Here is a 134411-nt window from a genome sequence, read left to right as displayed (position 1 = left end):
AGAGATCACAGAACATCAGAGGTTGGAAGGAGCCTTCAGAGATCAAGTCCTCCAGCTTAAGCCACCTTCCCTACTGGAGTCTGCTGAGTACAGTTCAGTCCTACAGCATAACTAGCAGTCCTCCTAGCCAAGGGCTGGATTCACCCCTATGGACCATGCTCCTTACTTAAAGGTAGGCTGCATCTGCCATGTAATTTCCTCCTACTAAGACATGGTCAACTAGCCCTCTTCTGAAGACATCAGTGTGCAAGTAACAGTACCACCTCACTTGCCAGAAGTGTTTGCAGCTCATAGACTCACCTGGTCAGTGTGATTTAATTAACAAAGGAGGGAAGCATTCACAAAAGCATTTACTGCCTAGGGCTTCCTAATCTATCAAAAGCCTCCTCCTTTGAAGCATTTAAATCACTGCTGTTATTTTGGTTATCTGACAGTTTGATGAAGAACAAATTGTATATTCTAGCAGCATATAAAGCCTTTAACTGCCTTGCTTGGGCAGAGTTCGTATCAGCAGAAGCCATTTCTCCACTGCTCTGTATTCTCCCCTATAGCACTGAACTGCTGCTGTTCTAATCTGATCAAAATTGTATTCTGGTTATTCTGTGACAAGATTTGCTGCCGTGATTTGGATTCACATGCCCTGCTTCATCTAGGACTGCAGACTGGTCCCTGATGAAAACCCCTTGATGCCACTCAGAAATGTAAAGCACCTTTTGAAATCTCTGTCAGAGCTTCAGACAAGAGTTTTTTGTATTGCCAAGGACACTGGAAGTCAGAGTGTGCTTACAGATCTAACTGTAAGTCTTTAAACTCTAGCAGGAGTCAGTCACTCTTAACTTTCCACCCAACTCTTCTCCATGCCACAGCCTCAGAAATGTTATTAGGTCATCCCCAAGGACACAAACATTTCAGTTTCTTTAGGTGAGGACAGTCCTTATTTATCTTGCTCTATTTACAGTAAGATTGTTTCTTGTCTGATACTGCATTTTCCAATCCACTTTAAGTGCCTCTGGTTTTCCTGTAGTTTCCTTATGTTCACAAGTAGTAAATGCTTTTGGTATTTCAGGACGACCTGCAAACAAGCCCTTTCTAACTATCTGCCTCATTTCTGGATATCATGCTTTTCTTTTAAGTCCCACTAGGGTCAGGTTCAGGGTTACTCCCCCAGGAGTGTTAACCATATACACTACCCCATTTAATCTTCTGGGAAAAGACATAAATTGGGTCGTGCCATATATTGTGCTCTGAATGGAACTAACATTGGTGCAGTCTCATCTTGACAGGGTGAATTTATAGCTTTTTTGTTTTAGGAAGCTCTCAATTTCAACTAAGTCTACTATTCAAAGGCAGTTTGGCAAAGGAGTTATGTAACAGGGTGTATACACACTGTAACTGTCACATCAGCAGAGGCTATCACTGCTGTTCTGGGTTCTCTCCTACAGCTATGGCAATAAACTGCTTCTGTTCTGATCAAAATTGCATTCTGCTTATTCGGCAATGATGGTGAAATACATCTTCAGTCTTTCCTAATGGTACTTTATATTAACCTATGATTTTTATTTAACACGAACATTGCAATTTTCTTTACTGCCTTTCATTAGCAAATTTTCTCCTAGGTGGTAATGAAAGAGACCTGTTTCTCCTGAGTCTGTTATTTCCTAATGCAGTATTTCCACTTGTGTCTTAGATGCTGATACCTATAGCTAGAGCTTCATGTCAAGCAGCACAGGTACAAAGCAGGCACATATGGCCCCTCTCCCAGTTAGCCTCTCTTGCCCTCATCACATAAATCCCTACAGTGAACTTCCTAATCCTTTCTCTTGTTTTGCACATGGAGGGATAAGAGCCCTAATCCAGGATGGAATTGCTGGATTTACTACACATCAGAGAGTTTAGTTTACTACAATGTTTGTAGGAGAAGAGAGTCACCAGCACTCTGCAAGACTTTCAATCAGAAACCAGGGGGACATCCCCCTCCCACACAGCTCAGAGGCTGAGACACAGCCTCTTGGCCAGTACCTGCAAGCAATGGGATGCAGGCTGGGGGATTCAGTACATCAGCACAGTGGCAGTTTTCTATCTATACCACCCCATCAGCCAATTCTGCCTTCTCTGCCACAGAACCACTCTGGGATGTTGCCACCCTTTCTCCTGGTTTAAAGCAGTAAAGATGTCTACTAGGATGCAGTGATGCACAGCTGCAGCCCACTGCAGTGGCTTAAATACTACAGTTGGGGAATCTCAGATGCAGGCAGTGTAAACTCTAATTGCTAATAGGTAATATCAAGGCAAAATGCAAATTAAAACAATTTTAATAATCAGCAAGAAAAAAACACAGCTTTAAAAATGTTTTGTTTTCAATAAAATAAATTAAAAGCCAGAACTTACATTTTCAAAATGCAAGTCACATTAACATCATCATGTTCTCACACAGCAGATTCCACCTGCTGTGCAACTCCTCATCTTCTGGACACATTCTTAGTAATGTTTTTGCTAGTGTAGTGGTTTCATCTGGGCAAAACTTACTGCCAGTAAGGCTTTTCACCAGTTCATTACACAGTGATGGTGGTAGCCACTGCTCCGGCAGGCCAAGGTTACAAACTTCAATCCTTCCATGTTTTATGTCCATATCCACTTTAACATCAAGAACAGAATCTTTATAGACCATGTTAAAACAAGTGCTAACACTGAACTTCGGTGTCTTTCCATACACCCACTCCCAGTTTTGTAGTTCTTTAACTCTATTACTAATTCCAGGAAGCAGAAACTCATCAGCTGGATTTATTAAGGTGACATGATGATCTATTTGGTGTCGTGTCGCATATTCTTCAGCAATGGCATCCAGGAGCATCTCACAAGTTAAACTAGGATCCTCCTCAAAAAGATTTTTTACTGAGGCAGGCACACTGGGAGTGGCATTGCTTTTTAGTCCTTTGTAAGGACTTTTTAGTACAGAAGATAAAACAAGCTTATCTGCATTACAGAGTAAGGTACAGTGGTGATAAGCAGTTGTCCTTCCCAACTTTGCAGCAGTACCTGAGATTTTGTATTGCCTGTCTAACAAGATGTCGTATCTCTCAGTGACATGTATGTCTAACTGGGGGCGCAAGGCTTTCAGTGCCTTTACAACTAGCTTCAAGTTTTCCATTCGTTCATACTTTTTCCGGTTTGTAAAGAAAGTCAAATTGATATTGCCTAAGTCATGGTAAACTGTCCCTCCTCCACTTCTTCTCCTGGCTAGTTTTATAGCTTTCTGCCTCAACAGCCTGAGGTTGCATTCCTGCCAGGGATTCTGATGTCTCCCTATTACCACAGCAGGGGAATTTCTCCACAGGAAAAGGACATGTTGGTTCTCTAAATTCATGTGGTCATGGATCCAATCTTCCACAGCTAGATTTTCATAAACATTATTAGAAATAGACTGGATAATGAGGCCTCCGCTAGTTAGGCTTCTGAAGCCAGCTTTTGGAATCCTGAGGATGCAGGACAGCTGAAGACAGTTCTTTAATGATGACTGCAGTACCATGATTTTAATAACCAGCCAGCAGATGGAAGGGACACTTGATCTGGTGAAGCTGAATATGGCAAATGCACAACCTGTCGTTGTAAGAGAAATGAATCACTAGTGGTAGTCATCATGCAGTCATGCCCTTCCCAAAGTAGCAAGGCTCCTGAACTGATCCAAGTTACACAGCAGATTTCTCCTCTTCGAAGTTAGTGATACTGTTGAAACCTTCAAATGACCATAACAAGAAGATGGGGGTGTAGAGCAGCTTCTCAAGAGTCTTTGATGCCTAGAAAACCAAAGAAAGAAATTGAATTAAGCTCTGTGTTTTCCTCTCACTCAATATGACCTTGCAAATGGAATTTTACTGTGTGTATGCGGTTAAATCTCCTTCTACGGGTCCAGTTTTTGGGAAGTTTTGGGGATTTTTCGCCACTGATCCGTTAAGTTCACGAGCCTGCTCGGTCTGTGAGAAGCCAGCCAGGCGCAGGGCGCTCTGCCGCGGGGCCCGCAATGCCGCGCTGAACAGCACGGCGAAGCCCCACGCACTTACACGCGCGGCCCTCTCAGGCGCCATTTCGTTCTGGGCGCAGGTGCTGCCTCAGCCACGGCGGCTCCCCTCGGCGGACATCTCTCTCCGCACGGCAGCCTGAGCGGCAGCAGGCCCGAGCCCCGCTGCCCGCGGACGGGACTGCACGGAAGCGGTGCGGCCCCGCCCGCCTCCCCCGCGCCCAGGGCCAGGCGCGCGTCGGTACTCACGGCGCGGAGCGGAGGGACGAGGCGGCGCCCGAGCGTGTGCAGGCCGCCTGGCCGCATCAGCTGCCGCTCGGCGCGTCCGGAGCCCCTTCCGCTTCCCGAGGTTAGAGGTGCTGCAGGGCGCTCCGTGACCCTTCCGCCCGGGCGAAGTCCGGCAGGGAAGGAAGCGGGAGAGCCTGCGGCCCGTGGCTGGGGGCGGGCTATGGGCGGGCTGACGCCCCTGGGGTGAAGGCTGAGGGCAGTTTCTCATGCCGCAGCCAGGACCGCTGGGGTACAGCTGGGGGCGGCTGAGAGAAGCGAGAACGATCAGCCGCTGTGCTGAGTAAGCTGCTCTGCAGCTACTGCAGGTAAAATGCCTCAGCCTGGTAAAAAGAACCCAACCAAATGGCCTATGGTAAGAGATTGTACAATGCTAATTAGCATTAAAGAGGTCGGTGTTGACTTTTACTGCTTCTGCCAAGGCACTGGATCATGCCAACAAGAGACAGATGGACAACAGATAAACCGGAAAATTCTTCCATGCAAAACTGCTGTGTGGTTCCTCACCCCAGGATGTTCTGGATGCTAGGAACTTTAATGAGTTTGGAAAGAGACTGAACAAGTTAAACAAAGGTACAGTAGCTTGTGAAATACATTGAAGCTATGCACAGTGTCCATGAAGATGAACTGAATCATAGCATGGTTTGGGTTAGAAGGAACCTCTAAAGGGCAACTAGTCCCAACTGCCTCTGCAGGAGTATCCTTAACTAGACCAGGCTGCCCAGAGCCCTGTGAGCCTCACTTTGACTAACCACCCTAACCACCTCCCTGGGCAGCCTGCTCTGAATGTTGTTAGTCTTAATTCAGTAGGAAGCAAGAATTGGTCAAAGACTAAACAATTACAGACGTATTGCATGCAGCAAGTTGTCTTCTTTGCATTGGTTTAAGCTTTTCTTAAAGCTTGCTGAACCTTAGTAACTTTTTCAAGGGCTCTTGTCTGCATTTCGGCTTATATGCATTTCAGCTTATCCTGTGGGACAATATTCAGTGCTTAATAGTTGAAGTTTTTATTCACAGTAGTATACATATAGCTGTTAAAGAAGTGCAGTCTGAACCTCAAATTTCCTGAAGCAGAGTCTCAGGCACCAAATCTCGTAAAAGAATTGAATAGAGTGGTATGCTAGCAGGGTCAGCTGAAGATGAATGCCTTGGGAGACAGGCTTTCTCAGTTACTTCCCTGAGCTTTTTAAAGCCTCTCAGTATATGACGTAAGTTGTTCCTGCACTTGTTCATGTGGTAAGTGTATCTCTTTTGTCCAGTAAATTGTTTAACAGTTACTTGTCTTCTTCAGTGATTGGAGGCTTTAGTGCAGATATCTTTACCTACTTAACACAGTTTCACAATCTGTTCATTTGCACCTGGAGCCCATCTGTCTCCTGACTCCATGTAGAACGGTGACTTCCTTATTTTCCTTGAATTATAGTTCCTTTACCTTTGTAATGGTTATTCTAATTCATATTGGTAAGCATGCAGTCTTCACTAATGTCATTTGTAACTCCTCACTTTGTTAGCTCAGTTGCACTGTATCGGAGTCGTTCTTCCTGTGACTGAGTTCAGCTTAAGTTCAACAATCTCTAGGTTCCATCTTGTGGCCTAGCGCTTTAGCAATCTAGTTATTCATGCTAAACAAGTTAGCTAATAATACTAACCAAAGCATATGATTCAAATAGTCAGGTTTAAGATCACTTCAGTTCCCAACATGGGCATTTGCCATGTTCACATCAGTTCCCAGCACAGGCAGGTGCTGTAGATATCTTGGTGGTGTGTGTGTATTTATAAACAATACATTGTATACTTGTACTTTCCATTCTGCCCTTCATATTGGAGTCCCAAGGCATGGAGGAGTTGTAGAGGAAAAGGTAGAGCGGCTTGTTAGAGGTCACACAGGCTAGTCCTCTTGAACAGGCAAGCAATTTTTATTTCTAGTTCTAGGAATAGGCAGCTTATGTGGAAAAGCCAGGTTGACACCCATATTCAGATGAAACAGTGAAAATACTTGAGGAAGCAGGTTGGCTGAAATGTGTGGCTGTAATAGGCAAACGGTAAGAAACCATAACCACACCTATGCTTGTGATATAGACTCTAAAAGGAGCCTGACATAATGTGTGCTCAAGCTTGAAATTATTTTAAACACATGAAATATGCATAACTTGTTGCTGGATTAGACTCACGCTAACTTTTCACTGAGGTGAACTATTCTAATGCACAAGGTAAAAACCGTGAACTTTGACTGTCAGTAAAAGCATGCCAATTGTTATCTCCAATTTCATATTGGAAAATTAACTTTTAAAGAACTTGATAAAATGCAGAAGTGAACCTGGCCCACTTCAATGTTGGTCAGAGAAAGTGAAATGTGTGGATTCCGATATTACTAACAGACAAAATGTGGTCCATTTGTATTAATTTCAGCGCTTGTCTCTTAGAAATTTACATGTGTCGTTTTGCCACGGGGTGTCACTAGAAGTACACTGTGAGCTGTTGCAGTCTGTGTTTTTCTAGTTGGAAATTGTGGGCCTAACCAAGGCAACGCTTGTTTCCTTAATGACCAGAATGTGCTAAAAAATGTAGTGTGCAGAATACTAGGTGGATGGGTAAAGTGTGATGGAGCACTGGAACAAGCTGCCCAGAGTGGTTGTGGAGTCTTCTCTGGAGGAGACTTTCAAAACCTGCATGGACACATTCCAGGGCAACCTGATCTTGGTGAACCTGCATTAGCAGAGGGAGTTGGACTAGATCTCCCGAGGTCCCTTCTGAGCCCTACCATTGTGTGATTCCATAAAAGTGTTACGGGTTTTTTCTGATATGCCTATAAAATACATGTGCAACAATAAATATCTTTCCTGAAAAGAGCCTATTATTGAAAAGAAACACATTAAGATAATTAGAAGTACTCTGCCAATAAGCAAAAGTATTAATGTATAAATACTACCATTTATTTATCTTTTTTTTTGACTGCATTTCATTGGAAACGGTGATATTTGGAGAGTGAAATTAATGTAAGAGAGGTAGTGCAAACCTATATTAATGCCACCCTCTAAGTTAACCTAAATAACAAACTTTCTGGATTGGAGTTTTAAGATTTCTTATGTCACAGCTACTACTGTATAAATTACATATCTCCAAAATACAGCACTTTAGTATTTTTGCTTTTGAAAATAGTCCTGTGTATGATTTTCATTCTCTTTGATTAACAAAGCTTTTCTGATTAACAAAGCAAAGCAAATGCTCTGCACATTACCCAGCATCAATATATATAGAGACAACTCACCATATGTCACTTAGAGAAAATCATAGACATGCCAGAATAAAACCAACTGAAAATATATAATTTCACTCCTAAAATGAATTTTCATGAAGAATAATATTGGGAAAGTTGTAAAAATCTGAAATGCTCTTTTCACATCTCTTCTGGAAATAAAAAATCTAAGACAGTCTTCTTTGATGGTTTTCACCATCCCAAAGTCAGAAAGCAAGACTTAAAAGAAATGCAGGATGGGGAGAGGAAAAGAGAAAGACTTGGTTCTCTTGCTGTTTTTCCTGGAAGTTAAAATCTTCCAATTTCTTACCTGTTTTTGGTATTACTCAGTCCTAATCTCCAAAAAGGTGAGTGATTTCTGTTGGCAAAAAAACTTTTACCCAGCAGTGTCTCCAGGATACAAAATCCGTGCTACTGCCCAACTGGGAAGAGAGTACATTTTCTCTGATTTCTCAACTTGACTTTTGAGCTTACCTAAAGCATCCTCACTCAAAGACAGTTTCTATATGTGCCCAACTCTGCCAGGTAATAGGAGTCATAGGGTTCTGTCGTGGTAGGCCTGATGGGCCAGAAATAGGCTTATACATGTACTGGCTTGCCCAGGCATGTTTTTCTCCTGAGGTAAACAAGGTACACACACTTACCTTGTGCTTGCCTTGTGCAAGGCCTATGCTTTTCCCAAATTTGGGTAAATCAACCCTATGGTTTCACCTAATATGGTCAAGCTTGGATACCTGCCATTCTGATTGGCTATTCTGTGTCCAAAGGCCCATTAGTCTTGACCATGTTGATAAAAGAAATACACAGGTAAATGCAGTGTGCTGTGTCGTTCTATTCATGCCTGCTGTTGCCTGCTGCCATTGCTTACTGCCTTATTGTTTGCCTGGAAACTCCACTGTCGCAAGTTTACCAGGGACAGGCTCTAAGTGCCTGCATGCCTCCACATGATCAGCCTGCATAGCCAGCATGACATCATGCTGAGGCTGCACATTGCAAGACATTCTGCCTACACTTGAAAGCCTCCTGCCAACATGCGAGGTCCTGGAGATACACAGATTTTCCAGAGGACCAGGTCACAGACTGCCTGCCTCCTTTCTCCAGTACTCTGAAGCCTGAGAAGAATCAGAAGTCTCAGTGGTTGACAAGAAAGATGGAATTCCCTGAAAGCATTTGGGTACTGTCTGAACCTGTAGTTAGCCCCACAACTTGGGTAATACTATTTTGTGAGTAAATGCTTAAAGCCTTTGTAATTCACCATTGCCTTCTGCCATACTCCTTGAGTATGATTTTGTGTTGATTGGACAGGGCTGGGTGATAGGTTGGATTGGATGATCTTGGAGATCTCTTCCAACCTGGTTGATTCTGTGATCTAGTGGGCAAGCAGTATACTGACCGCAAGGAATATTTGGCTGCAAGAACATTCTCTTCCAGTTCAATTAATGTTTATATTTTGCTGGTTATTACTAGATCTAGTTATTATCTGTAAAATGTTTCCATGACCATGCAAGAACCAATTATTATCATTATTATAATTAGTGGTTGGGAGTGGCGAGAGTTCTGAATATCAAAATTAATAATATGAATTTTGGAAAAAATATAATCTCATATCAGTTAATTTCCCCTTCATAACAGGTTCACACAGTCTTCCTGCCTTTTTCATGTTGCTTCCTAAAAAGGTACCAGCCTTCTTGTTTGTGTCTGTGCTATTCCAAGAGGAGACACACAGCTAGAGGTGCTGTAAATACTAACCTCAACTGGGCTACAAGAAAGCATATGTAATCTAATATGATTTTGTTAGAGGAATAATGAAAAACATAATTTGCCTTTAATAGCTTGATATTTGTATACCAGTTAATATGTTAGTCTTAGCATTAAAAAAACAAATACATAGAATCATAGAATCAACCAGGTTGGAAGAGACCTCCAAGATCATCCAGTCCAACCTATCCCCCAGCCCTAACCAATCAACTAGACCATGGCACTAAGTGCCTCATCCAGTCTTTTCTTGAACACCTCCAGGGATGGTGCCTCCACCACCTCCCTGGGCAGCCCATTCCAATGCCAATCACTCTCTCTGTGAAGAACTTCCTCCTAACATCCAGCCTATACTTCCCCTGGCACAACTTGAGACTGTGTCCCCTTGTTCTGTTGCTGGTTGCCTGGGAGAAGAGACCAACCCCCACCTGGATACAACCTCCCTTCAGGTAGTTGTAGACAGCAATGAGGTCATCCCTGAGCTGCCTCCTCTCCAGGCTAAACACCCCCAGCTCCCTCAAGCCTCTCCTCATATGGTTTGTGTTCCAGGCCCCTCACCAGCTTTGTTGCCCTTCTCTGGACATGTTCCAGCACCTCAACATCTCTCTTGAATTGAGGGGCCCAGAACTGGACACAGTACTCAAGGTGTGGCCTGACCAGTGCTGAGTACAGAGGAAGAATAACCTCCCTTGTCCTACTGGCCACACTGGTCCTGATACAGGCCAGGATGCCATTGGCTCTGTTGGCCACCTGGGCACACTGCTGGCTCATCTTCAGCCTACTATCTACCAGTACCCCCAGGTCCCTTTTTTTCCTGGCTGCTCTCCAGCCACTCAGTCCCCAGCCTGTAGCGCTGCTTGGGGTTGTTGTGGCCAAAGTGCAGAACCCTGCACTTGGCCTTGTTCAATCTCATCCCATTGGCCTCTGCCCACCCATCCAGATTGGGTTGTATCACATGTGCAAAACTAATACTTGACACCCTCAAGAAACAAGTGTAATGTTGAAGGTAATATGTATTCTGGACAATACAGCTGGTACATATACATATCTGTTGTAGTTTTATAGAGCACGACAGACTTAGGTTATTTTACTCTTTAAAAAAAAAAAGGCAGTGAAATAATAACACTCTTGCTGAACTGGAGACTAATACAGAAAAGTTGTATTTAAAGATGTGCAGGAAAAGATACGGCAAGCGTGAATCCTTAACACCCAATACAGATACAGGATACATGAAAGCTTCCTTCCAACCAAGCTAACCCACCAAAACCTAGTGCTCTTTTTCTCCCCCCCTGCATTGTCTCCCATTTAGGCCTAAGCAGGCTAGATCATGCAGCTTGAAATTTGCTGCGGCTGTGGCATTGAAGGCCACAGGCAGGTTTTGCCCCCACACAGTTACCCAGATAAGAGTCTCTCCGGAGATCTGAAAGGAAGAGAGAGAGCTGACTTTGCTGCTCTCTTATAAAGTGTTGGCAGGATTATGGGATTGAATAACAAATGTATGATATCTGGGGATGGCCAGACCTGTCCCGTGGGATGGACTTTGTCTCTGTGGTCTTCTTAAGGGAACCTGGGACCCCTCAAACCACCACAATATCTTACAAATACTTATGTAAATTAAATGGATTTTGAATGGGAGATAAGGTTTAACTAAAGGAAAGCTATTTTCACAAGATTAAGTCTTTCTTATCTAACCTTCGTTTTGTTCTTGTCAAGCCAGCGAGATTGTATGGCAATTGCTGGGAGTTTTCATCTGTAAAAATGTCTTCTTGGATATTAGTTTCTGTAAGAGATTAACATAATTAAAATAGAGGTGTTCAGCTGAGCTCCCTGAGCAACCCGTCTGTCCCAGCTGATGAGCCGTGGCAGTTTTAGAACACTGGCCTTCTCTCCTGGGGCTGAACTGACAAGGCATGGCTGCTTGCCTTTGTCTGTGAAATCCTCCTGACATGTAAGCAATGCTCATGCTGCCTTTCCCTGTGGCTTTCAGACTAATCAAGGGTAAAGGCTGTGCTGCATGTGTGCAGATAGGCCTAGGGAGGTTTGAATTAAAGGTAGTTAAGGGATGCTTGATGACCGAGGAATTCCTCCCAAACCGATATTTTCTCGTACATCAGAGTATGTCACTCAGTAATATTCACCAACCTCCCTTTGTTCATCCCCAAATAACTATAAGGAATGAAACTATTATTTGAGGAAGTCATTATCTGTCAAGATCTGGAGAGAACATTGTGAGAAATATATGTTTGATCCGATCGATTTGTGGCAAGAGGCCACAGACAGGGAGGAAGGGGGCGTTTGAATGGAGCTGCACTCCTCCTTGCACAGCCATCACAAGAGTATACACTTGGCTTAAGATAACAGCAATAAATAATTAGAAACTAGAAAGGTGGTGGAGGAGGGAGGTAGGTGGAAGAGACAGCCTTTGCGCATGAGCAAACCGAGGAAGAGTCGTACAAAGGACACTACTAGTTCGGAGTTCATGGAAAGGACACTTGAGGAAGACCTCTTACTTCATCACTGAAGACCACCAGAGGGACCACCGGATAAAAAGAGACATGCGTGGAAGAAACACCTCCAATTCTTAGAACTGATAAGGAAAACCCAACCTTTTCTTAGAATTAGTACTGAATATGTAATAGAATAGGGTATAAAAAGAGAAAACTGAAAACAAAAGGTGTGCGTTAGGGCAGAGCAGAGCCTCCCCGCGCACCCAGGCCTGTACATTGCTTGATTCCTGCAACTCTATTAAAGCCTTATTTTGCATGAACGCAAGTTTATGCCTATTATTTATGACAACATTATGTCACTTGAGGAGAGGCTTGGCTTAGCTCCCCCTCCAACAAAAAAGGCATTCAAAAATACGTAGCAGCAATTGGTGACTCAATGGTCAGTTGTACTTAACTCCCCAAAGAAACATGATCTCTTCTTAACTCTAGTAACGTTTATTGAGAAACTATGCTACAAGTCATAAACCTGATACCTGAGAGTTTAACTTTCATAGGTAAGAGTTACTCAAAAATCCCCCAAGAGGGAGCTGGGGTTGTTTAGCCTAGAGAAGAGGAGGCTCAGGGGGGACCTCATTGCTGTCTAGAACTACCTGAAGGGAGGTTGTAGCCAGGTGGGGGTTGGCCTCTTCTCCCAGGCAACCAGCAATAGAACAAGGGGACACAGTCTCAAGTTGTGCCGGGGAAAGTATAGGCTGGGTGTTAGGAGGAAGTTCTTTCCAGAGAGAGTGATTGGCATTGGAATGGGCTGCCCAGGGAGGTGGTGGAGGCACTGTCCCTGGGGGTGTTCAAGAAAAGCCTGGATGAGGCACTTAGTGCCATGGTCTAGTTGACTGGCTAGGGCTGGGTGCTAGGTTGGACTGGATGATCTTGGAGGTCTCTTCCAACCTGGTTGATTCTATGATTCTATGAAATTTCCATGGAGGCAGTGCTCATAGGTATTTATCAGAATTAACAGAAAGAAAGGTTTCACTGATAATTTCATACAAAGTTTTACAGTGCACAACATTAAGCATTATTTCTTAGGAGTACTGCTAACCTCTCACTTGGTTTTGGCTCTAGAGTTTCAGCCATACACATCTGTAAGGACAAGAGGTATGATCTTTGACAGCAAGGACTGCATGCTCGCTACTCAGGGCAGGCTGTTGTGTGCCAGAATTTGTACTGTGCCCGAATTTTCTATGTCCGTGGCAGCTGCTTGACTTCTGTCCTGCAGGATTCCCACCCCAAGGAAATGGGGCAGCTTCATGGGGAGGAACAGCCCTATTAGAATGTAATGGTTATGGACAGTTTTTCCTTCAGGGGAGAGATCTAGAGTAGAGGTTTCTTCACAACCGTCTAGACTAGACGAGTCTTTCCGGCAGCTGTCTGGAAGACAAACCGCCTGACTCCTCAGCGCTCCCGCGGTGGAGAGCTTCTACCCGAACGCGTAGGAGAAACCCGCTTGTGCGGAGGCCCGCAGCGAGGAGATCAGCCCTCGGCGCTTCCCGGGCAGGCGAAAGTTTGCCACAATCTACTTCCCGCCTCCTCCAACTGCGTTTGGAGGCGGAGGGGCGCCTAGGAGAGTGCGGCCGCGCTGGGCTGCCCGCCGCACGTTGCCAGGCGGCCAGAGGACGCGGAGACCAGGCTGCCGTTGGGGCGTGGCGCCGCCCCGCGGACAGGAGCGGCGGGCAGGTGAGTGCCTGTGGTCGGTGGCGCGGGCGGGGCAGTGGCAGCTGCACGGCCGCGCCTGGCCCCGCGCTCCGCCATGAGCGCTCGGCGCTGCTCGGGGTGCCACAGGGGGAGAGCGAAGAGTCGCCCCAAGGTAGACACCGGCGGGACTCGCATCGGCGCTCCCCAGGATGGGGTGCGCTGAGCGGTCAGGGGCGAGGGATGCAGAGGGCTGTAGCGTAGCGGGTGCGAGCATTTCGAGTACTGTCACCGCGTACCCTGTGGAGAAAAAGGAGGAAAGAGGCATCTTAAATCACTGAAATACCTGGAACTCAAGAACAGTTTTGCGGGGTTAACCAGCTCATAAACTCTGCTAACTCTGAGTGCTTTGGCCGTGCTGCAAGGCCTGCTGCGAGTGTCTCAGTGCTGCAGGAAACTTAAAGTACTCCTGTTGCAGCCTTTCATCCCAGCTGCAAGGAGATGCATTCTGGCAGTTCAAAGGATGGTGCAGAAACGTGTCAGCAGCGGTCGTTAAATCTTACCACTTTATGGCAAGGATAAATAATAGTCATTGTAAGATTTCCTGGGAGACCTTACAGCAGACTTCTCGGGGCCTTAAAGAGGACCTACAGGAAAGATGGGGAAGGGCTCTTTCCAGTATGCGAAATGATGGGACAAGGGATAATGGCTTTAAACTGAAAGAGGGTAGAATTTAAATCAGGTATAAGGATGAAATTTGTGAATGTGAGAGTGGTGAGACCCGGGGGTAGGTTGGATGAGGTGCTGAAGCAGCCTGATCTACTGGAAGGTATCTCTGCCTGGGTTGGAATTAGAAGAGTGTGACCAGCAGATTGAGAAAGGTGATTCTGACACTCTGCTCTGGTAAGAACGCACCTGGAATACTGTGTCCAAGTCTGGAGATCTCAATATAGTAAGGACATGGCCCTGATGAAACAGGTCCAGAGGGGGTCATGAAAATAATCAATGGTCTGGAGCACCTCTGCAACAAAGAAGGCTGAGGGAGCTAGGGTTGTTCAGCCTGGAGAAGAGAAGGCTGCAAACTGGGCATTAGGAAACGTTTTTTCACAGAAAGAGTGATCAGGCATTAGAATGGGCTGCCCAGGGAGGTGGTTGAATCACTGACCCTGGATGTGTTTAAAAGTCGTTTGGATGTGGTGCCTGGAGATACGGTTTAGGGTGAACTTTGTAGAGTAAGAATATCAGTGGGACTTAGTGATTCTGAGGGTCTTTTCCAACCTGAATGTTTCTGTGGTTCTGTGTTACAGTAAGTTGATAGTGCCAACACCGTTAGCAACTTCTGTTTTTTACAAAAAGGACATAATTTTTCTTCCCTAAAAAGACAATATTGTTTCAGGGTATTAGTTGTATATTGATTAATTGATAATTTCTGCTGGCCTTTGCTAAGTATGCGTGAAGGATACAGGGATGATTGAAGTACATTCCTAAGATTTAACAAAACCATAATGAGTAAATCTGGAAACTTGAGACTTGGCCTAGAGAGAAATTTCCTCTCACAGTCATATGGGACAATAATTGTAGTGGTAGCCCAGCTTGAGTTAGCATAAGTGTTAAGCATCAGATTCTCCAGTGTTAAGTTCCCTTCAAAAGTAATCTGTTCAGAGTGGCAGTGGTAGAGTGCATATTCATTTGTGAATAACGTATACTAGTTTTTCTTTTGTTAAATGTGAATTACTTCTTATTAAATACCCCTGGTAAATCCTTCAATTCTGTCACATCCTTAAGATGAAGTAAAATACTTTTTTGCTTTCTCATCCTCATAGATTGAATATCTGAAGAAGATAAACCATGAGCTAAGGCAGCATGTCATACAACTGTTAGATAAGAGTCAAGTGGATAGATTCACCTGTAAAAACGATAATTTGTGTACACTTGCTGTAATTGGCAAATTATCTGAGCAACTGGAAGAGGAATTGTTGTTGAATACTACTGACAAGGAGCTTGAAGAAGCAAAGGTATCTACTTAGAAGAATTAATACTGCGCAGCGATATTTTAATGGTTTTTGCTATTATTGTGGGGAGCTGTTCTGTGTGTTATTTTGACCTTTTGGGTTGCGTTTCTAGCTTTCATCTCTGCTTTGAAGTATGTTTGATGGGATGAAGGAGAAATATGTTCTGGTCACTGGTGTTTTTCCAAGTGTAGAATGGTGTGAGTGTTGAAATTACGCTTGCACTTGGAAAGAAAGACTGCTTTTGATTTCTCAGGGTAATAGACAAGCTCATTGTATGCATGTGCAATTTAACAGTAGTGGAGAAAGCATATTTTTTGTTTACAGTTAGTGTAACTATATTCTTATGTCTTTAGCCCTTAGGTATATTCATACTGTCCCTCTTTCCAAACATTTCTCAATAAGAGAAATGGGAAAAGGTACCTCAGGCTACCTGTTTAATTCACTCACTTGAGACTAATTAATTTGTTATTTGTTTTCATAATCCTGGACTGCATCGGGAGGCAAAACCTTTAACTGATTTACTTATAGATTAAGTTTCTTATTACTAAGTAATTTTTTTTTAAAGCTTATTCAGACTAGGAAGAATGTACAAAATGCTTCTTTGGACTGGAACAGTTGAGCTAAAATGACAGATTTTGCAATAACAATTATAAAAAAATGAATACATCTCTTGCTCTCAATTTTTTTTTAATGGCAGATTCAAATTCAAAACCAGCAGAGCAAGATAAAGAAGCTAGAACACACGGTGAAAACACTAAAATCTGTGAGTTAAACATACATCATTAATATATATGTGGCTATGAAATCAAATAATTTCTGTGTGAGATTAATATTTATGCAAGTGAAAGGCTCGTGCTTTGTTTTCACTGATAGCAGGCAAGTTGTAGAATAGATAAACATGCTTGTTTTCATTTGTACTTTTTAGTCTCTGGATGGATAAGAATTTGTTTCAGTTCTACAGCTAGCCTGTACTAACAAAAATTTCTAACAAAATTACATATAACTGTTTTGGACTATAAATAACTTGCAAAACAGAAAGAAGTAACTTCTTTATAATTTCTATCTTAATATTCTGTCTTCCTTCATCCATAACAATACTGTTGGAATATTTTGAAATGCATCCAAGGTAGAAATATTTTCCAGTGTTAAATTCACATTTGAATGTATTAAGTTGGCTCATTCACTTGGTTCCACTATAAATTGTTAGGGAATATTTGTATGTATTCAAGAGAATATCTTACTGTAATTTAAACTTTGTCTCAAAATTCATGGTAATAGGAGAAGTTGTTTTCTTTTCTGTACAGAGTATCTGAGCTTATGCCACAGTCCTGCAAAGAACCCCTTCCAGGAAAAAAAAACAAAACACTCTGATCATGTAAAGCTTACTGCTCAATTACCCTGGAAAGATTTTGGTCCTCGGACAGAAAGTTTAGGATTCAAGAAACACCTTTACTTACATGATTAATTTGTAACTTCTGAGGGATTAAAATACCTACTTCTATGTATGTCTTAGGAAAAATAATCAATTTGCAGAGTTTAGTATTCCATAGGTACTTAATCTTTCATGAATCTAGGTACTTCCAACAGACAGATTGTCATGGAGAGCGATTTGTTGTGCAGTTTTGAACTTTGGAATTGCAGTTCATCTTCAGAATCTGTTTTAGACTCACACATCACTTCTGGGATTTCAGCTGTACTTATTCACAAATTATACTCATTTCAAAAATTCTGCTTTTGTGGATCTTAAGCAAACATAGTGGGCTAATTTCTTTCATATTTAAAAATTCATTAGCTATTCCAATAAAAATCTACTTAATTGTCCTCCTTAGTTTTAAACAGATGTATTCTAATTTAATTAACATTTAGGTTTTATGTCCTTTTCTAGCCTGTTAGATTGAATTTAGAGGGGCATTCAGGTATAGTCTGCGACATAACAAAAATGAGAAAACACAGACATTCAGAAGTTACATTATTAAATGAATATTTGATTAGATGTCTGCTTCATTTTCATTTTGAAGAGTATGTTTACCTATTTCACATTGAAGTATCATTCCTTAAAAAAGTTCTGTTTTGGTGAATGAGTTCTCTCATTTTTGCACATGCAGGTTCTTTTACAAACAGAAGCTGAAATAAAGCAAGTGAAGTCACCTTCAAAGCTTGATGCCTTTATTAAGACATTGGAAGAGGACAGAGACTACTATAAAAGGAAGACTGAGAATTTGCTGAAGATATTTAAAAACACATTTTCAAGTTGTAAGCAAACCTCTACTTGTGGCAGCATGTCCAAAAAAATTTCATCTGTTCAGGTGAGCTTGGAAAATGCTTTGGAAGGGGCTGAATGCATATTTTAAAATACTGGTTTACTTTATGCTACATTACCAAACCCATAATTACCAGGAAGAAACATTAGCTGATTGTAAACAGAGGGGTGTGTAAGATGGGAATGGGCCAATAATGTGAACTTAATTACTGTTTTACACTGCCTGCATGTGTGTAACTTCTAACAGTTGCTGACAACTGCTTATATTAAGTAATTATTAACAGTACTATTTGTGGTAGACATTTCCTACTCAAAGTAGGTGTCTATTTTAGAAAATGTTATGTGTATTGTATTTGGGCTCTAATACTAAGAAATGTACATGTACAGTCCTGACTGCCTTGAGCTTGCTAGGTTGAAGGCTTATTTACTTTCATAAAATATCCAAACCAGGTATGATAAGAAAGCATATCAAGTTCTGTTTCTCTGCTTTAACTTTATATCTCTTAATATTCTTTAAGGGAGTGAGTTCTGATCCAGAAATTTTGAAAATATTGAGAGAATGTGAAGAACTTAAGTCAACACTGAAAAAATATGAGCGCTATGTGGCAGAAGTTCAGGGTAACTTCACAGTTTTAAGAGCTGAGAGAGAAAAAATTGTCAGTCTTTATGAACAGGTAATTTCTATTTATATAATTAATTAAAATATCTTAAGGCAATACACAAGAAAAAAAATTATTGGTCTTTTTATTTGGGGTTTTTTGTGTGAGAAAGGAAAAAAAAAGCAGAGCATTTGTCCCAAAAATAGAAAATAGTTATAGAAATTCTGTGATTTGAACCTGTCAATTAACTAAGTTTGTAAGGGCTGTGATGAATTAAGAATGCTTTTCCAGGTCAAAGAACATATGCACAAATCATTACTTCATCTTTGATATTGCACAGTTTCTGGGACGTTCTGCTTTACCAGCTGTATGCTACAGTAATATATCACATCATCTATTCCATATTTCTGTTCTGCTGTTTATAAAAACAGGCACAGGAAGAGATTTCCCGACTTCGTCAGGAAGTTATCAGATGCCCCAGAACTCCTAAAAGTACTGTTGCAGTTCAAGCTGAATTAAGACGTGTGGAGACAGAAAGAGATACAGCACTGTCAGATTTCCAGAGGATGACTACCGAACGTGACAGCCTCAGGGAGCAGTTGAAGGTTTGATTCAGCACCCCCAGCTCCTTAGTTATTTTAACATGAGAACTACTTGGTGATGTAATTAAACTTGCTAAAGATTTCTATTCTAATACTGAGAGTTAATTGCATTACATGTCTGTAGTAAGTTCAGACTTGTTCTATATGTAATTTTCTTGTTATTTGATACAGATTTCTCAAGAGACTGCGTTTAATGAAAAGGCTCATTTGGAACAGAGAATTGAAGAGCTAGAAACTGCTATTGAAAATGTAAGGGAAAATGATTACTTACGGAATTGTAGTACAAGTGGTTAATCCTGCAGGACAAAACCTGACTCCTTTCTGTCATGAAACAGCAGGCTGAGAGCAGTGGATGTTCTTTATCAAGACTGTACCAAGGCTTCTGACCCTTGTTCATGGTGTTCTTGTATCCCTTCTGCCCCCTCATCTTACTATGGTCTGGACTGATGGGCAGCTAGATGGGGAAAAGCTTAATTGGACGGACAGTCTATCAGTTAGTGGTTAATTTGGCCTGTTAATATGGAACACCACAGAGGTTTGTTCTGAGGCCTGTCCTATTTAACATCTTTATCAGTGACCTGAAGGAGGCCACAGAATATGTGCCCATAAACTTTGGATGTAACAACAAATTGGGAATTACTGTTGATATACTCAAGAGCAAGGCTGCCATCCACAGGGAACAGGATAGGTAGAATTAATGCGTAACATGAACCTTATGAAGCCTGCTAAGGATGAATGCCAAGTTCTGAATCTGGGAAGAAGACCCACTGGCACCAGTACAGGTTGGGAGCCAATGGGTTTTCAAGCAATACTGCTGAAAATTCAGATTCTGGAGTCCCTGGTGTACAGCAAGCTGTGTGTGAGCCAGCAGTGCACCACAGTGACAAAGGCCAAGAGTGTACTAGACTGTGTAAACAAGACACAGCCAGTCTCAAAGGTAAGTGATTGTTCCCCTTTACTGAACAGTCATTAGACCACATCTGGAATATACTATGTCCAGTTTTGCCACCATGATACAAGAAATATGTTGCCAAACTGAAGTGGATTTAGTAGAGGGCTCCCAAGATACTTAAGGGTTGAACACTTCCGCTCTGAGAGCAGACTGCTGGAAAAATCTTCCAAAAGGGCAAAATGAGATGGGTGGCTGAGTAGGTTGAGAGCTGGCTGAACAACAGAGTGCAGAGGGTTATGATCAGTGATGCAGGGTCTAGTTGCAGACCTGTAGCTAGTGGTCAGTACTGCGTCCAGTCTTGTTCAATATCTTCATCAGCCTCCTGAATGAAGGGGTGAAGTGTACCCTCAGCTAGTTTACTGATGATGCAAAACTGGGAGGAATGTCTGGCACACCAGAAGGCTGCACTGCCATTCAGCAAGACCTGAATGGACTGGAAAGTTGGGCAGAAAGTAACCTCATGAAGTTGAAAAAAGGCACCTGAGGAGGAATAATTGCATGTACCAATACAGGTTACAGGTTGGCCCACTGGAAAGCAGCTCTGCAGAGAAGGATGTGGGAACATTGGTGAACAGTAGGTTCACCATGAACCAGCAGTGTGCTCTTATGGCCAAGAAGGCAAACACTATTCTGAGGTGCATTAAGAAGAGTAAGACCAGCAGGTGGAGGGAGGTTTTCTTTTCCCCCTTCTCTGCCATGGTGAGGCTGCACCTGGAGTATTGCATCCAGTTCTGGCCTCTGCAGCTCAAGAGGGACAGGGAACTACTGGAGAGAATCCAACAGAGGGTCACGAAGATAATCAGCAGACTGAAACATCTCTTTTAGAGGGAGAGGCTGAGAGACCTGGGTCTCTGGCCTGGAGAAAACAGAGCGAATCTTGTCAATGCCTATAAATAACCAAAAGGATGAAGTCATGACCATGGGGCTGGACTCTTTTCAGTGGTGGCCAGTGATAGGACAAGGGGCAATGGGAACAAACTCGAACACAGGAAGTTTCACTTGAACTTAAGGAGAAACTGACTTGCTTTGAGAGTGATGGAGAACTGGACCAGGCTGTCCAGGGAGCTTGTGGAGTCGTCTCCTCTGGAGACTTTCAAAACCTGCCTGCACATGTTCCTGTGCAACCTGATTTCTAGGTGAACCTGCAAATATTCACTATGCATCTTATGTCAAATATGTGATTAAGACTAACTTGCTGCTCACAGTACTCAGAGCTATTTAAGCCTACAGTGTATTCTTCATCACAGATGCACTCAGTTTAATATTGTAATCCTTTGAACTAGACTTATGAGCCAGGTAAAATTTAAAAAGCTGAAGGGGGAAGAGAAAATGAGCCACAATTTATTAGCACAAGATCTAGAAAAAAATACACTACAGAAATTAATGTCTATTTAAAAAATAAGTCTGGGAGAGCTGGACTAGATGATCTCCAGGGGTCCTTTCCAACCCCTACCATTCTGTGATTCTCTAACTGGGCTTGTTCTGCCTGAGGTAGATGTGGCTTAAGGAGTGGATAGGTCCTACCTGCCAGTACTCATTCAGAAGTCAGAAACAGGCTTTTCATAGCAGTGCCAGTGGAAGGATGAGCAGTAGTGGGCATCAGTTGAAATGAGAAGGATTCAGGCTGAGTATGATGAACTACTTCTCTCATGTTAGGACAGTTGAGCAGTCCCTAGCCTTGGAGATTTTCAAGATGAGACTGAACAAAGACCTGAGCAACGTAGCTCAGAGCTGCCTTGCTTTGAGCAGGAGTTATGACTAGAGACCTCCTGGAATCCATTCCAGTTATGTTGTATATTATTAAGACCTGATGATCTAAAACTACATGTAATTGTACTGTTCTGGCAAGTCCTAGTAGAGTTTTAAGTTACTTGTGTGTACAGTTGTTTGCTAACACAGAAAATTAAAACAGTCTGGGTAGAACTTAGTTTTTAAATAGATTGACAATTTCTGTAGTGTATCTTTCTTCTAGGTCTTGTGGTTATAAATTGTGGCTTATTTTCTCTTCCCCCTTCAGCTTTTTTAATTCTACCAGGCTCATAAATCTAGTTCCAAAGATTGTAATATTAAACTGAGTGCATCTGTGATAAAGAATACACTGTAGGTTTAAATAGCTCTGAGTACTGTGAGCAGTAAGTTAGCCTTAATTACATACTTGACACAAGATGTCTAATGAATATTTGGAACAGTTCTGGTTTAGGTACATCATCTTATTTCTTCATTTGTTATCCTTTAGGGGCAATACATCAATATGAAATTAAGGGAATTAGTGTGAAAAGCTTACTGCATACCAGAGGCTTGTTAATCTTGTCTCCTGAACAGGGGTTTCTCCCTTCATACACTCATAATAATGGTTTCTGTTATGTTATTTTGCATTGAAGCTATTAATGTTGATCAATGCCAAACATTTTTGCTCTTGGGCATAATTCCAACCTAAAATTTACATTAAAAAATGAAAATATTCTTAGAGATCTGAAAGACAGGAAATAGATGGTCCTTTAGATGAAGTAAAAATCACATTTCAGCTTTTTGCCAACTGTAGGCTTGGAGTCAAGCCCTGAGTAATGAGATACTTGGGCATTTTTTCTTCAGTAAAAGAATTGTGCTAAATAAAGAGTAGAATTTGAACTAATTCTTAATTGAGAAGTTCTGTGTAGAAATCAACTCTGGCTTTGGCTTTTAATGTTTAATTTTCTTTATAGTTAGATAGTGAACGGCTAGAACAGATGTCCAAAGTGGCGCTAATGAAAGACACCATCAATTCTCTGGAAACTGAGATTAAAAGATGGACAAGAAGAGCACTGGATTCTGAAGCTGAGCTGAGCCAAAAGGAAACTGAGTATATTTCACTTAGGTAAGTAGAGGTATATAATTGCATGAATTCCATGAGTAACATCAGTCTGTGTTCATTGTTTTTCATAACTCTTATATAACTCAAAGGGAAATGAACTTAAAATAGGTAAGGTATGAGCCATCGTTTTTGGAATGAAATTGTTTTCCTCACTGCTTATTTATGTGTCAACATTCTTGGCTTTTTGATATGTTGATATGCTGAAAACCATCTTCAGTGGAAAAGGGAAATTCACTCTAACTTCAAGTTAGGAGCTTTCTATTAGAAGCTTCAGAGATTGTTTTTTGGTAAATTGCATATGAACTTTTTTTAAACTTTTTATAGAGCAAGCAAACACAAAAATTGATGAGTGACAGGTGTAGTTAGTTTCAAACACCATTTTCGTAGTCTTGGAGCTTTTTCATTAGAGAAAATAAAACTGAAGCCTTGCATAGGGTTTTTGGCTTGCTGTGCAACTGGAGTTCCTAACCATAATCAGAAGCATGTAGTGAGACTAGATTCAGTCAGAGCCTTCAGAGAAGAAAGTATAGGTCAGATGAGAAAAAGGGTAATTTACTGATTGGAGGGAAAGATCAGTCACATGTGACGTTTGCCTGGTGAGACGTGAAGGACTAAATCAGACTGAACTAGGCTACAGAGTGAACAGTCTGTATGAGAATATACTGCATCTTTTTCCTCTTGTATAATTCAGGTAGTTAATTAAATACAACTCAGGCAACCACTCTCCCAAAACTATTTGTCCTTGCAAGTAACTGGTGCAGTCCACACAAGTGTGGGTTTTTGTTGTTGTTGGATTTTGATTGGTGGGGATACTGGTTGTTAGCATACAATGTTGTGCCGGCCCGCAGTACCTTTTTTTAAGAGTACTGTAATTTCCAAAGCAACATGAAATTCTTTACAAATCCAGTCCTGAGTTACTGCTGCTTTATAATAAGTTGTCAGATTTATAGATACTGTAAAAATTGAGTTGTTGAAGATCAGCTGCCACCTCTAAAATATCTTTTTCTCTACCTGTCACAGGCCAGACTGAGTTCTCTTCAGTTTCATCAACAGTTTGAGAATCAATAATACCACTGCATGACTTGAATTTATGACTTAGGTACAGTTTGAAATAGGTCAGACATGCCAATGTATGCCTCAAGTGGTGAATTTTATTGTAATAATTTTGGAGAAGTTCTTACTTTCACCTGTTGTAAAGAATTCCGCTTACTGTTTTGTGATTCTTTACAGTAATATTAAGATTTTAATATTCAGAGATTAAGGCTAACATTACTAAAATAGCCCAAATAGTCTACAGTGTGCAGAAGAACCTTGCTTTTTCCTAACTTTTGTGATTTCAGTGGCATTTCAAAAAAAGGTAAAAAATAAATATGTAAACATCTGAATTCTCCTTTTTTAATGATTCTACTTTTCCAGTTTATTGAATGAAAAGACAGAGCAGAATCTTTCAGAGGCTCAGCAAAGCCTTATTAAGAAAAAATACGAAATGCAAGTCATCCAAGAGAAAATTATGATTTTGGATGAAAAAATAGGTGAGTGACAGATGTAATTTTTTTGTAATAAAATTTGATAGGCCTGTTGCTATATTATCACTGGGTTGGGGGGTTTTGTGGTTCTTTTTTTCTTATAGAATCATAGAATGGTTTAGGTTGGAAGTGACCTCAAAAATCATCCAGTTCCAACACCCTCACCATAGGCAAAGACACCTCCCACTATGTCATGGTTTGAGTGTTCCCCACCCCCCCCACTTTAGAAATTACCCAGACTAGGCCCAGCTGGCTCTGGAAATATGAGTGAAGCTATTTATTTACAGCTAGCACAATATACAAGCAGATATTTACAGTATATACAGTTATAGACAGAAATATACAAGGTAAAAGGTAATACAGAAACACAACTCCCCTCCCAGAAACCTGAATCCCCAGGAGGGGCTCTCAACCACCCCTGCACCTTCCCCCTGCCCCTCTCAACCTTACCCCAGTCCCAAGGAAGAATAGAGGTTCAGCCAAGAGGTTAAGAAGCAAAGGTTAGTGGAAGGTGTGTTAGAGAGATGTAGCTCAGTCAGAGCCCAAGGCAGAGTGAGACAAAATGGCGAGAGTGTTATCTAATGTTTTCCTTTCTTCTTCAGCAAGACTCTGAGGGAAGTAGACATCACCACTGTTTTCCTTTCACAGCCTATGATCTAGTTCTTCTCACCAAAACATTCTAGCTTGCTTCAAACTAGCACACACTAGAAGAGGTCGCTCAAGGCCTCATCCAACCTGGCCTTGAACACGTCCAGGGAGGGAGCATCTACATCCTCCCTGGGCAACCTGTTCCACTGTCTCACCACCCTCACTGTAAAGAACTCTTTCCTAACATCCAGAGGTAACAGCTTGCACATCCTGATGGGAGCTGAGAGAGAGGGGAAAGGGAAGAGTTTGACTCTGCAACCAGTTTTTTAGGGATGCAGGACTTGGGGGAACGAAATACATTTTCTGGTCTACTTTAGCCTTTGGAGGTCTGTAACTTCATGGTTCTTAAAGGCACCCAGACTCAAAACCATAACAGTAGTATATATCCTGTATTGTATGTTGCACCTTTGTTGCAGAGGGGAAAATTAATTGGTATGAGGTGATATTCTGTTAAAATATGTCATTTATTGATTTTAATATTCTGAACTCTCACCACCACCCCACTGAATTTTAATATTAATATTTGTTCTTACACACTTATGGAAGACATTCTGGGAATAACATCAAAAAGTAACTTGTTAATAACTAGCAAGCATTCAAACTATAAACAGAGAGAGGAATTTCCCCATGGCCAGATGCTGCTTGGGGTCAAGATGCTTCTTGCCCATTAGATGGGCCCAAGCTGCTTCTGCTCTATGGCAGAAGGCAGTAGAGAATTACAGAGGCATTAAAGCATTTACTCACAAATTCTTATTAATTATCAGTCACCTCCTGGGGCTACATCACAGCCTATACAAGTGTCCAATCTTCAGGGCACTCTGCTCATGGACATTGAGGCTATGGAATCCTCCCGGCTTCAGGGGGAAAGCAGATGATCTCTGACTTGTTCTCCTGGCTTCTTCTGGCAGGACCTCAGGTGCAGAAGGAGCACAATGTTGTGCAGTCTCAGCACTATGTTACGCTGGCCACACAGGCCAATCATATGCAGACAATCCAGGGTCTGCCCCTGGTAACTCGTAGCAGTGGAGTCTACCAGGCAATAATAAGGCAGCAGGCATGCAGTAGGGTGCACAGCTGCATGGGAGACTGAGCTCCATAGATAAAGGCAGGCAATACAGGTTCTAGTCCTGGTAACTCACTGCAGTGGCATGCAGGTGTGCCTGGCTGGCTGGGAGTGCTTGGGAGACTCTGTCTCTGTAGAGAAAAACAGCACAGGCAAATAGCAGCAAAGCAAGCAGGCAGGCATTAGAGTGAGCACTGTGGGTGAGCACATAGGCAGGCAGGTAGGCAGGCAGAAGCACTTTGTTTACCTGTGTACCCCTATTTATCAAATGTGAGCCGAGATTAATGACCCCTTGGCCACCAGAATGACCAATCAGCTTGGCAGTTAGCCAAAGCATACCATAATAGGCAAGGTCCACATGCCTGCTTTTCCCTAATTTGGGAAAAGCACAGGCCTTGCACTAGGCAGGCACAAGCCAAGTGTGTGTATCTTACACAACCATGTTACACAACCTGGGCCCTGGGCGGGCAGCCTTTATGGTGCCAGGTCTGTTGTGTTTCCTTTTATGTTTACCTCTGGTATGGGCAGAAAATCATGTCCAGGCAAGGCAAAGCATGTATATAAGCCTATTTTGGGCCTATGTGCCCTCCACCACAACCTTTTTCTACCTTTTTGTATTATGAGAGTAAAGGAGATGGACACAGAAATTATTCCTGTAGTGCCAAGGAGTATCTTCTCACTTCCAAAATTAGAACTTCATTGTGTTAGAAGTCTTCTATTATTTTCTATAGATGCAATTGACATAATAATTTCTCAAATGCAATGCTGAATTTGTGAAGGGAAAATAAAGGTAGCCTATAGCTAGTTATATCTATAGCTGACTGATGCTATGAAAATGTCTTGTTCTCTGTTAATTACAAGTTTCAAACTCCAGTGATTTGGATTTAAATATTTCATTTGAGACAAATGTTTAACTCAAATGAATAAGCATTTCATTGAAAGTGAACTTAACTTAAAAAAAAAACCACTTTGGCCAAAGTGCTTAAGACACTTCTGATGTGACCAGAGAAAGAGATGTTTTGTCCATATTAAAATGCAGATTGTTTTAAAAGTCCTATACTCCTGGTACAGTAAAGCAGGGACTGAAATTTTTGGCAGGTAGATCAGTCTGTGTGTTGCTGCATTATTTTGATTGTTCCCAGGAACTATGTCTGAATTAAGTGTCTTTTAAGCTTTCTTTTCTTTTTTTTAATTAAGAAATCAGGTCATGACAGCTGAACAGAGACTTTTCAGAGTTTGGCACCTAAGGTCTCAATTAATCCAACTGAAGCATGTTTCAGTCTAGATTCATTTGTATTTTTCAAAATTCCTCCATAACTATACCTATGACCTATTTTCAGAGTACCTGATTTGAGACTTGAGTTATTGGTTGCCAGAAATGTTGAGCACTCACAGCTGTGTAGCCATCCGCGGTTGGTTTTTTTTGGAATGTGTAATACTTTCTGTCCTGAAAATGTAGATCACACTTTGGGCATCCAAAATAATCAGCATTTTTAGTTGATCTTTCTGCCTCCATTCCTTCTCTGTAAAACAGTGAGAACACTTAGAATTACACAATAATTGAGGCTGAGAGGTACCTCTGGAGGTCATCTTGTCCAACTCCCCTTCTCAAGCAGGTCCATCTAGACCCAGTCACCCAGGACCATATCTAGATGCCTTCTGAATATTTCTATGGAACCGAACTCCATAATGTCCCTGAGCAACTTGTTTCAGTGCTCTGTCACGCTCAGAGTGGAAAAAAAAGTGCCTCCTGGTGTTCAGAGAGACCCTGCTGTGTTTCAGTTTGTGCTATAGACTCCTGTCCTGCCACTGGGCACCTCTGAAAAGGGGTTGGATCTCTCTTCTTTGCACCCTTCCTTCAGGTATTTATAGAATCATAGACATGTATAAGATCTTCCCCTGAGCCTTCTCCAAGCTCAGTGGTCCCAGCTTTCTCAGCTTTTCCTCATAGCAGAGATGCTTCAGTTCCTCAATCATTTTCAAGGCCTTTCACTGGCCTCTCTGAAGTGTATCCATATCCCTTTTGTACTGGGCAGCGCAGAATTTGAGCCAGCCTTCCAGGTGTGTCTCACCAGTGCTGAGTAGAGAACCTGGCAATACTTTCTATAGTGGAGCCTCGGACACTATTAGCCTTAGTTTTGTCAAGGGCACATTGGTGGCTCATTTTTAGTGTGCCACAAGGACATCCACCATGACACCCAGTTTTCTTGCTGAGCTGCTTTCCAGCTTGTGTACTACTGCCTGGGGTTGTTCCTCCCCACATGCAGGACTTTGCACTTGATTTTGTTAAACCTCATGAGATTCCTGTCGGCCTCTTTCTCCAGCTTGTCAAAGTCTCTCTGGAGGGCAGCATGACCCTTTGGTATATCAACCACTCTTCTAGTTTTGCATCATCAGGGAAATTCCCAACAGTTCTCTCTGCCCCGTCATTCAGATATCAGTGAAGACATAATGCAGTACTGGGCACAGTATTAACTCCTGGGGCACACCACTGTTTACCAGCCTCCAACTAGACTTTGTGCCACTGATCACCACTCTCTGAGCCTGACTGTTCAGACAGTTTTCAAGCCACCTTGTTGTTCATCCAGTCCATATGTCAACACCTTGTCTGGGATTATCTAATGGGAATGTCAGAGGCCATATTGAACTTAAAGTAGACTTCTGCTGCTCTGCTTTCATCTACCAGGCCAGTCATTTCATCAAGCATGACTATCCAGCAGTGAAGCCATGCTGACTACTGATAACTTTCTTGTCTTTGGTGTGCTTGGAAACGGTTTCCAGGATTGGTGGCTCCATCAGAGTGAGGTTTGAACAAGATCTTAGCAGGTTCCAGAGCCATGTATCTGAAAATACGAGGCGAAAATTGGAGCATCTTTCATCTTGTGTTTTGAAATAGGGAAAAGGTCTGTGGGAAAAATATGTGGATATATGTTATGACATTGCCAAAAGACTAAGCTACACATCATAGTACTTTGGATGTTTTATCTCCTGGAAGTGATTAATAAGTATCATTCAGTAAGCCAAATTTAAGTAGTAATTTGCAGCCTGCATAACTTTTATGAGGAGTAAGGTTCCCTGTAAGATGGGTTGCTGTGTTTCGCCTCTGGAAATGAGATGCATGTAGATCATACAAGGATTGATTCTCTGACCATCTAAAGGTAAATGTAGTGTGCAACACTTTAATAGCTGAATAAATGCATTATTCATTTTATGTAAAGTTCATTTAAATATAGAAAGGATTTCAGAAAAAATTAGCAATATCAGGATATCAATCTATTTCATCAGCCATTATACACTGTAGGCTATATATTGTTTCTGTCTATTTTAATTCATGTTAAAGCCTTTATTGTTATAATGCCTGAGAAAGTTATTTTTAATAATGTAGTTATTTGCTGTTTAAAGATAGATAGTTTTGAGACAAGTAAATTAAGGCTTTGATCTAAGGAATAATATAGTTGTGGAAGGTTCAGTGTTTTCTTGAAGGGGAGCTTTTGTGATGTTCTTTTATGCTTTAGAAGCGTATCAAAACAATTTTTACTTCAAATGAGTTAAATTAATAAAAATGAGACCTTTTTGCTTGTTTCTAGGTAATTTTTCAAGACAAGGCCTTGCACAACAAGAGGAGATCTGTGCTTTGAAAGAAACAGTTGTACAACTTACTAAAGAGAAGGCAACTTTGCAAAACTCTGTGGAAGAAGGAAGAGAGAAGATTGCCACTTTAGAAGAAAGCCTGTCAATTAAAGTATGTTCTAACAAGTTAGTAGTCCTTGTGAAAATAGAGAAAGGATCTGTTTGGTTATCACACCTACCTTGTTGGTATCTGCAGCAGTGCTCAGTGCTAACCTAGTTCTGTTCCACTTTCAAGGTACCAGTAAAACTTATGTTGATTTCAACAGCAGTAGGTTTGAGCAGCATTGGGCATCTCATATTTGTTGTTTTGTGTAGTTTATTCTTATCAAGAGAGGAGACTTTTAAGTACTTTCCTGAATTCATGAAGACTAAATTAGCCAACAGTTTATCATAAAATTTAGCCAAATTCTTCCTTGGGGTCCAGTGATGTTAGAGATACAGGCTGCCCAATAATATTGCCTTTGTTGTCATTGAAGAAGCACCTTAAGGTACTAGCTTACCTAAGAAAATTGCAGTAGTTTATTACTTAGTGTGATTTCAAACTGTATAATGAAGCTGCTCTGTTCTGCTGAACCATTATTTCTCACTTCTCCTTAAGTTACCTGGATATTAACTTAGGGTAAACTATAGAAGGTATTTTTCAACTGTTGTGATTCTTAACTCAATAATTTGCAACGATTTTTAATAAAATCTTAAAAGATACTGCAGGATAGGCTATAATCATCTCACCATAAGCACTGACTTTGCATTTTGAAAATGATAAAATGTGAAGTGCTGTCTCTTTTAGAGAAGAGATGACTGTCTCTCAGCTCTCTTATGTCTCCAGTGGAAGACAGGTGTTTAAGAAAAGGCTGGATGAGGCACTTAGTGCCATGGCTTAGTTAATTATGCCATGGCGTAGTTAATTAGAAGGGTTAGGTGATAGGTTGGACTGGATGATCCTAGAGGACTTTTCCAACCTGGTTAATTCTGTGGTTCTGTGAAGACATTTTCTTACCCTGTTTAGACTTCTTATAATACCTGTATTCAAAGACAAGGCAATAAAGTGATACACTTTGTGCTACCTTCTTTATAAAAATACAGTTCCAGAATTCTTGCTTTATCAGTTACAGACTACCACACTCTAGTAGTGTATTCACTGTAGAAAAGCTATGATAACTTACCTAATAGACAGAAGAGATAATTCAGTTTTAGGAGCATAAGCCAAATGCAACCATTAGAACCACAAATATAAACCAGGTATTGTTTATTCCACAGAAGTTAATAATGTTTGTTCCTTTATTTGCCAAATTAGATTATGAGAATTTTCAGCTCTAAACAGTACATGATGAAAATTGGAAAAAGCACAATCCATTTTGCATTAGTTACATTAATCAGTTAACTGAATAAAATGAAAATGCAATTTTTTTTTTCATTTATACTGAGGAGTAGTGAGAGGTTTATTTTATTTTTTTTATTTCTTTTCAAGGAGAAAATAATTTCAGATTTGAAGATTATGATTTCTGAATTGGAACGTTCCACAAAGTAAGGATAAAACGTCAAGGTCATTATTAAATTCTGATCAATGTAAAATGTAACAAAAACTTAATCAGAGGATGTACTAATGTATAGTTGTTTTCTTAAAGTGATGCAGCTTTGTTTCATGTCTTGCAAATTTAACCACTAGAAAAGCTGTTGTTTCTGCTAGGATAGGCACTATTGTCATACCTGAAGTATTTATTATTTGCTGCATAGAAAATCTACAGAAGCACTCTGTGTCTGTGAGAAAGATATCACCAGTTTGCATCAGCAGCTACAAGAAATCAACAAAGAACTTGCGCAGACTAACAAGAACAGAGAATCGTTAGCTCAGGAGACTGACAGGTTACAAGAGCATCTTTCTAAAGTTAAGGAAGAAAATAAGGTATATTTGTACAAAGAACCCTTGAATAAAAAGGAAAATTGTGCATAGAATTGTTAAGCCTTCATATGAAGTAAATCTGCAAACTAATTTTTGCGATAATTTTTCGAACTCTGATGTTTTTACTGTGCAGTTCACTAGCATAACAAGGACCAGCTGTTCTTAGGTGATTGTTTGGATATTTATGTTATGGAATAGCCAAGTAGTGTTTGCTTTTTTTATTTCTTGATCTTCATGTAACAACACTGTAGCAGTTATAACTATTGCTTATATGGCAAAGTGCTATAAAGGAGGCCGTGAGTATTTCTTAATGCTGTGCTGTGACTGGCCCAGAGCACTTAGACAAGCTTATGAATTTGACTTGATAATAATTAAATACAGTAAAGGTTTTGATAAGGTAAAAAACTTTATTAATAGTATTGTATTTATTTATAAGTGCCTTTTGGATAAAAGATGCTGGGAATATTTGGTTATAATACAACATTACATTATCTACTGTGTTATTTACCTGTGTACAGTTACTAATGAAAGTAGTTAAAATTAAAGTGTCACATAAAAAGTTCATAGAATAATCATGTTTTCCATGCAACCAGAAGCTAAACTTAATATCTAGTGGTTCATCACCATGTAATTTTCTGTCTTCTTCCTCAAGGTGGTACTCGATCTTTCTTCCCTGCACTTAATCTACTACTTAGCATACCTTTGTCTTTGGAAATACTTTCTGCTTACCTTTCTCTTCCTGTAGAAGTGCTGCCTAGTTTTGAAGGAGCAAATTAACTTCACCTGATCTTAGGTATATACAAGTTTTAAGTCACTCTTTTAAGTGAAGAAAAGTCCTCCAGAAGGAGGAGTTTTCAAAGTGATCCATTTTACCTGACTCTCTCTTCATTATAAAGTGTACAGAACTAGTTTAGAACAGGTTCCTTATTCTGCAGAATTCTGCAGGTTGGGTGAGACAACTCTCATTCTAAGTAATTCTTGTCTCAAGCAGACTAATTGCTTCTCTTTAGTGCCTTCTTTGAGTGTCTTTGAAAAGTTGAGATTCATAGTAACTCTGAATTGCAGTTGATACTGATGTGGTCAGCTGATAAAAAAAACACCTCCTGTTGCTGCTTTGGAAAGCTTGACTGTTTTCAGTGAAATGCCTGGATGCTTGTAGAAGCAGTTAGAAACAAGAAGTCCTAACCTCACAATATCATCTACCTTTTAATAGGCTTACTTCTGTAATATGTATTGATTCCTCTAGGTTTGTTCTTCCATTAATTAGGTGATGCTCTAAGTAGTAGCATTCTTATTTCTTGGGCTTACCAGAAAAGATTTCCAGACCACCTTACTCAACAAGTTACATCTCTCTCACAATAGGAATAAGAGATTTTTCATAGCCTTCTCCACACAGACAGACACACACCTACTTTCCCCTGGTTCTCACACCTGAAAGTTCTAATAATCTTGTAAGGAAGAATTGTTTCAGAATAGAGCAGTTAAAGACAGCCTTCCTGCAGTTTTTTCCCCTTGTTCTGTTCTGTTTCTTGAGTAACGGTTGGCAGATATTTGGTGTGTGTTTTGCTAAAAGTTGTTGATGTATTCCTGCTGATTAGGAAATAACTGCTTAATTAGTTAATTCATTTTAAAGCTGTCTTATGCTTTTTCAAGTCTGAGATTTCAAGAGACTGTAACATATGAAAAAGATGGGAGCTGACTCTGAGCTCTGCTGATTAAATGAGGCAGGCTGTTTTGCTATGACCATCTAGAGGCTAAATACACCATCTGTGTTTTTCTTCTTGCTGCAGTCTTTTATTGACATTTTTGTTCCTTTAAAGATTTAGCATTACTTGTAAATCAAAGGAATAAAATTCTTGTTACAAATGCAAAATGTTGTTTACAGAAATAGACATGATTTAGATCTTATATAGTCTTTAAATCATGAGTTGTTAGAGTCACAGGTGTTAGATATGCACTAATCTATTTTTTGTAAAGCTAGAAACATGATACTTTAACCTTATAAGTTATTTTTTTCTTCATAGGTACTATATGAAAAAATAGCAAAGTATCAAAATGAGCTGGAAGATATGAAGTTGAAAGCCCAGGATTCAAATACAGATATTGTCAAACTGAAGGGTATACTGAAGTCTAAAGTAAGTGTATGGATTAAACATCTTAGCGAAACCTTTTTTTAATTGAAAATGAAATTTTAATGATACCTCCATGGAAGAATTTGGGGGATATCCAAAACTTATGTTCATTCTACTAAGATTTTTATCAGTCTGAAAACATTTTAACAGCTGTTTTTGCAGTACATAAGTAATGAAGAACATTTTGTTGTGATTTATATATTTTTATATATATATATATACACACACGTGTGTGTGTTTATTGAACTTCAAAGTTCAGACTGAATAATAGAGAGACTTGGAACTCTTGTCTTTGCTACCATATGACATCAATAGTAACACAAATATTTCTGCAATGTATTGTTATACCTTTTGTTAATGATGTTAACCTACCCATCTTTAACAGATATCTTTTGAGCATTAAGATGCTACCATCTTGAAAAAAACAATGATTCCTAAGAAGTCTCTCAGTTTTTTGGCTAAATAGCAAAGTTTTCAGTGGAAAGAGAACACATGATACTATGCCATACCTGTAGATCTATAGATATTCCTGTCTTGTGAAGCTTCCATAAATTCCTAAACAAACAAGCTTTATGTGTTAGGAGAGAGAGAATGGTGAGCTACTGGAGAAGTACCAGACAGCCTGTGAACGAGGAGAGAGTTGGGAAGCTAAATACTATCAAGCAGAAGCAGATTGTAGCTCTGTTAGGCTGGTGCTGATCAATGCAGAGTCTGAGAACCGCAGGCTAAAAGAGAAAATGGAGCTCCTTGAAACAGAGATGGAACAAGTAAGTTGAAGTTGTTCTTTCCATAGTTCACCCTTGAAATGGTCTGGTAGTATTTTAAGGGTCAAATTGTTTAAAATTATGCTCAATGCCTCTTCTAAATTTTGTCTTCGGATTCATAGCATTTGTGTCTAAGGCACATTTCTAAAACACATAAGCTTCTATTCAGAAATCTTCAACAGAGCTCTTTCCTTATTTTTCCTTACAAATGAATTTCTGATGACCCTTATTTTTACAAAAACTATACAATTAATCTTTGATAGGCAAATTTTAAAGAACTCAAGTTGGATAAACTTTGAAAAATTGTTCATCCAATATATTCAGATATTTTCAGTATTATTCTCTCACCATCCTGTACATTCTCTGCTCCAGAAGTTCTTTACAGACTTCCAGCATTCTCTTTCAACCTCTATGCCTCTTCCACGCACCATGAGTAAAGCTGCTGTTTGACGATTGTGTATTTATTCCAGACAAAAGTGTGTTGTCTTTTGTATGTTTGTGGAATCCTCTTTGATTCTTTAGATGGGGAAAGGCTCCAGTATGTGACGTTTGTCTGAAGCTTTCATGAGATCTGATATGACTAAGCCTTCCTGGATCCTTCTATGAGATTGTCAGTAAAAATGCTTGCTGGGACTGTTGAGAGCAGCAAAAGTTTCAGGAGAGAAAAATTCAGAAATGCAGCTGGGGAGTTGGAGCAAAGTCTGGAGCTGAGAAATTTTCACTAATTTTTTCATACCTGTGAACCAGTAGCCCTTTATCTGCTACGTATAATCTTCAGATAGAGCTCTTATTTTACACAGCTTTCCACTGCAGGAATCTGCATTGCCAGATTGTAGCATATATATATTCAGAAGTGGAAATTAAGCCTGGTACTGAATAATACAATTATTTCAGTGTTTCTAATACTGTTTATTTTTGTATAACTTATGCTTTTTGCAGTTTTCAGTATTCTTTTGTTCTGAAATACAGAAGTAGAATATCAAAACTGTTCATTGGCAAAAAAAATGGATTTTTGTAGTTGGTAGAAAATTGCATCTTCCAGATTGAAAAAAAAACCTTTTTGTTTAGTTTGGTAAGCACAAAAAAAAAAGGCATTTTGCTTTGTGAAGTGAAAAAATACTATTTTTCTTTTTTTTCCTTCTCTCCCATCTTTTGGCCTATGATCTGCGTTCTCTCAGTTATCTTCCTTCTTTGAACACATAAGCAGTTATCCTCTGAAAATTCTGAGGAATATGCTGGAAGAGGAGGGTTGTTTGTTAGGATGTCTCAGTTCAAAGATTTACCATGAGGTTTGAGTGAGCAGTACTGTGCTTAATGTAAACTAGATTTGAGTGAATTACAGACAAAAGTGTTCACAGCATCCCAGAGGGACTCAGATAAACATACTAAAATGCACACATGAAAAGATAAAAGAAAAATAGTATCTAGCTAAGATTAAAACAACCAGTTCTCTGTGTCTCTGTAGCTGCCTCTAGACAGATTTTCCTCACTCACCATCTATGGAATATTTTAATGTTAATTTTATTTTTGCATAGCTATGTCTCGGGTACATCCATTGTTCCCTTTGCAGTGGAACATACTAGGACATTCTTTTTTAAGTTCCCCCAAGATACATAGATACTTAATCTCTTGGTTTGGATTTTATTCATTTTCACTTTCCTCCCAGATTTATTCTTGATACTCTGTTGAGTAAAATAAATGCAAGTTCCCTCTGCTGGTGATGCAGATACTGATTTGTTATACCAGGTATAATTTCCTGTGTGCAAGCATTTAATCAGTACTTTCTTGCCTCACCAAAATGTAAAGCTTCCTTCCACTTCTTTAGTGATTCTGTTACATTAATATAGAATCATAGAATCGACCAGGTTGGAAGAGACCTCCAAGATCATCCAGTCTAACCTATCACCCAGCCCTGTCAAATCAACTAGACCATGGCACTAAGTGCCTCATCCAGTCTTTTCTTGAACACCTCCAGAGATGGTGACTCCACCACCTCCCTGGGCAGCCCATTCCAATGCCAATCACTCTCTCTGGCAAGAACTTCCTCCTAACATCCAGCCTGTACTTTCCCCGCCACACTTGAGACTGTGTCCCCTTGTTCTATTGCTGGTTGCCTGGCAGAAGAGGCCACCCCCCACCTGGCTAAAATGTCCCTTCAGGTAGTTGTAGACAGCAATAAGGTCACCCCTGAGCCTCCTCTTCTCCAGGCTAAACAACCCCAGCTCCCTCAGCCTCTCCTCATAGGGTTTGTGTTCCAGGCCCCTCACCAGCTTTGTTGCCCTTCTCTGGACACGTTCCAGCACCTCAACATCTCTCTTGAATTGAGGGGCCCAGAACTGGACACAACACTCAAGGTGTGGCCTGACCAGTGCTGAGTACAGGGGAAGAATAACCTCCCTTGTCCTACTGGCCACACTGTTCCTGATGCAGGCCAGGATGCCATTGGCTCTCTTGGCCACCTGGGCACACTGCTGGCTCATCTTCAGCCTACTATCTATCAGTACCCCCAGGTCCCTTTCCTCCTGGCTGCTCTCCAGCCACTCAGTCCCCAGCCTGTAGTGCTGCTTGGGGTTGTTGTGGCCAAAGTGCAGAACCCTGCACTTGGCCTTGTTAAACCTCATCCCATTGGCCTCTGCCCACCCATCCAGCCTGTTCAGGTCCCTCTGCAGGGCTCTCCTACCTTCCAACAGATCAACACCTGCTCCCAGCTTGGTGTCATCGGCAAACTTACTGATGCTGGACTCAATCCCCTCGTCCAGGTCATCAATAAAGATATTGAACAGGACTGGGCCCAGCACTGATCCCTGGGGAACACCACTAGTGACTGGCTGCCAGCTGCATGTGGCACCATTCACCACCACTCTCTGGGCTCTGCCATCCAGCCAGTTCTTGATCCAGCACAGAGTGAATCTGTCCAAGCCATGAGCTGCCAGCTTGGCTAGGAGCTTCTTGTGGCAGACAGTGTCAAAGGCTTTGCTGAAATCCAAGTAGACTACATCCACAGCCTGCCCCACATTCACCAGGCAGGTAACCTGATCATAAAAGGAGATCAGGTTGGTGAGGCAGGACCTGCCCTTCCTAAACCCATGCTGGCTGGGCCTGATCCCTTGGCCATCCAGTAGGTCCTGTGTGATGGCACTCAAGATGACCTGTTCCATGACCTTGCCTGGCACTGAGGTCAGGCTCACAGGTCTGTAGTTTTCTGGCTCCTCCTTACAACCCTTCTTGTGAATGGGTATCACATTGGCCAGCTTCCAGTCTTCAGGGACCTCTCCAGTGAGCCAGGACTGCTGATAAATGATGGAGAGTAGCTTGGCCAGCTCAGCTGCCAGCTCTCTCAGCACCCTAGGGTGGATCCCATCTGGTCCCATGGACTTGTGAGGATCCAAATGACGCAGCATGTCCCTTACTGCTTCCTCATGGATTAGAGGGGGACTATACTGGTCCCTGACTCCATCCACCACTTCAGGAGTCCACCTGTCCTGGAGACAACCTGTCCCACTAGTGAAGATTGAGGCAAAGAAGGTGTTAAGTACCTCTGCCTTTTCCTCATCCTTTGTCACTATGTTCCCCTCTCTATCTAACAAGGACTGGAGCTTGTCCTTGGCCCTTCTCTTGCCATTCATGTATTTATAGAAACATTTTTTATTTTCCTTGACAGCCGTGGCCAGCCTGAGCTCCAAATGGGCTTTTGCCTCTCTAATTTTTCCTCTACAAGACCTAGCAACCTCCTTGAACTTCTCCTGGGACACCTCCCCTCTTTTCCAAAGGTGATACACTCTCTTTTTAATCTTTAATTCCTTCAGCAGCTCCCTGCCCATCCAGCCTGGCTGCCTCCCTCGTCGGCTTATCTTCCAGCTCAGTGGCACTGACTGCTCCTGTGCCTTCAGGAGTTCTTTCTTGAAGTAGGTCCAACCTTCCTGGACCCCTTTGTTTTCAAGGGCTCTTTCCCAAGGAACTTTCTGAATTAGTTCCTTAAATAGGCTGAAGTCTGCCCTTCGGAAGTCCAGTGTGGAGGTTCTGTTGATGCCCCTCCTGGTTTCTCCGTGTATTGAAAACTCAATAATTTCATGGTCACTGGACCCCAGGCAGCCTCCAACCACCACATCCCCTACCAGCCCCTCTCTATTTGTGAGCAGCAGATCAAGCAGGGCTGTCCCCCTGGTAGGCTCACGTAATAGCTGGGATAGGAAGTTGTCTTCCACACAATCCAGAAACCTTCTAGACTGCTTCTTCTCTGCAGTGTTTAAGTCCCAGCAGATGTCTGGTAGGTTAAAGTTGCCCACCAGAACAAGGGCAGGTGATCTTGAGGCAGCCTCCAGTTGCTTAAAGAGTAATAAATCAACCTCTTCTTCCTGGTTGGGTGGTCTGTAACAGACTCCAACCAGGATATCAGTCTTGTTGGCCTTTGCCTTAAGTCTCACCCATAATGACTCAACTTGACCATCCTTGATTTCTACCTCCATGACATCCAGAGCATCCCTAATATACAGAGCCACTCCCCCGCCCTTTTCTCCTTTGCCTGTCTCTCCTGAAGAGTCTGTAGCCATTGATTACAGCACACCAATCATGTGAGCCATCCCACCACGTTTCAGTGATGGCAACAATATCATAGTTTTCCTCCAGCACCAGAGCTTCCAGCTCCTCTTGTTTGTTACCCATACTGTGTGCATTAGTGTACATGCACTTCAGCTGGGCTGCTGCTTTTACCCCTAGCTCTAGCCTACCATCCTCAATTCCCTTTGATTTATCTCTGGTGCTGTCATATTTAACCCCCTCCCCCTTCCATTCTAGTTTAAAGCCCTCTCAACAAGCCCAGCCAGTTACAGTCTGTACACTTCTATAGCAGTTTGTCATTTCTATCAAGTGCATTAATATTCATATATATATGTACATATACACACACACATTCTAAATCTGACACAGGATTTTAACTGAGGGCAAATGAGAACAAATTTTGGTAATTGATTCCAGACTTACTTCCTTCTCTAAGCTTAACAGACAGAGACCTCTAAAACTTGAAAATCTTTGTTTAGCTGCGGAGCAAGTGCAAGTCATCTGATTCTGAAATAGAGCTGCTGAGAAAACAACTGGGAACTGAAAGAGCATCTATGAAAAACCTGGAGTTTTTGCTTATGTCCAGCCATGAGAAACAGTTTCAGTCACAGAGAGCAACACATGAAAAGGATTCTGAAATTCAGTTTCTCAAGGAACAGCTTTCTTTAGGAGAAAATAAACTGTGAGTAACTGACTAAGAGAATACTGCAAGTTTTTTCATTCTTCTCAAGTGTGTGTATATATATAGAGAGATGGTTTTCTATCTACCTGCATTTTCAACTGGCTGATGTACCTTGCTTACTTTAGCAGCAAAAGATAATAAAAACACTAAAACCCTGCTTCCGATTCCTCAGCTATAACCTATTAGATTTTTTTTCTGGGTAGTGTTGTATTTTACTAAAAATAACAATTATAATCTCAATTTCATGGTATATCTGTATTTTGGCTAATTGTGTTTGGCAACATACTTGGAGGATTATAGCTGCTATCTAATTGAAGTGTATGGACTTTACAGTGCTGTGCAGAGTCAAGAATTTACTCATCTCAGAAACAGAGCAGCTCAGCTAGAGTCAGAACTGGGTATCACCAAAAGACAGCTGGAGACTGAGCATTTTGAAAGGCAAGTATATGTGTTTATTGAGTGTCCTGCATTTAATTGGAGTGAAATGCAATATAGTACCAAGACTTAGACTAATTAGTAGGATAAGCAGAAAGTTTGGTTTTGCTCAGCTGTAATATACTCTCTGTGTTCACAGGCTATTCAGGTCAATTCAGTCCATGCAGCTGTTACACATGCTGCCCAAATTAGTTATCTTGGTTCCCTTTATTGTTAATGTAAGGAGATAGTGGGATAAAGTGCCCTCTGGAATTGTCTGGTTTAGGATGGGATAGATCACTTTCCTGAATATACTTGTTGGTCTTTACTCATTTATAGTGACACCCAGTATAGGCAACTAGTTGACTGCAAAAGTGATTTATAGGCTACTAAGTTCTGTGTTACCAATGGCTACCTTTTGGCTACACCTGCAATACTTAAACTAAACCAGGTTAAAGTGTCAACTTGAAGAGTGCACACTACTGTGTACTTGTCCATACAGTCTGGTAGCACACACTCTGGAATTACTTTAGCCCACTTGTGCCAAACCACATTTTCCCAGGTATTACCTGAGGCACAGAAGGTGCCAGGGATGGTTCCCAAATGTCAGCATGGCCAAAGGAAGTTCTTTGGTTTTTATAATGGGAAGAGTTTAACAATATGTACAAGCTGTTTCACGTGATTTGGCCATGCAGAGAATGTCGCCTGAAATGCTTATTGTGTTTATCTAGGCAGTCTTGGTGTCATAAATATTGTTTTTATCTGTGTAACAATAGTACTCTATTTCTAGGATATATTGAGGATAAAATAGTACATTGTCAAGCATTGTTTTGGGTATGTAAAAAAGGTAAGAGAAGCAGAGTGATGTGATGATAGTACAGGTTTGAGGATCAAATGTTGTCTTTAATTGTAATACTTTGTTTATTGATACTCTGTTCTCTTGTAAGTAAAGACAAGGGTTTTGGAGGGGGCATTTCAATACCTGATGTTAGATCTTTTAATGATAGATTTCTTTAAAAGCTTCAGTTTCAAATTGGACTCTCCTTTACCCTGAAGTTATGGCAGAATCTTCTGGGTTAGATGTGCAAGTCACTTTAAAAGATAGCATAATTTGTGCTCCTTCAGCTGCATAGAATGAGACAGCCTGTATGCTAGTATAGTAGTAACATTCACAGAATTAGAGTGCTGGGGGTTGGAAAAGACCCCTGGAGATCATGTAGTCTGACCCCTTTGCTAAAGCAGATTTACTTAAACCAGATTGCACAGGATCATACCTGGGAAGGTTTTGAGTATCTCCAGAGAAGGAGACTCTGCAGCTTGTCTAGGCAGATTGTTACAGTGCTCTGTCACCCACAAAGTAAAGAAATTGCTCCGTAAGTTCAAGTGAAACTTCCTGTGTTCTAGTTTGTACCCATTGCCCCCTGTCACTGGGCAACACTGAAAAAAGTCTGGCTTCATCCTCTTAACATTTTTCCTTTAAATGCCCTTTAGATATTTGTAAGCTCTGACAAGATCCCCTCTCAGCTTCTTCTTGAGGCTAAACAGTCCAGGTCTTTCAACCTTTCTTCATGAAAGACATGCTCCAGTTGCCAAAACTTTTTCATAGCCCTTTGCTAGACTCTTTCCAGTAGCTTTTTATCTATCAGTGGGCTCCCAGATTCAAGAGAGACAAAGTACTCCATATGTAGCCTCACGAGGATGAAGTAGAGGGGAAGGGAAACCTCCCTCAGCCATCTGGTCACACTCTTCTTACTGCACCCCAGGATACCATTGGCCTTCTTGGCCACAAAGGCACATTGCTGGCTGTAAAAGAAACTTCTACCTCCTTCAGGCCGTTTCTCTATTCCTCCTGTATGAGTGCATCCATCTTGTGGAGTGTGGGTGCTCCCTGGTAGGGACTACAAATGTTTCTTCTTGAAGCATTCCTTGGCAGAAAGCAGAATTAGCCTCCATACTATATCATTAAGTAGAAGAAGAGGTTATTTGTTACTTGTGATTGTTTGTAGTTGCAATAATACCAATACTTTGTTTACAGCTGGTTAGAAAAACAAATACGAGAGTGACCCAGTGCTGAGGCAAAAATCTCCAATTTTCATTCTTGATGAGAATTTCTCTTCTGCTTCAAGAGAATTACAAATATAATTGTTTGAATTGTTTTGGAAAGAACAAAACTATTTTCCATTACTCAGTCTGCGAGGCAGGCAGTTGCAAAAGCAATATGCAGAAGTCCTAGACATCAAAGACTAAAATGTTCTAATGTAAAAGCCTGAGGTTGACATTAGAGTTCGCTGTCTTTGAAAGGCTGGAGCTTTTTGTTTTGTACAATCCAAACAATGACCCTTCAATTTCCCACAAAGGTTACAAGATCCTAATTTCTTTTCTGCTTTTCCTCAGAAAGTCATACTGTACAAGAGCAGATATTGATCTCTGTTGCATGCAGGGAAGGGAGCAAAGGTCCAAGCTGGCTTCTCACAGCCAATTTATAAATGTACTGACAAGTGGAAACCAGAAAATTAGCCAGAGAGGGAAAATACTATCATTAAAGTCAGTACCTTGCTGGTACATAATGGAAGCAGCATATGTCAGTACTGACAGGCCTTTCTTATTGCCAGTTTTAACAAGTTGGTAGATTATATCCTTGTTCTAACACTGACTTAGCTAGTTGTATTGATTTACTGCCTTGGGACAGAATGAAATAGTGCTTGAAATTAGGAGGTGGAAGTGCCAATACTGCCAGGCTTTGAATGAGCACTAACACAATGATACCAGGGACTTCATCCATCTGTCTGAGTTTTTTCTTTACCATCCAGAAAATGTACCTCCCCTTCCATCCTGACTGCAGAGCAGTTTGGTCTTGTGTGGAAACAACAGGTTTGATTTATTGTCCTGTTCTGGCTGTAGTGACTGTCACATAGTCCTTGAGAACTCTAAGCACATGGCTGACATATTTTTATCCCTTTCTGTTTCTTGGCCCTCCTTTTTGCTGCCATTGCACCTCCCTTTCTCTACCTTTATTTCCTCCCAAATAAAAAACTCGCCCATAGTTACTTTTACCTATTGGTTACAGTTTTGCCACGTTCACACTCAAACTTGGTAATTCTGCAGGGCAGTGTTTAATCATAAGCGGTGCAAGCAGCTGCACTTCCCACCACTGGCAGCACCACCGTGGCCATAAAGGACATTACAGCATGTGCATGTTAAAGCCCTTAAAAGTAATAATGTTATTAAGACTAGCAGTTTATGAACCTGTTGGAGCAGGTTCAAAAGAGGGCCACAAAAATGAGCAGAAGGGTAGAACAACTCTCACGTGAAAAAACTCTGAGAGACTTCAGTCTCTTCAGCCTGGAGAAGACTCCAGGGAGATGATATTGCAGCTTTACAGTACTTAAAGGAAGCCTATAAGATGAGGAATGCATTATTTATTAATAGGGCTTTTTGTGATAGAACAAGAGGTAATGGTTTTAAAGTAAAAGTAGATTTAGATATAAGGAAGATATTTTTTACAATGAGACTGATGAGGCACTGGAACAGGTTGCCCAGAGAGGTGGCAGAAATCCCATCCTTGGAAAATTAAAGGCTGGGTTGCACGGGGATCTGAGCAGCCTGCCTGAGTTTAAGATGTCTTTTAGAGGTCACTTCCAACCTAAACTATTCTTTGGTGATCTTCAGTGATCCATTCCATACATAGGTCTGTAGTAACAGCTAAGCCACAACTGGGCCACTTTCACTTCAATGCCACACAGGCAGTCCCTGTTATACCTTCATTTGCAAAGTTTTGGGCAACTTGGAGTCTTTTATTCCAGCCTGACTCGGTGTTATTCTCACAAAACACCCATTCATTTATAATGAACCACTCTCCTGGTTTTACTGGGGTTATACACTGAAACACAGGATTTGTATTTCCTGGTAGTTTCCCTGTCCAACTTAGACTAGATTGTCCTCCTGTGATCAACTGGCAGCCTGAAACCAGGATCCTAGTGTATTATCCAGTCCCTGTACACTCAGATGCTAAAGATACAGATTGATCCAGTACCCAGGCCCCACACTTTGCAGTCAAAATGACTAGACTACCATTTTACAACTTTCCCACTGGAGACTCCAGCATCTCTTACATATCCATCAGTTTCAGGGCCCTTCAGGTGGAGACCCAAGTCCACTGGCCTTGCCAACGCAAACAGCACAAGAATACCACAAGCCACACTGGTTCTTACATTGACATCATTGCTGATTTCAGTGATTGTCCTTAAGCTGCAGGGTTGTGAATAATCTTAAAATTAAAACCTGGAGATTTTTATAAATTGTAGAGGTTAACTTGGAGTGACCATGGCTGGCTTCTGTCTTTTAGGGAAAATAGAAACCAAGTCTTGAGTAAAGGAATAATACAGGGAAAGTCACTAATTTATGTTTCAGAGAACTTTTAAAATAAAATATAAAACCTGACAATCTTAAACAGAAAAAATATTCTAACAACCATGAGATCATTCTGATTATTTTTGAACAATGTTTAATCTGACTGTAAACTGATGTTTACTTAGGGAACGTCCTGTAGAGGAGCTTCAACACCAGACTCGTACGGTTTCGTATCATTTAAGAACATCATCACCTGAACGTTCCCATCTTCAGCCTCCTGACTGGTCTCTGGAATGGTCCCTGGATGAGTAAATTCTTCAACAACATTTAAGTTCTAAACACTAAGGGGAAAGACAATCAATCAATAAATAAATGGACTAACTCTGATATTTTTGAAATATTGACTGGATCCCATAGAATTACTTTGCTCTAAAAGAAGTTAGAAGAAGATTCAAGACCACAGTTTTCTGATGACACTCTGTTTATTTTGTTTTATTGAGCTGCATCAAAACTATATGGTTAATACTAACAGTCATAACTGCACAAAACAATAATAGAAATAATGCTGCAGAAAATAGTTTCATCTTTCCTACATAAAAGCCCCAAACTATCCAGTCTTTATTCTTGTAGTAGTAGTCAGGATAGTTTTTATTCTATGTATTTGCATTTTTTATTGGAAACTTAAATGCATTCTGAAAGTCTGGAAATACTTGAAACCCTGAGAAGGAGCAAGGCCAACTTTCTTTACTTTTAACTATCAGTGAAATGGAGGCTCCACAATATGCAGCTACTCCCCTGTTATTTTCAGTCTCTGTTTAGTTTCATATTTGGTAGATGAATGCTTATTGCATCATTTTTTTTCCAGATTGATTGCTGCATGCATTAAAAACATTTTGCCATTTGGGGAAGAGGGGGGGAAGTCTCAGTTCATGACCTGCAGAAAATCATTTCAGCTTTTGAGATGGCTGTGTACTTCCAGAATGAATTTTGTTAACTGAGATTATTACCTTTGTTTATCAAAGAACATAAGTCCTGAGATTACCAGACAAGTTTCTTCGGGCCAGTGAGCTGGTTCTGGTGCCCTTAGTAGGAAACACAGCTGTGCTAGGCAGTCATCTTGTAGCTATTGCCAGCTCTTGATAGGAAGTACAGGGAGTTCTTCGTTCCTCTGATAGAACTGTTTCTACTCCTCCTTAGTTTGAGTACATAAATTTGTTGAAATAGCCATGTATCATTTGGAATGGTTTAATGTGCTTTTAATTATCATAACACTTTCTTCTATTTTTTTGATACAGTATGAAGGACAGAGGGATCAGTCCATTTAGTCACTACACTAATGGTTACGGTTCTTTTTCTATCACTCCCTTTTCAGAGTGGTAGAATTCCTTTCTGATTAGTAAATGTCCAGCTAAGTACCAAATCAAGACTAATCTTCTATAAACCAGATTATGAATTCAAGTCCTTTCTTGTTTGCTTTCTGGGTTTTGTGGTGTTTGGTTTTGTTGTTGTTGTTGTTTGGGGTGTTTTGTTTTCTCCTGGCTGGCCTTATGTGAAATGATCTGCTTTTGTGTATTCTTAGGGAAAAACACGTTTAAGTAAGGACTAAAAATGAAGAATGTCAGCTAATTATACATTCTCTGTTTGCTTAAAATCTTCAGCTGGCTTAAGATAAGCCATTTTCAATTAAATCAATGTACCTTCTGAGTGCAAATGAAACTATTTGTTTTTTTCTTAATTATTTTCCCTTTTTGAGTGTTCAAAATATTAATATAAATCATGTTGTTTCTTTCCTCATTCACCTCTTTTGTTTTGTTTGTTTGGGTTTGGGTTGGTTTTTTTTTTTTGCTAACTGAGGAGAATTAGGGTTGCTTCAGACTTATTTATACTAAATGGTGTGGGATTGTTTTCATTAAACCCTGTGCAATAAAACATGAAAGTCTGCCAGTCTGTGCTATGTTTTAAAAGCTTAGCTGGAAAGAATGTATAAGATTTATGTATTGTAGTGTTACAGTGATAAGTAAAATAGCCTGTTTGATAATGCTTTCCTGAGTGAAATCAGAATCTGGGTCTATATGCTTTGTCTAGGTGGTATACACTGGATTTACCTGTGTCTAGGTGAGGGCTCTCATGTCCAGAATCTAAAGTTCTTGATGAATTTAGAGTCATTATCTAGAAAACAAACAAACAAGCAAATAAACAATAGTAGAAATGTTTGACATGCTGATGAAAAAATAATTTTCCTCCCAGAGAATTCTAGAATTTTTTTTAAAAGCTGTTCAGACTAAAATGAAATGGAATAAAACCCAATACAATATCTCTGAGACTAAAGGCAGGAATATAAATGCAAATATTTGAGTGTAATCATCACTGGAATCACAGAATGAAGACTTTGAAAATAAATGTGATCTAGGTATAAATCCCTCTTGGATTTAAAGCAGACTTACTAGAAATAGTTTTCCAGGAGAACTTTGTTTTTCAGTTGCCTGAAGACAAGTTACAAGGAATTAAAAAATATATTGTAGAAGCAGCTGCTCATTGGTGGAGAGGCTTTTTCTACAGCTAATGTCTGACTCTGCAGTACATTAAGTATAATGGGATAGCAGTGCTGGAATCACCGTTAATACTCCTCCTTCTCTCCAGTGTTTTGGTGTTATTTTAGTAGACAAACTGTGATGAGAGTGTGATACCAGAAGTAAAATGGATGCTAATTTAATCATCCATCTCTGTCTGTCCTTACTGCACCAAACACTTTTGTTTCAGTAAACTGAAAAGGATGTGCCTTGTAGTTTGTCTTGAAGACCTAGGGGGGAAGACTGTTTTTATAATCTTTTCTTAATAATTAGGAGTCCAAAGCATGCCTTTCACTTAAAAGAGCATCATAGCAGTTTTATACAATACAATCTAAAGAATTTAAATTATCTGGATTGACTGTTGAAGAGATTGGGAAGCCTACCCAGAGTGCTTTCAGAATCAGAACCTTAAAATTTTGCAGATAGAAAAATCAGGAAGTTTTTTCTCTGCTGAATGCTAAAAGTCATTAAACGTATTTCACAAATGCTTGCACAAGTTTTTCATCAATTTTAAATGATGAAAAATTCGGTGTTGTTGGCTTCCTCTCCTGGTTCTTGTATTATTGTGTGAGATGGTCCATCTCAGTAAACAGGAAAAGAGCCAGCAAGTTCCATTGACCTTACTGTGCTTTTAGTTTAAAAGGGTGCATAATTTTAAAAGGTTATCAATATAACTGAAAAAGAGGTAAGAAAACAAACACTCAAACTTTATTTGGAGAAAAAAGGTCTATATTCAGGTATTATGATTTGCATGTATTTTTTCAGATGTGAATATTATGCTTGACAATGCTGTGAGATAGATTTTGGTTGTTTTTCTTCCTCTTTCAAACTAGACCAACTTATTAATTTGGCTAACTAAGACAGTAATGGCAGCAGATATCAGTGGTCCAACATCTCTCTATGAAGATGTGTAGAACAGAATAGAGTAGAATCAAACAGGTTGGAAGAGACCTCCAAGATCATCCAGTCCAACCTAGCACCCAGCCCTATCCAGTCAACTAGACCATGGCACTAAGTGCCTCATCCAGTCTTTTCTTGAACACCTCCAGGGACAGTGCCTCCACCACCTCCCTGGGCAGCCCATTCCAATGGCAAATCACTCTCTGTGAAGAACTTCCTCCTAACATCCAGCCTATACTTCCCCTGGCACAATTTGAGATTTTTTATAATGTTTTCATAAATACTGAAAGTGTCTTCATATTCTACAAATTTTATTAAAACTGAATGAATTTTCTACTTAGAGCTCTTTAATATGAGTGAGTACTCCTTGGTGATAGTTTCTGGCACTTAAACTTGCTCCAAATTTCTGCACTTCATGTCATAACATTTGTCTGTGTTCTATATTCTCACACTTTAAATGCGAAAGAAAATGTTAACATTCTCCACTTTAAATCACCTGGGAAATCTGTACTTCTGTATTTGGAAACAGAGAAGTGATTTTTGTTTTATTCACTTATCAATTTTTTAATAGATTCATTCTTCTTGTTATCTTCATAAAGAATTTTTTTAAAAGCTCTCCAGTTTATTTTTGAAAGAAAAGGTTAATATGAAATGTAGATATAATTCTACATAGCTTTAAAGAAACAGGTAGCTTCAAAAAGCCTGTAAAAGCATTTTTATGAATAATGTAAAAAAAATAAATTAAAAATACATGTAATAAATTCTCAGGTTATCTTCCATAAAAGCAACAATATTTTTCAGTACAGATGACATGGATTTAATTTGTATATCCTGATTCTTCATTCTTTTTTTGGCAGACAGCCACAGAATTCATTTCAGCAGTCACCAATGTTAATGGGACATCTTGCAAGTAATAAAGACTGGAGGATCAGACATAACAATATTAATCACTACCACATTATGTAGTTATTAAAAGGCATATTGTGCACTTGTCCCATGTGAGAGATGATCATCTCATTATCTCAGATGAGAAAGTGGTTTGTTGTTTTGCAGTCACTGCCATATTGATTTTTACATGATCACAAATTCAAGAAATTTTAGTCTACAAAACTATCATTTAGAAGACGAAGAGAGATTAAATAAATATGACATAGATAAAACCGAGTTCTTCTGGAAAGTGGGTATACTGTGCAAAAGGCCATACTCAAAAATTCAATTCTTCTATTGCAATAATAGGCCACAACGTGGGTTACGAAGGTGATCAGAGAGCTGGAGCACTTCTCTGAGGACAGGCTGAGAAACAGGTTATTTAGCCTGTAGAAGGCTCCGGGGAAACTTTATTGTGGCCTTCCAGTACTTAAAGTGAGCCTACAGGAGAGATGGGGAGGAATTCTATCATGAGTGTAGCAACAGAAGGAGGGATAATGGCTTTTAAGTGGTAGAGGGTAGATTTAGATTAGGTAAAAGGAGGAAATTATTGTGAGAGTGGTGAGGCACTGGACGGTGGTAGAAGCCCCATCCCTGGAAATATGCCTTTCACTACCTGTGTTCATGTTCTTCTGCAGCAGTATTTTTCTGATTTTAACCACTGGTTATGGAATACTTTCCAGCTGAGTTTGCTTACCCATGGTAGTGGAAATTGCTAGTCTCTTTTTCTTCATACTAGAAGAAACAGGAGTGACTATGCATATAGAAGAGTGTCTCCATTACCAGTATATTCCCACCAAGAAGGGTCATTGTATGTTGCTAGGTATGAGTGTTTCACTGCTTTTTGTAAAATCTGTGCAAGCAACCTTTCAGAAGCATTTAGAACCATGCATCTGTCTGATTTATCCTGCTATTTCCAGTCAAAGAAAACCAGATGTACATTTTTTTCCTTTCCATCAATAAAAAGCTTGAACTTTAGCAGCATGTAATCAGAGATAAGATTCTGCTGTCAAGTGTTAAAGAAGGTGGTTTTAGTCTTTGACCAGGAAAAACACTCATGGCATGGGGTAGTAATAGAGCTGAGCTTTTTATTTTCTCCCTCCCTTCTGAGAGCAACCAATCCTGTCAATAGCAGTGCAGGATGTGGCATATTGGAAAACCACATGGCTATCAGCATCAGCTGTACTTCAGCAGCTCTATTACTTGCTTGCTTTTACATACTTATTTAATCTGATTTTGATACTCACAGATCTTATACAATAGAATGTGCATAGATTTATAATATATGGAATATTTAACTTGCTAATTGGCATTATCTCCTTCTTCCACATCTTAGTGATTTCAGTATGAATAGCCTTGCAACAAGGAATACAGGCTGTTTTACTGATACAGTCTGGAGTGTCTCTAAGTGTGATTTTTCAATAAAGGAAGCAAGATTTTTTTTATTTTTATGCACTCATAATGATCTTTTGTCTGATCCACTGAAGCTTCACATTAATTTCCAGCAGGGGGAGTATGTGAAATGGAGATGAATTAATCATACATAGCTTTGTGGTATTAGCATTCATGGTTATCTGACCATGTGGAAAGGTATTTCAGTTAATTTATAGTTTGGCCACTTTCCACACTGAAAAAAAAATTAGCTTGATATGACAGATATAATTTTCATGGGACTTGTCTTGTATTGACTATGTCAAAACACCCTTATTTCATGGTGAGGCTTGGATTTTTTAATACACTTCTAAAAAACCTGAAGTTTGCTTACAATTAAAACATTATGTGTAAGACGTATGTATAAGGCCTGAAATGATGTTTCCATCCATTAGAATGGATATTTTTTTTACCTGACTCTCTAATACACTTCAATTTTTTTTCTAGGCTATCCCATATTTGACCTTTATTAAAATCCATGAAGCACTTGGATAATTTATTTCAGCAGAAGTAAAAGTCCAGGATTAGTTTTAAGCACCCTAGCTTGTGCTTCTCATCTACATTGTATTTTCAGTGTTTTTCTTTCCTGAAGTGGGAGAAAAATAAACATTTATTTTTAAAAAAATCTTGAATTGTGCTAGTTTGAAGCTAGCTAGAATGTTTTGGTGAGAAGAACTAGATCATAGGCTGTGAAAGGAAAACAATGGTGATGTCTACTCCCCTCCTGTAGACTGAGCTGCATCTCCCTAACCTCACTTTCCTTTTGGACTAACCCAACTTTGCTTCATAACCTCTTGGCTGAACCACTATTCTTCCTTAGAACTGGGGTAAGGTTGAGAGGGGCAGGGGGAAGGTGCAGGGGTGGTTGAGAGCCCCTCCTGGAGACTCAGGTTTCTGGGAGGGGAGTTGTGTTTCTGTATTACCTTTTACCTTGTATATTTCTGTCTATAACTGTATATACTGTAAATATCTGCTTGTATATTGTGCTAGCTGTAAATAAATAGCTTCATTTATATTCCCAGAGCCCAGATGAGACCAGTCTGGGCAATTTCTAAAGTGTGGGGGGCGGGGTACACCCAAACCATCACATGAATGCAGGCTATACCCAAGCCAATGATACAGAACAGACAAAGCATAAAACTGCTTTGTTGTCAGGAGCTGCAGTGCAACCTAGCAGGTGAACACTGCCTCTCTGATTTGCTTTATACAAGGGTATGTATTTCCTGCACACATAATATCTTATAGGTGTTGTGAGAATAGCATACACATTGTAAAAACAGTGCTACCTAACAGAAATAAAACTTGTAATTGCATAACTTTTTTTTTCCACCCATAGCGACTGCTTTATAAATAATGTTGAAATTATTTCTAAAACTAGTTTCTGCATTATAATTTCTGCTCTCCGCCAGCAAGCTCCACAGCATTTTTCATTCTAATACTGTAAGTAGAAAATTAAATAGTATAATGAAAGAAATAGCATCTTTGTAAATATGAAATAGGTCAGTGAAAATAAGCACAGTAAAGAAACTATAATTACTAGTTTGTTAGCCTTTGTTTCTTTAAGGTAACGCAGAGCACATCTAGAAAGAGAGACCATTTTTGTAGGCATCAGGTAAGACGATGAATCCTGGAAAGAAAGGTAATAAACTGTGAACTCAGCAGTTTTCTTGAAGATGAGAAAGAACTCTTCTAAACCACTAAGACTTTCACTAATTAATACACACTTCTATGAGCATGCATGAACCTCAGAGTCGGCTAGCAGACAGACTGATAAAGTGCATGAGAGGGGGAGGAAGTCAGGGGCATTCTTCCTGAAGATGCTTCCCCAAAAGTTGTCAGAGGCTGGGACTGTGCATGCAGGAGACATCTGCATACATTAGCTCCAAAAGGTTGATGAATATGTTAAAGATTTCTCAGAAAAGTTATGAATATGTGTTGATGTGTTCCTTAAATACTGTAACTAGGCTCTCTTTGGCACATACAGACATTGCAGGGAGACCTGCCTGCTCGTCCAGAGATGAAATAAATGCTCTTTTTACTTCCTCTACCTTCAACCTGGGAGTTTGAATCATCTATTTTTGGTAATATTAGAGTGTGAGGCAACATAGTGTGGCATTTCTTTTTTTCCCCATAACACCTGTATTTTCTAGGCAGAACTGCTGCCCTTGGATTCACTCATTTTACACCAGAGACTAACTCCTCAGAGCCAAAATCATGCTCATGCCAAAACAGAATTCCAAAATGTGAAACTTACTGGAAGAGATATATGCCTTTGTGAGATACTGCCCTGCAGATGCTATTTTTGTTAAGTCCTCCAGCCTCCCTTTCTCGCCTCTTGCATGGAAACTAAGCTTTAAATACTCTATTTGAATATTCAAATATACTACATTCACAGCTGCAAGCAACTTCAGCTGGAGCCTTTCACTCCGATACCACTACAAGGTTTTTGACTGCCTTTTGAATCGGTCTGATCTGCTTTCAGCAGATGTACTTACACATACCACGATTACTCTGCCAACTCCAGCAGTCTCTAACTCGCTTGAGAAAAAGGCCGAGGGGTGACCGCTTGCTTACTTTAAAATACTGAAAAGTAGGCGAGGGGGAAAGAAAAGCGAAGACAGGAAGCTAGAGTGGTGAATTAGCTCTTCTACAGCGCTGGTCCGCTCACTCCGCCTCACTTCTCCGTAGCTCAGGGACCTGGCCTGCCCCGTCTTTTACCTCAGGGCCGCACCCCGCCCTCCAGCTGCCCGGGCAGCGCTAGCGGCTCGCCTCTCCTTTGGCCCCGCGGCTGCGGGCGGGTCCTGCGGCACAGGTGGCTGCCGGGCCGAGCCGGGCGGGGAGGAGGGAGGCAGGTCTGCGGGTAGGTGGTTACAGGTCAGCGCTTGGATGGGCTGGTGCGGCCTGACTCACTCCCCGTCGCCTCCTGGGCGCTGCCAGCCGCAAGCACCGTTCCGCTGCCGCCCGCGGGCTGCCAGTGCCCCTGGCTGCACCGCCATCAGCGGTGGAGGGCTGCCACTTCGCTTCTCCTGCGGGCCCAAGGTGAGTGAAGGCTGTGCAGAGCCCCGCACAGTGCTGCGCCGCTGGCAGCGCGTCAGGAGTCCCCGAGGAGCGGTAGGAGGCCTCGGCCGCTCTGCCGCTCCCCGTGTTGCCGGCTGTCCAGCGAGGCGGGAGGTGAGGAAACTTTGCCGGAGAGCGGCAGCAGGTGCCCAAAAATGGACGTTGCTTTGGCGTCACGGCTGGGCGCCCGCGGGATCTGTCTGCAGTCCGCCTACCTGCGGGGCACTGGTTGCCCCCTCGCCTTAGACCGACCGCCGAAGTCCGCCCCCGCACAACGGCTCCCTCTTGCCAGGCCGTGGGCGTCGGGCTGAGGCGGAGCCGTTGTCGTGGTCGCCGCCGCCGGCGGGGGAGGGTGGCCGCTGCCACAGTGCCGTTTGTGTTCCCTGAAGCCAGCTTTTTTGAGAGTAGCGTAAAGGGAGACTCTGAATCAAAACAAGCGTTTAGTTTTGGGGGCAAACGCACGTAGTGAGAAAACGCGGGAACCGGTTTCTGTGTGCACGCTTCGCCATCGCCTTGTCGAGGTTTATCAAAGGTGTGAAGAGGGCTTTGGTAAACAGGAGGACACACTCCCGTCGGCGCAAGACCCCTCAGGGTGGCGGAGTTAAGCTTGCAGGCATGTTTTCTTGCTCTGGAAGGCTCTCAGGTGTTTTATTAACTGGTCCAATGGCCTGAAATCGCACTTAAATGTTGTGACTCATCTTTAATACAGTTTTGGATGTGAGACCTGAAATACCAAGAGTCGATTTTTCTCATTACTGCGTTAGCTTCTGTTGAGAAACTTTACCATCAATAGTATATTTAGTGTGTTCAGCTTTAATTGCCACTGGTAGATCTTAAGTCACTGTATGGGAATCTATTCAAGAACTTTTAGGAGCGCAATGAAATTTGAGTTCTGAAAACATCATCCTGCCCGTTTTACTATGTGATTAACTGAAATAAATAAATATATTTCACAAAATCATAGCATGATTTGGGTTGGAAGGAACCTTAAAGATCATTTAGTTCCACCACCTCTTGCCATAGACTGGGACACCTTCTACTAAGGCAGGCTGCTCAAAGCCCCATCCAGCCTGGCCTTGAACATTTCCAGGGAGGGAGCATCCACAACTGTTTGGGGCAAGCTGCTCGGATGCCTCAACACCCTCACTAGGAAGAACGTCTTTACACCTAACTTTAGTCAACTCTCTTTCATTTAAAACTATTACACCTCATCCTATCACTACACTTTCCTGTAGGTCCCTTTTAAGTACTAGAAGACCACTTTTACGGTCTCTGGCACTAAAGTAAACAGTTATTTGCATATTTCCATGCTAGTTAAAAGCCCACAATTTTTTATAGCTAGTTTAATTGTATTTGATTTACATAAAGTCACGCATGGCTCAGGCTTTGTATGTGTATCAATACCAAAGCAATATAATCCAGGAGTGTGCAGTGGCCTATACGTTACGTCCTTTGTCTGAAAGTGAATTGTTATTCCAGGTTGACACGCACAAGATCTTCTGGAAGATTTTCCTGTTCTGTTTTTTTCCACTATAAATCTAATGTACTGTCATTAGCTTCCATAAGTCTTTCTTCAGTTAAACATTATGTTCTCTACTTAGTGCTGTATATTCTGCTGTATTTGTCTTCATTGTACATATCATTAACTTCCAAAAATAGTAACCATGCATCAAAATCTGCTTGATACTGATGCAAGGCTGTATATAATTTTTGAATCTGAGTAATTTATCATTCCTCATATGACTCTGCCAATAAACACTGTGGCACCAATCATATTCCATGCAACATGATATGTATTGTTTTTATGTAAATTTTAAGTGGAAGTGAGCTCTCATCAGCACTTTGTACAGGGCAAAGATTAGATTACAGAAGGAAAAAATGTAACGTTATTACTGGCCCTTGCCTTGTAGCTCTTTAATCATTGAAAGAAGGTGGTTTCATTGTAGGAGTTGGCTTATCATTAAAGGAAGGGGAGCAGGTGCATTCAGCTTTATCCAGTGATAAAGTAGAAACTTCTGTGATTGCAGTGATGGGTAATTAATCTATGTACAGATGTCAGAGTTTATAAGTGGTAGAAGATCTTGTTACTTTGCTTTCATAATTTTCTTGTGAACTTCTACTGTGTTTTTAATTAAAAATAGCTTTATTTAACAGAAAGTGTGCTTGTGGGTATATACAGCCTAATTCTTCAGAAAAAGAACAACTAATCTGCATAGTATTGACGGCAGTAGTGTTGCTTCTAAGGTAGTGCATAGGAATATGAGTTTCTTCTGCCTGCCACAGAGCATTATGGAAGAGTACCAGAGAGAAGGGAATAAAGAGCTCTGTAAGAGCAGGAACTAGCACTGAGCTGTTACTGAGGAACTGAAAAGATAAAGTATGGAACTGTCTCAGGCAAATATTTACTGTGACATCAAAGCTACATTTTGGATTTAGCAGGACTGAAGTGAAATCCTGAGTGTGTAACGATACAGAGACAAGTTCCCTGTGTGTCTGTGTGAAGATTTTATAAGTGACCATTGCCTTGTAGAGCATATTGCTGTTCCATTATTGGTTACAGTTGAGTGTTGCTGGCACAAGTGTCTGAGGGGGATCACTATAACCAAACTGTGTTGTGGACAGGGACCCCACAGAGCACACACTGTGCAGAAAGTGAAGATTTTTTTAATGTCTGTTTTTATCAGTGTCACAGGTCTCTTGTCCCGTGCCCTGCACACCTGTAGTTTGTCAGTTCTCTTACCCTTTTGCTTCTTTAACAGTGAGCACTGGCTCTGGCTCATTAAGTGTAGTATGTGTCCATTACTGCACAATGCATTTATCTCAGTGTTTTCGGGTGCCTAGAAGTGCCTTTATGAAACTGTAGGTGCAGATGAACTGAATGTGTCTGGGTCTGTCAGTCCAAAATACTAAAGGATATCCATTCGAACAGAGAAATCTTTGTTGGAAGGCAATTGTAACACACTCAGTAGAAAAAGCTACTTAATTTCTCAGCTTTGCATACTCTGAAAGAGAATTAAAAATCACAGGAAAGATGGATATTCAATCATAAACCACTAAAATGTAATGTGTCCAAGGCATTAGATATCCAGTCTTCTCTTACCGAGAGATTTATGGTTCTGTATCATTAAAGAGAAATGAGAAGCTATGCAGAAAGGTCAGGAAAGGAGACGATTTAGTTACTCGTCTTGTTACTGTGAAATATCCGTTCATGGGCAAAATTGTTCCTTAAGGGAGATGACTTTATCTGTACCAATGCATTTACATGAATTGCTGCTCATCCTAAAGTCAGCAGAACTCTCTCCAGTTTGTTTCTTCAAGCTGGGGTTTGATAAGATTGATTATTTTCAATTTATATTTTTGAATCAGCCAATATTGGCACAAGTTGTACCTCTGTACCTTCTCAGTGTAGTGCTGCAGCCTCTTTGACTCCATCATCCCATGTGAAGTAGGCTAAGCTGTTATCATTAAATGTGTGTCATCATCACACATAGTCATTAACAGAAAGGTCTTTTGAACATTTTGCAGGTAGATGTGGATAAAACAAAGTGCAATGTAAGAGGCTGGTTTTTGGCTGCTCCAAAATACATTTAAAATGGAAGGCTGTAAAATTGTAAATATGAAAGTGAACACCGTAATCAATATAGTAATTCTGGAATACTTTGATTCTGGGAGTTTCAAAGTGTGGTAGAATTCTGAGTGTAAAATGCCTACATCTGTTTGATGAGTTACAGCAGGGTGAAACTAAAAATCTTGGCAGCTCAAAATGAAGGAATTGAGCCTGTCAACACCTGGGAAAATACAGACAGAAGTCTGGGAATGTCGCATGAATATATTTGTAGACCTTTCTGCAAAAACAGCAGCAATGGTTCTAATGAAGCTTAGGTTTAAATAACCATTATTTTGATTTCAAGGGTAACATTTTATTGTGTTTATACCTCTTGCAAGTCCCATTATTCTTTGATGCTGTATTGTGTTTATACCTCTTGCAAGTCCCATTACTCTTTGATGCTGTACTCCATATAGCTGGAGCCAACAAAATCCCTCTTGGCAGTAGTATCTTACAGTTGTAGGAATTAAACTAACATAAAACTGTCTTAGTGCCCTTTAAACAGCAGATGGAGTATCTACTTTTGTGGAGCAAGTTTGAAATGTACCTTGGGAGCAGGTTTCACAGTGTGTGTTTGTGGTGTGTTAAGTTCTGGCATATTTTGAAGTAATTCAGGAGGAAAATTAAATTAATGACTCAGAAATATGTGTCAAAACACGTATGAGAGAGAGTGGGATTTTTTTAGAAGTTTGTCACCATTGAGACTCTGTGGCCTTGAAAGATTCTAAGTGAAGTGTAATTACAAGAGTATTTACTTAGGGCAAACAGGGTTTTAGCCTGTTTGTGGATGCTCAAAGAGAATGATAGAAGACAGGACACTGATTTCTTTGATACTCATGTCAGTACATTTTGTTGCTCAGAATTCTCAGGCCCAAGGTTCTCTATGCTCCCAGCTGCTTCAGAGCAAACTCCATCAGTGATCCCCTGGAGTATGGAAAACCCACATGTGTATAAGCTGGTAGGTACGTTCAGCCAGCTGGTTTTCCAGTGAGGTCTGTTGCTTTAAAAAGAATCCTTCAAGGAAAATATCATGACTGTACTGAAATACAGCTTTTATGGATCACTTACAGTTTTAGACACCATATGCAAGTCTGAGTTTGTAAGGAAGACAGTTAAGAGTGCTCGGAGTTATAAGAAGTGCTTCTACTTGCACTACTAAGATACAGTCTCCACAAGCAGTTTATTTATTGTATGGATGAAAAGAATACGCAATAGCTCTGCTTTATTTAAACAGCAAAGGAGTTTATTTTTTTAAAGCAAATTTATTTTGAATGGTGGTGTTTATTGCCTCGTTGGAAAGCTGAAAACTGAGTATGCTTAAAAAAACCAAGCTATCTGTAGCACATGAAGGTGCTAGGGCAGGAAAGAGAAGTTGCTGTTTTACCCCTTTGTGTCCAAAAGATGGGAAGATTACCCTGTTTCCATTTATCTTCTTTTATCACATCAGCTTTGGCAGCTCTGCTATTTAAAGAAGAAATAGAATAACAAAGGAACAGCTTCATCTTCTAACTCATTGTCTAATACAATGCTATCAGCTGTCTGTATTTTACAATTGCAGGGCTTATTTGATTCTACACTTGATTAGATTTCTTTCCTTCTTAAAATGGAAAATATTCTGGAACTGAAGAAAGAAGCTGTAAATGCAGTATAGCACAGAACTTGAAGGACTCTCGTGTAGACAAAAGGGCACTGTATGCCATCAAAATTAGTAACTCATTGAATCTTACAGTTGTGACTTTCTTTCCTTAATACTAGAATCAGTGTTGCTAAGCTTTTTGCAAGGTATTAGGGGTTTGGGCAAAAGCAGAGACTGCTCTGCATCAAGTGGACATGGAAACATGAGTTTCCATACTTACTTGGACAAATTGGAAATTGAGGAGGAACAAACATGCTGTCTTTCCTTTTAACTACTTCCACTCTTACAAGAAGAATGGACTGCTAATTTCTATAGTTACAGGTCTCCTATGTTAGTAGTGTTTAATGCATCACCACTGAGTTGACATTTTCATATCTAAGAATGCTACATAGGGCTTAGGTCTCTTCTCGTACGACTGCAAAACAGAGATTCTGAATTTACATCACTGTGTGCTGCTCTGCAGCAAATAGGCATATAAGACTCATTGAGATCCATTTTTTACTTAAGTATATGCTAACTTAAAAAAAGCTGTTGTATGGAAAAACGTTGGGAGAAGAAGAGAAGTAATGTCACTACTTAGTGGTACTAATCAGTGTACAGACGTAGAGCATGAGTGATACATAGGAGTAGCTGATGAGAGTTCTCCATCTGGCATCACAGAAACTTCAGATTTAGTTTCCATCCTTGCCTTCTGCACTGTAGGCTGATCACGTTATGCGTGCTCTCTGTTGTTTGGAAGTAACCACTCATGGTAGTTTTGTAAGAATTTGATATCCCAGAGTCTGTTCTCAGACCTGCTGACAATAGAGTCTTCAAGAGAATATCAGAGGCAAAACTGGGAAGATCTTTAGGGCTGGAAAACACAGAGGAAAGATGACAAAAGATTGTCCCTCCAAACATTTTATTTCACATTTCTCTTTTTGTGGCAGGAGGTGATCATGTTTTTATCAAAGTATAAGCAGTGTAATTTAACAGAATCACAGAATGCTAGGAACTGGAAGAGACCTCCATAGATCATTGAGTTCAACCCCACTGTGAATCAGGACCGCTTAGGGCAGGTCACACGAGAATGTATTGGTCTCAAAAGTATCTAGAGTAAGGGAGACTCCACAACTTCCCTGGCAGCCAATGATCCGTCACCCCCACAGTAAAAAAAAAAATCTCATGTTGAGATAGGATTTCTTGTGATTGAGCTTACCTCTATAGCCTCTTGTTCTGTCACTGGATATCACTAAAAAGAGACTGGCATCCTTCAGATATTTGTAGTCGCTGTTCAGGTCCTCTCTCAGCCTTCTCTTCTCCAGACTAAGCAGCCTTAAGACTCTCAGTCATTCCTTTTAAGAGAGACACTCCAGTCTCCTGTAATCCTCACAGCCTTCAGTTGAACTCTCCAGCAGTTCCCTGTCCTGCTTGAACTGGAGAGCCCAGAAGTGTGCACAGATGTGGTCTAACTGAGGCTGAGTAGATGGGGTGTAGAACCTCCCTTGACCTGCTGGACACACTCTTGTTGATGCACCCAAGTGTACTATTGGCCTTCGTGGCCACCAGAGCACATTGCTGTCCTACAGATAACTAATTATCAACCTTCTCTGCAGAGCTACTCTGCATGGGGTCAACCCCTGATCTGTACTGGTGCATTGTGTTATTCTTCCCCAGGTTCAGGACTCTGCGCTTATCTGTGTTGCACTTCTTTAGGTTCATCTTTGCACAGCTGTCCAGTCTGTCCAAGTCTCTCCAAGTGGCAGCACAGCCTTCCAGTTTGTCAGCTACTTCTCCCAGTTTTGTATCATTTCATTTAATTTAAATGACAGTCAAAACTCTGCAGGTGTAGTGTGATGTTCAGAAAGACTACAGGTGGCAGCATCATAATAAAATAGTTTACTTGATGTCTTTATCTAGAGATCAGTCCTTAGTTCCTGCAGGACTGTGTTATGAATGAACATAAAAAGGAGTGTGAATCAAAACGAGTAGATGAGAACCTTGTCAAGAGCTGATCACTGTTTAAGCAAACAGTCAAAATAGAAGAATCAGCCTCTTAAATCTGTGTGTTCTCAATTTTACAAGCATGAACGAACATGCAGGGTTGCAGAGATCCTCCTTCTTGGTATCTTGCTTGGTTTATTCAGGCCAGCAGTGGTAGCTGAATTTTGCTATGCTGGCACAGAATTGTAAGCATGAAAAATAAAAAGCTGTTCTCATCAGCACTATTCTTCTAGGATTTTGAAGAGGATCTTTTTAGGAAAGACAAGTTAGTGTATTTCAGTGAAGTGTTATGGATTTTCCGAGGTGGCTAGTGTCTTGGGGACAGTGAAGGCAGATGGACTCTAAAGACTGATTTGTCTCCCCCCTGCCTCCTCCCCTGAGAGGAGTGATCAGCAGTTTGTGAATATGGAACCCATTTCAGGTATTTAAAATTTGGCTCCCAAACATGAATGCATCCATGTTAATTTTGAAAATAGATAGTTCTTTTTACAATAAGGAGGATTTTTTTTTTACTTCTGTCCTTCCTACTTACCATTATAGTTTATGGGAACAATTAATGTAGTGTAAATGTAGTCTATTATCTTATGTTGGTGTGTACTGTCATTTTCTCCCTAATTGATTTATAGCAGGAACAAGAGCTTTTGAGTTTCTTTCCTCACAGCTCAAGGAAGAATGTCAGACCCATTTGGCAAGGCACAGATTCACTTCCTTTTGTGTCCAGATGCACCTCTCCAATATCTCTCAGCCCCAAATTATCAAAGAGAGGTCAGAGGCTGATTCTTGAGTTTCTCATTCTTAACCAACCTGCTTTACAAGAAAATAGTTTAGTCTACTGTCTAGTTTACTGCTGTGAAATATTTGCATCAAATATATACTTTCTTTTGCTATTTGGTTTTGAGTAATGAGAGTTAAGGAAAACAATGTATGTTTGGGTTTTTTTATGTTCTAGGTTTTTTTTTCCCCAATCTGTCTGTCTTCAAAGAAAGTATGCTGCAGACTGTTAAGCCAGCTTATCTAATTGCTGCTGTATCAAGTGACAAATAGTGTAATGATTCTTTACTAGTTTATTTTCTTTAAGTGAGGTGATAGCTGTATATTTGTGTTTTAAATTGATTGTTCACATTACAGAGTTCTGGATAACATGCATCAGTGAAAGGATTCTAGGGGAAAAAAAAGTAGTTTCACTGTGGAAATGATGTGTTCTTTCTAATAACCTCAGGTTCCCTTTTTTAATTACTTCCTTGGATGGAATCCCCATCTAGTGTAAATTGAACTTAAGTACTTCTGCCTGTCTTGTGTCTCATGCTACCAGGCAATGTTGAAATTTACCTTGATAGCTTCCACATGACTTCCATTTCCTTGCTCAGAGATAGACTTGAAGCAAAATCTCAAAACTGAAATATCCAGGTGATATTTTTTATTTACAGGGAAGGAGGAAAATACTTGTAGTGTTACTTCAGTATTTCTTTCTTTTATAATACAGCAAAATAGATTGGAGACATTGTACTTGGGTCCGGAAGGGTAATAGAGGTATCTCTCTTAACAAACTTATATCATCTTTAGGGATGTGATTTCAGTCAACTGCAGTAGCATTGAGACACCTAACCTGAAAATCCCACTGTACATGTTAACGACTAATGATTCTTATTCTTTGCAAGAAGTGACTCTAGAACAGTAGATGCTTGGAGTGAGTACTTCTGAACTTCTGAGAACTGGGTGTGCCACATGTCTCAGAGCTCTGTCTAGGTAGTAGCTGTACGTTTGTAATTTTCACCCTCTTTCCTTATTAACATTCCTGGATTCAAATGAAGGTAATTCTGGTTCTGTAGGCCAATAGGCAGTTGTCATATACCTTGGACATGCCCCAGTTCTGCACAGTTTGGATAGTTCTGGAATAAGGAAGACGCATCTATGCTACTGAATATTCCCAACTCAGATTGTCACTGATCCTCTTCTCTTCTTGTAGAACAGCCCTGAATACAGTCCTTGTCATTGGCTCCAGTGCCATAGAAGAGTCATTAGAGCATTTAATTTACAGTGGATGCAGCCCAAGGCATGCTGCAGAGGCTGCTATATATGGGCTATGCTGTATCAACTAGATCAAGCAAAGTGATTTTTTTCCTTACCCTGAGAGATGTCAGTAGGTGAGCGTTTAGTTATATTGAGGGGGAGGGTTGAAATTGCTGTTTTGATGATCTCCTTTTAAAACATAGTTCAGTCTTCTGCACCAGTCTGTGGTGTATTTTTCTAGCATGGTATGGATGATTTGTGTTTGATCTCACAGTTAGAGCACTTTCAGTCTGTAGAGCAGGAGAGGTCATTTATATGTTGCTGTGAAAGGCTGTGAGAGCAAATGCTGAGCTTCTCACTGTCACAGCTGACACTTCCGTTCACACTTCAGAACTAGAGATAAGGTCAGTGGGCAGCAGGGTGCTGATAAGGGCAGGAGTTCACAGGAATAAATAAGTATTCACTCAGTTAACACTTATTACTGTCTTATTTTCCCCCATAAGATTATAGCCCCTAACCCGAAGATGATCCAGCACAATGCTGATTATAGACATTCTGGCTATAATCAGGCTCTGAGCACTGATGACTGATCACACAAATTTGATGAATTCTTATGACAGGACATGTGGCTTTGAGGTTCATTGTAGAAGCCAGATTGTGCCTTACTTGCTATTAAGGCTTAATAGAATTGTCCATTGATTTCTCTGCAGCCAGGTCCCCCAAGGGATTTATTCATTCAGGGATTAAAATTGTTCCACGGTTGTCTGATTTATTTAAAGCTCGTGTGTTACTCTTAATTTGAGACAGTGACCTCAAAAATAGCCAAAACCTTCCATTATCCTTATGTGGGAGAAAAAGGTGTACAAAAAAAAAATGTATTCTAGCTAGTGAAGGCTTCTATACCTCAGTTTCTCTACCTCCCTACTTCTGCTTCCTTGAGTCACAAATGAGTTGAACTATCTGCCCGATGAATTTGTTTGAAGTGGAAGAAGGCCAAGAATTATTTTAACAAATGTTTTAGCTTGACACTGAGTATGGTGGCTTAGTTTGCCAAGCTGGAAAAGTGAATAGCTAGGCAGGTTTTGTGAGGCTTGTATAGGGTGTGGGTCATCTTAAATGTCAGTTCCAATCTGTGTTACATGCTTGTAGAGGAGCATATATTGTGAATGAATTCGTACGTTCTCCTCATAAGTTCCATGCTTCTCTGAAACAACTCATAGGTTTTGAGAATACGTGTCACATGCTACAATAAGATGAATACTAAGGGACTTCAGGAAAGATACTCTTCTATTTGTTGAACAGAATTTCACAGGTACCTGCTTCTGCTGTCTACGTGTTTAAAGGAGCACTGTGTTGGATGCAGTGATGGTGTTAAGGTAAGCTGGTGGTGGTCTGGTAAGCTGGGCTGTAAAATACAGTGAGGAGCACTACTAGTTCCTTTTAAACACTGATGGAGGTCAGTACAGGAGAAAGGGGCCTTCTAGCACAGCTTCTGCAAGTGTTGAGTCCCACTGGTTGGTGAGGTACATAGCTGTCCTGTCTGTGACCTTGTGCCTGTGGAACAATCTCACAATCTGCATTTGATGTGTTTGCCATTATTAATTTTTGACACAGCTGTGGAAGACATCAAGACCCACCTGAAAGTGAATCTGCTGCTGCTTCTTCCACTTTTGCACAGGCATTTGACAGCACAAAGTATGTGTATGAATAAAACCGTGCTTGGGCAAGACAGAATGAGGAGCTGCTTCAAGGTCAGAACTGGGGTTGTGACCCTGCAGTCACTTGAGTTCAGGCTGCAAAAACTTAGGTCAAAGGCAGACAATTGTAAAGTATTTCTAAATTTCCAGAATAACTATTTTAGTTTTAGCAAATGTTACTTTTGTGATGAAGCCAGAATCAATACTGTTAATTAAAAAATCAACCCAAACCTCAATTCCATAGATGAAGTAGAATTCAACTAAGAGGATGGAGGCCTCTCTGAGGATCACCACTAGTTTGGTCTACTACCAGTACAGTGGTGCTCTGTCATTAGCTATTTTGAGGGAGGTGTTTGCAATAGCTATTCCCACCCTTTTGCAGAGTTCCCTTGTCTCACTCCCTCTCCCTCCTCCCTTTCATCCCCTCCCTCCCCACAGAAACATCTCTGCCGTAGATATATCCACATTTGTGGTATCAGTCTCAAGGCTCATCTCCTTTGATCCACAACATTAGTTGCTTTCTGGACTTGCCATGCCTCTAATTGCTGGTGGTTCTGTCGCTTTCATTATCTTCCTGCACAAAGAAGCTCTGTAGCGTTGTACGGTTGCTCAGAATTGTAGCCATTGCTTCAGTAATGTTTAACTCAGTCACAACAATAACTTGGGTTATTAATTTTCCTGTTGACTTTTAGCTTGAAATTCAACAGTGGAAGATGACTCTCTGACATTTGCAGTGAGTCTGCAGTATATGGAAGGATAATGGTAGTTGACCTGCTGTTTTGACAAAAGTGTGCTCTTTCAGCTGCTTACTGTCTCTTGTGTAACTCAGCACTGTTAGCACAAGCAGGGTTTATATTTGGACTCTGGTGGAGTGCTTTAAGGAAATGCTGCCTAGTCTAGAGTAAAGATGTTGTATCTGCAACCTCTCTCATGGTGAGAGGATTTTTTTAGTCCTATGAATCTGATGCCAAATGACTCTGAGCAGAGAGCACTATAAATTGTTTATCCAGTACACAAAAGATTTTTAGTCAGTTTTGTTGAAATTTTGCAGAGATTTTCTCCTCAACTCTTTCAGTGAGCCTGATGCAGCAAATCTCTTAGTCAAAGCAAAACAAAGAAATGGAGTTACTGGCAATTACACTGTTATATCTAAATCTTACTCTGTAATTTTTATTCATGTTGCTTCAACTGCCTGGTTGAACAACTATTTCGGCTGCTTTGTGATCTTATTCTGAAAGACAGCCACAAACCATAGTTCAGTCACAATAACCTGGGTTGTAAGAGAGGACCATGCATGCAAGTAGGTACATCTGAGCATAAACCTGCCTGCTGGACTCGTGAGGGCTTTGGATATGTGGGTAGTGGTGGTGGGAACCTGCAGCAGGAACTTCCTGGCTCCATCTCCACAAAATAACCTTGCAAACTCTTCTCAAAAGTATTTCACTGTTTCTTCAGCCCCATCTGCTCCTAGAGCACTAAATTTTGCCAGCTGTATCTTTACAATATAAAGCCTCATCTCCTATTAGCTTTTCTTATTTGACCAATTTGTTATTTTATTACTCTCTGTTTCTGAAATGCAACACAAAATAAAACTGACCAGCATAGTTTTCATCATAATATTTGTAAGTGATTCCACCATTTTATTTTCTCCATCCCCTCTTCAGGATGGTGTCAGACTGGAATTTGCAATAGCATTCAGCACCATACTAATTCTGTTTACATTGCTATCAGATTTGGACTAAAGCTGAGAGCTTGTATTAGCTGAGCCCAGGAGTCTGATGGTGTGCCATTAAAATGTAATATTCTACAACAGATCTGTACAGCATGTAGAGATCTGCAGACAAGATCTGATTCAACAGGTTATAGTAAAGATGGAAAAGCAGGTGTAGGTGAGAGCTACTGCCATAGGAGCATGCAAGCGGTATACTTACGTGAGAAGATTCTTCATTAAAATGAACTTCAGATTTTAGGTAGCCTTCCTGATTTTTATTAAACTCTTAGCCACTTTGCCTAGGAACAGCAGATTGTCAAATACCAGGGGAAACCACTTCAGTTTTTAAATGTTTTAATTAATTATGTTGGATGTCAAATGTCTGGCAATGTGCTGGGTGTTAAACCAGAACACCATGACTGCTTTGTGCAGACTGCTTGAAGAGTGTTACTTACTTTGCTGAGTCAAAGCACAAGCTTGTGTATATCAGAACCAAGGTCCATTATGCAGCCATAACCTTACTTGTGCACATAGGGTGGACTTCAATTACACCATCATGACCTATTCACTCTCTTGCCCTCCCACTTAAAGGACCTGAAAGTTAGACCAGCTGCCAGAGTTACGAGCAGCTGAATACAATGGAAGAAACTAATAGAAGTGTTGTTATCTCATCTCTAGTAAAGTATCAGTGGTCTATAGTGAAAGCCTGAAGAGAGTCAAGAAATAAAGACATTGTGAGCTGCATAAATCAGCACTGATTTGATGTAGTTGTAAAAATGAAAATGTGAGCTGTTTACATACAATTGTCAGTTCCAAGACTTTCAAAAACAATTGAAACAGAGAAAAATAACTTTTTTCCTGAGCTTATATGTCACTGATGAAATAGAAGTTCATAAACCACATTTTCTTGAAGGCACTGTAGAATTTAGTGTATTCCAGATTAGGAAAGTAGTTTGCTGTATGGTTATGAAATCATACAGTATTAAGTCACAAGACCAATGTATTTTAGGACAGGCTATTTAAAAAGAAATGCCCTGTAAGTAGTATAGGGTGGAAACAAAAGATGTATTTAAAAGAAGGAGCTTTTCTGCGCCTGTTTGGATGTTCAGGTGGATTTTTGAATGTGTTAAGGCTTTACTCTTTCGATTTTCTTTCTCTTTTCTTTTTGGTGTTGCTGTGTCTTGCCTCCAGTGAAGCTCAGGGAGAACCTGCATCAGAAGCAAGCTGTAGGAATGAACCATATGCAAAGACATACCAGCTTTGCAAATGAAACAAACTGAAATTTGTGTCAGAGACAGGAGAATAAGCAAAGGAGATTATTACAAGTAACTGTATTTGTAATTATTTTTCATCCTGCTACTTCAGAAGTTACAAAAGCAAGAGCACAGATGGTGGCTATTCCTTGTGTTCTCCTTGACTTCCTGCCAGCAGCTTGGCATGCAGGTGCCTGGCAGCTTGGCATGCAGGTACTCAGCAGCCATGGGCTCAGCTCAATGTTGCCCTTAGTGCCATCTCACACCCAAATAAGTGGAAGGAAATGGAGACAAGTGGAGGCTCTGCAAGGGTCATTTGGGGTACACAGAGGAGCAGGATCTTGAGGAGTTACCCTTTGGATCATTAGAGTAGTGCAGTAGGCACATACAGGGGGAAACTGGTATCACTGTGCATTGTATGGAGATTCCAGTCATTTAATTGCTTGTGCAATAGCTCATTCTTTCACTGCACATTGTCCTTGGACAGTAATGGAAATTTTATGAGTAGTTCTAAGATAACTGCAGATTGTCAAACCTTTCCTAGAGTGCATCATAATAAATGTATTCAGAACATACTTGAATACACAAAAAGAAATGAGCTGTACTGGTAGTTCATACCTAATGCTGGTAGCTGCATCACAGGGCGTTGCTCCTTTGGCTTGCATGCCTCAACCAAGCAGTGTGTGTCTTGGTGCTTTACTACATTATCTACAGCATAATGGCTTGTCTGTAATGTGGCTGGGTGTGTATCAGCTTCATCTTAGGTGGGACAATAGCTGTGGACGTGCAGAAACATGGACCACAGTGCAAACTAGACAGGCCTTCTGAGGGCTGAAGATGCTGGTGAGCCCTGTTCTTTTTCCTTCTTGCTCTTGTCTGGGGGTGAATATGGCTCCAACCTAAATAATCTTTCTGTATAATGTGAGTGCTGTTTAACCCTTAAGCAAAGGGGAAAAAAATAAAGCTCTTTTGTTCCCCAGCTCAGCACTCCTTTCCCCAGGAGATCCTCTCTTGGTTACCATGGATATGCAGACTGGTGGTACAGTCTTCCTGTCCCTTATTCAGTACACTTAGTAACATCTGTACCAGTGCAGCTTTCAAATATAGCCCAAGCATGGTGCTGGATCTGATGCTGTTTTACACATTTCTGTGACACGTTGTTTTTGGCTGGTCGCTCTACCTTCTTGAGCAGATGTAACATTTCATAACTTGCCACTGAATTTTTATCCTTCCATTCATGGTGACAACCAGAAATCCGATTGTCATTTCTTTGTGAACCACTAACATGAAGTACATAAAGCAGCTCGGGAGTTTCAGGCTGTTTCTCATCACCACTCCCTCCCACGCTGGGTGGTGTACGAAGTATCAGATTACATGAAGATCTGGAGCAGGTGAGTCGGTGCAATACAGTTCATTAACGAAGGAGTTTGCATTGCAGAACAATTTATACAACTTCAGTTGCACCTGACTCTGTGCTTGATTTGGCACTTACTGGGTAATTTGGGATCTTTTGTTTTGACCTCAGTGGGCATTGGATCAGAACTGCTGATTTCAAGGGCACTGAACAGCTGCGACAGGTTTATTAGTTTCATACTCTAAAAGTAGGACCAGGTCTCTAGTTTCAGCATTATCTAAACCTTAAGAGATCTAGATGCTGCAGACCTCACACTTCACTTTTGCTTCACCATGCGATGCAAACTTGAGAGGTAGCAGACTATTTGTGTGTCAGCTGAGCTGCTGAATCCACAGGCGAATCATAAAAGGACAAGTATGTGCAAATTTAAGCATTTAACTGAGAGTTCTCAAGCTTTTGTTCATTTAGACAATTTGGATAAATAGTTGTTCTTTTATGGCTGTCAGATATGAAATGAAATAATATTTTTCATGAAAAGAATGGCTTTTGCTGTCTTTGAAATACTTTTAAGAGGGAGCAATAATAATGAGAGGATTAGAAATTGTGTTTGTGGAGAGTGTTGCTGTGGCTGTGGTTTGTCTAGAGCCATGCAAGATCTTCTCAAGTATGAATAGCATGAAGATTTTTACTGCTGTTACTCTTTAATTGTATTCTCATAGTATTCAAAGAACATAGCCAGCACAAGGAGCTGCTGTGCTTAGAGCTGTGCAAACACTCAAGAGACAAAATAGTATCTAAAAAGTTCCGAGTTTAACGGAATGGGTAAAATGTGCACATTCAGGCAGCTCAGTAATTCCTTGCTGTTAGGCATTCAGATGGAGTCGTGGAAAGACTTTTTGGCACCTTTCCCTTCCTCCTACCTCTGCTGCCTCTTGTGCTGTTCTTCAGCCTCTTCTCAGCCAGCTGCTGCTGCAGTTTTCACAGGCATCTGTTCTGGCTGCCAGAGCTCTGGGCTGACCAGTGGTCACTTGCCTTTCTTTCCCTTTCCTTGAGTGCTGTCCAGGCTGGGTACTCTGCGGGGAGTGAGCATGGTATCCATGTTCACGTCGGTTATTCCATCAGAGATCTCATACATTGTCACCAAAAAGCACAAAAATGGTACCTGAAACCCCTGGAAAGCGATTTGGAGAATCTAAGTCAAGTTTCTTTACCACACAGCCTTTTTTTCTTTTGGAAGTGCACATGCAATTTTTTGCTATTAGCTGCGGCACAGCACAATGTCTTCTCTTTGTACAAGGCCACACAGCACAATTCCTGCTTCCAGGCAATAGCCACAACACAGACCACCGTCCATCACTGAGATGACATGATTCAATTCTTCTCAGTACTTCTTTTTCAGTCTGGATTTGTGTTTTGTTCTCTTTTGCAACTTTGCTCCTGAGGTAATGGCTCTCAGAGGTACAAGAAGAAAATTCCTGTTGGTGGAACAAGGCCTTACCCAGACCTGCCTGTCTGCCTGCCATACTATTTTGGATGCCAAGTAGACAGCAAGAATGAATCAATGCTGTGAGATTGCAATGGAAGTGTGTAATTTAGCTGTTTGGACCAGCAGATGGCAAGTGCAGAGGAAAAAAAATCAATCTAAGAGCCAATCCAGGGAATAGACATTAAATAAAGCCATCTGGCAAACTGTATGAGAGGAAAAGAAAAAGATGAGAGCAAGTTCTGCTTTAAATATCTGTTCACAACTGAGAGGAAGTTGCTAGGAACTCATGCTGTGGAGGAACAGACTTTGACCCTGTAATGAGTTCTGTGGAGTGTCAAAACCCTTGGCAGTGGCAAGGACTTAGGAGAAAGGCTCTAAATTGCAAAGCGGAAAGAGCCTAAGAAGCGGCAGCATTTCTGCCTCTCTGAGATCCTGATGGTAGTCTATGTAGAATAGTGAATACAAGACTGCTCAGTCCCCCTGATGAGACTGTGAAGACCGCATCTAGGAACCTAGATTGTAGTAAAAGACTAAAAGGAAAAGCAGAGAGGAAGCAAAGAGGGTGATCTAATATATCCCAAATTCTGAAGGGCATTCCTAAATCTCTGTTTATGCCAGCGCCGTGGTGGTTTGTTGCTTTGCTCTGCTACTTTTATTCCCAGAGAAGAGAGATGTATGTGGTTTTGCACTCAGGCTTTTAAGCAAAGTTTCAAAAGTGAGGCACAATTCAGTGAAAAGGGAAATGGTATCTTATGTAAGTGCTTAGCTTTTCTTTTGGCATCTTGCTCTCGGGGAATGTGATTTCAGAGCCCAGAAGTCTAGCAGATGTTATTACTATTTATGTTTTACAGGTCAGTGCTTTGGGTTTTATTCTCTGAGAAATGCACACAGCTGCTAGACTGTCTTTTACATTATAAAAACAAGTTGATTCTCTGCCTTATTCTTAACTGATACATGTGATCTATTTTTCAGTTAAAAGTGGGGATGCTGTGGCACTTCCTGAAAATTCAGGTGTTTTAGTGACCAACAGTTTTGTTGGAAGACTGTGTTATTCTCTTATTTCCATAAATAGTAACAGTAGTTCATTATACGTTAAATTTTGGTCCCGGTGGCATTAACTTAACTGCAATAAATAGGAAAAAAATACAAACAAACAGTAGTATTGTAGCATTTTTTTAATACCTCTGTTCATAATAAGGTTCATGTCAGTGATGGGTGTAGTAGCTTTGTGTTTTAACTGTCAGTTTCAGACACTTACGTGGAAAATGATTGCCAGATCTCACCGAACAAAATTTTCAAGCGTCTATTTCTTTCCCCTCTCCTCTGTGTTATTTCTGATTAGTTATTGTATCTGAGAATGTTGTTTTTAGTTTTTCTCAGTGTCTAATAGCCAGGCTAACAAAAAGGCAGTATTTCTGTCCCTCTGCTGAGATGAATAATTCATTGCCCTGCACTTTGTGTAAAGTAAGTTTGAAATTACTCTTTTGTAAAGATTATTTACAAGAGAGTCATAGACACAGAAATTAGTTGGCTGCCTTTAGGCATGTCATTTTCTTTTTACTGAGAGACAAGTAACATTTTGTTTCTGATAAACTTTGGTTAAATAATTTGTTGTATCTAGTGTTAGAGATAGTATCCTTTAATTGGGGAAGTCAGAGTTAGGCAGGTTTTCAGTGCTGTTTTACTGCTCTCCTCAGCTCGGATGAACAATGGGCTGGAGGGATGCTGGCAGTGTTGCTTGGTTACAATTCATCACCATGAATCAATGCCTCACATGGCTCCTTCTGTGTCTGAACAACTGGGGCACTTCTTGGTACTGTATTACTGATGTATGTGGAGATGTGACCAGATTACATACTCTCTCAATTACTGTAAAGCTATACTCTTGCAGAGAGATTTGGACGGCAGTGTTTCGCTTACAGTATTTCAAATCAGGCAGCTTTGAACCGTCTGTTTTACGTGGCCTTAAAAGTACATAGCTGAGCAAAGTAATTTTTTAACAATGAATTTTGTTGCAAGATGTATTTTGAGAGTTTGGTACTTTAGCATCCTCTGTAGTCATCAGGAAGATTAAATCCTCCATTAAGTATCTTCCTCTGGAATAGATATGTGGCTTGCTGAAAGCTGCCCACAGGTAAAGCGAAGCATGTAACAGTAACTGCTGCCTACCTCATACTCAGTGCATTTGCCCAGATTTTAAGATTGCATAAAATGAAGCTGGTGGAGTTCTGCCAATTTAGACAACAGGAATAAGGGACAGGTGATTTTTAAAACCATGGAATGGCTTTTCTGTACCCCACCCAGATTTGTTTTACTGCTCACCTGTTTTTGCTCTTCAAAACATTGTCAGAGGAACTGCTATGAAGGAGGAAAGATACCCAGTTTGAGCTCTCCCTTAAATCAGCATTTCCAGCAGCATTCTTCCAATTTATGTCCTTTTGCTCATTCTTCTGTAAAATTGAGTTATTGTTTTGCTGTTCTCACTGTTTTATTGCCTCTTATCACTCTGCTTCATGTACCACTCACACTCCCTCTTCTGCTGGGTAGAAGTTTAAAACTTTTCATGAGTCCCAAAACTTCCCATTTCAGTTGTGCTTGAAAACAACCAAAAAAAATCATTGGCTATATGACAGTTGGCAGCTGTGCCAAGAGTGTCAATGACAAATCACTGACTGAGCTGTTTGCTCATCTGTGGCTAGGAGATTCTGGCAGTCAGCTGAAACACTGTCTTCATCATCTCCCGTGGCTGTCTACTTACATGGTAGTCCTGGTAAATGTCCTTCAGTCTGTCTAGAGAAGAATCCAGAAGTATTATTTTGTCTTCCTCCTCTCCTTTCACATCTGAACTTTTTGTCCCTGAAAGGCTTTCCCTTTCTTTCTTTCTTTCAGGCTCAGCAATTCTCCATTGCTTCTCAAATCTTCCATACCTGTGTCTTTAAATTTCTATTTGCCTCTATTAAGTGCTTCATTATTAAACGCTTGAATTTGCCATGCCTTTCATTTTGTCAGGCTTCATCAGTTTTCTCTAACTTCTGTTATTTAGTGTCAGTTTGCATTGCTGAACATAAAGGTCATTTTGAAAAGAGAAGAAGCAGTGAAGTGACATCCACTCCAAATGGTTTGCAGAAGAATCTATAGTTAAAAAAGGGATCTAGTCCTATCTACAGTACAAATACTTCTATAAGCAAGTTCTCTGTATCATTTTGCCTTCTGGTGACATCTTTAAGATGCCCCTTTGTAAAGAAAATAGTTTCAGAATACCTACACTACTTACAATACAGTTATACTGCACAGAGCTGTGATTTCTGACTTGCACTCAGTGTTCTGTGACATCAGCTTTTCTGTAGCAGCAGATGTGTGTGTTTATGTGACTGTTTGAGCTAGATTTTTACCTCAGACATCGAAAAAAAATTAGGAACAGAGTAACTTAGAAGTGGAAGAGTACTGGAGTCTCTAAGTGGAGAGTTGAACATTCCAGGGATAGGCCATAAAGTGGCAACCATGGATAAGTTAATATAATTTCATTAGAGCATCAAAAACTTTGTCTGGAAGTTGCTTTTGCTGTGCCCATTGCTATCTTCCCCCAGTGCTGTTTGGCTGCTGCTTTGCTGCCACTTATCCCTATCCCCATCTTCTTTAAGGTTACTATATTCTGTAATAGTTTATTCTGTCTCTACTATTGGTTTAAACTGTAAAACTACAATTTCATTTTTCTGACTTCCCAAATTCTGAGTTGCAGTGAATTTATTACAAATCTGCTCCAGAGAGAGTAAGTTACTGGCAGAGGAATCTACTCTAACCCATCACAACTTAACATCTTATATTTGCAGTTTGCTTCCTCCAAATGTTGCTTGATTACCTAAAAAGACTTTTCTTGACTCTCTTTAATACTTGGATTTGTTCAGCTTTGCTACTTCCCAGGCGATGACATCCTTAAATATTTAGTCTGGATATTGAAGTGCCACTGGGATAGAACCTAACACTGAACTTTTCATATTTCTGCAAAAAGGTGAGAGAAGGCAAATGAACAAAAGTACTATAATTTTCTTACCAACATGATGGGCTTTGCCTCTTGTTCAAAAAGACATCTGAAGCACCATAATACTTATCTGATGTTGGGCAGTTGTAGTTGTCTGGGTAAATACAGACATTTATGGAGTAGGCAGAGATTTCAAGCATAGTTAAGAGTCTGTTTCTGGACACTGAGCCTGTGCTGAACACAGCTGTATTGGACCACTGAACCTGAAAAGAGAAGCTTTCCAGGGGTATACTGCACACACCAGGAGTAAGCATTAGGAGTGCCATTGCACAGCTGAGGTGGTCTGGTAGTTCTGCAGAGACACTTGTGTGCGTTGCCCTTACATTAAAACACTTGATAACAAAAAGCTATTGTACAGTAATTCCCTCTTAAGCACATGGCAGGACTTCTCTAGACATGACAGACTAGTCCTCCTGTGTCTGGGACTCCTCTTTGAAAAATCTTTTGCCTCTGTGGTGGCTGATTGATCAGTGCACCGACTGCAGATCTCTCATGTGGAGAGTGTGCCCTACAGAGATGATACTTGGCAGGGCTATGAGTCACCTCAGGTACTCCTGTTTGGGACTGGCAGCATTTGCTTGAGCAAGGAGGAAGAGAACCGGTTCAGATGTGATGGGGAAGTGTCTAACCAGAATGAAAGGACTTGTTTCTGCACTGACACTCCTCATCCCTCTGGACTTCACTGGCCCCTCCAACCCACAAGAGCCATGTCATGCATAGTGTGTGCAGCATCACGTTCTTGCTGTGTTTGCCAAGGGAGTCAGTAGAAAGCAAACATGCATTTCTTACAGATAATTAGGTCTGTATGAGACTTTTACACTGTGCTGCATTTGAGGAGTCATTATTTCTTTCCACTGTACAGGATAGCTAGGTCAAATATACTGCATCCCAGAGACCCTGAGGCACTTCAGTTCTTCAGGTCTAGTTCAGCTCCTACTTTTTATCTTTCAGAAAATGCATACTGGGAAGGTTGAAAGCTAAACAGTCATTAATCCAGTAGTGTGGCAGTAACTTGAAATATTTAAAAGGTCAGAAAATTTAGAGTTCTTTTGTCATCCTTAGCTTTCCTGATTTGCTTCTCTTCAGTTTTGGTTACCAATTTGGTTTTAGGTTATGCATCTGAGGTAACTTTAATTTTCTCGATTTGGATGTGTTTAATATTCTCTTACTGCATTTGTTAATGTTGAAGCTGTACATGTGATGAGTGGTTTCTTCTGCTTTATTTGATGACCAGATTTGAAATACAAAGATCTTGTTTTGATGATAAAAACTTTTTTATTTCATTGGCATGAAGGGCAGAAACTTTCCCCTTCATCTTTGCCCATGCACTTTCTGTTTTCACGAGAGATGCTTTTTTTGTTGTATAATCAGTTTGTCTGCTGTCACTTTGTCTTGGATGGTACTATGCAGTGGCCTTTGCAAAGCCAGGAGTAACTTTTCATCATGTCCCTGCCTTCCCAGGAAGGACCCAGCTAAGCTTCCTGAGCAACATCAGCCTCTGCTAAGAATTCAGGTCAGGATCTCCCTTCTTGTTTCTTAGCAACTGGGGGATACTGGTGCTTTCTTCTCTGACTGACTCTTTTGACTGCCTTAGATACAGGGATCACTTGGTGAAGGGATTGAGGCAGTGCTAATAACTCACGCTTCAGGAAGGCAAAACATAGTCCAGTGCTAGGTAACTGATGTGATGTAGGGTGCACTGTCCAAGTCAAACTGAATTGAGGCTTTCAGAGTCCTCTGTGCAAACTTGGAAGTGCCTCTGCTCTGTTTGCTACTGCTTAAATGTCTGGCGAGGTGACAGATCCCTTTTGAAACACCAGTAGAGTTTTATGTTACATTGAAGCTGGCAAACCAGGAGCATACGCAGGTAAGCAACTGGAGAAAGTTTATGTCTGAGGTGCTTTAAAGGTTATTTTCCTACGGGTGTGATGTGTCTCTTGGTTACCCAGGTGCACAACATTCTGTTGTGGGAGTATTGACCTGCCTTTGTACTTATTAAAGTTTCATCAGGTGGTAAGTAAAAAAAGTTAAGTGGAAAATGAACTGTCTTCCGTTGTTTCTTGTGGTGTCTGTTTATAAAGTGTTGAAAACAACCTTTAAACTTCTCTAGATAATTTATTGTAGAATTGGCTAATGAAAAATGTGTAAGTGATGAAGAGTTACTGTTTGCCATGCTCTTGCTGCACTGGCTGCTTGTAGCACATTTACAGAATGGAAAGCAGCAAGTCCCTTTAACTGTGTGTTGTTTGCAGAGGTCAGCAATCATTGCCTCTGGCTGGTGACAGAGTGCAATTTGTTCCTGCTTTTTGTTTTCCTGTGACAGATTATAGAAACAGACAGAGTAGAAACCCTTTGATAAATGTAAAAACTAAAGCAATGTGCTGTTCTTAAAAAAATCTAGAGGGAAAAAAATACTGTCTTCCCTGTGCTGTAGCCTCTCTTCCCTAGGCACAGTTGGCAGAGATGGTGGGAATTAAACCTGAGTATATTTGTATCTAGTGCTGGTACTGGGCTGGCATGAATTTTCTAAAGGACCACTTTCCACAGCAAATAGTTTTCATAGTTTGAAAAATGTGAGAACGAATGTCTCCAGATGCATACGAGCAGTTTAATTTGCCTTTTGCAGCAGTCTATAAACAGTACATTCCAGCTCTTCAGCAGTATCTGGTACCTCTCTAATTAACTGCCAGAAGAGGCCTGCCAAGTGACAAAGTAACATCAGCCAAAGATCTGGCTGCACATCTTTAGAGCAGGTACATTATAAGCATGTTTTGTAGGGTTTTTTTTTTGCACAGTAGGCTGTAGCAGTCGATTCTGAATAGGACATAAAAAACCAGGTTATTTTTAGGCTGTATATTTTAATTGTCTATGATGTGAATCTATCTGAGTGTTGATTCTGAGGCATTCAAGACCTGATTTCTTCAGAGAGACTAAGTGCAGTTTCAATTGATATTTTCCACACTTAGTGTTGAGAAAGACAATTCTCAGTCTCATGTTGCATACCTGATATAGTGTCTGCTTTTCAAAGTATGCATGTCCAATTTGGTATGAAAAGCTTTTTTTGTCACTATCATACAGTTGGGAGAGCTCATACATCCGTTCCTGGGTCCGTAGTGTATGTGTCCACTGAAGAAGAGAGAAAAAAAATCCATACCAGAGCAGGATTTTTGTGCAATTCAGGATGTTCTTTATTGCCAAAGACTCTCCCAAGTGTGTAACTTCACACTACTGTGTATTTAAGTGATGTGGGACAGAGAAGAAATACCTGTCTGAGAAGGTGCTTCACGTTTCATTTAATTGTTCCAGTCTCAAGGTCAACAACTTTCAGGAGGCAGTTAACAGCAGAAACTTTTTTGATCTAGATGTTTTAGTAAAACAGTACTCTTGGAGAATACCATGGGATCCAAGAAATTAAATTGTCCAGCACACTCTCGTCTGTTCACAAAGCCTTATAGTGTGCTTATAGTAATCCTCTTCTACCAGAGCTGGGTGCTCTGCTAAACATCTCATTCCCTGCCTGCTGGCATGACTCTCAAATATTTTTTGAATGTCTGAAAAAACATTAAAATTAAGGAGGTCTCTAAGCCGAGAGGTCAGATTTTCCTCAGACTTGAACTAGTAATTGTGGCAACTGCATGTAAAAGACTAAATATTTTTCTGTTACACCTACAGCAGGGGCAATCTGCAGATAAACACATGTCTGGGCTCTTGCAAGTCCAGCCAAGGGAGTTTAGATGCACCAGCGCTTCAGGGTTTGAAAAGAAGCTGGAATGGGTCCTGTAGTCTGGTATTGGCAGTCTGCATCAGGGATCTTGGTGACTGGATGTAGAAAAGAGCCAAGTCTAGGGAGATTATTGGAGCACAGTCCTTGCACAGAATGGAGTTTCGTGATAGTAATGTGCTCAAACATGTCCTTGGACTCCAGAATAGAGAGTGGGCTAGCAGTGGAATGTGAATGCTTTTCTGTCTGCCAATCTGTGCAACTCTAGGAGCTGAGGAGCTTAAATTTCACAGTGACTTTTGTGTCATCTAGCTATAGAGGCTGCTTGGGGTTCAGTCTGCACTACCTGGCTTGGTTGAGATCATGGCAAACTCACAGGAGGTGGGAGGAAAGACCTCACGAACAGCTCTTGCTTGCACATCTTTGCTTCATGAGCTTTGATTTGGAATGCTACTCTGCCACCCTCTCTTCCAATAACATCCCTTTTGCTCCCATGTATAGGTTGTGTGCCTCTCTGCTCTCCTTCTAAATGTGGAAGAGTATACTCTTAAGTTGGATTTTTCTCACGTCTGAATGCCAATGCCATTTAATTTGCGAGTGCTGTGGTACATTTTGTTGTGGTTATTTAAATCAGGCAGAGCTCAAGTGTTGTACAGTCACGTGTAAAGGTGATGGCAGATGAGAGCTCTTTATGTCATGCTAGATTTCTGCAGCTCACTTGTGCTATATCTGACAAATTGCAGGCAGGAAATTTTTGAACTAATGGCAAATATTTCTGAACAGTAGTTAGTTAAGTGCCTGCACATGTTAAATTAACCATAATAATCTTGTCATAGTCATAAATTAATAACCTGCATCTCATCAGGATTTTGAGTATTGAAGTAAAACATTTATGGTGTATTTAAAGAAGGGAGCCTAAGGATAAATGAGATGTCTTCAAATAGGTCTTTTCCTTTATTTTAAACATCACTGTCAGGTTCCTGTGTAGCCTTGGGAGTTTACTTGGCACAGGATGGAGTGGGTAGCACAGTGGAGATGGGAATGCAAAGCACCTGTCTCTGAGCTCCTAGGTAACCCTGGCTTCCCTCTGTCTTCCACAGCAAGGTATCTCCTCAAAGTAACATGAGTTAGGCCTATTAATATCTGAAGTGTCTTCTTTTCTGCTTTGCCTAGAGGGCAGTACAGCCAGGGACAGATGTGTACGTGAGAGCTTTCTGCCAAAAAAGACCTTAAACTGGTGAGAGATTTCACAAGGAAAGTGTTCCTCAGGTCAGAGTAGGATAGGGGGAATTTCTGCCCCAGTGGCAGACGTGAGATGAGACTGAGGGGAAGTTGTGATGTGGGAAAAGGGTATTTATCCCAGTGTTGTTCCCCATCAGTCATCCATAGGACCTCATCAAGGGAGATCCAGGAAGCAGAATCTAATTTTCTATGCCTCCATCTTTCCACTACACCACAGGGTGCCATGGGGAGCTGGGCCCTGGACCAGAGAGAGACATGACAAACTCACTCATCCCTGCTCTGAGAGATGCTTCTTGATGGACATTGGGAAAAGCATTTAATCTCTCCATACTTCTGTACTTTAATGTGAAATGCAGGTGCCAACAATTCTTTTCCTCATTGAGGAGAGCCTTTGTACATGTATGGGCTCTTCCAGCATAAATTAATTGTGATAGGCTTTGTAGTGGTATGAATGGAAACAGCTGTACCTTCATAGTACAGTTTCTGAAAAATCAATGATGTTCTCAAGAAAGTCCCATGTGACTTGAGGTCAGCAAGAACTGCAAGAGCTGGCATCTGCCTCTCCCTCTCACTTTTCTCCATCTTCAAGTAAAGAGGCAGCATCACAACAGTGTCAGCATAGCTCTCTAAACAGGCTAGGAATGCACCCCCACTGTATTATGCATCCTCCTCCCTGCATTCTCTGCACAACTTCACTTCTCAGTCCCTCCCTTCTCCTCCTGGCTTTGTCATACCGTAACAATAAGCCTGGAAGGCTGATTAAGGCTGTGACTTGGGTCGTGGTGTTCTGGCTGCTCAGATGGCTAGCAAGATGAACAAGCAACTGCTTTCTTCTGCTGTCAGCTTTCCTGCAGGAGGGACTCTGCACAATCACCGGTTTTTATAAGACTGACAGGGCTTCGTAGCCAGTGGGGGAGTGGTAAAATGGAGCAGTATAGACTGTGCAGTCATCTAATTGTATTTTTTTGTTAGGAAATTAAACCTAAGGAGTGGCAGCATCATACACTGATGTTTATTAACTGTCCTCCTGCACTGTCTGAAAGTGCTATCAAGGTTGGATCTATCTATTTTGTACAAGTGGTATGACACTGGTGACTGTCAGCATATTCGTCTGCTGCTCTGGATGGATAGGAGCAGGAGCTGTGACAGTGACTATGCCCCTCACTGTAAGGAAAGGTTTGACCTCTTGAGTGCTGTCCTTTGTTTTACTTTCTCCAGTCCTCTTTCCTCATTTTGTTCTGCGCACAGCATTTTTACATGTAACTTTCTCAATGTATGAGCTCACACACTCACACTTACTTCTCCTGGACAAATTGGCACATCCAAATACTTTCTACTTCCCAGTCCAAGGGAATGAGTGAGATTGTGCAGGTAGTGTGGGGTGTGCTAGAGACGTAGCTCTGGACTTATCACAGAGCAGCATTCAGGCTATTGACTTCCAAAACTCTGCAAGTCTGAAGTGGCAGCTGGAGATTAAACGTGCAGAGGGACTCACCAGAAGTTATTTTCACTGAGGTTATTGCTGCAGGGAAGGAGTAAATAGGAAAATGAGAATCTGAGTAAGCAGCAGTTATTTACATTTGCTCATATCCTTGTTTTGGAGCACAGTGTGGTTTGGAGCAAAGACCTGCAACTACACAGGAGGAGAAAAGAGATAGAGGAAAACATTGCCTCTCTTTCAAACACAAAATAACCAGTTTGTCCCAAGTGGACAGTAGGAATGTAAAGTTTGCAAGTGCATGCCATGAGCTACTAAATGAGAAAAAACGAGGCCTTTCACATTTTTGAAATACTGATTGTGTTTTTCTTACAAATTGTGAAAAAGGCTTCGAGCAAAGATGAAAGGCCTCAGCAATGTTGTGTATTGTGGTGCGATTAGAAAGCAACCTTCCAGCTTGTTCACATAGGAGCTACTTGGGGTTAGGAGAACTGTCCAGCTTAACTGGACTTGTACCTGAAACCCTTGTAGTCATGTTGCTGTGACCTTGTATTAGAAATCTTGTGCTTGTGTTTCTGGAAGTGATCTGCATGTTACCTGGATGAAGGAAAGAAAAAGGGGCCCATGGCTCATCTCTCTGCCATGCAGGCCTGAGAAAATAATTATCAATTGAAAGCTGAGAGGGACTAAATTAGAAAGAGCCAAAAGAGGCTAAATTAGAACCTTCCCAGTTAAAGCCTGCCACGCGTACTACTTCAGAGGGAGTCTCATACAACAGTTAGACAAGAGGCTGTTCAGCTTTGCATTTGACCTGTGGGGTTTAATGCAACAGGAATGTGGAATGTGTTTACAAGGTAGCAGTTATTGCTGAAGTATGTGAATGCTGTTCCCTGGGGAAATGTCAGAGTACTGAGATTGCGTTGACAGTGGTTGTACCTCTTGGACGATCCGTGCGGATGTTGGGACAGAAAGTGACCTCTGAGTCAGTTGAGGGAATGCAGAGGAAGATGCTCCCCTTCCCCACTGCCTCCTGCTGCCCTGCCATGGCTCCAGTTGGATTTCACTCTATCCTCGCTGCTCCTTCGTGCTAGGATGACCCAGGAGAGCAAACCGGTCCTTGGGCTGGAGACATGGCTTCTTGTTATCCCTGCATCCGAGGTGACTCCAGGTTAGCGCATGACTGCAGTCTGTTCAGCAGAGCTGTGTGGGCTGAAACAATGTGAAATTGAGGGAATGGTGAGGACTGAGGGCCCCGATGGCAAATTACACGAGCACCTCGTGGAAATCGGCTGCTTATATTCTGGCTTGTCTCAGCTGGTAGGCTGGTGTATTTCTGCCTGAAAGGGCTCAGCCTTCACTTAAGAATACAGAAATTCACTCTCTTTGCATTCCCTACATCCCCCCCCTCCCTCCATGTTAAATATTCAGTGTTAAAACAATTCTATGTAATTTTTATAAGTTATCACAATTGTAGTTTCATCCTTTCTGTATAGGAATGGCCAAGGAACCCAGTAAAGCCCAGTCAAGTCTCTTTATTTCATGCATTTTCCTTTACTTGTGTTTAGTGAGACTGGACTGTATTTCTCACTGCACTAATGACAAACTATTTGGAAGCCTGGGACTTAGCTGTATTCTGTGTTTATATGAACCTGACATTTGATAAGATTTGTCATTAATCTTTAAAGAAACTTAATAAAACTGTTGAAATGACAGTGTCGAGTACACCACACATTATGGTGCTGAGAGTGTTCGGTGTGGTATAGATGGGCTCAGAAAGTATGAAACTTGGGCCACGTTCAGCTCCAATGTTAGCATTTCCTTTCCTTGTCAGGTTAACTCAACACACTGACTTTTCTTCAAGTAGTAGATAAAGCTGAATAAGGATCTCATTTGTGGTAGTGCTAAGTGCTTCTGCATCTTAAACTGCTGTTAACCTCTGCAAGAACATGCTTACATTAGACTGATTGATGGGGCAGCAGGTATAAGTGGACTGTTCCTCAGGGCCTGCTGTGGTTCCAAGTGAGTCTTATTCTCTCTTTGCCACAAAGTAAGTGCATGTGTGTACATAGGTATGTAGACAGTTTATTGTATTCGTGATTCCAAAAGGCAAGTTATGTTTCCTTGAATTTAAAGGCACTCAGCCCTTATAGCAATGTGGATAATGCTACTTGTTCTGAATACCAAAAGACCTTGTGTAATTATTTTTGTGAAATAGCTTCAGGAGTGTTCCCAGTGCTGAATTCAAGAATAATTGCAACATGTAGAATAAAATGTAATTTTGTTCTAACCAAAGCAAGACATTTTCTTTTATTTTCTATTCCTTTTCAAGGAGAGGCACAGTGATTTTTTTAATACTTCCCTGACCCTTGTCTCTGAGTGATGTTAACCCCCTGTTGTACAAGAAAAGATGAATTTCCTCAGAACATTATTAGCCAAAGTACTTTATGTGAACACTTGATATTATTTAAGCTCAAAATACAGATTGTGCTTCTGTAAGTAAAAGTGGCTGATACAAGCTTAAAGCTGTGGTAGTATGTTGAACAGTTTGTGCTCCTAAATGTACAGAAGATTTCTGGCAGGGAGCAGGGAGGAGGTCTTTGTGCTTAACAGCTATGGCTTTATTATCCCTGTGTGCTGAGAAAGAAGGAGAGCCAGCATTGTGTTATAACTCTAACAGATCTTTTAATAATAGGAATAGTGTGTTGGTAGAACAGATCTCCTGGCCCCTCTATTAAATCACACCAAAAGTCCCCAAACCAAACAAAAAAACCCGCCACAAACAAAAAATTGAAAGCAAGTAGGAAAGGGTTACTCCATAGGAATCAGGCATTTCACATGACTTTGCTTTATTCTTTTGCTGTTGAAAACTCTCTTTGTCCCATGTTACACCCTCCCACCCCCAGCTTTTGATTCTTTCCTATGGTTATTTGATTTGCTTTGTTGTTGGGTGTTTTTGTTTAAAGAAAGCATGCCAGTTAAAGCTTTTCCTGTGAGCAAAGTATGACCTTTGACAAGGTGTATACCATCAAGATACTGAGCTCTATCAAGAGAACAGTTTCTCTAGCACTTCTGAGGAGCAGCCTATTCCTTGAGTTATCCAGGACACCAGACTGGGAAATCCCAATGCTGCCTTCTGACCTCTCAGGTTTGTGCTCTGCTACAATGCACTTTTAAAAAACCCACAAATGCCTCTTTAAAAGCTGCCTGGGAGAAAGAAATATTTGATTTTATGGAGTGTTTATGGAGGGAAATGAAGTTCTATCTTTTTTTTTTTTTTAAAGGTAGAGAAAAGCATTTAACCCCACCCCATGGAAATGTCTTATGTTTGCAATACAGAGAGGAATGCATTGTTGGCAGGGCTGCTGTAGAAGGGTTGGTGAGGATCTGACATGAAAACCTGTGCAGTCTTTGGAGTGACAGGAACAGATGCACTAGAGTGGAGTTTGGGCTAGTTAGGCCAAAAGAAAGCACACACTGCCCCATGGCAGAGAAGGAAGCAGGTGAAAACAACAGCCAGAAAACCTACTGAAAGGCTTGGGAAGATGCACCTGCTGCCTCTTCTGGTTTTGTTGTGGCAGCCCTTGAAGTCTGACAGGCTGATCATGGCAGGTCTTGCCCAGTTTATGTGATGGATCAGAAGGGGAGCACATGCAGTGAGCTGTATCGTACCTCCTCTCTCCCATCTTCCTTCTAGCAGCTATTTTATTACCTGACACCCCTTGATGTCTCTCCTATCAGTAATCACAGAGATGTCGGGCACCACCTTATGTTTACACAACATGCAGCAGGGGATTTGAGTGATAGATGCAAGTACTCCAAAGGAAAGGGCTGGTGCAGAGAGATAGCAGCCTGTCAGCAGTTATACATAGCTGGTCCCTGTGCCACAGCTTGCTATTTCTCCACCTCCACTGATGCTGGAGGTGGAGGAATAGCAATCTTTGGCACAAGAAGAAGCACTGGAAGAGAGTATGTGTTGGTGCAACTAAATTTTGTTAGTCATTTTTGAGAGAAAGAGAAAATCATTCACAGCTAGCTCTGTTAATTTTGACAGTGACTAGGAAGCAGATGAGAGGATCAAAAGGCAGCATTTTAAAGACGAGGGCATTGCCTTTGTGTTCAGTCTGGGTGCTCTCACCTGGGTGCTGGCCTAGGACCCATGCAGCCAGAGAGTGGATGCTGGTAGAAAATCTGCTCATAGACAGTCTTGCTGTGAACATGAGGAGGGGCACTCTTGCTCTCACTGTGTAATTGTGATTGTGCAGTAAACAGATTTAATAACTTGAGAGCATGCTAAAAGGGTGGCAGTAGCTGGAGAAAATGTCAGCCAGAAGGGAAGAAAAAAAAATCTTTTATTAACCAGTAATGCAGATAAGAAAAGGTAGGGAAGGTATATGAGGTTCAGTGTGAGACTGATGGATAATTACCTACCATGTCTTAGACAGTAAACCATGTGTGAAAATGCCACATGTTTTGAAGAGGATGTCTCCATGGATAGTAGTTGTTGTAAATGAGTAGATGCCAACAGCATCTACACTAAATTATTGAAACAATTGCAAGTTATTGAAACTTTGCAAAGTATTACTTTTCATTTACTAATTCAGACCACTTGAGCAAATTGTGAGGAAATGATAGTAAGCCCAACATGGAAAACAAAAGGCAAAATTATATATAAAAAGTGCCAGGGTGTTGTTTTGTTTTTTTTTCCTGTTTTGGCATGAATTTTGTCTCTGCTATTTTATATACATTTGGTATAAGGAAGCAGTGCAGTTCTCTCAAAAAAATATGTCTTTCCTGGGTCCATTCCTTTTATTAATTCAAAAAGGATGGGTAAGAAGCTAGAACACTTACAGATCCTGTGTAGGTGCTGACATGGTAGAAAGGCAGGGTTCCCCTTCAGTCAGTGCTGGGACTCTAGATAAAGTTGTCAGGATGGCTGTGTGTGTGTAAGCATTCACTCAGCACATTTGTTCATTTGATTTAAAAATTGAAGGCTGTATAAAAAAGTGAAATTGTACTCCGTTGACATAAAGAGAGGTCTGGAGCAGGAAGATGCATGGCTTTGGAAATGGTGATGCAGTTGTTCAAATTCTCCTGTTCCTTTATATGAGCTTTTTTGGATGCATCTATACAGACTAATTGGATTCCCAGAGACCTGTGTATCCCTCGTGGACATTCCCAATATCTGTGCTTGTATGTGCTGTGCTCAGGGGGAGCACTCAACTGTGCTTCCTAGACCTCTTGTTGTGGAAGCGGGGATAGAGAGAAGAGGTTTGTCTAAGTAACATAAGCTCAAGATGATGGATGACTTCTGGAGAGGATTTTATACCCGGGCACATTGTGTGAGATTTAGTTGTGGCTAGGCTCAAATGTTACCTGAAAGCACTGGGAGCACTGAAAGTGGTTGAAAGGGGATGATGGAATATTTGTAAGTAGGAGAAGGTCTGATCAGGGAGATGTGTTGAACAGCAGTGCTTCTTTTGCTTTGTGAATACCTCCTCATCACATGCTCATTACCCCTTTCTCCTACACTTCCTTCAACCACACCCCGTTGTGCAATATCTCTAGCACACGGTCTCCCCTAGCTACAGCGGTAAACCTTTGCTTGGGAGGCAGGTGATCACAACATGTTTTGCAAGATGCACCATGCTAAGGTGTGGTGTCCCGAGGCTGTGTCCAAAGGGTGCGCTTGCTAATGCACTTGCTAGAGAGCTGGCACATCTCCAGAGGTGTGAAAACTCTGCCGATGTGTCTGCTGCTCACAGAGGGTGATGGTGGGCACCCGGGCGTGCTTTCTCTGGAAACTTCAGGTTGTCCAATTTCTGTGGTCCATGTGACAGGAGAAGGGGCTGCTGTGGATGTTGCCTTCATTTCAAATCTGAGCCCTCAGAGAGGGGGTAGATGAGGAAAAGCTGCTTCAGTCTTCATCCCTGCTATTTAGGATGTTTTCAGTTTAGTTACTACCCTAGCTAGAGGAGTCTTCTGAATTTTTTGGGTTTTCTTTTCTACCTCCATAATCCCTGCATTTTCTTTCTTAAATTCACAAAGCTATGTCATGCCAGTTAGAATTTTAGCGTTAAATAACTTTAATTCTTTATGATTTTTTGCCTTCTAGAAATAACATATTCTTACAATACAAGTATAAAAGGTACAGATAATTGTGGTTCAGTTTAGCTACAATTTTTTGGATGCATACTTTAGAATGAACTGCCATCTGGGAGGGATAGGAAGGGGAATAAACACCCATTGTATTGCTGTGTTCCCTTTCTGGTCTCTGCTCTCAGGTAGTCTCAGCTTCATTTCTTCGATCTTAGATAATCTAGAAAAGGCATGGGAAGGGAGAAGGAAAGTGGAAGAAGTCTCTGCTGGGAAAAATCTAATACAGCAAAAATACTGTTATGAGCTTGGGTAATATTTAGCAATTTATTGTCAGATATTTTTGGCTTATAAAGTCTCATAACAAACTGATAAACCAGGTTTCTCTGGTATTCCACTGTGAAAAGAACCACACATGAAATGCAAAGGGGGAAAAAAAAAGAAGAAAAGAGTATGACTGCCAAAAGTGTGGTATATCGTGCCCTTGGTAATAAGGGAGAAGTGATGCAAGCTGCTCTTCCAGGATACAGATCCTGCTGAGTCTTCAGATCATGAGATGATTTAATTTAGTGATGGACTTCAGTAAATCCTTCGGGAAACGAAATGAGAAAGCTCAGCAGCCCCGCTCTGCAACTGAGCTTTTCAGATCCAAGCATAAGTGCACACTGAATACCACCTGTGCCAGTGAGTGCTGATTCAAAGTTGCTGGATTTTGTCAGCATTTTGTTGCACAGCTGTTAAACTTGTAGGCCATCACAGATTTTCAGCAAAACTTTGCAGAAGAGACAGTTTAGCTCCAGAACAAACAATTTGTCTCTGTTCATGTCAGAAGAGTGACAAGCGGTTACAGTCATACTGAGGGTAATCTTTGGCCTCATTTCTTTTGTTTCTCCTCCTAAATGTAATGTTTTAATTGAATCTTTTCCTGTGATGAATGTATTAATACCAGAGGGTTTGCTACAGACACTGAAGAAAAAGATTCAAAGACTGGAAACCTGCCTAAAGATGCTGTTAAAATAGGTTGTACTGCTGGAGAAAAGGAGAGATATAGACAGAACAATTCTCCAAATTTATGTATTTTCTCTTTACCTATAGTTTCTCTAATAGTGTTCAGCAAAAGAAGCATTTAGAAGGAAAAACAACTTTCCCCAATGTCAATAAAAATGTCATAATAAATTTTAAGTTGGAAATGAATATGACTGCCTAGAGTTTGGTTTGATGAGAAACTAAGCTGGGCAGTGTTGTCCTGTTTGCAGAGTGGTACAGAGGGATCTCTGGCAGCTATTGGATGATCAGTTGGGCCCAGAGATTTAACAAGACCAAGTGCAGGGTTCTACACTTTGGCCACAGCAACCCCAAGCAGTGCTACAGGCTGAGGAAAGAGTGGCTGGAGAGCAGCCAGAAAGAAAAGGACCTGGGGGTACTGGTAGATACTAGGCTGAAGATGAGCCAGCAGTGTGCCCAGGTGGCCAAGAGAGTCAATGGCATCCTGGCCTGCATCAGGAACACTGTGGCCAGTAGGACAAGGGAGGTTATTCTTCCCCTGTACTCAGCACTGGTCAGGCCACACCTTGAGTACTGTGTCCAGTTCTGGGCTCCTCAATTTGAGAGAGATGTTGAGATACTGGAATGTGTCCAGAGAAGGGTGACAAAGCTGGTGAAAGGCCTGGAACACAAACCCTATGAGGAGATGCTGAGAGAGCTGAGGTTTTTTAGCCTGGAGAAGAGGAGGCTCAGAGGTGACCTCATTGCTGTCTACAACTACCTGAAGGGATGTTGTAGCCAGGTGGAGGTTGGTCTCTTCTCCCAGGCAACCAGCCACAGAACAAGGGGACACTGTCTCAAGTTGTGCCGGGGGAGGTCTAGGCTGGATGTTAGGAGGAAGTTTTTCACAGAGAGAGTGATTGGCATTGGAATGGGCTGCCCAGGGAGGTGGTGGAGTGTCCATTCCTGGAGGTGTTCAGGAAAAGCCTGGATGAGGCACTTAGTGCCATGGTCTAGTTGATTGGCTAGAGCTGGTTGATGGGTTGGAGTGGATGATCTTGGAGGTCTCCTCCAGCCTGGTTTATTTTGTGATTCTTAGCACTGTGTTGGGATACTGCTCCATTGGAAATGATCAGTTGATAAAATACTCAAGCAGGTGGTCATGTCTCAGCTTCTGTACTTGCTTAAATTAAAATCAGGGTTTACTGAAGATGGATCTACTGACTTTCAAGTGTATATCTGAAAACTTGGCTACCAGTGCAGTGCCCTCCAAGCATTTCACTTCTTCCTGTCCTCTTTGGACTCAGGTTGCTGCTACCTGCCTCTGCTGTCCTTAGGTTAGGGAAATGAGTGTCCATTCATCTCTTGATGCAAACAAATCTCCTGTTGGTACTAGCAGCCATAAATCCTTGCACCCTTGGCACTGGGCAGATAGCCACACCTTGTGGTCCTTATCACTGTGTGTGTTTACACAACATGACGACTATGGTGAGGTCACCGTTGCTGCTTCCTCCAGTGCATCAGCCAGTCTTGGCCTGGGAGAGTCCCTTCAAACCTTGGGTTCAGGCTGTAAACTTGCTTTTTGAACCGAAAATCCAAGCTATGTCCATTTCCAAGCTCTGCACAGTAAAAAGGTGCATGGTTATGGTTTCTATTGTTGCTCTTGTTTTAATACAGGAATGACTCCCTGCTAATACAGGACCTGGTTGAGTAATAAGCCACGGGGCAGTGGTGTAGGCCTAGCTTTTGAGTAAGGACTCTGTTGGCTACTTTTTTCTCATTCACAAATCGTTCAAATTACTTAATCTAACAAATTCCACTTCCAGAGCAGAAGCTAAAACTCTTTTTATAGCTTGTAAGTATTTCCCCCCCACGTCCAGACTCCCAACATATATAGGCCACGCTTCTTTTGCCTTGGTAGCTTCTGTCAGTGGTTTCCTTATCCCCCCCTGTCCTGATATCTTGTGGTGCCTAGAAAATCCTCACAGTTGACCTCTGGTTGAGGTTTTTTTACCATAGTCTGGACTTACTGTGGATGTCTTTGGCTTTTTCTTTATTTAAATCCTAAATGTTTTACTTCCTGTAGGTACAGCTGAAGCTTAAAAGGATATGCACAATGACCTTTTTTTTCTGCTCAAGCAGTATGTAGACAATTAGTATTTTTCAAACATATTCATATATTCTGTATTCATATATTTTGCTGGCAAGTAACAAATCATTTACATATTGTGCAAATCTGCAACCTCTAGGTAATAAAATATCTTTTAAATTCTTCCTTTGCCACCCAAGCATGTGTTCCTGAAAATAGGTGCAGATGTCAGAGGCAGTTTGGTCCACAAGCACACTTGCTGCCAATCCATCATTACAATTCTAGAGTAATTTCCCACTACAGCCACAAAGACTGTTGCAGTTTTCTGCAGTAGTTGCTGGGGTGTTCCTCTGCCCTCTGTCTACATTCCTTTACTGCAGTTTGATTTATTTTTAGCTCCTCACAAGCTCAGATCACATTTATCAGATCTCCAACCACTGTTCAGCATTTGTCTCTATCTCTTCGATTATTACAATCCTAACCAGGATCAGCTTGAAGCCAGGCCATCCAGCTTCCCTTTGCATGTGTGGTCAGCTCCACATTCTCTTCAGCTCTGTTATTCTGCTTGTCTGGATGGGAGGACTTCCTCACCAGCAGGTCAGCACTGGCCCAGGATGGATCATATCCCTGACAAATGATAGAAAGTACCAGTGCGCATCAAGCTGCATCTTCTCTTGCCCTAAGCGTTTGGTTTCCCCACATAACCAGATCCCCAGAGTTGCAGGGGTGATGAGTAAATACATGTAACATTGGAGGCAGAGGAGAAACATTTTACACACAGGTACATGCACACTCTCACCACCGGCTGCGTTGTAGGATAATTAAGTATAACTTTGGAAACTGCTGGGTAAAGGCCATCAGGGACAGGTGAAGGGAAATTAACAAGCACTGTGTAGGGGCCCAAGTTGAAATACTCACCATTGCTGCAGCTAAAGTTCTTCCTCAGAGTTTTTGTACTCATTTTTGAACACCCTCTTTATGGTGATGTTGTGTGAAGTAAGCTGTAAATTTAGTAGGAGGTGAATCCCCTGGCATTCTAGCCAAGTCCTTATAAATTAGAGGATGAGGGTGGCTGGACTTACTTCTTAATAGAAGTGCCAGTTAAGATAGGTTGTTGTAGATCCAACACCAGATGCATGAACAGCTAAATTTTGCTGTAGTCTTGTTGCATTTAAGTGGTCAGATGCACAAATAATATGGTTTATTTACTCTTGCAACATGTATACAGATTCTTTACACTGGCTGATGATAAGCACTTGGCTGCAGAAGTCGCTTCATAGCTCTAAGGCAGTACAATCACAATTACACCCATAATTATCTGGGACAAAAATATATGTTCACAAGTCTTACCAAAGAGCATCCCTTCTGGGGTGGCTGAGGACAGTGCCTGTTGATGTGTTCCTAGTGCCAAGGTGTTAAATTCTCATCCACTTGTTGAGTTCCAGAAAGGGCTGATTTTTATGCTTAAGTTTTCTGTTGTGTAAATTGTGTGAGTGGGACTGCAACCATATGAAGTGGGCTTTTGCACAAGCATTTTTTTGATGGGCCTTTTATACTTGATGTCTTCTGATGGGAAAAATCAGTTTCTGACAGTAAAAGTTGATTGTGGCAGAATGTAATTACCTGCTGTGATAAGGAGAAAGGGAAGGCCAGGACCACACCTGGCTCAAATCAACATTCTTTCTTGGTGTCATCACAACACAGATGGCTAGGTCTTCACCTAGCCTCAGTGTCTTGTTTTAGACCTGGATGCTTATCAGCAGTTAGGAGCTTTTCTATTTTTTTTTTATATCTGTGCTTCCAACAGGTCATATGCCAAATTATCCCATACATACCAATAATCCAATTAACTAATTTTTTAGTTTTCAAAATCTTTCTGGAGCATAGTCACTTCTCTTAATTCCAGGGATCCTTTGTGGGGCTGTGCCTTCTCTCCTCTTAAGTGCTGTCCAGCCTTCCTTACACAATGCTGTTGCTCCTTTTTATGGTAGATATGTCATGCTATCTGTTTTCCTCCAGTGTTCTGGAACCTCAGCTAAAGCCATCCCCTTCTCTATGCTCTCTGTTTTCCCCATATCTGTATGCTAGATTCCTGCACCTGAACACCGGTCAGGCTGCGCACACTTCTCCCAGCATGCTCCCAAGGTGGAATCTGAACCTGTCTAGACACAGAATACACAGAGTGTCTTGAGACACAGGTGAGACTTGAACTCACTCAGAGGCAGAGCACACAGAACTTAATAGCAAAATTGTAATGCTCACTAGTTGATGTGTCCTGTCCGAGGTGAATTCACTTGATGCTAGCAGTTGGACATTTGGAGATGAGGGGGTCCAACAGTGGTTGCTTAGAGTCCTGCTTGGGTGGCCAAAGTGTTATGGGAATTATGCATTCTTCCTGCCATAACAGGGTCAACTCTAGGCTGAATCAGTAAGAAAGAGTTCTCTACAATAAAGTACTTTTTATTAATAGAACTGCAGCTTGAGGTAAGTGCCTCTGAAGAGAGACCTTGAACTAAGAAATCCCTGGGCAATGATACCTTTGCATTCTAAATTCCCCAGCTGTCATGCAACAGTTCAGACCAGTAATGATGAGGTTTTCCCATTCTTTATTGGGTACTTCCCCTGGCTCTAAATGGGCCATTTCATCAAATTTAGCTACTAATGCTAAGCAAGTTCTGTATAAGTAGTATGCCAAATCACACAACACTGGCCAAGAGCTTGACTACTCACAAGACAGCGCTCCTGCCCTGTGCCTGGTGCTGCACCCTTTGAGATGGTTTGGGTGTTCCCCGCCCCCCCACACTTTAGAAGTTACCCAGACTAGTCTCAGCCGGCTCTGGGAATATAAATGAAGCTATTTATTTACAGCTAGCACAATATACAAGCAGATATTTACAGTATATAGAATCATAGAATCAACCAGGTTGGAAGAGACAATTATATACAGAAATATACAAGGTAAAAGGTAATACAGAAACACAACTCCCCTCCCAGAAACCTGAGTCCCCAGGAGGGGCTCTCAACCACCCTTGCACCTTCCCCCCTGCCCCTCTCAACCTTATCCCAGTCCTAAGGAAGAATAGAGATTCAGCCAGAGGTTAAGAAGCAAAGGTTAGTCCAAATGGAAAGTGAGGTTAGGGAGTAAGATGTTGCTCAGCCAGCAGCCCAAGGCAGAGTGTGAGAGAAAATGGTGAGAGTGTTATCTAATGTTTACATTTCTTCTTCAGCAAGACTCTGAGGGGAGTAGACATCACCATTGTTTTCCTTTCACAGCCTATGATCTAGTTCTTCTCACCAAAACATTCTACCCTGCTTCAAACTAGCACACTCTTGCAAGGGGCATCCCCAAAATACAGTAGCAACAAGCTGCCTTCCCCAGGTCTTTTTGGAAAGATGCACTAATACTGAAATCACCTTAGGAAAAAGCAAAAAAGTGGTGGACAGAAGGGAAGCAAGGGCCTTCAAGATGAATGGCTGTCAAGGAAAGGCGTCATTTGGGTTCAGGGTGCTTCTGCTTACCGTAAGCGACAAGATGTATCCCACACCCCTATTACTGTCCCAAAACATTTGGCATTCCCCAGTGGAAACACTCTTTGTGACCTCAGATGTCACAAACCAGTCACACAAATCTTCTCTGACATAATAGTGGAGCTAACTTCTTTTAAAATATTTTTTATCTCCTAGAAAATTGACTACCCATGTTGAGGACAAGACAACATTTCTGCTTTGTCAGAAATATGATACATAAACTGCTTCAGTCTTACCAGAGGGAATGTGTTTATACTTGCTCATGTTTCAAACTAACATTTTCATTATATGGGTATTTATCCCCCAGTGGCTTCACTATTCAGAACTAGTGAAATATGGCATCTAAAACACTGGGATAAAAAACATACACTCTCACCTGAATGCAGCTGGATGTAGCAGAGCTATGCCAGCGGGCCACAGCTGGAGTTCTGAGTTATGCCATCCATAATTTATATAGAGACTGTAGGATCCCACCTCTGCATGCGTGTAGCTTTTAGATGCTACTGGGCATGCATATAACAGCTGAGGCTTTAAAGGTATTAATTTGCACTACTGTCATTGCTATTGCAACATGACAGCATGAATCTGAGACACCCCAAGCCTGTTTAATAATTGATTAGATATGCCACAACCAACAAAACACATTTATCCGTCACCTCCCAGTGGCCATATACTTTAAAAATGCATCACCTGTGTCTGTTCTGTTCTAGGATTGGTCCTTACTACTTCTCCCTACGTAAGGCAGACACCCTTGACTAGAAGTTGCTCACCCTTATGTTTGCGTTTAACTCACATTTGGTGTCCTGACGGATGGTGGCAGGGGATGTTTTACAGCCAGCATGCAAGTCTGGCTAGTGGGGGGGCCTCAGAGCTGCTGGACAGCAGAGGCACCTTGTCTGTGACTCTTATGTGGTTGTTGGTCATGGCCTGGCTCAAGTGCTTGCTGATGGTTCAGGCAATGTGTTGTGTTTTAGACTGGAGTAATGAACGTCCTGTTTCTATTTTGCTAGCTCTCTGAATTTACAAGCCTTATTGCTTCAGTCTGCTGGTACTTCAGGGGAGCAGAGTAGCCACAGTATATTCACCATCCAGGCTGTGGCGTGAGCATCTGTCACCATTTGCAGCCCAAAGAGTTACTCTGCAGCATTTAACTCACCATCCAGGCAATGACATCCATGGCTTTTTTCTACCTTGACCATGAAATTTTGTCTCTCCAGATGAATAAAAAAAGAGCATAAACAGACTACTGCTCTGAAAATGCATTTTAAGTGACAAATAGTCTCTCCTCAGGCTCAGGACACAAACAATTTCAGAAATATTTTTTTTTAATTTAGGAACCTTAATCAGCAAAGTGCTGTTTTTTCTGCCAAAAAGCAAAGAGGGAAGAAAAGGAGAAAATAATAATATCCCCTAATAATAGCATTTTTGCTTGTATTTTTCTGTTGCCTGTACAAACAAAGGAATAAGAAGAGTTGTTACTTTTTCACAATCTGCTTAAAAAAAAGGAAAAATTAGAATCTTTAGAATAATTCAGATTGGTTGTAAGGGGAAAATACACGTGATTCTTCACTTCCCCAGTTTAGGAGGGACATTGAGATGCTTGAGCGTGTCCAGAGAAGGGCGACGAGGCTGGGGAGAGGCCTCGAGCACAGCCCTATGAGGAGAGGCTGAGGGAGCTGGGATTGTTTAGCCTGGAGAAGAGGAGGCTCAGGGGTGACCTTATTGCTGTCTACAACTACCTGAGGGGTGGTTGTGGCCAGGGGGAGGTTGCTTTCTTCTCTCAGGTGGCCAGCACCAGAACGAGAGGACACAGCCTCAGGCTGCGCCAGGGGAAATTTAGGCTCGAGGTGAGGAGAAAGTTCTTCACTGAGAGAGTCATTGGACACTGGAATGGGCTGCCCGGGGAGGTGGTGGAGTCGCCGTCCCTGGAGCTGTTCAAGGCAAGATTGGACGTGGCACTTGGTGCCATGGTCTAGCCTTGAGCTCTGTGGTAAAGGGTTGGACTTGATGATCTGTGAGGTCTTTTCCAACCTTGTTGATACTGTGATACTAATGTTATTTGTGCATATTACCCCAGTGCTGCAATTATCACAAAGATATTTTGGCTGTGGTCCTGAATAAGTGCAGAGAGAGAGAGTCAAAGAAGTCCACTTCCTTGGATGTATGCTTTTAGAAGCATCTGAGATCTCATCAAGCTCTTATTTTCAGTCGGTAAAGACTTGGTGAACTAAACCATACTGTGCTCTTCTCTTACAAAAGTGGAAATATTCTATGGCATTTATTAGACTTTAGTCTAATGAGCTTCATTCTATGGGATAATTTCATCTTTTCCCATGTATTTGTATATAGATGTAACACATGCATTTAGGCATTTGTAAGCTGTGTATTTATAGACATATTTCCCTGTACTTTTAGTAACTTGCCTGTATATAGGTATGCACATATATAGTGAAGTCTTTTTATTTGGTTGATATGACTAATGCTTTTTTCTACCTCCCTTAGTGACTGTCGCATGAGTTCTTCAAGGATAATGGATCCTAAGATGCGAGAGACTGAAGGAGATGGAGAGGATAATTCAGGTAGAATTGTTCCCTTCCCCAGTGAATGAAAAGAGCTGTGACTTGTTGAGGTTCAATGCTTTAGCTCTGTCACTAGAGTAAATCTATTTAGAGAATGCATTCTTCCTTTTTCTCTTCCTGTCTCCAATAGCTGTTATATTTTTTACATTTTCTGAGCTTTGAAATAATTTTTTGCAGCATCTTGTGACCACATTAAGTTTTTTACCCAACAAGATCCAGCAGTAAGTGAAATGCTGAAAGGGATGCCTTGCAGTACTGTCATGCCAACTTATATGTGACAAATACCAGTTTTTGTGCAAAATGCTCTACTCCACTCTGATGAGACTCCATGTGGAGTACTGTGGCCAGTTCTGGAGCCCCTATTACAGGAAAAATCTGGATGTGCTGGACTGTGTCCAGAGAAGGGTCACGAGGATAATCATAGAATCATTGAATCAAGCAGGTTGGAAGAGACCTCCAGGATCATCCAGTCCAACCTAGCACCCAGCCCTATCCAATCAACTAGGCACTAAGTGCCTCATCCAGTCTTTTCTTGAACACCTCCAGGAATGGACACTCCACCACCTCCCTGGGCAGCCCATTCCAATGCCAATCACTCTCTCTGTGAAGAACTTCCTCCTAACATCCAGCCTATACTTCCCCCGGCACAACTTGAGACTGTGTCCCCTTGTTCTGTTGGTGGTGGCCTGAGAGAAGAGACCAACTCCCACCTGGCTACAACCTCTCTTCAGGTAGTTGTAGGCAGCAATGAGGTCATCTCTGAGCCTCCTCTTCTCCAGGCTAAACAACCCCAGCTCTCTCAGCCTCTCCTCATAGGATGTGTGTTCCAGGCCTTTCACCAGCGTTGTCGCCCTTCTCTGGACATGTTCCAGCATCTCAACATCTCTCTTGAATTGAGGAGCCCAGAACCGGATACAGTACTCAAGGTGTGGCCTCACCAGTGTTGAGTACAGGGGAAGAATAACCTCCCTCATCCTACTAGAGGGCTGGAGCTCCTCTCCTATGGAGAGAGATTGAGAAAGTTGGGGTTGTTCAGTCTGGAGAGGAGAAGGCTCTGAGGAGACCTTGTTGTGGCCTTCTAATATCTGAAGGGGACCTACAAAAAGCTGTTGAGGGACTTTTTAGAATGTCAGGTAGTGATAGGACATGGGGGAATGGATCCAAGCCAGAGGAGGGTAGAATCAGATTGGATCTTAGGAAAAAGTTCTTCACCATAAGGGTGGTGAAACTCTGATACAGGTTGCCCAGAGAGGTGGTAGTGGAAGCCCCATGTGTTTTTTTTAAGGCCAGGCTGGATGTGGCTCTGGGCAACCTGATCTAGTGGAAAGTGTTCTTGCCCATGGAACTGGATGATCTTTGAGGTCCCTTCCAATCCTGACAATTCTGTGATTCATTCTAAGTAGCTTCCTTCACAGACCCTGCAACCTGTCCTAATTCAGATTTTTCCTCACTGGGCAGGCTAGGATTGCTTTTCAAGAGTATGACTTGGTTTCTAGTTAAAAACTTTATGTTCTCGTAATTAGCCTCCACAATATTCTGGAATGTATTATAAATCTGACATTTAAAAACCATTTGCTTCCCATCACTGCACATTCCACCTGTGTAAGCCTTTTCTACATTTAAATTGGTTTTGGTGACATTGTCCATGTCATCAGTATTTAGCTTGCTGAAAAAAGGCAATCTGTTTCCAAGTTGTAATTTCTTCTCTGTATCCTGGGCCATTAGTACTAAAGTTTTACTTCACAGGTCGTTGTGAAGAGGCAAGTAGAAACTCTTCCAGGGAAGATCCTACACCATAAGTTGTTTCTTATGTATCATAAACTTTGCAATCCCTTCTCCAAGACTGTAGTCATTTCATGCTATCAGTAATGTCTTAAAAGACCTTAATGCAAGAACAGACTTTTTTCAAAGAAAAAAATACAGTTATACAGAAATAATAAAGGGATAATTATTGTTCCAACAACTTGCACAGACCATTGGGTGCACGTTCTTTATGTTTCTTCACTTAGGAAAGAAAAAATCAAAGTTCAAGTCTTTCAAAAAGTTTTTTGGCAAAAAGAAAAGGAAGGAGTCATCATCTTCTGGGAGCAGCAGTCTGAAGCTATGCCAGTCAACAAGTGATGTCGCAGCTCCTCACAACATGCACATTAATTATGACTCTGAAGATGACCTTGAGTAAGTCTTTATACATTGGCTGGTAAACACATAAAGAATTAACTACAACATTTCCAGATAAAAGACACTCCAGAATTGATGCCTGATCTTGTTCAGAATGCTGTGTTCTCAAACAGTTCCCTTTCTCAGGGAAGTACAAATTTAAATGGCTGATATAAAGCAAATAGCAAGGGAATTGGATGGGGTGCAGCAAAAAATAATGACTAAACCAGCTTTCATTTAATCATAAAAACGCCTTGGGTTATCATTGCAGAAGAATGTCATTCCCATATTAAAAAATTAATTAGGTACTCAGCTTATGTCTTACCAGCATTGTCTTATGCCCTTAAGATGTAACTGCTAGGGATTGTTAAGGAAATTTAGATGCCTATCATATTTACACCAGGTTTTGAAGGCAAGGAAGGGATAAGAGGATGACAGAAACTAAAATCAGCAGGAACCAGAGGCTGTGAAGCCTGTGTTTCCTTTGTATACATGGGATTCATCTGACCAAAGAACAAATGTCTGCATCTGAGTCACCAGCTGCCTTTTATAATCAGCAAAAAAGTCAACATTACCGAGAAAGTTTGTATCATTCTTGTGTAGATGTCTGAAGTTCAGAGGAACTATGCTCTAGAAGTGTGTATTTCTCTTCACTGAATTTAAAAGGGAGCCAGGAGTGAACAGCTCATACCTGTGGTTTAACGTCTGAACTTAGACCAGATGGATCCCAAACAGTGTTATCTGTTTCTGAAAATCCTCTCTTTGTTCAGGCGTTGCCACAAATGTTAACCACTACTGAAAGGTAATCCGGAGGAGCCCAGTCTAAAGTTCAAATGTATTCCTGGATCAAGAAAGGAAATGAAAAACCCTTTGGCTGCCGAAAAAGCAAGCCGTGGCACTGGCAGATACCGAGCCTCTGGGAGCTGCTACTGTGGCCAGAAAAGGCAAACACCCCCAGCCGTGTAACACGACATTACAGATCATGGCCACCAGGCAGCGCCAAACAACCGAAAGAAAATACTACTTTTGGGGGGGTTTTGTGGCATTGGCAACAGTAATCTTAGTCCAGCTTGGAGCTACAGGAGTTCTGGGCAGGCAGCATCAGATCTAACATTGGGATGTCCAGTGCTGTTATTCAACAACAGTTTTTCCAGGCACGATGGTCAGTTTTTCTTGCCCTCATGCACAACTCAACAACATCATGTCTGAGTGGGTATGACCTTTGGCTGTGTTCCTGTGCTGTTAGCAGCAGGGTTGTTACATTACTGTATTTTAATATTCGTGTAGACAGACAAGGATTAGGAAATTCCTTGAAAGGAAGGAAAATCACTTTGGGCACTCATAATCTGAAGAGACGTCTAGGGTACCTTCATGCATCTGCTAGAAAGAGAAAGCGAAGGTAGTGTGCTGCGATAGGTGCACACGTGCAGCAGCGCTGCTTATCTGGCTGCTGTTGCAGTCTGTAAGATGTCGGAGTGTTGAGCAGCTTTGCAGACTGCTGTAGGTCTGCCTGACCTTGGATGCGTTGCAGAGATCACATTATCACTTAGATAAATTGTTGTTCTGATGTCCTTAATGCATTAAGCAGAAGCAGCAGGCTTTCCTTCCTTCTGCAAGAGGAATAGAGATCAACTTTTTCCTGCTATTGTTTTAGCAAATGTATTTATAGCAGCCACTACATGGAAAATGTTCTGCCATGTTTGTTTATGTTCCTGACTGTCCCTATGACAGTATCCAAGATCCAAAAATACACAGTTCTCCTTTTCTTAAATATTTTTTATTCTTTTGTCTAGAATATCTGCTCAATTAACCTGATAGGTAGATAAATCCAAACTTTTCTTTGTTCTGTACTCTGGTTTGCCATTTCATAGCTGGCTTGTTTCAAAAAATGTAAAAGAAAGGAGTCCTAGAAGAAATGCCATGTGCATGTATTTCTGGTTCATGCTCCATTAGGCTGTGAGCTAAGCTGAGGAAAAGGAGCACAAGAGATTTCCTAGCAGGTAATTGTCTGTTTGTATGTTTCCTGTGCCATTCCTGTGAGGAAACAGGATGTTCATGCACCACATGTAACATCTGCAGGAGTTACATAGCATATGCATGTAAAGTATGAAACATGATATGAGGGAAGCTATTCATGAAGCATCTTATATTTCCTCTCATGAGCCTACAAAGAACATCCATGAAAAGTGCTCATAAATGCTTACCCAGGATCCTAAGAGAAAATCCCAAGGATCTTCCAACCCAAGCCATTTTATGATCTTGATATAGAGCACAGGATCTTGTAAACATTTTGTAAGGGTTTATGCAAATGATTCTGAGAACTGTGTTGTCCAAATATTTTTGTTCATGACTTGGATGTCAGAGATACATTAAAAGCTGCATCATGCTTAAATAGTAAAAACTACTTATTCTTACTGTGGTAATGGCTGGTCATTTGCAGGACACATTTTTACATTGTTAGTCCATCTCAGGTGCAGACTCATTTAGATGAACTCCATTTTGCACCTGGGTTTACCTGCAGCACTCTCAGGCTACCCAGCTGCTGACTTCCAGCCAAGGACCAGTTGCTTTTCCATAATGTGTAACTCAGTTGTTGGAGTTAATCTGCCTTTACCTTGATTTGGTCTGTTAATGTGACAGATAACAGCATCTGCAATTTTTTGTTTGTTTCCTAAAGGTGTTACCTAGATTAGCCTGAATGACTGTGTTGTATTTATGGAGAAGTCTGGAACTCGTGTGGAATGTATGCTGCACACACCTCTCTCTCCCTCCATATTCCAAAGACCAATTGAGTTAAGACTGGCAAAAGGAGTCTGTATGTTTGCACTGATCTGTTGTATTATTCTAGGGTGCATAAAGGCATTATGGGAAGCAGAGCTTTGTCACACGATAGCATTTTCATCCCTGAGACTGCGCCAGAGCCTGCAAGGCCAGTAAGAGTGCTCTCTCAAGAAAATGTTTCTGATCGGATTAGAGCTTTACAGGTAATTTACATGACATTGGGTGTTTTTCAAATGCAAGAGGTGAGGTGTCTTGCCGAGCTGGATTTTTCTTGTAGTTGAGCATTTGAGTAGTAAAGATCTGTCTGCAGCTCACACTGAATGTAGCATTTGTTAATTAGACAGCAATGTCATGTCTTGATTCTCCTTAAATGACAGTTGAAAAATGTAGAGTTGTGTGGCTGCCTTAGAAAATGTCTAAAGTGAGATGTCCTGTGCCCTGGATCACTCAATTGTGAATTTAAAATAAAGGTATCTCATTGGCCTGAACTAATACATGTGCTGGGGAAACCTCCATCACTATCACATGCTAATGTATTTTATGCCATGCTGAAGTTGAAACTCCAGCCTACCATGAAATTGGGACCTCCACCTCCATTTGGATTTCATGCAAAGCGAACAGAGGATGCTGGGACCAGTTCTGAAGATGATGGATTACCCAGGAGTCCTCCAGAAATGTCCTTACTCCATGGAAACCTAAATTCAGGCACAGCAGCAAGAGTGAGTAGTCCTACTGTTGACAAAAATTATCATTTAATGATATATTTTACATGTGTGTGGAAGGCAGAATAAATTATTTAGTTTGCTGTATGTATCACTACTTTATCTCTGAACAACTCAGAAATACCTTACTCAAAATAGAAAATCTCTCTGTAAACAGCTACTTAAAATCTCTGTTCCTGTTAAAATTGCTCCAGAAAATGCAGAACTAGGAAGGGGAGGATGAGTGTGTTTGTGTGCATGAGGATATTGGGTTTTTTAGAGACTACAAAGAGCCACCAGGCATAAAAAAAGACTGAAAAACCTCTATTCCCTCTTGTATGTGTTGATAAGGGAGCTCTCTTTAATGTCTCTCTAGGCTGTCATTGAAAAACCCCATAAAGTAATTAAAAACTTCTTTTTAAATGATAGTTTTGTTATATTTCATTCTTTATCTGCATGTCTAACACTTTATGTTTGCAGTGTCCTTGCTAATCCTTAAGACTACAGAGAAATACAACTCACCTTGTCAGTATCTGCATGCACTTTGTGTAGATGTTTTCTGCAAGTATATCCACCTCGTTTGTCATCTTTTACTGAACCTCTTCCTCATTCCATCCCACAGTTCTCTGATTCTCACAGGCACCTTAGCTCTCTGAGTTTAGCTGGAACAGGCAGTGAAGAAGAAGAACAGGTAACTTCTGCCATATGTATTAAGGGCCAAGCAATTATGCATAATAGTGTTTTAAATAAATAAAAGACATAAATATTACCTTGTTGCCATCTGCTGCAGAAAAGTCTTGTATGTCTGTAATTGCATGCCTGTCTGCTTGCTGTGCTTTTTTAATGCCTGTCCTTCTAACACAACAATTATGATTATTTATCAATATAATTGTGACACTAAGTAATCTCCCATTTATAATAACTGAGCTTTCCAGAATAGCTCATATACTTCAGCAGACTTTACAGACATGTTTTAGTCTCCAAACAAGAGCAACCAGATGTAAACAATGGAATAGGATCCCTTTTTTTAAAGGTGGAAGATTGCAGTTAAGGCTGCTTGGGTTACATGCATAGGATGAAGGAGGAAGCTCTTTGAGAAGCTTTAGATACAATGGTACCTCATGGATATAGAAGGTGTTTGCCTGATGATGGTGGTTGATACTGCTGCTTAGGAGTCTGAGCCTTCAGCTGGATTCTATCTGAATTTTACTGAAGTGATGTTTCAGGCAAATAGATTGCTTTCTTCAATCAGCTGCCAGCTGTGCTGGCTGATTGAAGGGTGCTTTTGAAAGGCTCTGAAGAGTTCCTTTTAGTAGTCCGTGACTGGAGTCATGGTGGAAACAAGACTGGGGTAAAGAGAAAAGCTTTTTCTGGAAATAGGAGGAGTGAAGGGCACCACAGAAAGGAAATAGAGAAACTAGTCCTGATCTGACTGTGAAATAAGAGTTTGATGGATGGAGCACTCACTGGAAAATAACTGGCTTAAGGGCTGTGCCCAAAGAGTGGCTGTCAATGGGTCCATGTGCAAGTGGAGTCCCTCAGGGATCAGTACTGGGACCAATCGTGTTTAACATCTTCATCAGTGACAGTGGCATTGAGTGCACCCTTAGCAAATTTGCCATTGACACCAAGCTGTGTGGTGTGTCTGGCATGCTGGAGGGAAGGGATCCAACCAGGGGAACCTTGACAGGCTGCAGAGGTGGGCCCAGGCCAACCTCATGAGGTTCAACGAGACCAAGTGCAAGGTTCTGGATCTGGGTTGGGTCAATCCCAGGGACCAATACAGGCTGGGCAGTGACTGGCTTGAGAGCAGCCCTGAAGGAAAGGACTTGGGTGGCCTGGTGGATGAGAAGCTCAATATGAGTCACCAGTGTGCACTTGCAGACCAGAAAGCCAACTGTATTCTGGGCTGCATTAAGAGAAATGTGGCCAGCAGGTCAAGAGAGGTGATCTTCCCCTCTACACCACTCTTGTGAGACACCACCTGAAGTACTGTGTCCAGTTCTGAAGCCCCTATTACAGGAAAGGTACAGACATGCTGAAATGTATCCAGAGAAGGGCCATGAGGATGATCAGAGGTCTGGAGTTCCTCTCTTATGGAGAGAGACAGGGTTGGAGTTGTTCAGTCTGGAGAGGAGAAGGCTCTGAGGAGACCTTGTTGTGGCCTTCCAATATCTGAAGGGGGCCTACAAGAAAGCTGCTGAGGGACTTATTAGAATGTCAGGTAGTGATAGGAGTAGGAAAAATGGATCCAAGCTAGAGGAGGGTAGAATCAGATTGGATGTTAGGAAAAAGTTCTTCACCGTGAGGGTGGTGAAACACCGGTACAGGTTGCCCTGGGAGGTGGTGGAAGCCCCATGTGTTTTTTTTAAGGCCAGGCTGGATGTGGCTCTGGGCAACCTGATCCAGTGGAAAGTGTCCTTGCCCATGGAACTGGATGATCTTTGAGGTCCCTTCCAATCCTGACAATTTTGTGATTCTGTTTGATAAAAGCCTATTTCGCAACCAGCTTCAGCTGCTCAGCAAAGATTTCTGGCCACACTTGTTAGATTCCACATGAAGCTGTTTGGACAACTGCTGGTGAAAAGCCTGGAACACAAACCCTATGAGGAGAGGCTGAGGGAGCTGGGATTGTTTAGCCTGGAGAAGAGGAGGCTCAGGGGTGACCTCATTGCTGTCTACAACTGCCTGAAGGGACATTGTAGCCAGGTGGCAGTTGGCCTCTTCTGCCAGGCAACCAGCAATAGAACAAGGGGACACAGTCTCAAGTTGTGCTGTGGAAAGTACAGGCTGGATGTTAGGAGGAAGTTTTTCCACAGAGAGAGTGATTTCCCATTGGAATGGGCTGCCCAGGGAGGTGGTGGAGTCACTGTCTCTGGAGGTGTTCAAGAAAAGACTGGATGAGGTACTTGGTGCCATGGTCTAGTTGACTGGCTAGGGCTGGGTGATAGATTGGACTGGATGATCTTGGAGATCTCTTCCAACCTGGTTGATTCTATGATTCTATGCTTATGTGCAGTGAAACTTTAATATTTTTAGAGCAAAACCAATAGAACACATGAAGAATATATTTATTGAAAAGTGGGATTGGCTCACTGTAAATTTGTCCAGTCCAGATGTGTGTTTGCTAAAGGAGGATTTTTCTCTCTGTTGTTACACTAACATCACTCTGACTCACTTGCTTGACTCCTAAGACTAGTGATGACCACATGATTGCTTAGCTTTTTCCACATGCCCCATCATTTATCTCGGAGCTCTCTTCATCCCACTCCAGTTTCAAGAGTGCAGCCAGAAACTAGTCCTATCTGAAGGCTTTCCTCCCAGATCACAGTCTACTACCTGGCATTTTGGAGAGATTAGCCCTGCTTCTAGAAGTCAGAGGAGAGCACCTCATGGAGCTGAGAATTTTGATAAAATGCAGCCCTGAGATTTTGGGCACCAACATCACCTGTCTGTGTCTTGGAAGCTTTGCTGGACTGAAGAAGGGAGAAAGGGAGTGTGACTGCCCCATCTAGACTTTGGGAATAGAGTTCCCTTGTGTCCCCTCACCCTCTGGTACCTGGTGTGACCAGCTGAAGGACAACTGAGCCATGTTCATATGAGACTTGGAGAAAGAGGTCTGCTGGGCATCCACTCCAGTAGGCTTCTCCAGAGCCACGCTTTTTAGGACAGGCAACTTGTGCAGCTGACTCGGAACTGGCATTTGCTCGGGCTGCTGAAATTTAAGTTACAAACTAGGTTCATGATTTTCCAGCATAATGTCCAACACTGAGCACTGCAACAAGAAGACATGCAAAGTTCTCAAGGAAAAGCTGAAGCTGAAAGAAAGGCAGGCAAATAATGACATGCCTTGGTCAGGAACATGTGCCATGCCTTTATTGTGGAGCTGAAATGTCAATGTATTTACCATTAGGTACTAATGTATAATGCAGCCACGTGGTGTTCATTGTACATTAGTCATGTTTGACTACTAGACTGCAGATACAGTAGAGTGAAAATTAATGACAGCATCCATTATTCAGCATGGCTGAGCTACCTTTTTTCTTAAATAGAAAGCATGATTGGAAGCTGTGGGTCTGGCCTCCACTAAAATCAATGGGAGTTTTCCCCTGGCCATTGAGGAACCTGTAATGGGCACTCGTTACACCCCAGAGCATCTCTTGGCTGCAGTGCATAATGCAGGATTTTAATAGCAGAAAACACTGATGCTTTTTCTCTTCCTAAATAAAACAATCCCCTTCTATCAAACGCCCACAGTAAGATGCCACTTCCAGGGAAAGATGGAAGGAGAAAGGAAGAAAGAAGAAAATCTGCAGAAGAAAGCATGGCAAAGGAGGAAAGCCACTCTAATGAAATAAACTGGAATTTCAAGCCTCCAAAGGGACTGCTGTCACAAGTTGTCAGAAGTCTTATTAATGCTCAGACAAATTGTTTGGAAAAAGTGTCTTACTATCTGTAAAAGCTGAATCCGAGAGAAAGGAAGAACTGTTTTTAGAGTCCTTTTCAGTCCTCTTTATGCTTCAGCCTTGGGACTAGCGTAGTTTGTGCTAAAGGACACAGGGAATTTGTATTCCAGAAAGTACTGTCCCCTTTGGAGCATTCAGGAGTCATTTCTCAATGGATTATTGGCCCCTAGTAGGACTTGTCCTGTTGTCCTAGAACAGTCTATGAATGAAATTTTACATTTCAGGTAATATATAAGGAGTAAACACAAGCTGATTTAAGTGTTGATGACATTGATGTTTGATTCTTTAGTTGATAGGAGGGTGTTGTAGACTTGGAAGAGACCTAATGATGTATAGGAAGCTAGGGATCCTCCAGCCCAGCATAAGTGTGGATAGGAAGCTAGCCACAGATGCTGGAGGACGGACCTCCTGCAGGTTCTATAACTAAGTACTCTACAAACCTGTCTTTGAAAATATGCTGGCCATCTATTTGTGTGCTTTAGATGTAGTTAAATGTGACTTGGTCCTTCCTTCTGGACAGTATAGCATGATACATAAGCAGTGGTAAATGGAGAATTGCTAACACCAGTACTCCACACGCAGCATTAGGAAACACAATGTATTTTAAAGAGATGTCAGAAAGAGGTGACCTTAAAATGCTAACAAACATGACCCCTTATTGGTGCAGTTGTTTTCATGTCTTTCTTTGTTTGTCTACTTTGATTTTTTTTTTCAGGTTATGTTGAGTCCTTCTTCTAGATCTCTCTCTACAGACAGTCAGCTGTTCCCTAGGCATGGAAATGCTAAAACTGGAGCTCCCAGGATATCTGACAATACCATCTCACCCGCAGCCGACTTTGACACTCCACCTGAGTTTTCCTCTTGCTTGGATAACTCTGCTGCTAAACACAAGCTTTTAATAAAACCCCGGAACCAGAGGTCCAGTAAAATGAGAAGATTTTCTCAGGTACTTGTGAAAATAAAGTGTCACCTTCGACACAAACCCAGGGAGTTTTTACTGGGCTTTGTATTTCAGACTCAGCTGGAAGTTGCATGTGGGCATGGATATTTCACCATGGTTTAGTTGCTGTTATTTAATGGAACTGTTGTATCTGGAGTAGACACAGGGAACAGATTAAATATTGTGAGATTACTTGTTAAGTCTTGAGACAAGTGGACACAGGGAACAGATTAAATGTTGTGAGATTACTTGTTAAGTCTTGAGACAAGTGTAGCAATTTCTTCTTAAATTTATTTGCAGTATGATTTATTATCTTAATTCATCTATCTCCTTTTTCTAGAACTGAAGATTGCTGCTTGTACTACAGCTTGTGGTTTCTTTCAATGTTTTAAATAAATGAAAGCCATTAAATCAGCTTGCTTAACATGAAGAATATTATGCCTTCTGTCTGTAAATATTCCTTAGCTGGTATTCTGTGTTTTCTAAAATCTGGGAGTGATTTTTAGGCTCAGTAGGGCACTGCTTAGAGCAACACAATGATGAGGCCAGTTATTCAGAAAAGCATGTGAAGCAGTAACTCACTGATCAAATCTTGCCTTCCATTGTAATGTTGTTAGTGAGATACAATTGCCTTGTCCAGTCTGCCTATAAACTGCCAGATGACCCAACCCTCCTGCTTTTCCATGGAGAGTGCTCACATCTTCTGCTAATATGAATCTGATCTTTTTGTGCCTGACTCAATCTGTGCACCCAGCTTCTGGCTAACTGATGTCTTCTGCTCTTATGTTTCTGTGTACGTGGACTGTGAATGCAGGTGGCATTGCAGCTCTGTCTTTGCATTTGCAAAACAAGAATTTGGAAGAACCCTAGAAGTATCTTCAGAATGCAAGTTTTGTGTTCTTAGAATTAGGGCCTACATCCAAACTACATATTTACCCAACAAACTGCAGTACATCAGTGAGCTAATACAGGCACCACATGAAAAGGCATATTCAGCAGGTTAATAATGTTCTTTCAAATAATCCTGTATATTTAGCCAGTCATTACTTGAAGCTTAGCCATAAGATCTCACAGATAACTAGTATGCCTTTATAAACTTTTATCAAATAGTCTAGCTTTTGAAAGAAAAAGACTTCTACAGAAAGGAGGCAAGGCTGTAATGCTGTATGGCAGTGAGATTAGACAGAAGACTGACATATGGGGGTAGATGCTCAGTTGGCAGAAAGTGCAGTAACGGGATGGACTAGTTACATTTTTGCTCTTTCTCCTATGTATCCTTCCCTCTTGCAAGAATGAGTTGTTTTATTTTTTAATGCTAGTAGGCAGCAGCGAAATACAAAGGGACAGATTTTTGTCTTTCAAGTACTGCTTTTTGCCCAAGAGCAACACAACATACCCAGTATGCTCTGGGAAATCAAGTGCCAAGGACACTCCAGCGACCATTGTTTTGATGAACTTCTCATCAACAAAGGCATGAAAGCAGTAGTTGTGCAGAAGGAAGCATCATTGATTACTTTTATATTGGTTAAATATATTATTCCAGGATCTGCTTAGACCAAAAACATCCAGCATGTAGATTAAAAAAAAAAGTGCTCTCTAAAATCTTAATTGTAAATTCAGTAATGAATAAGGAAAAAGGTAAATCTGTAGATGGTGATGGAGCTTCTGAATTTCTTTCTTGCAGAGGACCCAGTCTGAATCTCTGACTGATTTGAGCTGTACCCCAGAAGAAGAAGAAGATGTTGAAAAGGAGGTGCAGACAGACCTGTCAGATGCTGTATTTAAACCCAGCAGTCAAGAACTGCCATGCAACACAACTGCAGCACAGGATGTGGCTTCCTGGCCACAGCTCAGAATGCCTGAGGACCTTCCCCCTGCTTTGAGATCAGCGATGACTCAGCCTGCTTCTGAGTCTGCTGTTGTACAGGAAGCCCTGCTACCAGAGAATAAACCAGAGGGCTGCCAACCAACACTGGAAACAGTGTATGTGAAGTCTGAGTCCTCAATGCTGTTAGAAGGCAAAGACTCTGCAACTTCTTTCTACTCCAATCCAGAGGGAGAAGTACAAAAGCAAGAAGACTCCTCAGAAACAGCAGTTCTGTTGTCTGGAGGTGTGAATGATGTGACAATCGACATTTTAAATCGAGAAACTAAGGAGCTTCCTACTGTGTACTCAGTAAATAAAATACCATCTGAAGAAGATATTTCAATAAGTAAGAATAGTATTTGTTTGGAAGGGTCAGAAGAAAATATACAGCAGGATGATCAGATACCTGTGGAAATGCCCTGTAATAAAGAGGCAATGAAAGGGGTTGCTCTACTGTCAGAGTCCAGCAAGCACTTTTCCATAGGTTCTTTACAGCCCACAGATTCATACCATGTTTCACATCCTGCTTCCTCAACATGGATGGGATCATCTGCTTCTGTCTCTCTAGAGAAAACAAAGACTGCCCCAGAAACAGCTGCTTCTGGTAAGGAGAACAGTCAGTCACTGGTACAAAAGGAGGAACTTTTGGAGGAGAAAGCTGAAAAAGCAGCCAATGAACTCAGTGCCTTGAGAAAGTTTTCTGTCTCCTCTGCAAGGGAGAGACCAAGGACCAGAAGCCTACACTTCCCAGAAAGATCAGAGTTGGAAAGCCCTTTAAATACTGGATTCTTCCTGTCAAAAGAACAGGTGTCCTTGAGAAATGAGAAGTGGAAAGACAACTTGCAGAAAGGATCAGATCTGGAGGAGGAGAAAAGTAGCAACAAAAAACAGGCTATAGTGCCAGAGTCCAACTCTGAGAGCACAGGCCAACCTACAGACATTTCAGTTGGCTGCGTTTTGCTGGCACCAAGTGATTCTTCAGTGGTATCTCAGAATCAGCTGAGCTGTGAAGATAAAAGTCCTTTTCAAGTGAAACTTAGATCCACCTCACTGTCCTTGAAATTTAGAGAAAACTCATCACCAGAATCAAAAGGAATTAAAAGATATAGTGCAGAGTTTACTTTAGAAAATGAGGGGTTGACTTCCCTTCTAAAAGGTGATAAGGCACAGACCAAAAAAACAGCTGATACAAATACTGGTGATTCTTTACATGAAAAGAACAAACCCAAAGCAAAATCTTCTGAACAGCTCAGTAGCAAACCTCCATTGCCTAAAAAGCCAGCCTTGCAAAACATACCTATTTCAAATACTGCTGCAAACAAGTTGAAGCAGGACAAAGCTATTCACTCTCCTGAATACAGAAACGAAGACAAAGACTTGGAGAAAAAGTCAAATCCTTCTAAAGTGCCTGGTAAGACTCCCAAAATGTCATAAAGTTACATTAGCTTGTGAGGAATGACCTTACCTGTGAGAAAGCACGAGGCAGCCCTGTTGTGTCATTCTGCACTGGTAAGCACAAGCTGATAGTTCTGCCTTTAGTGTTGTTGCTCCCTGATCATCCCTTGCTGAAAAGATTACCAGAAGGACAGCAGGGGAAAAGCAGTAGACAGAATAAGATATTTTTGCTGGTGAGTCTTGCAGTTCAGGGTGTTGTTTAAAGGATGTTCGAAGTGATGCTCAAAACCCAAAGTGCAATATCAAGTAGTCTGAAACACAAATATCCAATCACCAAGTGTCCCCAGTTAAAGCTGCCGTATGGCAATTCAGGAGCCAGGCACACATTTCACATGCAGTGCCCTGCATGGGATAAGAGACTCAGACCTCTAGACCTTCTTTTTCACTATAGCACTAGCAGAGATGCTAGCAACTGCCTGGCATGCTCAACATGCCATTTGTTTGTTGTCTCCTGTGAGTGTGGCTTATTCATTTATCTATCTTTAATGTTACTCATTCCGTGTTTAAAAACAAAAATTAACTACCCTGCAGCTTTCTGGAGCTCAAAGCCAAGAAAAGACTGTAAGATTATGTCTGCTGTAGATTGTTAAATTTCACCCTGTTGTCTGCATTATATAATTGGGTTAGAGTTTAAAAAAAAATCAATCCTCTGGAGACTGATAAATATATTGTGTGCTACAGGCAGAGAACGGAAAAGGCTGGAAGTGGCACTGCTGTCTGAGGTCTTTGCAAGGGCAGTAAACAAGTTAGGTGAAGTACACTGAAGCAATTCTAGGAGGAGGCCTCTGCTCTTCACTTCAGAGAACAGATAAAAGGGGAAAAAAAAAACCCCAAACATTTAGGTCTTCTGATATGTGAGAAAAACTTCTTCCCTGCCCCAAATTTGTCTGGTCTCAAGTTTGATGTTAAGAATAGAAGGAGGAGATGCTGGCCGAGTGAATGAAAAGGTTTCCTTGTGCCATTACAGAGCTACTCTCCATGGTTCTTCTCTAGTTAATAAGTCTCTGAGATTCAGAATGGGTGAACACCAAGCCAAAGGAATGCCTCAGGATGCAACAGGCCACTTGTCCTGTAGGGTGACAAAAGTCTCTTCCTGGGCCCAGAGGCAGCCTGCTGACACCCCAGATGACAGCAGATTCCACTTGTCATCTGCTGCATCATCACAAATACCTTTGCAGGGCTCTGGCCTTTTTTTCATGCTCTCTCAGTGACTGTGAAGGAGGAGATTCACTGCCTGCATAGCCAGACAAGACTCCCACAGCCATCCAGCCAGAGCTTCCCCACATATGTAGGCAAGGAACTATCCTTTCTATAATCACAGCACTCCCTTTAAAGGTGTTTTCCCCTCTGCCCTGTCCTACCCTGCCTTTAGGAGTAGCTGATTATTTGTAGCGACACCCAGATTGCTAATTGATTGAGATTTTGGGGAGGGTCATACTGTGAACAAGTGAGGAGACCTATCACAGTAGGCTTGGTCTGGCAGAGAACAGAAGAAAGCAGTGGGAATGTCAATGCTCTTGCACATGGTATTTTTTTAACATCACACTTGCTGAGTCCCAGGGTGCTTGTAGTGGAAGCAGAGCAGGAGACAGTGAGGGCTGGAGGGAGAGAAAGGGAAGAAACTGTTTTGAGGAACATATTTCTCATCAAGGATTCTCCTGTCTTCTCAGCTCTGGGATAAAGGAGACTCCTTCCCTCAGGCTCAGGGCTGTCCTCTGCAGAACAGGGTCTGTGGGCAAGAGCTGTGCCCTGATACCCCTGGCAGCAGTGCAGACACCTGGAATTTGAATGTGCAACGGCAGGTCAGGGAGCCCTGTTCTGAATATATTCCTGTCCACCTGACAGTATTACACCAAATCTGGATGGTCTGGGGTTTAACATGATGGCTCAGACTGATCTGCAATGGTAATTAGTGTTCTTCTGCCTTACTGATCTTATTGTATCGCCTTAAGCAAAGCTGCTAGGGTTTTCCATATATTTCCAGTTTTGAGTCACTTGATAATGAGTTCTTCTCTGTGGGCATGCCAGGGCTCAGAGGATCTCTTTCTAAATGAAAATCAGTCTGGTCCAAACTCAGTTGCCATATCAGCCTGAGCTGGCTGCCTGATGTCATGGATGAAAAAGGTGTGCTCACCTTCTCTGCTTGCCTTCGCACCACACCAGCTTTGGTGAAGGGATTTGCACAGTGATGCCAGAAACTATGCCCCTTGGTGAGGCATAGGAGAACCACAGAAGGCAATGAGGGCTAGCAGGGCAATACCTCTGTGCAAACATGATGTCAAAGCATTTGCCTCAGCCCAGTGAATTGGGAGTTTGTCTTTGCAACTGCAAACTGGAGGAATCTGACAAGCATGATAGCAAACTCCTTGTGAATCAAGTGGCTTGCTATCTCTTGCTTCCTGATCTGCTGAGCCACCCACTCCTTTTATCCCTTTTTTTTTTTTTCTGTTGTCCAACTACCCTTAATACTGCCATGCAGCCCTCTGCTAGCGCTTGAGTTCATCAGCCCTTTTGAAGAGCTCTGCTCACCATTAGGAGACACTTTATGCTGCCAGGGAGTTTCTTCTCACTGCATGTTAGGAAATGGCTATGCTAAACAAGAAGACATGGTATAAAATGATGATGGATGTGAGTGCAGTTCCCATTCTGATGATTTCAGAAAGGTCTGTTTGCTGTGTCATGGGGTGAGCAGGAGCAAGTTGGTTCATTCTGTTCAATTTTTAGCTTTTCAGTGCTCCTGGTACCAAAGGCAACAGGAGGGCTAATGGGATGCTGGCTTACCAACCCAGGCAAAAGCAGCAATCCTGCTCTCCAGAGCTTTCTGAGGAACTGTTGGCTTCTGGCAGGCTGCAAGGTGCCTTTTAATGACTGCATGAAATTACTCACCCTAGGAGGAGTAATTTTAAGTTTCTGGAGCTAAAGGCTAAAATCTTCACAAGATCAAAAGGTTAAGCTGTGTTGTTTGGGTTCAGTACTCTTTGCTATAAATAATGTAAAGGACAGAAACAATTAACATATTCTAACAGGTTATTACAAGAGCAAAACCATAGGAAATATTTGTGTGAATGTGCACATAAAGTTATAAATATCAGTGACTGAGGAGGAGCTGTAGTGGGGAGGCATGCTCCGACAGAGAAAAGGAGTTCAAACAAGGACGGTGAACATAACTGTGAATGAAGTTGGTGTGCATCATCTGGCTCTAAAATGACAAGAAAAGTATTTCTGTCTACATAAAAAATGACATTGCTTTAATGCTTTCCTGCCTACAGCTGAAAGGAAAGCTGTCTCCTTTTTTTTTTTTTTTGTCTTTTTTTTTCCCCGAAGAAGTTGCTTTTTCAGTTGTGTTGGGCTATTTTGCCATATGGCTGTTTTCCAGCAACATAGAAATATGATGCAAACATAGCAGTTTCTTGTGTGAAAAAAAGATTCTCCTGGCATCAGTGGTATAGATCCAAACCGAAGTCAAATGCCTTGCAGAGCAGCTTAGAGAAGAAAGAAATGACAAAAATACCAAGCCAAAATTCTTAGAATAGCTTTGTCTGAAATTAAGGAATGGGTGTGTACACCGACAGAAATTCATGTACTGCTTTAATAAACAAAGGGAAATATGTAGGCCAGGATACACTAAATGCCACATGCATTTGTAAAGCCCTTCTTAAAATAACTAATTTATAAATGAGCAAAAATACAACAGTGAGGAATTAAATATGCATGCATATAAGCAGTGTTATAAAACAATGACACTGTTGTATACAGGAGGTGTTATCTCCCTGTGTAAAGTTGTTTGGATTAGTTTTGAGTATGTTTGCTTTTAAAATATGCAGGGAATCCACAAGTTAGCTTTGCTTGCTGTTAGAGGTATGACTTTCAGAAGGCTCTACTATTCTGCCTCTGACCTTTTGCCTGCGCAGATGTGTATGAAGAGCAACCACTCTTCGCAGTCCTTGCAGGCATAAGGTGTTCATTTTCAGGCATAAGGTTTATGTGTTATAAAGAGCTTCTGTAATATTTTGTGCATGCAAAGGCTGTTAGATTTAAAGAAGGGTGCAATAGCCAAGGCTATCTCTAAAAACAACAGGAAAAAAAACTGTATCTCAGGGTAATGTTTAAATATGTCTTTGTTGTGGTTATCCATATAAGCAGCACACACACACCCAGAAACACTTGCATACATTGAGTATACAGGCAGAAGTAGGTATGTGTTTCTTCTTTGCTTCCTGTGTGTTTATAAACCAGTGCACAAACCCAAGCCAGTCAGGTATCACTTTCATACATCAAGGTTAGTGTTTTATCTTCATAGAATCATAGAATCAACCAGGTTGGAAGAGACCTCCAAGATTATCCAGTCCAACCTAGCACCCAGCCCTAGCCAGTCAACTGGACCATGACACCAAGTGCCTCATCCAGTCTTTTCTTGAACACCTCCAGGGATGGTGCCTCCACCACCTCCCTGGGCAGCCCATTCCAATGCCAATCACTCTCTCTGGCAAGAACTTCCTCCTAACACCCAGCCTAGACTTACCCCGGCACAACTTGAGACTGTGTCCCCTCGTTCTGTTGCTGGTTGCCTGGCAGAAGAGGCCAACCCCCACCTGGCTACAATGTCCCTTCAGGTAGTTGTAGACAGCAATGAGGTCACCCCTGAGCCTCCTCTTCTCCAGGCTAAACAACCCCAGCTCCCTCAGCCTCTCCTCATAGGGTTTGTGTTCCAGGCCCCTCACCAGCTTTGTCCACCCTTCTCTGGACACGCTTGAGCACCTCAACATCTCTGTTGAATTGAGGGGCCCAGAACTGGACACAGTACTCAAGGTGTGGCCTGACCAGTGCTGAGTACAGCATCTTATTGTTCACACCACCAGTCTGATATACATTGAAGGATAATATCCAACTGTCAATGGGAAGTGTACACATTAATTTCCACAGTAAGTAGGCAGAAGAAATTTCATCTGTAAGATCAGAGCTTGAGTCTGAGGGGTTAAAAAAGTGTTTGAAGCATGGCCCGGAAGGAAACAGATACCTGCATTTAATGGGGCTGGAGCAGGGGAATTTCCCCTCGTGGAGACCACAGAAGCAGCCAGCCCTGCCACTGTCAGAGCTAGCAGAGAAGAACTAGGGTGGTTCTGATCTGTGGGAGGGCGTTGAGAGAGTGGCTATGGATCGTTTGGCTTCAGGGCTTATCCTGGGTGGTCATTCTGGAGCCTGCGGTAGTGATAAGGAGCACATGCGGCGTGGCGAGCCCCGTGACACACTGTGTGACTGATGGCCCTGCGAAAGACACGAAGGGAGGGCATCGCCGGCCGCGGAGTGTAGTTTCAGGTGGCAGCAGCAGATTTGACAGCCTGCGTTAAATGCTAGTTTTAATACACGGTGACATGATGCACAGAGCGGCTTGACAGCTTTACAGGTTCTGACTTGGTATCTTCCCATTGTTGGTGAGTTACCCTGATGGGAAGAAGGGGTTCTTGCTTGTCTTTCAAAAAGCCTGAGGCCAAGCCAGCTCCAAGGAAACCAGGGAAAGATGCAATCATGAGGTTAAAACTGTGAATGAACCAGAAACAAATTGCTGCCAGCAACATCCTGTGATAGCTTGTGAAGTTATTAAGTAACAAGTTGAATAGCTTATTGTTTCAAATAACATGTTGTAATAAGAACTGAAGAATATAATTCAGATTTTAGTTTTACTCAGAAAATCTCCCAAGTGTATTGTGGAAGCAAGAGGCTCAGCCCTGCTTCGACAGAGAGGTAAAACACAGGATGTTTGTGGTGGCTGTGGCCTGTCAAACTCGCACCACTTCCAACAGAGGATGCCACTGCTGACATTTTGTGTACTGCATTGTCTCCCTGAAAGTGACATTTACCAGCTGAGAGCTGTTGTGATAGCTGCTGTGCATGTGATGTGCAGCAAAGCAGGAGTTAGATTCTGCTTTTGAGTACTTTTGGTTCCACTCTGGATATCCAGTTCCTTAAATGTCTTGCCACATTTGGAACCTTAAAAGACTTCCCCGTGACCAGATGAGATGAGACAGGGAGGGCTTGTTCAAGGTGGTCAGACACTCACTTAGCTAAGGAAGATGTGGAAACAGCACTTCTCTTGTGAATCATCTCTTCCTGAGAAAATTTTTGGCCTCAGGGTTCCCCTTGGGGTACCAAGAGCTTTGTAGGAGAGTCCCAAATCACCTTAAACTGCCAACTCACTTCCCTGTACTATCTCCTAAATTACCTAACCACCTTTCATCCTAATGGGAACAACAGTGCATATATACTGCCAAGAAATCTCCTGAAGTTGGATGTGGGAGTATGGAGAGGACCTCTGGGCAATGGGAAAGATAATAAATAGTTTTCTACCCCTTACAGTAATTCTACCTGACAGATGAGGTAGCAAACCCTGCACAGGTTGCATCTGATGCTTATTTTGGTGAATATAAGGCATTTTCCCTACCTTGCCTGCCTGCCTGGCTTTCTGCCTCATACCTCATACAAGAAGAGTAGAACATAATTGTGTAAAGAAACAAGAAAGCCCCTCCCAGAAGCAGATCAGCTTTTGATCCTTTGCAGGTAATACTATGTGGCTGTCCTAAGTCAGGCTCATGCAGATAATATAAACTCTTTCAAGATGATGATAAAGAGTTCTTGATTCCTACTGTCACTTGGGCATTCTGATATCTCTTATGTGATGATACTTGGCTCTAATTTGTCTCCTTCCTAATTGGCATGGCTAGGATGTCTGGCGTCTCATCAGGGAAAATTGTCTGAAGAGCAGAAGCGCTTGGTGCCTTCGGTAGAGTCTCTGCCTTACAAAAGCACTTACAGTAGCAGCCTCCAGACCTATTGCTGCAGGACTGGGAACCCTGTTGTGCTAGGCAGTGCATGCCAAAATGACAGAAAGATGAAACCTAAATTCATGAGGATGACAGAGAAACAGGGGCATGTGCAGCAGTAAGACCACTCTATGTAGTGCAGTAAATAGAGCCTGGGCATAGCAGTGATTTTCTCAGTATTGGCTGTGAGCAGAGGAGGAACAACGTGCACTTCAGTTGGTGTTTACAGAAAGTTCCTGTGGTATGGCAGGGAACATGGGACAGTACACAAAGGGTGATTTTGAATCACAGAAACCAAGAGGTACGCCACTGGCAGTCAAGACAGAAGCCAGGTTCCCAGTACCATGGGGAAGCTGGTAAGTGGATTGAAAAGGGCTTTCAGAGTAAAGACATTGGTGTTCCTAAGCACTGAGACATTAGGCAGTAAAGGAAGGTAAAAAAATGGTGGGAAAGGATGCATGTGATGGTGTGTCTGTAGCTGTACAGTCAGATAAGAAGACCAGTCTTCTCTGGGCTGAGAAGAGGCTTGTACACAGAGGAAAAAGGTATCTTTGGTAAGATAGATATTTACAGGATGAGTCCAGCAGGGCACGGGGAGGCTTCAGTGGGGAAATACCCTTGTAATATTGAGTGTAACTCTTGGATGTGTATTTGTGAGAGAATACTAGGAAAACAAGTTGACTAATTTCAATAGAAGGCAACTAAAGTGAAAAGCTACTTTACATTCTGAGTGAGGGGTCTTCACCTATGAGGAACACTGGACACCACCATCCCCTTCAGTATTGGTAGTCAATCTACATCAGTAGTGCTTTGGGAACTGATGAGGTGTGACACCTGGTTTTGCTGAGCCATGTATTAACAGGTCCTGCCTAAATTGCTCACAACCTAAAAAGGTGCCCGTGGATGGCAAGAGGGGTTCAAGGCCATGGCCTATAAGCAAAGGAGGGAATGTGATGGTAGATGCATTAGCAAACATCACATCAATTCACTTGTGTGGGTTTACTTAGGAAGCTCCTAATGAAGTTTGTCCTGAGATACTTGGGGAAGATTAGCAGTCCATGAGCCATCCTGAAAAGGGAGGTTAGTGGTAGAAGAGAGAGAGGAACAAAGTATGTTGTATACTACTTAATACAAAATACTAAAATGAATATTTGATCAGTTTCTAAACTTCTACAAGATAACACATGTATAAGTTCCAACCAATGTGTCTTGTTCAGGAGCAGTCAAATGACAAGTGGTGTCAGAGTGCATTCTTACACATAATCATGACACTCCTGTAAATACAGTCTTGATGAAGCTGTTTGTTGGCTTGATGTAAAGCTACTGAGTGCACCAACTAAGGATTCACTGTCATATCAGATGGTGGCCACCTTGGGTCTAACACTGTTCAGTATATTACAGAACATGGGTGACAGAACTAAATATGTATTCACTACTTTTGCAAGTACTACCAAGCTGGAAAGCCTGAAGGTACACTGGAGTACAGAACAGAAACTGGAGATGTCTTGAGAAAGTAGAAACGTAGTCTGCAAAGAGTATTTTCATTACAAAGGAGTAGAAAGTTCTGTATATGTGAGAGAAAAAAAAATATCCAATGCACAGATACAAATGGGGAATTTGAGAGAGGAAGTGATGTGATCTGGAGGTCACAGACTAAATACAAAACAGGAATAACAAAATCATGTAAGAAACTCATGATGCTGATCTGTACAGGAGGCCATCTCAGTTGAAGGGGGGGAGGGGTAATCCTTCCACTTTCTCCTCATGTGGGCACCATTTCATCTCACGTGCAGTGTGCCAGTTTGGAGCACTGTGTTTTGAGGCAGATTTGGACCAAATGAGGGCAATATCTACAAAAGCAAGAGTGATCAGAGAATGGGACTGATCAGAAAAATTGAAAGTTCAGGAAAACATGGTCCAAGTCTTCAACTGCATAAAAAACTAAAGGAGGCTATAAGTACTCTGCTCTTGCCCATAGTCTATAGAAGAAGTTAAAGATTCAAATCAGAGCAAGGAAGATGAGCTCATTAATGTTTATTAATATGTAAAGGGTGAGTGCCAAGAGGATGGAGCCAGGCTCTTCTCAGTGATGCCCAAGGACAGGACAAGGGGCAATGGGTGGAAGTTGAAGCTTCCATGTAAACTTGAAGAAGAATGTTTTCACTATGAGGATGACAGAACACTGGGACAGGCTGCCCAGGGAGGCTGTGGAGTCTCCCTCTCTGGAGATACTCAAAACCTGCCTGGATGTGTTCCTGTGTGATCTGGTATAGGTGATTGATCCTGCGCTGGCAGGGGGGTTGGACTGGATGATCTTTCAAGGTCCTTTCCAGCCTCTAAAATTCTGTGATTCTGTGAAGATTTAACTTAACAGGAAAAAAAAAGTAGAAGAACAGCCAAGCCATAGGGTAGGTTGTCTAGGGAGACTCAGAGATCTGTCCTGTCTTTGGAGGGTTGTAAGAACAGGTTAGATACATATTTATCAGGAAGGATAGACTGGATGATATCTTGAGATCTCTCCCAGCCTTATTCTCTGTCAGCCTGCAAAACTGACAAAATTAAAAGAGTGAAGAGAAGGAAAAAAGATTATGGGAGCAATAGCTGTTGGCATGGAAAAGCCCGGTGTAGGTAGGATGCAGAGAATTAAGTAGCTTCCCATGCAAGAGGAGGGGAAGCTTGTTCAGCACCTGAGGGCTGCATTTGCACAGCTGGACTTCATGCCTTGTTTCTTTCAGAGGTTTCCCTGTGAGACCAATGTAAAGGGAAATGCAGGCATCAGTTGGCAAAAGGTCTTGATTTGTCCTTAAAGCAAAACTTGCACTTTCTCTTTGTGTGGTTTTTAGCTGATATAGGTTTTACAATATTTTCTTGCTCAAGTAACTTTTCTTTCTCTAGTGAGGAACAACAGTGACTTGAGAAAATGTCTGAGCAAAGAAGTTGTGGGCTTTCAGAATGTGTCTGAGTCTGTAGATTCCAGTTTTTTGTAAGAGCATTATCCCTTTCATCTCCTATGCCTTTATGAGGCACCTCAGATGTGCCTTCAGAGACATTTGCCTGCTTTTCTGAGGGAGGCACATTCCTCTAAATTAGACCACAGCCCTCTAGAAACATGTCTGACAGCCCTATTGGGTCCTGTGTACACCAGCACAGCAGTTTAGCCCCAAGGGACCCAGGGCAGTAGTCCTTCCTGGTTGTGTCTGCCTCCTCCCAGATTTCTGAACAGGATGCTGACTGGGTAACAGATTTTCCTAGGGGCAGGGCCATGCATGATTTGAGGATGAGAAGCTTAACTTCTGATCTGACATAGCCTTCTGTAAATTTGTGTACATTAGTGGGCAGAAATACCTGGGAAAGGTTAAATCAGGATTTTAGCACTGCTCTTGTTTCTCTTTTAAACCATGCAGAGGCTCTGCATTAGTTAGAAAACTGAATTTTGAGTGCAGCATGGAGAACCAACCTGTGAGCTGGAGCTAATAGAGGAGCAGAGGCTTTTCTCTTCATCCAGTTCAGCTCACCATATAGACAGGATTTCCCATCACATAGTATTTGAATACAGTATTTCACTTCCTCATAGCTCTGGATACTGCACAGACAGCAGGGTAGCACTTTTAACCCTTTACAGAATCACAGAATGATAGAGATTAGAAGTGACCTCTGGAGATCATCTACTCCAACCACCCTGCCAGAGCAGGTTGCACAGGACAGCGTCCAGGTGGGTTTTGAATGACTTCAGCGATGGAGACTCCACCACCTCTCTGGGCAGCCTGGTCCAGTGCTCTACCTCAGATTAAAGAAGTTCCTTCATTTGTTTAGATGGAACTTCCTATGTTCAAGTTTGTGCCCACTACCTTTTGGTTAGTTACTGTGCACCACTGCAAACAGACTGCCCCCCTTCTCCTGACATCCATCCTTTAAGTGTTTATTACTCTCAAAAGTGGGTTTTATTTCCTTCTTGTCTCACTGAGATCTCAGTTCTGATAGAGCGTGATGAAAGTGACTGGCCTGAGTGGGAAATAGTCAGCATCAGCAGGGATAAGTCAAAGTAAAACTTATGTCAAAAGACCATAAATTAACCCTGTGGAGTTTTTAATCCTATTTCTGTGTGATCAGATGCCACAGACCGTTGTGCCCAGTCACCCACAGCACCTGCAGGCACCAAGGTACTGCATGAAGGAGGCTGTTCTCAAAGGGGTGAAAGGAAGGCAGGAACCAGACTGTGGTGGGTTAGGAAATTTCCCCCCCTGGAGTTCACTGGATTACCTCAGACAGATTGGAAGTAAAATGAAGCTATATTTACAGTAAATCTAAATTTACAAGCATATATACACAATATATTTACAAGTATATACAAAGCAGAAATAATACAGAAATCCAAACTCCCTCCCAGACAAAGGAAACTGCCCAGAAGGGCTCAAAGCTACCCCCTCTTTCTCCCTCTACTTTCCCAGACAAACAAAACAAGCAGCAAAGCTTATTTTGTTTTCTGTTAGCTGAGATTAATGAAAAGGTATTAGAAGAGAGTGAAGAGGAAATGAATAGATCCAGCGACACAGACAGAAATTGTTGACATTTTGGCTTTTTATCACTCTCAGCAAACCAATAAATGATATACACCTCATCATTATTTTATTTTTACAAGCAATGATCTAATTTCTCTCATTAAAATATTCCAATTAGCCTCAAACTAGCACATAGACTAATGTATTGGCTGCTGCTGCATGGACATGAGAGGAATGGGAGCCAAGGGCAGCCACATCAGGGAGAGGATTGCCTTTGTCACATCACAGTCTGGATGTGTCCATCTTTGAATCAACTGCTGCTTGTCTCTAAGAGGTCACAAAGCAGATGGGAGGAGAGAGCAGAAGGGGACACCTTGGGGAAAAAAGCAGATTAATGAACGTTGGTTCATGTTTCTGCATCTCTCTCACATGAGGGCAGGGACACTGTGACTCTAGTCAAACTAAAACACAGTGATCATATGAAGATTGCATATTAAAGAGGACCAAACTAAACAGAATTCCTGTTTACCCAGGCTGGCACCATGTCCTGGGACCTATTGACATACTGAACAAGTGTGAGCTGAAGCTAATTACATCTCTTTCATATAACCATATACATAAATAATCTGTCAACAGAGAGAAGTGTGCCTTCCTCCGTGGCTGCTGGAGACTCTGGAAAATATCCCAACACTCCTGCGGAGCCAGCCTGGATTTCCATAGCAAGGCAAAAGCAGAGGGGCATACAGCAGGAGCAGGAATTCAACAGAGAGAAACTTGTGGCTCCAGATGTTAAGTCAGATGCAGAGAAACAGAATAAAGAGAAGGAACAAACAGAGGTATTTAGAGTAAAAATCTGTGATGCTTTCCTGTCACCTTCCTGTAGTATTCTTTGTATCTACTACTACATTATGCTGTAATGATTGCAGGTACTTAATGAGTCTAATCATAAGTGGCAAAGATGCTGCTCTTGGAAATGTCCTACAGATGCAGAGTTCTCTGAATGTTCAGTTATACAGTTTGGCATTTCCAAGAAATCCTGGAACTATGCAAGGTGTAAAAAATGTCTTTGTGGCCCAATACATACTTTGCAGATCTAATGTGTGCATTTCATGCTAGAATACCCAAAATGAGGTGCTAAATTGTGCAGTCTCAGATCTCTCTCAATACAGAAGGAGTCTATCCTTCTAAGCACAGCATTTCATTGAACATCCTATACGTCCTGACTGATTTAACACTGAATGAACAGCTTGGTTCCAGAAGCTCCGAGGTAACAATTTTTAGAGCCTTGGGAAGTGAAATAGGATTAAAATAGCTTTTGCAGTCACAGACAGTGCCAAGATATAAATGCTGGTTCTCTGTATATGGATAACTCAGACACCAACGTGGTGCCGTGGAACGTGGGTTGACATTGCCTCTTCAAAGATCCCATGCGAAAAAGTGTGATACCTGTAAGCAAGTGAGCTTCCCAGATGGCAAAGCTGTGCCAGCAGAAGTGCTTGGCATTAATCTAGAATATTAACAAGGCTTCCCTGGTACCAGGGCTAGCAATGAAGGTAGCACCATGTAAGTACTGCTTGTATCACCTCCTGCACAGTGAGAACCCCATACTGATACAGGAGCTGTGTGTCCTGTATCAGTATAGCATTCCCAGTGCAAATGGCCTACCTTGTTGCATCAGATGGTACTGTTAGAAACCCAGATAGATGTATTATATCCTGGAATAAGAAGAGATCTCTAGATGCTGAAAATTGGTTAGATTAACAAGAGATAATGCCTAGCAAAATGTTTAAGCATATTACAAACTGCAGAATGCTCGGCATTGTCATAGCATATGAAACACCAAGAGTTTAAGTGATCCTAAAATACAGTTTCTGTGTCAGAATAGGAAACTCTAGGTTTCAGTTGGCAGTGTCCTCTAAAATTTATGCCATGCATTTTATTTCCCTGTGTCAGCTAACTGAAAAGAAATATGCCAAGTTGGTCCTTCCTGCAGCATGTGAGGCTCAATGCCACTCTACTACTCCCACTTTCCTCTTCTCCCACATGGCACCAGGCACTATCGCTTCAGGGTAGTTTGTGATATTGGCAAGAAAATCCATGGGAGGAGGCATTCAGTTTCTTTTTTATGGAAAATCCACTTACCATCAACCATCCAAAAATACAGTGCCATAACCCACAAAATCTGGGAGGTGGAAGGGAAACAAGAGAACAAATCCTGTGTATGCTAGTAGAAGTGTGCAAAGGACTTGGACTACATTGAAGACTATAATAACCTACTCATGGATACCATTATGAATAAAAGATGCAGAGGGATTGCTTTCATTTGTGAAGTTGAGTATCCTGGATGTTAACATGAAACAACTGAGGCCTTTGGAACAGGTATCAATTTAAGTGAGAGTACTGGGACCAATGTAATGAACATGTGTGGTGTTTGCATCATGACAGGCACCACATCTACTCCCTTTGGTCATGTTCTTCCAAACTTGTCTCATTCTCTGCACATTACTTGGATTTTATCCCTCTTTGTGCCTAGGGGTCAGTGAAGCAGCAATGGAGCAAACCTTCACACTTGGCACCTAAAACCGCTTCTGAAGACCAGAGGAAAGAGACAAAATCTGAAGTGAAAGAGTCACTGCTGGGAACCAGTGCACTGCTGCATTATGTCCCTGGTAAGAAACAAATTGCCTAAAACGTGGGCTGTTTTCTCACAACCTACTCAGAAGAAATCCTGCTTGAGTTTGCTTGAAAAGGAGTAGTGGTGAGATCCTAATCTCTTCCCCAGCCCCACATCAGCAAGGGCAGACTGTTTTCTCAGCACTCATATCTAAGTTTTTATTTGGTAGCATATTCTTTTGACCTTCTTGATTTTAGAGTTTCAACTCAGGTTAAAAGAAATGTGAATTGAGAGCACCAGGCTGTTTCATGGGACAGGGTCCCAAATGCACTATCCCAATGTAAAAGGTAAAATGCATGTAAAAATATTTTCACTAGCATTCAATTTTAATGTGGTTTCCTTAGCAAGCTGGAATGATGTGATCATAAACTGACCATCAGTCCTTCCACAATAACTTCAAATCTCTTTGGCACATTCAAATTTGAAAGAGAGGCATAAGTTTTGAAGGTAATCAAATTCCTGTGAGTTGAGGGCTGAGTAAAGAAGGAAATTGCAAATGAAAAGACTCTCTGTTCTTCAGCCTAGGTGTTAACAGGGCATGGCAAGGAATCCAGCTTATCATATTGGTTTTGATAAATTTAGGGCTGAAAAGATATCAGTGATGTGGAAAACATAACGTTCTTTTGAATACAGAATGTTTATCTCTTCAATAACATACTGCAGAAGAAACTTCCATGGGAAATGTAAAGATTTTTCTGCCGTAGGGCATGGCATGGGAAGTTTTTAATGGAAGAACTAGCGAAATGTCCATATGTTTCATTCACAGTAGCTCCATCACCAGCACTGGTGGATAAAGAGGAAATAAGCCACCTGAAGAAAACCAGTAATGCTGCTCCAGATCAGCCGTTGTGGATGGAACTGGCCAAAAAGAAATCGCAAGCCTGGAGTGATATGCCACAGATTATAAAATAGAATAATGAAGACAGATAGCATCTTTCATAATTAAGTCAGCTACTTAACAGAATTTCTACAGACCAGAGCTAATCACCGCGAAGAATCTCTTGAGGAGAAGGGATTTATTACACAGCTGTGGAGAAAGTGTGCAATAGGTGCAGTCAAAAAGTTTACCTTGAACTTTGTAGCAATCAGGATTTCAATGGATGGCAATGGATTACTTAAATTATGCTAAGGACATACTTAACACTTTGGAAATAAAACTTTTGCCTTACATATTTCTTGTGTTTTCTGCTTTAAATGACATTTGCATCAAAATGGGATCTTTGCTAAACCTTGCTGAACTTCTGTTGCTGCTGGAGATTTCTGTCTGTTATGGTTTTCTCTGTTTACATTTACAGATTGTGCACCAACATCCTGTTGAATCACCTGGCACTCTTTCAATCAAAGCTGTTCAGCCCATGGAGTTATTAATGAATAGCTGCTAGTGAGTAGTCCCTGGAGATGTTCAAGATCAGACTTGATGTGACACTGGGCAGCCGTGTGGAGTTGGAGGTGTCCCTGCTCATTGCAGGGCGGTTAGATGTCTAAGATGGACTGTGAGGGTCCTTTCCAACCCAGTGCAATCTGTGAATCTGTAAATTCTGCCTGTTTGTGAAGCTGTGTTTGTGAAGTGGTCCAGTTTCTGGGCTTGGGTTACACTTCATGAGGCACAAACACACACACCCCCCGCTATGTATGTGTGACCACAAATAAAAAAGTCTCATCTCCTTCTGTGTGCAACATTGGCTGCACAATGTTTGCAGGCAGGGGAACAGTTAGGACCTGCAGCTTGAAACTCAAATACATTTGTAGTTGCTTTCCTACATGAATTTATCTGGTTGCAGCTGCCTTTCCTTTATGTGAAATCATCATTCTCTATTAGGAGGACAGCAGCAGTGGCACTGACAATGTGAATTTAGTAAAAAAAATAAGGACTGAACATTCCTGAGCTAAAGTCCAAACTGAAATTCTGGAGGAAACTGTGAACTTCATTGCTTTGTCAGCGTCATGGATCACCCTAACTCTAATCTTAATCACTCTCATTAAAAAAGCAGAAGCATATAGCATCTGTGTACTTTTCCTGCTTTTATACATGCTCACACTCATCTGCTTGAGCCTCTCTCACCAGTTTGGGGCATAAGTTCATGAATTCTCCTGTGCTTTTCAACTGTTTAGCAAGATTGACAAGATAAATCATTGCCAATGGTTGATCAAAATTGCTCTGAAGATATTTTAAGACCTCCCTGAGAGTTAAAGAAGCAAATGACAACTCCTGTTAGAGAATTTCTTTGAAATTAAATGCCTCACTGCTAAGGCAAGCATTTAACTTTGTGCATTTATGCGTGAAGTGCTACCTTAGTGCTGTACTCTCTGGGTTTCCATTTAGATTTGTGATTTTATTGTTCTTGTCACACCAGCATTCCTTTTGGAAAAACACAGAGAGATTTCCTAGCACCTGCATTTGCAGTTTGAAATTTTGTCATCTCTAACAAGTCTGGAGGAAAACCTGAGCTTCCTCTGTAATGACACCTGTATTTTGTAAGGAATAAAGAAGCAAGAGCACTGGAGCATGTGAATATCCAGGACACTGGTGACAGTTTTCAGACAGGTTGCCTTTCATCATCAAAAACAGAAGGAGGAAAACCAAGTTTTGTATTTGTCAAAGCCTTTGGATAAGACTAGTCGGCTTGCATGGCTGCTGAAGGCCTAATGCAGCCACTGCACAGACAGTGCAGCTCATCACAATAGCTGTCAGTGGTCCCAATGCAAATGGGTTTCTGCCAGCTGTCCCAGGGTCATCTCCTTTATGCAGATCGAAAAAAGCAATGTGGGCTTCAGTACCCATTGAAGTTGGATGTGGCAAGAGAGCTCTCTGTTAAACAGAGCCAAAGCAGAAACAGTAACTTCGCTACAGGATATGTAGCCTTGGGCTCAATCGTCCAAATCTTGGTTGTGCAAAAAACTTTCACATTGCTCTCCCATGAGCAAGCATGAGCAGTCCTTAACCTCAAATCATACTCTAGGACCTACAGTAGAAGTAGGTACATTTTTCAGCTACAATTTCAAAACCTTAACTCTCTCTCCATAACATGCTTTCTGTAATAATGAATTAGCATAAAATGTATTTTTAAGATATGCTATTATGTTTTGTAGCAATCCTGAAAGAAGCAAGTTTCAATATTAAAGGAATATAATATATATATTTAAAAAAAAGAACCAATTTGTATTCTCATTGCTACCCCCCACAAAAAGCACAGTATTTTCAGAAAATGTAGTTCAAGGTGCTACCTGTCTCTTAAAACCTCTCCCAGTTTAAAAGTGGTTAAAACTGTGTTGAAACTTTGACTGAATTCCTGGACCATGACCTGTAGAGCTGTATGGGGAAAAGTACAAACTTCTTGGACTGTCTTCTATTTCCATAGGTGGACGCTCAAGAATAATGGAGACAACAGGTGAAAATACCATCACAAGACCTGTACAATCTCACAGATGACAAGCCAGGGGACGGCGACTCCACCACCTCCCTGTGCAGCCCATTCCAATGTAAGGACTTATTTATTTTCTCTTGACTTTGGTGTGTGCCCAGATTACTTCATTCTAAATTGACAGGTCATGCATGTAGATCTTGCTATAGCTGCCCTGTCAACAGGTAGGCAAGAAAATGGGTTTAGAGCCTGTGTATTCTTCTTTGGTCAAGTGGCTGGTTTGTGCGAAGGGAAAGGTGCATATAATTTTCTTCTCTATATGAACAGTGATTTACATTTCATCCTTGATACCACAAGCAAAGCCTTTCGCATCTGATCAGCTTTCCTAAGGACATCATAGTATTTTCCCAGCTGAGAAGCAGTATGACTGACTCAGGCTCATCCATTTTGCTGAGGCAGCTGCAGTATATATTGGCAGCATGTAACATCTAAGAGGGAAAGGAAAGGTAAAAATTCCCCTTTTGTTCATGACTCATGTGCATAAACTGACATAAAGAACAACACCAAAATGGCTTTGAAAAATAAAAGGCCCATCTGCCAGAAGTGCTACATGGAGACATTCTTGGCTTTCTATTCAACAAGCAAGGTGACAATCTGTAAGCAGTTGTTTTTCCCAATGGAGAAGGACTGCATACAATACAAATGAAATCACGTATCAGGCATCTTTTGGTGCAAAAGCTTTAGATTTGGTGATTTACACACTTTACTGGTTGGATTATTCTAATTAGCTGTCTCTTAATGTTTAGTAATTTTAAGTTAAAAATTACAATTAAATTAGTTTAAATGTTCAGCAAAACAGTAAAATATTAAGGCCAAAATATCTCTCTGCTCTTTGATACAGTGATTTGCCACTGTGCTGCCTCTGACAGTAAAAAAGCTCTAGATGAATATAAAATCTTGTTGCCAGTGAAAATATCCAGCAGCATCTTAGCAAGCAGCTTGCTGTAATTTTGCAATGCCATTAATTCCCTCTTAGTCTCAGGGAGCATAATAAACTTGCCAAAATGTTTGCTTTGTATACATGATGAGTACTCGGCTGTGGGTAACAAAGATTTAATTACAGTTTTCTTGTGTTTGTGGTTAGAAGATAACTGCTACGCTGTTAAAGAGTAAAAATAAATAAATAAAACAAGCCATTTCTGAACCCTGGGTAGTGCTGCATGTCTCATAAAACCCCAGGGTGGAATGTAACCTTGTGTGATCCAGCATAGAGTGGCTGCATGGGATTAACTCTTATAGGAGGGCATTTGAGTGCCAAGTGGGTGCAAGTCTCAGGCTCACATAGTCCTGATGTTTCCCAAGATGCTCAACAAGCAACAGGAACAGACGAGTTTTTTATAGTTTGGGTTCTTTTATTCTCTTGACTTCACAAAATAAATACCACGTGAAGATTTTTATGGATTATTACTCCCAGATAATTCTCTGGTACACTTTGAAGCTGGAGACTGATTGGACATATATTCCTAGTCCTCTCAGAACTTATTCCTTTGCAATACTGTATTTCCAGAAGCAAACCTCTCCAGTTCACTTAAAGCAGCTTAAATGGAGGCCGTTCAATAAAATATTGAACCATCTCCCTTTATGGGATCCCAAATCACTCTCTTAAGAACAGTCAAAAATGCGGTTAAGAGTGTGTAATATACTACTGAAGCAAAATGATAGAGGACAATTTTCCTTTCTTCGGCCCCACACACCTTCACATTGAGTACTTTCATTGTTCATTTTTCATACTTGATATGAAATGCTGTGTATTGCAGATTCACAACTCCACTGAAGCCTATTCAAGGATGCTGAGCCGGGTACTGTGGTATCTTAATGCACCATAGCAAGAAGATCCTCTTTTTTCACAAATATGGTTTGGTTTCCAAAGTGTAGAAATGACATGTAGTTTGTTACCATGCCTTTGAAAGTCCCCTGTGCCTGAGAAATAGTGCAATGAAAAAGAGAAAAAGAAAGAAATCTCCATTCACTGTCTAGTGGCAAAGGGCACTTTGCACTGTTGGGTCCTGCGATGACTGCCAGCACATGGCTTCCACACTGTCAATTGTCTCCCATACCAGCAGCTCCAGGATGACAAGGCAACTAGGCTACCTCTGCTGATTCTGAGTCAGACCATGGGAAAGCATGACCCCATCAGAGATACAGAGGAGGGAGAGGAAATCTGGCAATCTGTTGCCACCACCATTGGTGCTGCTTTCCCCAACTAGCAGTTGGTGTCAGACCAGAAGCAACAGTATTTGTGTCTGGGCTCTAACTAGTCACGGGACTACTTGTGTAAGTGACAGCCTAAGGTGCTGTAAAGATTTCAGCATCATATCAGAATCTGCAAGTCTCTGAACTGGAGAGTCAAGTTTGTCCCACATTGTGCTCTGGTGATCATGTCTCCCAAAGAAATCCTTTTCCCAGGTAAGTTTTACTGCTTCCCCATCCTCAAATTTAATGAGACTATCAGTAAGGCCACCAAACTATTGCTTTCATCAAAGAACAAGAGAACTATCTGGAAAGAGCAGAGGGAAAGACCCTGAGCTATGACAAGAGAATTCAGCTAGTAACCCTTCAGGAAGATAAAAGCCATCTTTCTCAGCAGAAATAATAGAGATTCCTTAATAAGCTGTTGGCTCATCCTCTCTTCACTCAGCACAGAAGATAATTTTGATGGGCAGGCTGCCTGCAGACAGGCAGAAGAATAAGGCCTTGAGCTTGTCCAGGCAAAACAGACATCATCATCTTCCCCATCTGGCCACTCCTTTAAATAAGAGTTGACTTCTTTTAACTCCTTTGCTTCTTCTTGCAGCACTTGTCTAAAAAGAGACTGTCTTTTGGTTAATGAAGTCTTTTGTTTGGATCCTGTCCTTATTCTGAACCACAAAAAAAGAGACTCCCAAGTAAGGGGACCGTAGTGCTAGTCATTTCCCTCCCCTCAGCCCCGCGGCACTGCAAAGCTTCCTCATACACTCTTTCAAACACCTGGCTACATGGTGTTTCAATGATGCAGTAAATCCAGCTCCAGCTCTCACAGCACCTGCTGGGAAACACAAGGGCCAACCAAGAGAAGGCCCTGCCGGCGTGCGGCAAACTGTACACTGTGTGATGCCACACGAGACCTGTCTGGCAGGCATGACACTAGAGCATGTGTTATCGGGCTTCAGCTGGCACAGAAGTACAAGGTGAGCATAAACTCACGTTTACTGATGGGCCTGAATGCTTGTTCACCACAGACTAGATGTGTGGCATGTGCTTTCGTGCAGCACTGTAACTTGGTGAGCACAGTCTGCGTGCCGTGGTGTTACAATCTTAGAAGGAGGAAATGCAATGCAAACAAAAGAAGTCGAAGCAGAGGCAATCTTTCCTGCTTAGCAGGCAATTCCTTATACCTGGTTTCTTTACTGCATCCCCCTCCTCCTCTGTGACTCTGTTTATTTTCCTGCTGCTCTGAGGCACCCCACAGTGGGATGCCCACTGCCAAAGGGTAGCTTCATTTCTTCAACATCAGATCCAGCTACCGAGCTCAGCCCATTATCAGGGAGAAGGGCACAAGCAGCCTGGGGCAGTGGGTTGCAGGGCACTTTGTTATGGTGGATCATGCTGTCACCTGCTCTTCAGAGAGACACTGAGCCTTTGAATTGCCTTTTCACACCCCAATATCCCAAATTAATGTGAGGATATAATCTTACCTTGTGATCATGGACAAGAGCTTGAGGGAGGCAGATTTTACTGTGACCTACTTCCCTAAAGCAAGACGGGAAGGAGAATTTTGCTCTGGCTTAGGAAAAAGGCAGCATTTGCTGTCAGTGCCTGTTTATGTGGGCTCACATTCTCAAGCAGGGAAAGCAGAGGGTAGTTATTTGCAGAGGTAGACTTCTGCTGGTTTCCCCATTTGCTTCACCCTGTTGCACAAGCAGCCCTTCAAGCCTACCTACCAAGGTAAGCTGTACCCTCATCAGCTGTTGTTTGACACAACCATCAGCACAGTGCTGCAAAACAGTGACACTCAGCCTCAGTCTCAGAAGTTACACCAAGGATATGGGAGGAGAAGAGCTGGCTTCCTTGGCTGCCTTTATGTAACTGATGGACAAAAAGAGAGCCTCTTAATCATATGCATGTCTCAGAAATAGGCTCGAGTAATTTGGAATCCTTGTTAGCAAGTAACAGATGACTTTCACAGAGAGTACAAACTTAATTTTTGGTGTAATGTTATTGAAATATAACTGAAGCATAAACTTGAATTTAAAAGGAAGAATAAAAATCTCCATCTTGCCTGAATAACATTCACATTTTATTATTTTCTTATATGTAAGCTAATAAGTCCAGATTATTAAAATATTTATTTCAGAGGCAAATGCCTGTTCACAGGATTCAAGGCATTCTTCCTCCTTACTTAGTGGGTGGTTACTCCAATTTCTGGTCCTGAACTCTGCCTTCCCTTCAAGCAACTTAGTACTATTTGGAGCTTTTATATTTGGACACAGAAACTGTTTTAATCAAACCAGAGTCTGGTATGTGACAACTTGTGTCTGTCTCTTCCTCTGCAGCTTGTCAGTTTTCACAGTATCACAGTATCATCAGGGTTGGAAGAGACCTCACAGATCATCAAGTCCAACCCTTTACCACAGAGCTCAAGGCTAGACCATGGCACCAAGTGCCACGTCCAATCTTGCCTTGAACAGCCCCAGGGATGGCGACTCCACCACCTCCCCGGGCAGCCCATTCCAGTGTCCAATGACTCTCTCAGTGAAGAACTTTCTCCTCACCTCAAGTCTAAATCTCCCCTGACATAGCTTGAGGCTGTGTCCTCTTGTTCTGGTGCTGGCCACCTGAGAGAAGAGAGCAACCTCCCCCTGGCCACAACCACCCCTCAGGTAGTTGTAGACAGCAATAAGGTCACCCCTGAGCCTCCTCTTCTCCAGGCTAAACAATCCCAGCTCCCTCAGCCTCTCCTCGTAGGGCTGTGCTCGAGGCCTCTCACCAGCCTCGTCGCCCTTCTCTGGACACGCTCAAGCATCTCAATGTCCCTCCTAAACTGGGGGGCCCAGAACTGAACACAGTACTCAAGGTGTGGTCTAACCAGTGCAGAGTACAGGGGCAGAATGTCCTCCCTGCTCCTGCTGACCACACCATTCCTGATTCAGGCTGGGATGCCATTGGCTCTCTTGGCCACCTGGGCACACTGCTGGCTCATGTTCAGGCGGGTATCAATCAGCACCCCCAGATCCCTCTCTGTCTGTCTGCTCTCCAGCCACTCCGACCCTAGCCTGTATCTCTGCATGGGGTTGTTGTAGCCAAAGTGCAGCACCCTGCACTTGGAGCTATTGAACCCCATCCCATTGGACTCTGCCCATCTGTCCAGGCAGTTTTCCTAGCTTGAATAAACTCTGGGTCTTGTCTGGTCCTGGGGACATCCCCCAACACGTTCAGCAACTTAGTCCAGACTCTGACCATTCATTTTTTTCTCTTGATATAACAGAATAACTGAGGTCAGAGCTGGCCTCTCTTCCCTATAGGCAGAAACACTGCAAGAGGAATCCCTTTCCTGTGTTGTCAGGGCACATATTTTTATTATATGCCTCTGGCTACTTTTCTAAATCCTGTTTTCTCTTTTTAAAGCCTTGTTAGGAAATGCTTTGAGAAAACCCATGAAGAAGCAGACCCTGCTCCCAGGTCCCATATAAGGGGTGTAAACATGGGCCAGTGCCCCATGGAAGGCAGGACCCTGCAGATGCCTTGCTCAGGCTGCATATGAGGACTCAGAGTTGACCCCAAATTTTACTGCTCATACTTCAGCTGACTCAATATAATTGAACTGGTCTTTTCGAAAGAATATATATTGATCAATGAGTGAATTAAAGTATTGAATTCTGCTGCCCTGACCCCTGCAAGGTACAGCCTCTGAACCACTACACTTTTAATCATATTCTGCTCAGCCGCATGTAGGAGTTCATGCTGGTGTTTGCCATGCTTAGGAACCTACTTTGGAGTGACGTATTTTGATTACTGTGGCAAGATGTAGCCACTTGCTTGTTTCTGACTAATACATTTCATGACTCCTGCTGTTAATAAACATAGTGCTGTTTAATTATTGAGACATTTCATAAAAATGGTTTTGAGAGGAAGACAAATTTTATGTTCTGACTAAATAATTAAGCATTATGCAAATGTTTGCAACTCCAGCATTCTGGTTATGCAAAACAATACTTGGATTATGGCCTTGTTTGCACAGTGGGTTAGTGTAGCTGGGCTGCAATTAGCAGCAGATATGGCATTACTGTGATTTGAAAATATAAACAGGTTCTGATGAAACAGGACAAGCACAGAGGTAAGGCTGAGGACCATAATCTGTGAAGGAGAAGGTGGAATGTTTTCCCCCAAGAATGACCTGCCATCTCAGTTGTACTCCCTGGAGAGCAAGGCCAGCCCTAGGCTCATCCTCCTGCTGCAACTTCATCTAAATGAAGAGAGAAAAGCTAGGGCTGTGGGCTGTGACATAGCCCGTAGCATGGGAGAGAGTGGAAGGAAAGCCACTGGTTTCCATGCAGGTCCACTTCACCTGTGCCCAATGCAGTACTCTCTGCTTTGTCCCTGCATTTCCCCCCTTCAGCTCCTGCAGTCAGGGACAAACCCCAGCTCTTGATGGTTTTAGGGTTCAGTTATCCACAGACAGGGGTTGTTCTGAGGCTTGACTTTGAGCCCATCAGTACATGTGCCATAAGTCTATAATCCATTTTTAATCACCTTAAAAAACAAAAGTCTCTGCATGTGTCAGCCTTCTAATTTGTTACAGATCTATGTCTCAGAGGACAGGAATAACGGTAATAGCATGCATGATGTGCAGTAGTGATACAGCTATTGCAGTTATCAAACTTGTCATCACAGACAGGTTACAAACTGCAGAAAAAGTTTATTAATTGCTCAG

General features: G+C 41.6%; 3 protein-coding genes across 7 annotated transcripts; 2 read left to right on the top strand and 1 right to left on the bottom strand.

Moving 5' to 3' along the window:
* Window positions 1-2294: 2294 nt before the first annotated feature.
* LIPT1 (lipoyltransferase 1) lies at window positions 2295-4586 on the bottom strand. Its single transcript, XM_064143561.1, has 2 exons — window positions 4265-4586; window positions 2295-3794 (listed from the first exon to the last, which is right to left on the bottom strand). The coding sequence occupies exon 2, from the start codon at window positions 3524-3526 to the stop codon at window positions 2405-2407; it is 1122 nt and encodes a 373-aa protein (XP_063999631.1). The 5' UTR covers window positions 3527-3794; window positions 4265-4586; the 3' UTR covers window positions 2295-2404.
* A 13065-nt stretch (window positions 4587-17651) lies between these two features.
* On the top strand, window positions 17652-46147 carry TSGA10 (testis specific 10). 2 transcript variants are annotated; one of them, XM_064143559.1, is made up of 12 exons: window positions 17652-17762; window positions 18235-18390; window positions 18747-18920; window positions 19089-19166; window positions 22572-22723; window positions 24137-24252; window positions 29545-29699; window positions 33512-33622; window positions 34201-34386; window positions 39420-39622; window positions 39956-40060; window positions 44572-46147. In XM_064143559.1, the coding sequence occupies exons 1-12, from the start codon at window positions 17736-17738 to the stop codon at window positions 44696-44698; spliced, it is 1590 nt and encodes a 529-aa protein (XP_063999629.1). In that variant the 5' UTR covers window positions 17652-17735; the 3' UTR covers window positions 44699-46147. The 2 variants fall into 2 exon arrangements, with proteins under 2 accessions (XP_063999629.1, XP_063999630.1); XM_064143560.1 differs by lacking the exon at window positions 34201-34386.
* A 6682-nt stretch (window positions 46148-52829) lies between these two features.
* Window positions 52830-126079, top strand: CRACDL (CRACD like). 4 transcript variants are annotated; one of them, XM_064143556.1, is made up of 11 exons: window positions 52830-53253; window positions 95645-95721; window positions 97731-97896; window positions 100727-100862; window positions 101214-101378; window positions 101983-102051; window positions 106542-106772; window positions 108451-110044; window positions 122042-122241; window positions 123939-124074; window positions 124846-126079. In XM_064143556.1, exons 2-11 carry the CDS (start codon window positions 95655-95657, stop codon window positions 124989-124991), a joined length of 2910 nt encoding a protein of 969 aa, XP_063999626.1. In that variant the 5' UTR covers window positions 52830-53253; window positions 95645-95654; the 3' UTR covers window positions 124992-126079. The 4 variants fall into 4 exon arrangements, with proteins under 4 accessions (XP_063999626.1, XP_063999627.1, XP_063999625.1 ...); XM_064143557.1 differs by lacking the exon at window positions 52830-53253 and adding an exon at window positions 75667-75914 and having other exon boundaries at window positions 124849-126079; XM_064143555.1 differs by lacking the exon at window positions 52830-53253 and adding an exon at window positions 75667-75914.
* The last annotated feature ends 8332 nt before the right edge of the window (window positions 126080-134411 follow it).

The sequence above is a fragment of the Pogoniulus pusillus genome, chromosome 5 (assembly GCF_015220805.1).
Source record: "Pogoniulus pusillus isolate bPogPus1 chromosome 5, bPogPus1.pri, whole genome shotgun sequence".
NCBI lineage: Eukaryota > Metazoa > Chordata > Aves > Piciformes > Lybiidae > Pogoniulus > Pogoniulus pusillus.
This window is presented reverse-complemented; position numbering and strand designations above follow the sequence as displayed.

Excerpts from the sequence above, each read along its gene's own strand:
- LIPT1 (XM_064143561.1), bottom strand. The coding sequence starts at position 3,526 with ATGGTACTGCAGTCATCATTAAAGAACTGTCTTCAGCTGTCCTGCATC.
- TSGA10 (XM_064143559.1), top strand. The coding sequence starts at position 17,736 with ATGTCCAAAAAAATTTCATCTGTTCAG. Across the intron at positions 24,253-29,544 it reads GATTTTGGATGAAAAAATAG|GTAATTTTTCAAGACAAGGC; the intron begins GTGAGTGACAGA and ends GCTTGTTTCTAG. Across the intron at positions 29,700-33,511 it reads AAGAAAGCCTGTCAATTAAA|GTACTATATGAAAAAATAGC; the intron begins GTATGTTCTAAC and ends TTTTCTTCATAG.
- CRACDL (XM_064143556.1), top strand. The coding sequence starts at position 95,655 with ATGAGTTCTTCAAGGATAATGGATCCTAAGATGCGAGAGACTGAAGGA. Across the intron at positions 95,722-97,730 it reads AGATGGAGAGGATAATTCAG|GAAAGAAAAAATCAAAGTTC; the intron begins GTAGAATTGTTC and ends TTCTTCACTTAG. Across the intron at positions 101,379-101,982 it reads ATTCAGGCACAGCAGCAAGA|TTCTCTGATTCTCACAGGCA; the intron begins GTGAGTAGTCCT and ends TCCATCCCACAG.